Genomic DNA, 114,180 nt, shown 5'->3' with positions numbered 1-114,180 from the left:
TTATCACCTGCAAATGGATTTATGTATCCTAACTGATTCCATACGTAATTCGTTTTTGATGTATTATCATTTTTTTATTGAGACAGGGTACTGACAAGGAAGTTGGTGTAACGTAGGTTTCAACAGTGTCGATCATGCTTGCTAATACAACCTATCACTGGGTCAATTTCTTTCTGGCATGTCTCATACCAATTGCTACAGCGTTCTTTACACACTGCTTTTGACTACAAATTACTCCGTTTACTTGATTAAGATATATGACCCACGGTGGGAGTAAGCGGTCAACAGAAGGTGCTTACTCCTGTTAGGCATCTGAATCAATCCCTGACGTGTCTAGGGGTTCGTCTTATCCGTACTCTTAATGTTGTATTCCTTGTAAGAGTTATGACATTGATCACTGTTCGTCATCTTCACATTTTCATTGATAAAACGAAGTCACCCGGTCTGTCAGTGAGAAAGCAGTGTGCCGTTATTATTTATGGGCAATGGAATATCCAAATATTAAAGGACACATCTCGTGTTTTCAAAGTATACATAATTATATGCATTTTGTCTTCCTTATGCTTATAAAAATTAATTGTAATAGTTCGTTTGCTGAAGTATTGCGATAATTAGCCACAATACGGACTTAAATCTAAGCCCCGATTTCAAAAAGCCTAGTTAATTAGATAGGTAGGCACGTGGTACAGTGACTTCATATGCGACCTTCGTCGATTAACTTGTTGTAAAAGTAGTGTTAGATATTTTTAAAAACTCGGGTTTTAGGGGCCTAATTTATTTACCATGGATAACATTTATTTCGATGTTGACAAATTCCCCGAGTCTTATATCTTTTAGCCACCAGTGCATACAAATAGCGACCCAAATGTAGCGAGGAGAACGAGTATGATATCTGCATAAATTTGCGAGTAAATAATGTTTACATGGGACCACTGTCTAAACACTATTTGGTAATGCCATTTCTGTAACAACTGTAATTAGCGTTGTCGCTTTTCTAAAATAAACAGTGCAATTATCATTAAATTTATTTTTGGAGAAGTTAGATAGGCCTAAATTATGATACGATTATGTATCATTGACAATTAGGCCTACTGTGACAATTCGAAAAAAAAAATCATCAAACTTATTGTGAAAATCACAATACTTTTAAATTATTTTATTCCAGCAATTTTATTAATCATTATTTTATGTTATCTACACGTTGTTACTTGGGAAGTGGGAGCGCGGCGTGCTGTTGTTGTAAACACGGACGTGTTCCTTTAAAAAAATGAAAGCATTATAATTCAATTCAAAGTTGGGAAATATCATATTTTATTATTTATAATTGAAAGTTCAATTATATTTTACCTTTAAATTTCTTTTTTAAAACTACCAGTTGGTAGACACTGCTAGCAAAGTTCTGCCTATATGTTGTTACAAGGTGAAGGTCAGTTGGTACAAGTGTGTATTGAATTTGATAGCAGAACGGAAAGCATATGCCGTACGTAGGCCTATATGTAACAGTGCGTAGCTTCGATAGAACCATTTTCTCGCAGTTTATGTACGTCTTTGTCCAAGTGCTTGTTTGAAAAAGTACAGGGACAAATTCTACTGGGTTTTTTAAGGCAAAGTTGTTGTGCCGACAAAAAATATTGAAAAAAAACCACAGTCCAAATCCTCTCTACTGATAGTAAGTACACCCTTAAACGGCACAAAACACCCTAATGCAGTGTTATTTACAATACGTTAATGTGATAATTGTTTGCTTGTCAATTAAATCTAATCTGTTTATGAAATGGCTAACAATTGTTTTCAAATCTTCTCGCTCGAGGTCGCATATGACGTCACAGATAATGGCGCGTAAAATATCGAAGAAAATATGCATATCGCAAGATTTGAATTTTATCGCTTTCAAACTCGAAAACTACGCAAACTGTTTCATTTAAAACACATGTAAAGTAGTTTTAGGCATGAAATGAATTAATTTTTTGCTGAAAAAATTAAAAAGTTTAAAAACAGGTGATGTGTCCTTTAAGTATGCATGGAAGAGTCGCTAGTGTTTGAGCATCATCTATGATTGAATGTTTATCATTTTTTTAGCTGGTCGTTTTTGTCATAGTTTAATGATATGAAAAACCTAACGGTCTTTTCCTTGTTTTATTTTTTAGAATAGTATTTTACTGGCTATTCCTCATCCGATATCACTTCTTATATAAATAGAATATCCTGTTTCACAGTGCTGCACCTCATACATTTCCTAGGTTCAGTCGTATTTGTATTTACCACAGGTAATTATCATGTTAATCTGATTTTCTTATCTAATAGTTTTCATTAGCGACTCACAGACGTCGACAGTCTATTTCTGAAAAGTACAAACGTATTTCTAATTCCTGCCCAATACAGTACATATTTCACTATAGAATACATACATATTTCAGCACATATATGGAATTTGGTCTCAATTTTATTTGAACCCGCATTTGGCGTAAGTTTAGGAAAACATGTTCCGTTTTGAACAGCGTACAGCTGTACTAGTTACGGTGATTGTCTGATCTTGCTAACGCCTATCGTAACAGGTGTATTCCGTTCTCAACGTCATATCCAACAAGACCTGGAAATTTCAATGCTGAAATCTTGATCAATATCATTTAGGTATTGCATTAGTATAGCTTTCTTTCATTTCTTATAAAAACACCAAATACTACCAAGCTAATACATATTTTTAAACCACGGCACTCGTTATAAGTAGTTTGTGTAAGAACACAGTCACGTAATAGGTGTGCTCAATTTTCTATTCACCTTTACCTGAGTAACAATTCTCACCAAAGCTTTGAATTTTGACGATCGTGCTACTTCTTCTTCACTCTCTGATGTGCATGTAGAGTGTCTCTTTATTTGTTTATTTCTTTGTTTTACAGATGCCGTACGTCCCTTTCAGAATTGTTCGTTTATATTGAAAACTCACTAGCTGTATATGAACATGATACAATAACTAATATTGATAATAGAGAATACTAAATTTAGAGCAGAACACATGCGAGCCCCAGGACACATGAGAAGCGAAATTAGGTGTGCTTGGGGAGCATATACTCACTGTTGACTGGTGACATCCGGAATGAAACTTTTATCTTGATCAGATAAACGGAGTGATATGTAGTCAAAATAAGTTTGAAAAATAAGATACCACCAATTTAGCTTGACCAGTATGAATAACGTTCTTGGCAATTAATTATAGGGTTGTACATTATGTACTATGCCAGCTTCCTCTGCTATTTAAAATCACCATTTGCAAAACCCGCGATTGTCACTTGTAAATGCTGAACGCTTGGCAAAGGAACATTCAATACCTATTTGTACGTTTTAGATTTGTTCGACTCGCCCAAAGTACGGACGGAGCTCGATCCCATGAATCTCCAGTCACGAAACACAGATGGTGGGTTAAGATTCTATTACATATGTGATATTTGTTTCTTATTTTGATTTGAAAATTGCTTGAACTTGTCAAATCAACACAAATTATATATTGCATTCATTTTCAACTACATGACAATACACTTAAGTTTCCATTGCTGCTGACTTAGGCACCAGGATCATCGGTGTGGATATGCATTATTCTTAAGTTAAGAGTAGGGATTTTAACAATCTTTCAGGTTGAGGAGATCTTTCAAATATATCTTTTAATCTGAATCATTGATAGTGTTAAACATGAATGTTTTCCATTGAAAAGTGTACCGACCCTCAGTTAATAAAAATAGATTGATGATGATTGTGAAGATCCATATACGAAAAGTATTTTGCTGCAAAGGATACATATAAGAGTAGTTTTTAGTGGAGATAAAATGATAAATAAATATATAAGAAATATCCCAAAGTATTTGTTTTACCAATCCATTCACTATTGATCAATGGAACTCTATTAGATATGGCATTGATAGACATGAATAGTTGTGTATATCACAGTTGAAAATGGATAAGAAAACATAAACGATGTATATTTGAAGGCAAAATTGTTATTTTTGGCAATTGTTTTTGGAAAAGCCAGAACACGTACTCGAACCTTGTGTAACAAAATGTGCTATCGATGATTTCCTCCTGTGTCTGTCCGTTCATGTCATGGCCGCGTCAAACCAAAGACATTAATACTGGGAGTGAGTGGAACAATATATTTGAACCCACTGAATGATATATTTTTTACTGCATGTTTTGTATAAATATATATTTTTTTGATACTATTATTATTATAGCAACCTCAATAATAATTTTTTTTGGGGTATAATTTCAGCTAGTTTTGAAATGTATGAGAAGAGTATGAATGGTTGGTATGAGTGATTATATATCTATTGTACATCTTACCTTTAAAAGTATATATTATGATGCGCTTAATTTCTATTTGTACAATGGACAATGCTAATAAAACAAATACTGGGATTGAGTGTTTCTTCACTAAACACTCGGCATTTACAAGTTTGAATCACGAGTCTTTCGGATATGACCTTAGAAACAGAGGTGCTGTGCCACGGCAGGCGTGTGCACGTTGAAAACCCCACATTGTTACAGGAGTAAGCGTTAAGCGTATGTCTAAGTTTATGACAATTCAACTACAACTGGTGACGTCTCATTTTATGTGAAAAACAAACAAATAACAACCAACAACTTTTGTCTGTGAACCTTAATTTTCGTCATTAGTAGAAAAACTATTTCATTTTTAAACTATTTTCTTTTGTTGTATCAGTCATTTCAAAGAAGAACAAGTAAATGAACTGTTTAATGAAAGGATAAGTAAATGAAAGATAGAGATACTTAGAATTTTTGTAGACAACTACAACAAACACAAGTTTACAATTAAAAGAAGAAAACAAAACATCCACATTAGTCATACATGATGTTCAAAATGTTTAACACTATTTCTCAAACCAAGATAATGACCTATTATCATATCATATACAAGCATCACTGTTCGTTATATTCAACTTTACATTTCACTATCTTGTATATAGACGGATGGATGGAGAGAGAGAGAGAGAGAGAGAGAGAGAGAGAGAGAGAGAGAGCAATGTCATGATAGTTAAAATCAGGAATTTGAGAACATTATGCATCGAGGTATGAGGAAATAGTTTTTATTTCTGTTTAAAACAGTTTTATCAATCTTTCAGCAATATCCCATATTTGTAGATCCTCTCAATGTGATAAACAAATGTGCCTGTTGTGGAATTATGATTCTGCTATTTTTATATATGCCACGTTAAAGTTAGATTCATCATTTCCTTCTAATATCCGAATACATTTTCAGAAAACAACTGTATCACAGTGTTTGTAGATGTTTCTCTGAATGATGTACTTGATGAAATAGAAAATGCACAAAGTACGCGTCTAAAGATAGGTTATTATTATGCAATTTTCATCAAGGAAAATTGTCTGTCCAATTATACCAAAATATATTCAAGAAGTGGTGTTGATCAATATGTGGATTGTAAAACATTTCAACATCTGTTTGTAAATGTAGAAATCACAAAAGTTTTCCAAAATTAAGAATATGACAATGAATGACCTTTCAGCAGTCTATGCCACCATTCACCACGATCAATTAAAGATCAGGCTGATGAACATCATGCATGTTGTAAATATAGTAACAAATTACTTACTAACAGGTGAATATTGATCTAATGAATATGTACACATACGTCATATAGGATTCTAATATGAATTTGTAAAAGTACAGGAATATGATAAAGAATAGATGAAAGATTTGAAAAGAAAAGAAATTGATAGTTTTGATTGACTTCATGTGCAAAATTGAACATTCTTTGATAAATAAGTATGTCTTTCGATTTAGTTTAATCTGTGTTCACGCAATGTATAGAAATAAGTATTTCCTAATATCATTTCATTTGTCCCGTGTTCAAAGCAGTATTCGTTTTCACTGATTTTAAGAGAACTGTATTCAGTTTATTTTAGATCGAGTAGTTTCAAATGAGTAACTCCTTGGGGATGCAAATGTGGAGCAATGATGAATATAGCTATGAACATGCATTAAGTTAGGGTAGTGGCATTATATCTACTAAATGGACGATCAGCTATCAGTAAGAACGGACCGTGTACAGGGTAAGTTGCTTTCATGTTTAGAACATGTAAGGTACATGTATCGCTATCATGCGCATTGATGTTATATTTTGCAGAGAAGAATATTTTCAAGGATGTTGTGCTCACATAAAATGGGACCCAGAACTAGAAAATTGTGTCAGTAAGTGTATTTTAATTCTAACTTCATTTTTTTCATTGACGGAATCCAAATATTTGCATGAAATGAAATTCTAAGAACTTTTAATAACACCATATTTAGTATTCTACCAGTACCTAATGAATGCGTTTAACTAAATCCATAAAGCAATATTACCACTTTTTCAAGCGTGATTATGGACCTTTCTAATGATGGTATATTTTTTTTTAGGTTTTATTTCTTACATTTCATTTATTTTAAGAATGTTCTCCCGGATATTACGGATTGAACTGCAGTCGTCCATGTTTCTATCCTTTCTACGGAAACAAGTGTAAACTACAGTGCGCTTGTAATGCCAGTTCTTGCAATCCTATCAGAGGATGTATATCTATTAATGGTAATACACGTTTCTTATCTTCACTGTTTTATTACATACATTTTACACAGTACAGTTAAGGCTACGAATGGAACAGTATAACAATAAGCAGTTACGTCATAATAGCTGCTCTCCCCTGATCAATCCGTATTCGGACGTGTATACCAAAACTATATGTTTGGCATTTTTAGGATTGATCACTGTTCGTTATCTTCACCTTTCATCTATCTATTTATTTATTTATTTATCTATCTACATGTATACATGTATCCATCCATCTATCTATCTATCTATCTATCTATTTATCGATCTATCTATCTATTTATCTATATATCTATCTATCCAGTAATCTATCAATCAATCTATTTATCTATCTACATGAATCTCTCTCTCTCTCTCTCTCTCTCTCTCTCTCTCTCTCTCTCTCTCTCTCTCTATTTATCTATCTATCTTCACCTTTCATCTATCTATCTATTTATCTATTTATTTATTTATCTATCTACATATATATATATATATATATATATATATATATATATATATATATATATATCCATCCATCTATGTATCTATCTATGTATCCAGCAATTTATCAATCAATCAATCTATCTACATGAATCTCTCTCTTTCTCTCTCTCTCTCTCTCTCTCTCTCTCTCTCTCTCTCTCTCTCTATATATATATATATATATATATATATATATATATATATATATATATCCAAATTGTGTTTTTAAAAAAAATCACAGTGTCCGGTGTAAAATATTAAAAGAAATAGAATAAACAGTACACAAAGTTAAAAATTTAAAAATTTAAAAATTTAACTTTGTGTACTGTTTATTCTATTTCTTTTAATATATATATATATATATATATATATATATATATATATATATATATATATATTTATTTATATTACAAGGTTGAAATGAAAAAAAAGAACGTGTGCAGAAGAGTGAAAGTTAATTTTCTTCTTGTATAAGAAATTTAATTTATAAAGTACAAATATCAGGATTATCAACTGCAAAAATTCAAGAAAAAGGCGAATCACTTATCACTATCAAATAATAGAATATATCATTGTTATTATCATCACAAAACACAAGTATTCTTGGTTAAACACTGGGAGAAGTTCTGAATAAGGGAAAATTCAAGAGTCTTCAGTTATGAATTTAACCCTTATACATGTACATGTAGCGAAGAACGAGCAACGAGTGCTGGTACGTGTACGAAAATGAGGCAGTTTCAGTTAATATATACCTTCCCTCCATCCATATTATCATTTTAACATTTTCAAGTTTGGGCACAAGCAAAATTTATGATGTTTTATTTTGTCTCACTTGACAATGATTATATATAAGTTTATTATTTTTCTTAAGCCCCCCCCCCCACCTCATATGTCTCTTACTTAAAAAAAAACTATGCTACACTGTACATTTCAAAGCACATTCGTGTCCATATGTCAAATTGATTTGACAAGTATTTCTGATTATTTTACACCTATATTTATGGGAGACATTGTCAATAAATTCATTTACTCCTTTCCCCAAATTTGAAACTTTGAATTGTTTGTCTCTAATCAAAAGATGAAATATTTCTCGTACATTTCTGCCCCCTCCCCCCCCCCCCCCACCGATATGATATGCGTATAGTTCAGTGCAATAAACACGGTTTTATCCGCATCAAAATATACAAATATTGCACAATCTAAATGTTACTTCATGGTCAAACATTATTTCCTCAGGTCGATATACTATACATGTATTTGCAGTGAAGTGAATACGCAAAATCTACGTGGGAATAAACTTTTATACTATTTAGAAGCGTTCAGGTGTCAACACGAGATACCTGTTCTACCCGTGTTGGTTGTGTAATGCATTTATCTTGACTCCTTTCGGGGTTGTGTTTAACAGCGTATAATCCAAATAACCGTTCTCATAAGTTTTGAAATTATGATTGTTATTTTTATTTTATTCATTTATAAAGCGCAAAATTACATATAGTTTCTATGCGTTTTACACTTGTAAATGTATGGCGCTAAACACTAAACTATCTTTAATTCACATGCATTGTTTATACTCTTGTACTAAGAAATTAAATACTATGCATCTTAAGTCAAAATAAATAATTACAAGTAGTATAACGAGATGACGCACCGATATTCATGATTTATGAAAACGTCAAGAATTCTAGATATTATAACATATATGTTCCTATTTTCCGTAAATACATGTATCTGTATATGTAATACTGTAAACAATGTACATATGAAGTTTGCCTGTGTTTCCTCATGATTGCTACGTTCATAGATGTGAAATTTACGATCATTTTCATGAGAAATATACATCCAGTATTTGCACAAAAATGAAGAAACAGATGTATTCATATATATATATATATATATATATATATATATATATTCCCCACCTGGTTAGAAAGTCAGTACAATCCAAGGGGGAAATCCGAAATACACCGAATGAATAGATTATTTTGCATTCACCGTGCGCTCATCGTTCACTTTACGGTCACCGTGCACTCACCGTTCAAGAAATTGCGTTCACCGTTAGCTCTGCGTGCGCTCACCGTTCCCTCTGCGTGCATTCACCGTTCGCTCACCGTGCGTTCAACATTCAAGTGGGAAGGTAGAATGTTTCAGGGATTGTATCTATGTACCGTGGATCCTCTCTCTCTCTCTCTCTCTCTCTCTCTCTCTCTCTCTCTCTCTCTCTCTCTCTCTCTCTCTCCTAATTGAAGAAATACTTAATACAGTAAAACTCTGATATTGCGAATTTCTGCGGGCAGTCTATAAAAATTCGCTATAAGCTTAATTCGCTATACGTTTATAGCGAATTCATAATTCAAATATAACGAATTCGTTATAAGACTGATTTCTTCTACATATATATCAGTTGGATATGTATATCAGAAGGCAACAATCGAGATACTTGCGTTTGTGTTGTCTCTAAGGGAAACTAAGCCTACATATTTTCGAGAAAAAATATTTTGATACGAAAAATTGATTTATAGATGATAATTTATCTTGATGGATTATTTAATCACACAAGCACATGTCGAAAAGAAAAATGTCAACAAAATTATGTGCAATATACACAAACAGTCTTTTTAAAAAATCTGTCAATCGCAGACTGTCTTTTTTTGTTAATAAATTTCTCAATATAGCAAAGGTGAGAAAAAAGGTGTTTTCTCTCGTCTCCAAATACCGTTGTAGTGTATCGAGGGAGATAACTGCCTCTGACAGATTTGGAAGATGCACTTCCGTTTCTAAGAATTCCTCGTCACTCTCATGACTGGCATCATTGCCTAAAATATCCAGAACTATTTCATCCTCTGATCGTGTTTGCACAGTCACGACGTTTTTATCGACATTCACAATATCATCAAATGAAAATGCATTGTCCGCAAATGTCGCTGTAAGTAAAGTTAATGGAATATCGTTATAAAAGGTGATTTTTACGTTCATTTTTAATTCAAGGGGAAAGGGAATATACTTCGTTATATCCGTAAATTCGCTATATCCGTGTTCGTTATAGACATATTTTCATATAGAATATATAAAGAATTTGCCGGGGAAATCACTTTCACTTCGCTATAGCCGTAATTTCGCTATATCCATGTTCTCTATATTCGAGTTTTACTGTAAAAAGCACAGACAATTTCACTTTATTTTATCTGAATACCCACGTAAGCCCCTACCCGAGATTGAACTCACGACCTGCTCTGAACTATCTCTCTCTCTCTCTCTCTCTCTCTCTCTCTCTCTCTATATATATATATATATATATATATATATATATATATATATATATATATAAATATATATATACAAACATAGCAATGAACTCTTAAATGAATCTAACTGCCTTAATTGGAGAAAAACTTGATATAATGCACGGAACATTTCGCTTTATATCATTGGAATACATATATATTGGAACTGACCATGTTAAACGCTTAAAATTCAATTTTCCATGATATGATTACACGTGTTCTAGCATTATTACTTAATTGGATAAACCGACGATGTTTGTCGTTCGTTAAGATCCGCCTCTAAAAGGCGCTTACTGAAGTTTTACGAAGAGGCTTACTTTTACAATCGACGGCTGACTTTTACAATTTAAAGGGATCAACTCCAGCTACAGAAATTAGATCGAAATGAATATGCAGACTGCTTAACAGACAATTATGTTTATTACAAGAGTATTGCAAACTCTTTAGCAACTCTTATTATTTCTACATTTGTTCGACACTTTCACAATGCACTACTCGCTTTAACATTTCATAAGTTAAATTTCTCGATATTCAAATGTACATTTGATTTATTAACTGCGAATGACGAGCTGAGAAATGCATGAATAAACCCAGCAAATTGCCATAAAAAAAGAGTGGTTTTAAGCTTTACTGTATATCATAAGTGTACCACAGCGCGCTCAATGTAAGCAGATGACTTCAAGTTATCCTGACATTTCTAAATATGTGTCATCAGTCCTGAAAGCTTAAAGGTTCTCTATACCTCACATCTTCGGATTCTGGCTCCACAGGAACAAAGCAACCCCCACCCACACATACATTTGAACGGCAGCTCTATACTTGTCGACAGAATTCTTTCCCTAGTCTTCCCTCTCATTTTGAAAAAAATGCTGTCCTTGTTTCCATCTCTTTCTTCTTGAATCTCTAGGTTGAAATGTGAAGACAACCAATACGTGATGTGTAATTGTATACATGTATATCAATATACACAGTAGAATCAACATAATCTCGGCTGAGATTCAGCTTGGTTGAATATTTGGACTGACGCCTTCACCGAATCTCGGAGTAGTCCTTCATAATTCATGTCATTTACACTCAGCTTCGGCCGGTTCTAGCAATTAATGTGCACTAAAATTAGGTGACACTGCTGTTCGCTTCAAATAAGTGATTTGACTGTTCAACTAACTGTCTATCATTATCAATTTTCCATTGCTTACCGTTTAGGTATGAAAATCCCAAAATGAAAATAGTCAATAAATTTTCCGTTCAAATAATGACGTCCGTGGCACAATATTTTATCTCCTGAAACTGAAGAGTTCCTATAGTCTGTATAATCTAATTACTGACACATTGTATCTCCACATACCGTCTTGTCTTTCACTAATTCAAAAAACTATTGGATGCTCAAGCCAAAATATTGGAAATCTGAAATAAAAATAAATTTGGAAGAACTAGAAAAAAACAGAGTGCCAAAGACTGGAGTCAAATTCGACTAAGGAACAGAGCTATGCATAAGGGAGATAATTCTTATTTTTGAAATGAATTTCTACATTTTAACACAACAATTAAATATACACCCGTCTTTTCAAGCTAGTAACGAAATACTTAGCTACTGGGCTGTATAGAACATCGGAGACTAACAGCCCACCAGCAGAGGCCTCGACCCAGGGGTCGTAATGTAAAACTTTTACGGTACCACTTTTGATGCACCAGATGCGCATTTCGACAAATAATGTCTCTTCAGTGATGCACAAGTCGAATTATTGGATTATATAAGGCGCTATATAAATGTTTAATACTAATTGTTGATACAAGTAGCTCAACCTTTGAACGTTAAATTCTATAAAGGTTTTATTTTGCACTAAAATTATCAATTCTAAGCGGAAATGTATATACTACATTGCAACGGATTTATAAAACATAACGAATGTAGTACATGTTTCACACAAGTAATTAAAATCTTTGTGGTTTATGTTTAAGTTATTATAAGCCTTCTGTGTTTTTTTATCCTTTGGAATCAAGATCACCAGAATGACCTCAGCGACCAAACGCTTGGCATCAGGTATGATTGTCACGGGTCCTCGGAGATGACCTTAAATACGGATGTTCCGTGTCACAGTAGGTGTGGCACGCGAAGGAACCCCCACTGCTCAGTGGCAGTACGCACCGAGCATATACCTAAATTTGAAGCCCTTCATCGGTCTTGGTGACATCTCCATTAGAGTGAAAAATTCTCGGGCGAGACTTTAACCAAGACCCAATCAATCAATCCAAAGATAAATATGGCGAAAAGAGAGAAAATATCCTAAATATTTTTCAAGTACAGATTTATATCGCACTATTTGAATAATTATCTGATATCCTGCATTTGTTGGTTTTCTACGTCAACCAAGCATTTGTTAATTTTAATATCAAATGTTAGCTAAATACATGAGATCACTGTGTTCAGAGTACAAGCTACCCTGTCCTCAAGTACCACTAATCATTCATTGGTTTAATAATCATAAATACAATGACATGGCTACCCAACCATCAAGCCTGGGCTTGGGATGTACCCAGTGATTTGGTATAGGCAAATTTCGTTTGTTCAGTGTGTGAAAAATGAACTGAACAGGGTCCATAAATGATCAACTAAGACCTGGTTGACCAATTGTGAAAAACCAACGTCAACAGGCGTTCATACTGCAACACCACTGGGGATAGGTTTACAGCAGCCGCAACGACGGTAAAGCAAACATTTGAATCTCATAGATCTCAAGGATTATCTGCGGATTATCTGCGGAAAACCTTACAGAGGTTTACAGTCCAAGCATCGCCGTTACAGAATGCAGTGGGCCTGACTACGGTTAAATCAGCATGACACTTGGACAACTGAATTTGTTGTTTACATATGTGGTGCTGAATGAAATTCTAACAGACGTTTACACTTGTTGCCTTATTTTCTTATAAAAGAGAACGAATAAATCTATGAGGAATATTGCATTATTTGGACATCTGTTGTTTTTGACATCCAATACCGAAATTCCCTTAAACAAATGCCTCATTTTGATGATATAATTGCTCATCGATGTTTGATACTCCATACAATGTTTAACAAAAAGAAGTTGTTATCATACCTATAAGGAAGTCCGTACGCAATGATTTCATAGAATCATACGCTTTTGTGTGTTATGGAAAGCCCATAATATAATGTACCTCTCTCTCTCTCTCTCGATCGATCGATCGATCGAGAGAGAGAGAGAGAGAGAGAATGTTTTATACTGTGTAATGTTCACAGGAATACACAAAATTAAACTAAAAATGAGTCAATAACATCAAATTCTATAAGTTGTACATATGATTTAGCTTTCCACAAGTTCAGTTTTAATGTGTGACCGGTGTAAAAAGGAGTGAACGCTTAAGCTGAAACGATTCAAAAGTGCATTCTTGTGTGCAAGTCCAATAGCCTCTAGTTTGGCATTTTCATCAAAAGTTAGTAACTGCAGAAAATTCCATCAAAGTGCTACATAACCCTTGGGATCAGAAGATGTATTATTGTTCCAACGAAGACACATGCCCCTTTTTAAGGTCGGTAACCAAGACATAATTAAGATTGAGTAAAGTGTATATGAATAATCTACCTAATGATGACTTCTCCTAAAACTACTCTAATCATATCACAACATGTTGATGTATTGTAGATTAAAGTTATTTCTCTTCTCGGTATTGGGACACTGACTTATTGTTTTCCATATGTACACCATAATTATCTCCTTGTTATCGCCACTAAAAAGAATTACATTGTTGAGAATCAAAGTGAAGAGAATACAATTCTAAGTAATCTTTGTATCAAATAATGTTGAAAAATTATGTGTTTTAATGTGCTAATTGAAATATCCAGGGGCTTTGTTTTATTGTATATAATCATGTTGAATTTTGTGTCATTACTAAGTTAGGAGACTGTGTAAATCGGTTTCTTAAAATAGTATTACTACATATCGAATGTTTGGTTTTATATTGTTTAACGTAACGTTGGGAAAGTTTTACTCGTTCGAAAGGAGATGCTTACTCGTCCTAGACACCTGGTCCCACATCTGGTGTGTCCAGGAGTCCGTGTTTGCCAAATGCTCTATTTTGTATCGCTTATAGGAGTTGTCTTCACCTTTTATGGAGGCGTCGCCACTGCCGGTGAAGGACTGCTTAAAATCGGAGATCGAGGTCTTTGAGAAGGATGCAATCTTTAATATACCACCGCATATCAATGAACCTCAGTTTTTGGGGTCTTATCCGAAATACAACGCGATTTAGTCGCCTCCTACGACAGACATTGGGTACTGAGGACCTATTCTAATCTGGATTCCCACGGGAATTGTATTATTTTCTCCATATGTGTTGTATTATTATAAAATATGGGAGGCATGAATTGAATTTTGAGATCAACGTCTTCTTACGACAGGTATACTTTCCTCATACATGTATCTGCATTCAATATGCTCTTGCTATTACCTTAAAGTACCAGTTCTATGTCTTTCTTTTTTCGCTAAATGCATAAGTCTAATAAGTTGTTTTTAAGTGTATATATGTTGTATCCATGTAAGTGAAACTACTGAAACAGTCATGAGATTGTTTGCTATCATCACATCTTCATATCATGAAAATTGTACAAGCTACATCATAATTGTACTCCCTACATGTCTTACAAAAGAGAATTTGGGGAAAAAATCATGAAGTTATATTTCAAATCCCCGAAAATGTAACATATACATGCATTCAACAATTTATGCGGAAGATGTTTGAGGAAATTAATTATCAGCCAATATCGATAAAATCCCAAGATTTCTGAATCAATCCACATACATATAACATGTTTCAATACCGGTATGTGTTTCTATTGGCAATTACTGCACACTTGACAGTCACTGATAAAGGACCCTGCACAAGGTAATAGTGTTAATATCATACTTTTTTATGGGGGTAACTCGTGTATTTTAATTGAAATTTTAATCGATAACGTTAAATGTCTATCTTTACAGTTATCCATTTATTCATTTATTGAAGGACAATTACAAGAAATTGTTCGTAAATCTAGATATTGCACTGCAGTTCACGAAAAAGCATTATCTCCCAGAAAACAGATTCTGGCTGGTATGCTAAGTGCATCACAGTATGTGGATAAATCTGAACGAAATCTGATGGCGTTGTAACCACAGTAGACGTCGAAAAGAGTTTTTATATTTATCTAACATATTGCTTAAATATAACATAAGAAAAGTTCCTTGTAATTGTCCTATTATCATCAATGGCTGCTTACCAATCAAATTCAATTAAATCCGATGCCTTTTTCTATTAGGTGTAATTCTGTCAAATATTCTTAGAGAACCAAGTCGGATAGAACACGTTTGATGTTACATATATAGATAAATAGATACTAGTGCTATTGTATATAACGATCAAATTCAATACAGGTTCTATAAGGAGTGCTGTCCTAATACCCGATGGGATCCAGTTGCTGAAGCTTGTGTTGGTAAGTAAGGTTTATTGTCCGTACATAAAGTTATCGTATCATCAAATCTAACTAAGGTAAGGTATGCGTTGAAAGGTCGTTCACTTTATATCAATGGAATGTACAGTGTAGATTGCCCACATTTTCTTGATTCAGCTCTCCATTATGCAAATTTAAAAAAAAAGAGAGATTCGATTCCCGAACAGATTAATGCTACTTATGTTTATTGCGTTTATGTACATATACGTACTGAAAGGTGGATATAACGAGCAGTGATCAATCTCATAACTCCTACAAGCAATACAAAATAGAGAGATGGACAAACACGGACCCCTAGATATACCAGAGGTGGGATCAGGTGCCAAGGAGGAGTAAGCATCCACTATCGACCGTTCACACCCGCCATGAGCCCTATGCTAGAATAAAGTAACAAGACATATTAAACCAAATTTTGAAACTTGCAGTGAAAGTTAAATATCTGGAGGGAAAACAGTTTAGATGAAAACACCACATGAGGGGGATAAAATGGACAGGTTATCTTGTACTTGTTTGATATGTGGATTCGTTTCTTTAAAAATGGCTTAATCGAATCTAAATAGAAATTGTGTTTACAGACAACAGCTCGAGTATGATTAGTTCTTCTCTAAACTTGCAGTTTATTATGAAAGGTGAACATAACGAACAGTGATCAATCTCATAATTCCTACAAGAAGTTAAAAATTTCATTCTATGAAAATTAATTAGCTCTTCCTACATTTGGTTCGGGATTATTTGATGAAATTGTTATTTTTTACATTAAAAGTACTTAGTTTAGTGTGCATCATGAAGGTTTGAAAGAAAATATGCCATCATCCATTTACTTGCTAAAAGCGTCCTAGTACACAAAATGGCATCAACCTCATTACCAATGGCCTTTTAATTTATCAAACATTATCACTCCTCTGATTAGATGTTCATACCAAGTTTCATAAGTAAGTAATTAAGCATTTGCTAGTTTACACCTTGAACGGTTTGATGTTTCTTCATCAACCCTATTGAACTGCCTCCCGTTGGATCTTCGTGTCTAGGGTTCATTAGCTGTTTTTAAAAGCAAACTTAAACATACCTTTTTAAACTTGCATTTAATCTGTAATTGGATATTTATGTACACAGTTATTTAAAAAAAACCATCACCTTTAGTATTATTTTATGCCTTTTTCTATGTATTTATTGTTCTTTATTTTAGTTCTTTCTTTTGGTTTGTTTTTATTGTTTTATATGTAAAGCGCATTAGGGTAATTCTGTTCATTAGATACAGTGCTACATGTATATACATGAATAATAATAATAATAACTGTAAGGGGGAAATCCAAGTTTAATACTAGACAGATGTATTGATCACAATGAAGACAAGTTCAGAATTATCTAAATTATGAGCATATGGAAAATATAAAAATTATTCAAAAAGCAAATGTGAAGTTCTTATCTTCAGTCTCAACCACCAATATATCAAATGTATCAACATAAAGTAGGATTCCCAATATTGGTGAATATATATGCATTATTAACATATTCATTCAATTTTATCTTTGGGATTATCAATCAGTGCGATAAGTTACAAATTTTATGTTAAATTGTAAATCCATGACAACCAAGTGTGCATTAATCGCTTATTGATAACTTTACGTAAATATCTAGTATTGTAGACCTAATACCCCCAATACACATCGAATGATTTCATTTTAAATTCATTTAAGTCAAACCAAACTCTTGCGGAACAAAATATGTTAACACACACATTTGAATGATTCGCTATCCTACTTGAGGTGATGGCTTCAATGTTTTCACACTTAATCCTTAATCTATCTAGCATATTGATATGTAATTGAACAACTTCTGCAATTCATTCATAAGATAAGTTAAATAACATATAGTTCAATACCGTAGCTTTACAAATCCCATTCATGAACTTTTCAATGGCTAGTTAGAGTAAATGATATCGGTCTGTCTAGCTTGTCAATCGTTACTCTTGCAAATTGACAAATCATAACTTATAGGAGTTATGAGATTGATCACTGTTCGTTATCTCCACCTTGTTTTCCAATAGCGATTTCGTGTAGCGAATAATGCTTCTTCCTCTCCTACTCCGTGTATGCCCTTTTGCTGAAGTTGTGCTGTAGATATATTTGATCACTGCTCGTTATCTTCACCTTTCATATATGGTTTTCCTTCGCACTGATTCATAAGTGATGCAAATACACAAAGCTGACATCGCACACAACCAGCGTATGTTTGAACATGTTCGAATCATGTACATGGATATTTTTGCTATGCATATACCTTATTTTTAAATTTGTAATTTTTATAGAAAATTTCATAATTGACACCTTTCACACTAGAAGATTTAAGATATCATACATGCATCTCCGAAGAAAGGCTTAGTCTAGCTTCAAAGGAGATATTTCTACAAGTTGCTCTTTTTGCGAAGTACACACATACAAGGCTCTCCTACAACAAGATTAAAACAACAAATATAATTTAACAAATTGATGAAAACGGAAAGTAAGGAACAGTAATCCATCGCATAAATCCTATTAAAAAATACAAAATTAAGAGCAGGGAAACCACGAACCGCTAGACATATCATATCCATTGCATATTCATATGAATTAACAGTATATTGCGTAATATTTGTCAATTCATATTTACGTTGATGTAAATAATGAATCGTTTGAAATTATAATTTACATGTACCTTAAATTTTCATTGATGTTCTGCATTTATTGCCTCTTTGAAGTATGTTCAACTGGATATTTCTGGATCAACTGCAGTAAACCATGCCCATATCCCACCTATGGAGAAAGATGTCTACAAAATTGTTCCTGTGACAATGAAACATGTGATTTCATGAGCGGATGTACCTTTAGGAATGGCAAGTGAATACAATAATGGTTTATACATATAATTCAAAGAACTAAACAGGTTTCATTTTTATTCATTGGGTTATTTTCGGCGCTCTATGTGTGTTAAAAGGTAGATAGTTAATTTGCATTAAATAACAAGTGTGAATTTAACATTTAGTCACAGGACTTCTATGCAGAAATGAGACAACGAACATGGTGACACTTGCCTCCTCTGCCATCTCGGACTCCATCCTATTCAAACTTATAATGGCTGCTTTGGCGAGTTTGGGAAGTATCGCCTTGGCCTATTTTACAGTTGCAATACTCGAAAAATTCAAACGTTCAACGTCCAAAACCAATGAAGAACCAATGTACCAACTGAATACCGTATAACAATTTTATGTACAGCATTTAATGTTATCACATGAAGTATTGTAACCTTGTCTTATATAGTCTGCTACTTCTCGAATGACATGTGATTGATATATTTTATCTCCATCATATTTTGTCCGTGTTTTCAATTCATTTCTTACATGCATCTGTAGTACATGTATATCGGAAATGCTAGACTGTCTTTTGCATCTTCGTTATTGTGCGTATTCACTTAACACAAACTGATAAAATTTCATAGTTGCTAGTTCTGTACTGGCCAACTCCATCAACACTGAGTACATAACTTTTCAAATCATTATTTTATTTCGTGATTTCCTGAAGATTGAAATGAGTCTCCGCTACTAAACTATATTTACTAAAGAAAATAGCTGAAAGAGTTAGAATGTTGCAAATATGAACCTGAAATGAAAAGTTGAAGATAACGAGCAGAGATCAATCTCATAACTCTTCTAAAAATACAAAATCAAGAGTTGGGCAAAGACGGACCCTGGATATAACAGAGGTGTGTTCAAATGCCGAGTCAATCGGTCACATCCACCATGAGCCCTATATCAAGTGAACGGAGCAATCCGTAATCAAATTCAGTGTATAACGAACAGACTAACAACTGGTATGATATACGTCAGAGATCACTTTATCCAATGACAAGTTCTATTGACAAACTAGATTGCTATAACGACAATATAATTTACGAAATCCTGCCTTTAAACGGAACAGTTAAATCCCCAGTAACATCAACTTGTTTGTCAGTAGCCTGCCTTGGTTAAAAAATTCAACATACTCAGAACAAGCTTTTGCGCATCGGATCAATCGAGAGATATAAACATCATATATACAGTGTATGTGATAATCGAATACTGATTCGTGAGAATGGAAAGTTGACGCTGAAGAAGCCGAGGTCATCCCATTTGTCATAAAGTTACTAGTAAGTTGTTAGTTTCCCGTTAGTATCTGCGTTCAATAAATTAACTAAGTATGAAACATATGTGGAATACTGTGGTGTTTTATTTTACGTACACTGCGATTTAGCGAATCAACATATGATTGAAAATGTTTACTGCTGATAGATGAAGCGTCGTCAATATATTTACCCATCAAGTGAAATGTCATTAGAATATATGTTTGTTTTCTTCTCATGTAGAAGCTTTCGTCTCCAGTCTCATAACAATATAAAACCAGGTCAGCTAATAAAGGAGGATGATTCGTGCCCATGGGAACATAAAGACTGATTACAAAATACCACATGTTCCATGTGGATCCAAGTTAGAATAGGTCATCAGAATTGCTAGTTTGTCGTTAGTGACGACTAAATGAGCTGGTGTGGCACGATAACGATCCCCCCATGTTCAAAGGCCATAAATGCCGAGCATAGGCCAAAATTCCGCAGCCCTTCACCAAAGTCAAACAATATACAACCAACAAATCAATGACCACGTATATGTTTTCAATGAAAGAACTCTGTCATCATTTTAAAAGCAATTGCATCGTACTTGTGCGCAGAATATTAATGATGTTTATGCATGGAGAAGCTGAAATCAACCCGTTTGTCATAACGATGAGTTGTTAATTTGCCGTTAATATTGTAACGTGCGGCGAATACACAAATCTATTTATAGCAAGTTCAATTGACACTCTTAAAACAACACCAGTGAAAACGATTTGAAACTTTAACAAATTTTAATTCTACATAATTAGTCACCAATATATAAGCATGCAATGATACAGAAGTGCACAACACAGATCTAAAGTTAAACTCAACTTGTTTATAAAGATCCGTAAATGATTACCGTCAAGCGAAAACCACCCTTAAGTGCATTGTGACGTTATCGAGAAATCAAGCGGTAAAGTCGACGTCACGTTTTTACGATATGACGGCATGACTTTCTGCAACGTTGTTTTTTTCCACTGATGTGTTAGGCGCTTCCTTGAGAAATCATGGAACTGTCAGTTCGCACTTTAAAACACACAAGTTTCATTTTTCTGTTATACATGTATATACAATTATTATACATCATATCGGTTTAAGTGTTAATTATTGATCTTAATTAGTGTTATGTATATACTGGATTTTCCTCGAAAATAAAAATAAGTTTACAGATATTTCCCTTTCTTCGGGAATTACATCTAAAATGAAAGTCTATAGAAATGGAAATATTCCATCTGATATCCTAAATTTATGTGTGACATATATCACATTTTTTTTTAAAAGTAACGTATGTCTGCTGCCCCCCCCACCCCCCCCCACCCCACCCCCCCCCCCCCCCCACACACACACCATTTGAAATATTAGGTCGATATAATATGAGTTGCATTTATATAAAACAGCCGACCGATTGTTGTGCTACATGTTGATTTACCATCTGTGGTTTTTACAAGTTTTATAATATGTACTATTCCTTGATTGTGAACGTAAATATGTACAAAATAGCATCGAATCCTAAAAATAGCCGATAATGTTTACCATTGCCTAGTTATATAGTGGTACGTTTGGTACTAATTATGTCCCTCACCTTTTCTTCGCACGTAAAATCTAATAGTTGTATTTTGGCAACACTAACCTGGAATTATAAAATATGTTTTGCAAATTACTACTTTATTTCCGAAATTAGAAAAATTAAACCGCAAAAGTTTTACTTTAATTCTACCTGTAGATTTACCTTTTAACACCCCCTCTCGGAAAAAAATGCTTGATAAAAAATTGAAAATATTTTTAAAAACCTGATGATCGATCAAATTATTCTATTTCACTTATGACGTTTAAAAAAAATATTTTGTAAAAATTTTAGGATTTAGACAATATTAACAATGAATATTTTCCCACAAGAAATCTTACTAAACAGAACGCATGTGCGTGTTCTGTTATCGAAAACAGTGGTGACAGTGCATCAGACGATATTTCAACCGATTTAGAGACCCGGGTACCCATGTTTGTTGAAAATCAAATGTACGGCAATTTGTCTGATGACAGTGACAATGAGGGGGAAGGGACTGCCAACTTACCCCATGATCCTTGCACAGAAGATATGAAATTACGATCTTTACTTGAAAAGGTGCGAGTGTGCGAAAAACTGTATTCCTACATTTACTTTCTCAGACATCAGAGAACACGCCATTTCCTTATCTGAGATGACAAGAAATGAAATTAAAGACTTTTATATCATGGCGAAGTTAAAAATAAAATCTAAATGTAGACAGTCAAAAGATGGAGATTCAAATAGAAAACGTCTTTGGTACATTTATGAATTTAAGGATGTTGAAGTTTGTCGACAAACTTTTTTGATAACACACAACATTGGCGAGATGACATTGAAATCTCTGATACATCATCTGATCACAAATGGGTTGGTTTCAAGAACATAGGCGGCCTAAGAATGCATACTGTTTTGATGTTTTGAGGAATGTTGCTCAATTCATATCTAATTTTGACGAAGAGCATGGTCTGTCTCGGCCGGCAGCAATCAACAGAAATATCCGTGGACACATACTTCTACCATGCAGTGAAAGCAAACAGTCCCTGTACAGAATATACAAAGGTGTTTGTATCGATAATGACAAGACAGCAGTAGGGCTAACGATGTTCAAGGGCATCTGGCAGAGTTTTTGTCCAATTATAAAATTCATGTCACCCAAGACTGGCGTATGTTCTATCTGTGAACAACACAAATCTCACATTCAAGTGGCCATGACAGAAAACGAAGTTATCTGCTCTGGACAAAAATAATACACATCTGAATGAAATGAAAGTAGAACGACAGATACCTTACAATACATAAAATTCCCAAATCATTAAAGTGTGGGAAACTATTTTATAAAATGCATTAAGATACTGTATTACAGCAAGTGTGTTTGATATCCGTTGTAAATACTGTGGTATCTACCGATAATAAGAATTATTTTTTTAAAAGACTTATACTTTACGTTAACGAAATCCAAAAGTCCTTTAAAATTAATTGATATTTTAATAACAGTTATATAACCAGTCTATCACTAATGCAAGAACCGAGGTAGCTGAGCAACCAGTCCCGTACAGTCAGCTTGGCCGATATCAAGAGAGCTTAACCATGTCCATTATACCTTCGATGACTCGCAAGCTGTATCCATACCGCATCATGTTTGTCAAGTTGGACCTCTCTACTTTTACACCTAAAAGATTCAGTGGTTTGGAGTTGCTATGGAGGGTGGCTATTATTTCTATGTACTATTTTTCTAAATTTAGACAATTTAATATTAATACGTTAGCATTTTCTAACGAAAAAAAGCTACTTAAAAAGAGGCTTTGTAATTCACGTAGGTATTTCCTAGTAGATGAGGATTCGACACCGGGGGAAAACGGAACACACGTCAAGGGCGCGATAGGCGTAATTTCCATGCTTCATTATTGCTTTGAGAATTTTGGACTGAGTGAAAAAGAATACCACTTACACTGTGATAATACTTCAGGTCAGAATCCAAATTAAATGATAAAAAATGATATTGAAAAAATAAAACACGATTGTATAGTTGCACATGCATTATGAGTCTTACAATTCTTAAAGAAGCATTCTAATTTTACCTTGAAGGAGAAAACAAAAATATATTCATGTTGGTGTACTTACTTTGGAGAACTCCCAAATACATTTCCACATGCAAGTTCGATACTATGGCAACGGCTTAGTGGACGCCGGGTTTGTTTACATCAAAATATACAGAAGGTCAGAGGTTGATTCATTGGATCAGTTAGCATCCGCAGTCAGAAAAAGCGCGACATCTATTAACGAAGTGGTTGTATTCGGTGGTGCTGATGGAGAATGGCTGGATTGGAAAACATTGACATTCAACTATTTCATTCCCTTCAAGGGTATTAGAAAATTCAGACAATTTGTTTTCCTAGCAGATAAGCCAGGTAAAATAAGCTAAAAAACGTTGTGGGGTTATTTTTCACATAAGAAATGAATTGTAAAAAGTCTTGTTTATTATGTTACCACATATCGATTTTTTTCAGTTGTTAAAACAAATCGTGAGAGGGGATACGTTGTATTGGGTGGTGTGTGTGTGTGTGGGGGGGGGGGGGGACTTTAATTCGCTGACTCGCCATCTCATAAAAAAATAATTCCTAAATCATTTCCAAACAAGGTACTGGTACATTTCTAAATTTTCTCTTTCTGAATTAAACTCTCATAAATGATTTACATTTTTTAAAATCATGTTACCATATATCGATTTTTTTCGACTGTTAAAACAAATCTTAAGAGGGGATACGTTGTATTGGATGATATGGGGGGGGGGGTGCGGCGACTTTAATTCGCTGACTCGCCATCTCCACCAAAAAAAATTCATACCTTAATCATTTCCAAACAAGGTATTGGTACATTTCTAAATTTTCTCTTTCTGAATAAAACTCCCATGAATGATTCATATTTCTCCGATATATTGTTCACATTCTTCTACAGATATTGTTGTAGCTTAAGAAGTGCCAGACTCACCTAGAACTGAACTAAAACTGCTGAAAGGATGCGTTGATACAGATATCATTCAGCCTCCAAGAGTCAAATTTATTAACCCTTTTGTCAGGGCCACGTATAAGGACGTAGTCACTCCCTTCACCCAACACCCAGGAAGAATAAAGACTCTAAAAACAAGCCTATTTTGAATCTGTCATAATTTAAATAGTTGTGTGAATGTTGATATATGTATACCTATATATCAGATGATAAAAAAATCTCGACTCATGCATTTTGATTACGTTTAAAACAGTCACAAAATGTAACGAAATACAAAGTAAATTTCCAAAAATCATGACGTCAAACGACTCGATGCAAGTTTTTTACGAAGTTTGATGGGAATTTTTGATGTCATTATCATTGAATTATTATGGAATGCTACATATCAACAGAAAGAGGAGAAATTCCTCTATCTAAAACATTTAAAAAGTGAAAAAGTGATATTTTTCACTTAAGGGTGGTTTTTGCGTGACGGTAATCTTTAATCAGTTCAGGAATCCTCGCACATACGTTAAACATACGGATTGTAGATCAGATGCGCGATCCTAGCTGGATGATCGGGCCAGACACTTCCACGGACCAGCGGATTACGAAGTACTTCTATTTCCCTTTTAGCGAGACTACTTCCATGTTCCTCTCCAGACACAACACTACTCCTGCCGACGATCACGCGCTCTACCCGCCACGTCATCCGATCACACACGAAGCTTTCCAAGTGACGTCACAGATACACAGAAACAAAACAGATGATGCAACAGCTTAAATATATAACCAAATAATGTAACAACATCCATGATAATATATATAATAATACAATACATGTAATAATGATGATAAATAACATTCATTACAATGCCTTTTATTCATAAAGGATAAAGCAATTAGGATTAGAAATAGTTCACATTGTAGTCTTGAAAACACATATACAAACATCTGGTGCATCTAAATTGGTACCGGTACCGTATAGGTTTTACATATACAAACAGCGGTATCGCAAATACGTCTAATCTTTGATTTATCATGAGGAATGGTATTGTAAAGTGTTAAAATGGTATATTGGTTGATACTGTTTATATGGGAAAAGTTTGTGATGACAAATTTACTACACGTTCTTTGATGGTATATAGGATTTGATTATTTGATCATTGTGGATTTTGTTTTGTCCTAATGTTTATGAGATTGATGACGGTTCGTTATTTCATTTCCTCATTAACATTCAATACAGAGGTAGCGTTTTGTGTCAATAATTCTCAGACAATAAAATGGAAAACCGTTCGTCTTATGTATCTTAAACATATGGATCCAATTTATATTTGTAAATTCCCTACGAATATACATTGAATATATATCGAAAGGTCGGTAAAATAAAATCTAGTGATAAAATAAATTAACATAATTTGCGAACTACATGAATCAGCGTCAAATTAGGTAATCGGAACATGGGTTTTAGTGATATCATGGAATAACGAAAACAATCTGCATACACCAGTAGAAGATATAGTAAAATATTTCCATTTCCCTGTATTGTTTACAAAATGAATAAACAGATACAGTGGAGAAAATTTGAGATAAGTGTGTAATAAGTGAATTTCTTAGATTTCAATATTTTTCCATGTTTTCTTTGTTTCCAATGTTATTGTCAACATGAGCTGAGATGTAATTGAGATGTAATTGCGGCAATAGTTTATCAGTTGCGAAATTATTTGTTACTTTACATGTAATATCTAAAGATGAATGTTTCCAATCATTGTAAAATATGAAAGATGAAGATAACAGTCTTCAATCTAATACTCCCCATAAAGAATACATAATTAAGAGACACAGACCCCTGCACATACTAGAGGTGGGATCGGGTGCCTAACAGAAGTAAGCGTGTGTCATACATATTGATAAGGAATACTGAGTAGTCCGATGTCAAAATCAGTGTGTGAAGAACAGCCTAATAATCGGTATGAGACAAGTAAAAGAGCATTTGACCAAATGGCAGGCTATCTTGGCAAATTACATCGTTACAGCGATAATGGAATTTACGAAATTCTTCCTTTAAACAGGACTATTGAAACCCTTATGAAATCAACTTACTTGTCAGTAGCCTGTCTCGATTTAAAAAAAACACCAAACTGATCACACGCAGAACATGTTCTTGAGTAGCAAACCAGTTGAGAGAAATAAACACCATTTGCAATTGATAATGGAACATTGCTATATAGATATAGCGATTGAGAAGCTGAAGTCATCTCAAAGTTGAGTTATTAGTTTGTCCTTAACATATATGGTCATCAAAATATATAAGTATAAAACAGATATAGAAGGTCAGGTGATTACTCTTTCGAGTTTACTGGAATATTGAATCAACATATGAATGATAATGAATATTGTTAATGGAAACGAAACCGCTACAATATCTAATTACCAGGTTCAATATCACTGCAAGAGATATTTGCTTTTTTTTTGTCGCGTGATAATATACTAAAAAGGTTCGATAATAAAGTAGTGCACGTAGTATCCATGTGAATTCCAAAAGACTGTTCGAAAACCTGATCACGAAACACTACGAAAATGTCAATATAAGGAACTTTCTTTTCTCAATATCAATTTCAGAGTGATTGTGGATCTTTGGATTTAGGCTTCAAGAGAGGGTCCATCGTTAGAGTCTGTAAGACAGGGTTTTCATTTTCGTTGTCCACAGGTAGACAAGTATGTACATCTCCAATAAGAATATCTGCAGAAAAATCAACACAGTCAGTTAACAGTGACTGAACAAAATGTAAGACTGTGTAATGTTTAGCATACTCTCTGTATTACCAGTATTTGTCTTGTACTGCTTCCCATGATGTACATTTTCCTGTGACGTAGAACAAACTCTACAAATACCTAAAATTATAAATTATGAATTATCCATGTTTAATTACTATTTTCTGAATGCTTAAATAAAAGCAAAGCAATTTTCAGAATTTCGCAAATATAATGTTCATTACTACAAACAGCCAAAACACATTTTTACTTACGATTTCGAAAATAATTCCACTTCAAAATAACACTGGATATGACAATGAAGAGTGTCACTGCTACAATAGAGATGGGTATTACCATCGGTGACAAGTTCTGTCTGTAAGAAAAAAACGTTTCACTATACGTTACAGAAACAGTCTTTAAAACAATGGGAGGTGTAACCAAACACCCGAACACACCTATGTGAGACAGCTCTCTCTCTCTCTCTCTCTCTCTCTCTCTCTCTCTCTCTCTGGGTTTGTATATATACATATATAGCGCTTTCACTCAAAGGACGGTTTATTTAAAGTAGCTTATTTTTGGAAAATTCGACATACTAGATGTCACACAACCTGACATTGGTTTTAGAAGAATTATCCCTGCTTTCATATTTATCATCTTCAATTGTAGAATTTGATGGATTATTGTTGATTGTCTCATTTTGCTTGTTATCGCATTGTCGGTCTGTGTGACGTTTTGAACGCTTTAACTTGCTGCAGTTATATGCAGGTGTCGTCTGTTCAGTTACTTTTTCAGTGAGAGTCTCATCATCTTGCAATGGCTGTCTTGTTGACTTGGATGTCGTCTTGATTGGCTTCACACATATCGAATCTAATGGTCAAAAGATATTAGAACATTGTTTGTTTTTGTTTTTTCACTTTTTGAACGAAAATACATCTGAAACGATAAAAATCTTAATACTCTGCTTAAAAGCATCCTTTTGTCAAAAAAGAGACATGTTTCAGCGTCGCAATATACTTTGCATTATAAGTTATTATCTATTCAATTTCAGGGGAAAGGAAAATGAAATCAGAATATGTTCTAGGATAGCTCATAACAACAATCGGAATGTGATAAGGGGAATTCTAAAATCGGTTGCATTTCAAACAATACTTACATTTTCTCGAATTATGTGAATAATAATTCAGTGGACATTCTGCACATGGCACGTTGTAGTCCTCTATTACCCGTCCCACTCCTTCGTTGAATTGGGCACAACAGCTACCTAACATGGCGATCATATTTGCAATGACTTTTTATATATTTGATGAGAAATTGATTGTAAAATATAACTAAACAGACGCAATTCATTGGTATTGGAATTACAAATACTTGATACACACATGAAACTGACATCCAAAATAAGGACACCCTGAAAGATGGCTATGCTTCGACTTCGTGTTTTCGACACATCGGTTAAAGTCTATTTCATGTGATTGCACCCTTATCGCTAATGGAATACCGTATTTTACTCTTGTCTATTCCGGACCGAAATCCTAAGTCATTGAAATTTATTTACTATCATTTACTTCTTTTTTGGTTTTTTTTTTTTTTTTTTTTGGTTTTTTTTTTTTTTTTTTTTTGTTGGTTTTTTGGTTTTTTTTTTTTTTGGTAAGGTTTTTGATTCATTTTATCAATGACAATTAAAGCAATTAAACAAAGGGTACACTATACAAAACCAAGACACGACTCACAGGGGTTTGGAAGGTTGCGGTCGCTAGTATTTGAAGGGCGACATTCTTTCATCTCCCTAAAATGTTGGTGACCATCGTCTACCCGATACTCACAACATCGTCCATCCCCATTTACATAAATGTAGCTTCCTGTGCCTAGAAAACTTCGGCAAAATTCTTTTTTGTTTCCCCTTAAAGTGATAGTATATGTTAAATAAGGCACTGTGGTATTGTCGTATATCTCCCTGAGATAATAGTCAGAAATGAACATAGGTATATCTATATTTAGCAATTATGAGATATAAACCTCATATGAGAAAAAACTCAATAATTCCGTAGCTCAGTTTTTGTTACTGAATAACCATTGAAATATCTACTAAAATAACAGAACAGTGAGTAGGTCATTTAGACCACCAGGGTGGTCTAGAGGTTAATGCGTTCATCCCGCATGCCGAAGGTCGGGGTTCGAATCACGGCCGCGATATACTTAAGTCGTTAAAACAGATAGTGACAGTTCCATCGCCAAACGCTCGGCATCAGGTGTGACTCAGAGACCACCTAAAATCTAATTCCCCTGTCACAGTACGGGTGAGCAGTGAGGGTTCATTAGCGTGCGACATCTACTGTGACACGGGGCATCCGTTTGTAATGTCATATCCGAGGACCTGTGACATTCACAACTGATCCCGTGCGTTTGGCGATGAAACCATCTCTACCAGTTTTAACGACTAGGTCTATTGCGACCGGGATTCGAACCCCGACCCTCCACTTACGAGGCGAACGTTCTATCCCTAGACCACCGCGGCGGTTGATAGATATATAGATACATGTAGATAGATAGATAGATAGATAGATAGATAGGTAGATAGAAAAATCTATAGATAGATAGTAACTTGTAAATACACACCAGTTATGAGTCCGCTTGGAGCGCATACTTCTATTAGGTCGTCTTTATAGCGCACACAGTGATACACAAATACTTCCTCGGGACATGAGACATGCGAAACATTTCCACATTTCATAATTTGCGATCTGTATTGGAAATCCATCTCATCTACTGGACAATTTTCAACTTTCTTAATTGTCTTTGTAGTTTCTTTGCAAATTTCATCCTGTTATGGAGGGGGAAAAGAATCATTATAATGAAATTTAAGATCAATTCTATGTAAAAATCAAAGAAATCAGATAGGGTCTGGCCACTCAATGTCACAGATTTCTTTGATTTTCACAGTATTAACTTTACTTGCACCATCTTACATAATTCCAACCCCACAACCAAATTTCTACCATCCGTTGCCATGGAAACCGACAGCAGTCTATGAGGGCTAATTGAACTGCAAAATTCAGCCCGTTTTGCCCATGTTTTGTCCTTGTGGTATATAAAAAATTGAAAAAGACAACTAATTTTCTCCATAAATCTCGATTCCCCATAAAATTCTCTCCTTATTTATGATATCTATATCCACCTATGGTAAAGAGTGTGTTACTGACCGCTGTACCAATGTATTATAATTCGGCACTTTGCCAAAAAGTGATATTTCATTGATGAATTTAGATAATTTGGAAAATACATACAGCATAATCAACTGCCATCAAAGGATGTCCATATCAAAGACTCTTAATATATATAAAAAGATTAATGGTGAAACGTAATGCAATTGATCTGTAGTAGCATGAAAACTGTAGATTTGGACATTTTGCCAAAACGGGATTTTTTGTTGGATTTCGTTGATGAATTTAGATAATTTGGAAAATACATACAGCATAATCAACTGTCATCAAAGGATGTCCATATCAAAGACTCTTAATGTATATAAAAAGATTAATGGTGAAACGTAGTGCAATAGATCTATTGTAGTACGAAAACTGTAGATTTGGGCATTTTGCCAAAACGGGATTTTTTGTTGGATTTCGTTGATGAATTTAGATAATTTGGAAAATACATACAGCATAATCAACTGTCATCAAAGGATGTCCATATCAAAGACTCTTAATGTATATAAAAAGATTAATGGTGAAACGTAGTGCAATAGATCTATTGTAGCACGAAAACTAGATTTGGGCATTTTGTCAAAACGAGATTTTTTGTTGGATTTCATTGATGAATTTAGATAATTTGGAAAATACATACAGCATAATCAACTGTCATCAAAGGATGTCCATATCAAAGACTCTTAATATATATAAAAAGATTAATGGTGAAACGTAGTGCAATAGATCTATTGTAGTACGAAAACTGTAGATTTGGGCATTTTGCCAAAACGGGATTTTTTGTTGGATTTCGTTGATGAATTTAGATAATTTGGAAAATACATACAGCATAATCAACTGTCATCAAAGGATGTCCATATCAAAGACTCTTAATGTATATAAAAAGATTAATGGTGAAACGTAGTGCAATAGATCTATTGTAGCACGAAAACTAGATTTGGGCATTTTGTCAAAACGAGATTTTTTGTTGGATTTCATTGATGAATTTAGATAATTTGGAAAATACATACAGCATAATCAACTGTCATCAAAGGATGTCCATATCAAAGACTCTTAATGTATATAAAAAGATTAATGGTGAAACGTAGTGCAATAGACCTATTGTAGTACGAAAACTGTAGATTTGGGCATTTTGCCAAAACGGGATTTTTTGTTGGATTTCGTTGATGAATTTAGATAATTTGGAAAATACATACAGCATAATCAACTGTCATCAAAGGATGTCCATATCAAAGACTCTTAATGTATATAAAAAGATTAATGGTGAAACGTAGTGCAATAGATCTATTGTAGCACGAAAACTGTAGATTTGGGCATTTTGTCAAAACGAGATTTTTTGTTGGATTTCATTGATGAATTTAGATAATTTGGAAAATACATACAGCATAATCAACTGTCATCAAAGGATGTCCATATCAAAGACTCTTAATGTATATAAAAAGATTAATGGTGAAACGTAGTGCAATAGATCTATTGTAGCACGAAAACTGTAGATTTGGGCATTTTGCCAAAACGAGATTTTTTGTTGGATTTCATTGATGAATTTAGATAATTTGGAAAATACATACAGCATAATCAACTGTCATCAAAGGATGTCCATATCAAAGACTCTTAATGTATATAAAAAGATTAATGGTGAAACGTAGTGCAATAGATCTATTGTAGCACGAAAACTGTAGATTTGGGCATTTTGCCAAAACGAGATTTTTTGTTGGATTTCATTGATGAATTTATATAATTTGGAAAATACATACAGCATAATCAACTGTCATCAAAGGATGTCCATATCAAAGACTCTTAATGTATATAAAAAGATTAATGGTGAAACGTAGTGCAATAGATCTATTGTAGTACGAAAACTGTAGATTTGGGCATTTTGCCAAAACGGGATTTTTTGTTGGATTTCGTTGATGAATTTAGATAATTTGGAAAATACATACAGCATAATCAACTGTCATCAAAGGATGTCCATATCAAAGGCTCCTAATTTATATAAAAAGATTAATGGTGAAATGTAGTACAATTGATCTATTGTAGTACGAAAACTGTAGATTTGGGCATTTTGCCAAGAATTCATACTAATGACAAATAATACAACCTACACCATTTTCAGTTAAAATGAACAATATGAGCAATTGGTATTTCAAAAATAAACATGGAGAAGTTTAACATATTAATAAAAATTAGTTAGAGTGATTTAAAAACCATGTAAACATAAACTGTAATCCAGTAGGACCCCCCCCCCCCCTCCCCAAACACCAAGTAGATTTTGGAATCATTTCCATAAACGAGCTATATTACATGTACTGTATTGTCATGTAAACTATTATCAATAACTATAAAAAGTCTTCTCAAGATATTGGGTAGATACCAATAAATTGTTCATTGTACTGCCTTGTACTTGTTGACCTTTGACCTGGAAATCATTAGGGTCATCTACTATTCATAACCAACCAACATATGAAATATCATAATTGAACAACAGGCCCAAGATATTGGGGGGACACCATTGCATAGAGTACTAGCTACATTGCAGGGGTCGAAATTAACTTTTTCTTCCACAGGCTAATTTTAGCCTGTGGGTAAAGGTTTCATAGGCTAAAATGAAAACCTACAAGCTAAAATAAAAATAATGAAGCTGTGCTCTTTTTTTCATATTGTTTTTTAAATCAATGATTTCCCCCACCATTACTGAGCCTAGTGGGTCAACAGGCATCATTTGGACAAAACACTAATTTACGTAAGTCATATGATGCAATGTTTAGGTCTCTTGACCATCGCACCTCAAATATTCACAACCTGTTTACTGCAGCTATAGATCCAATGTCCTCCAATTTTATGCCACGTCAGGGTTGTCACGAGTAATTTTTCAAAGTGAATCCCAGACTCGTGGTTTATAAGCAGCACGACCACGAGTCCCATGATTTTTTTGTTTTTTGTTTTTGGTAATCGCCTACACGGTGAGCAGTGCACTCGTGCCGCGACTACAACCCGACCTTAGTATGAAAATGAATTGATGTAGATAGAAAATTCTGATTAAATTAACTACCGGAAGACTTGAATTCCAAGTATGAGCTTTTTTGTTATTCATTTATCTAACAAGAAATCGGAATTTATGTTTTACCAAGTCAATTTAATCACCACTATAAGTAAACAGGTCTATATTTTTCATTATATAATGCGATGTCCGACCTCTAAAGCATTTGTTTGACGCCGAGTTTCTTAAAAAATCATAAAAGAAAATCCGGATAGAAATGGTTGTTGAAATCATTCGTTCATGTAAGCGTTTGTATGATTTTGAGTGCAAGTTTAAGAAAAGCGAATGGCGCATCGCGGCTTAAAACGGATACGATACGATCATGGTTTGTAAATCCCCACTCGCTAAGATTTGCGAGTGTCCACTATTTTTACTCGCTATTTTTCAAAACTACTCGCAATTTGCGAGTATTTCTCGCTAATTTCGAGCCCTGCCATTGCACCTAGTCATTTTTAATTGATTGATTTATTGATATTTTCCGCCACACTCAACAATTTTTCAGTTTCTGGTGGTGCCCAGTGTTTATTGGTGAAAGTGAGAACCCAGATACAATGTACCTGGGAAGAGACCACCGACCTTCCAAAAGTAAATTGGGAAACTTTCTCACTTAATACCAGCGCGAGCGGGATTCGAACCCGCGCCGACTGAGGCCGTGTCATTTTGAACGCTATGCTCCAACCACTCGGCCACGGAGTGCCATTTTTAATCTTTTGACCTGAAAATCAATGGGGGTCATATACTACCAGTGACCAACCCCTGTATGAAATATCACTATCAATCAAAGGGTTCTGAAGAAACTGATCAGACATCAATTGTACAGAGTATTGTATTGATCCTGGTGACCTTTGGACCAGAAAATCAATAGGTGTCATTTTCTACTGCAGAAACTGCATGAAACTTTAAAATATATTGAAGTTTGTTCAGTGTTACTGTAATCTATGTTGACATACCAGTAATTAATAAATTTATAATATTAACACAGAACAACTCATTTTTGCAAAGTTGTTTATTCAACAAACATGAATCACAATCATTTTTTTTTTAAATCATTATAATAGTGATTTTCCTTCAACTGTTCAGTTATGAATCCTTATTCATCAGGGTCACATAAGACACATGCAGGTTAATTTTGCAATGTTTTAGTTACATTAGTCTTCTGACACCAAACCTTGATCTTAACTAAGTCATGGTGTTTCCTTAGAAGAATAGTTTACTGAATCAGGATGGACTTGTGTCGTGAGGTGTGTTCATTGACTGTAAAACTCGCAGCTTTTTTCCCATTCTCAAGAGCTCTTCTTTGTCTTCTATATCACATAAGAGTCATGGAATGCATCTTCTGCTCTTCAAGTTCTAAAAAATATGTTGAACAAATATTGAAAAGTTCATCTTATTTTTCACATTTTCATACAGTACACACCTAATTCAATTTGATTAAACTAAATTTACATGTACAAGATCATTCATGATGCTAGAATAGTAATTTTAAAACTTAATTAATTACTTAGTTGATAGATTATCATGCCCGCCCACCCGTCCCTCAAAAATCATCTGTGAAATAACATAGATTTATATATCTGGCATTAAATTATGCACTTCTGTTGACAAAAACTCGTTTGTCATCAATATATTTCTCAGAAAATAAAAATTAAAAAATAAAATCTTCCCACAGTCTGCCCCATACTTTTTGGTGACCCAGGATGATAATCTTACTAATTAAGTTGAATTGGCCTAAAGGATGTTATGTTTTGATACAGTTTGTATGACTATTCATGTGTTTATGCTGTATTGAAGAGCTATTAATAGTGTTAATACTCATAAATTAACAAGATGTCCACAAACCTTATTGGTTACCTGAGTATTAATCAAATTTTAAAAAAAATTCAAAGTATCACTATAGCTCTAAGGGCTACAAATTCCATGTTATACACTATATGACTCTTTTGGACCCACATTCACAACCCTGTGTTTTCGAAATTCGCAATTTTGGTACCCCTTTCTGTTTTTCTTTCATAAGCATTCAGCTTTATTTAAGGTAGTTCCACTCTCCTGTGATGTCATAATATTTTGCGGAGTCAATGATTTAATAAGATTTATGCATAACATGAACATAAATTGTGTTCGAGTCTTTTTCAATAGTTATTGTAAAAAATCTTGTATAACCATAAACTATTTCAAACGTATATGAATAATCAATGAGCTACATTTTTCACAATGTATACTAGTTATTTCCCCCTGATTACAGGGAGCGCGCATCACATTACTGTCATTCGATGGTGTCAAGTAAGGAATAAATAGAAAATTTGCAATTTCTGATTGCAATCAATTGCCAGTTAAGGAATTTTTCTAAGAATTAAGTGTAATGACTTGATAACAGTATAACTGAACAAAATGTCTTAGTCACTGATTACATGTATGTGGCTCATGTGTGTTTTTCTTGCAAGCAATGTATGGTCATGATGTAACAAAGTATGTAAATATTAACTAGTCCTCAATTTCTTTAGATCAGAATCATGATGTCCTTAGTATATCAGCAATTCTTTATTATTAATTTCTATCAATATTTTCGACAACCAAACACAACAAAACATGCAATAAGATATGCCTAAAACATATACATGTACAACCAACGATACATGTACATTATCAATTTATCGTTTCACAATGAACAACACTACTTGTTGCTAAATGTACACCAGATGCCAATAAACAAAGCATGTTAATTATCTTGAATTGGCATCTCTAATGTAAAATTTTTGTTAAAATTTACTTGTTAAGAATTTTCAGGCATTATTATGAAGTCACCCCCCCCCCCCCCCCCCCCTCCTTATCACATGTATGCTTTCATTGTGCTCTTAATTCTAGGTGTCTGTTGTTTTAAAAACAGACTACTACTGAAATCCTCAGTATTAATTGCATAATTTGGACACAAATAAATGTCAAATACACTTATAACGCCCCCCCCCCCCCCTTCCCCAACTCTACAATTTAACGAAGTGTATATCTGAAAAAGTTTTCTCCATAAAATTGAAGAAATCAAACCCTGGTTCTAAAACAAAATTCTCAATTTAGAGCATTTTTAAAAGTACCGTCAATCCAGAGTCTTTAGATTTACAATCTATGTTAATTCCCCTTGTCCCAAAGATGCTTAAAAGAAATTTGAAAAGAATTGAAAGGGTGATTATCAAGAAAAAATATTAATGTTCAATTAACGTCTTATGATGACTGAAGCACACAAATAGCAACATGTAGGTCACTTGAGTGATTCTCAACATTGACCTAATTAGAATTAATCATTTTTACAAATGATACTGAGCTCATACACATGTGTACATATATATGTGCGTCATTGACAACAAAACAACTAGTCTTTTTGAGTATGCTAATTAAGTGAAGTAATAAAAAAATTTTAGGAAGTTGTGATGAAAACGTTTCAAGTCATCATGTCGCATAAACAATGGATGGTCTCCTGTGATTATTCTAGAGAATTCAGTTTCCATGCAGGCTCTATAACCAAGAAACTAAACTCAATGTACCACATTCCCCACATCTATTAATTTGTTTTAGGATTTATAATACTGGGATTCAAAATTTGAATTTCAAATTATGTATTCAATGTGTATGTATTAATGCTGAATATTTACTTCCTCAAAGTCAGCAACTTGGTCAACTCCATCTTTAGGTGAGTTGCACAGTATGATGCTCATACAGCTGAAACACAGAAAAGCACACATTAATTACATAAAATAGTGGTCATGTACTTTGGCCAAAACATGTGATTATTGGATGAAAAAGTAAGAATTCAAAAGTATTTGAATATTTACAATTTACATTTAATATTTTTTGATTTACTTCAGTTGACAGGATCTACATGTATTAAAATTTGAGGGCCCAGTTACAGGACCCAATTCAAAATCATCAATTTTTCATCATTTAATTTTTCCAAATCAAGTGTCCTAAAGTTCATAATTACAGAGATGAGAAAACTTTAAATCATAATAGTATTTGTGTGATTTCTTCTGTAGATTAGAACGATCACATATTAGTGGGGGTTACCACAGGTAAACAAACTTGAAAGTAGCCTGGCTCACCAATATATATGATTTTAACAATCTTTATCTAGAATGCACACAGGCATTCACATGTTTGTTTTTATTGTAAACTTGACAGTCAGAGAGAGAGAGAGAGAGAGAGAGAGAGAGAGAGAGGTCATCACTTAGGATTACATAAATTAAGCCTAGTCCTTTTGAAAATTTCCACATGAAACATGATTTTATAAGTATTCCCCAATTTTTACCGATCCTGAACTCTGTGTAAATGTGATAGGAAACTCCCTGAGTGAATGTTAGGTTGGGGACATACTTAACTAGTATTCTATATTGTACACCCATGCAGTAAATGACAGGACTACTTACAATGTTCAGTCTACATGTATACCACTATAACTGACTAGCCTGGCTGGCAGTATAAAATAAATTGGGGTTCTCATATGTTTACTAAAAGCCAAATTTTCTGATACATTTTATTCAGCCTTTACTTTAGAATTTGGATTCTAAATCAAATAGAATACTTACGTCAATACAAGTTCCAACACGGCAACAGGCAGGGCTTTTTCATATTTTCTATGAATATGTCTGTCAGGCTTCTTTTTCCCTGGTCATTTTTTTAGTCGGATGTGATGCAATAAAGCGTTAAATTCCACAACATTTACTTTTTCTACGAATACGTAGACGATTGGATGCTAGAGTCCGGTGACTATGGCAAAGATCAAACGGATTTGTATTCCATGAAATAAACCGGAATCCTTTAGCACAATTGAAGATAAAGATCGTGGTAGTGAATTAAGTGAACAAAGAGCATCTGATGACTGATATTGATAAACTTCTGAAGAACAAATTGAATAAAAACTCAATTTCCACCTCCTGCCATACTGAAAACAAATGAAGGCTGTTCATATCTCCAATACAAGAGAGTGTTACAAAGGGCAATAACTCTTTCTGGTGTATTTTGGTTTGTGCACCAGAGGAAACTACTGGTTTATGTGTTTACCTTTGGTTTCTCCACAAAGGTGTTTCTGTACTTTTTTAAAGTAAGATTCAATACATTTTACTAGCATGTGAGTTTATACCAAATGACTGGGCAAATATATTTTATCCCTCTCTAAAAATTACATATATCAAACCTTTATACATCATAAAAATAATTATTTCTATTGTTTTCAAGGATTAAATAAATACAAAAAAAAATTTAAAAGCTAGAACCTAGCTCAAAATAATTTTTACAATTGTTGTTTTTATAAACAATAGCGTTTAATTTTTGATTATTCAAAATATAACATACATGTGCATATCTTGTCCAGCTGTTGTTAGAGGATCGGTTTCCATGGCAACCGTTGCTAAGTCAAACCTTTGCATGTCCTTTTTGTTTTATATCTATCATAATATTGTTACACACAAAGTTTCATAAAAATCTGTGACATACCGTGGCCACTGAATTTTGATAGTTACATAGAATCAGTCTTAAATAGTAAACTAAAATTCGTAAAAATCTTACTGAGTGCTCGTCCTACAAAATGAATATTTTAGTATTATAGAAATATAGTCAATACCTTTGTGAACCGTTTGTTAAGTCTTCTTCCCTTCACTAGATGCATGGTTATAAAAATCAGTAAAATGATGATAGCCGCTACATGAAACTTGAATAGATTTCCTGACATCCTGTGATGTTTCTAGCGTCTTTAGGAACTTCCAGGGCGCGCCGTCGTCAGAGGAATGCCAATAGTTTCTTCTGTAAACATTGACCTGAAACATATATATATGGTACTTATCAATTTTCTTTTTTCTTAGTTCAAGAGATGGAAATACGTACTCGTTCCTAGATGATCACATATAAACCTGGTATATGTACATTTGATTAACCTGGTGTGATAGACTACATAAATCCAACTAAAATATTTCCGTGCTTGTGTCCTCTAATCACAGTTAATGTTTACAATCAGATGAAAATAATTCAAATCATTCTATAACACGGACATTTTTTTATATAAAGAACACACTTTACAATATACATTTATTTCAGTCTACGCCGTGGAGCATGGACATATAACGATATGTACAAGGTAGTCAAGTATCTTGAGAATAGGAAACGAATGATTTATTGTTGGAAAACCGTTTAGCTCCGATTTTCCTACACGCTTTTACATTTCAAGTGCTATTAACTAAGCGTTAAAATAAGTACACAGAAATCCCTGCGGGGATCCGGGTTAGAGTAGGTCCTCAGTACCCCTTGCTTGTTGTAAGAGGCGACTAAATGGGGTGGTCCTTCGGATGAGACCACAAAAACCGAGGCCCCGTGCCACAGCAGGTTTGGTGCCATAAGCAGGGGTTATGCCCGTTTTGGGCCCGAACTCTGTAATATTATAAATATAGAAAGGGGCCTAACTTTGACCAAGATAAAAATTAACAACTCGCTTCAAATGCCTAAAAAAATCTTAAACTAGGTATGCTATGCGTATTTTTTCGTACCCCCCCCCCCCTCCCTTGCATAGACTAATGTGTCAACTACTAGCATGCCAAATTTCAAGCCACAGGTTCTTAAAATAGCAAAGATATACGTCATCGTTCTCTCGATTTCATTAGTTTATTTTTACTAGGACATTTACCGGTCCAGGTCACGGAGTCGCTTCTTGTCTATGAAAGCAGCGAAATTCAGACTAGTGTGGAACATTTAGGATCTGTCAATTAAAATTTAACTTCAATTATACGCTACTTAATTTCCTATACCTTAATAATGTTCTTCGTGAAGACGTTACACTACTTATTTTTCTCGTCAGCAGCATCAACTGTTGCCAAGATCTGTCATTTTAATGGAATAACTAACTATCCGATATACTTAAAATCTCAAATATCTTATGTAACGGCTAGTCCAAAATTAGATTGTATACAACTATCAATAATAAGATATGTATTGATGAACTTAATCATCATTTGATCTACTTAAATGTGTAAAGAATCTTTGTACATTCATATCGCTGATTTATATACGGAAACCCGAATTTCCTCGATGCGAAAAACATAGCAACAGCAGTCCTTAATAAATAAGAGATTTTACTCGGCATCCTTACCTCACATAACACTGGCATCATTTCCTAAGTGTTTCCCTTACATTTGTACCATCCTATACCCCATGATATATCCATAACACAACTTATGCCCAAACTGAATAAATCTCCCATCTCTCCAAATATGGTGCTAAAACATGCGGTACTACGAGAGTCGCTCGTGCTGTAATTCAGCCCTCTTCAACCGTTTGCTATAAAAGCCAGGCATTTGAGACCAAGTAAACAGAGAACAGAGAGACTTAAGATACACTTCTCACTATAGAATGGAGCCTGAAGAGCCCAAGAGGATGGTAATCAATTATCACTATTGTAGTGTATTACCCGGCTAGGATTTGGTGCCACCCTTTTGTGATTATTAGTCTTTGATCCGGCTGTACTGTTGCATCTATCCGGGTATCCCATTGAACCCGGTTAACTTTATATACTATTCGGGTTTCCCACATTTGATGTTTTATATATATTATCATAATTTATTATTTCATTAAATTTATCTATATTAATTAAGCCCATCTCGTGTTTGGTTTTAAATGATTCAAGGTAGATCTCAGAAACAGGAGACCCACGCATAAAATTATTGTAACCCAGGTCATTGACGGACGAAACGTTACACTTAAAATTGATCAAAACGTTATTCTTGTGATATTGCACCTAGAGAAGGAAATTGAACATTAATGTTTGGCTTTCTTAATGCAGAGTCAGGGGTTGATGTTTTGTAAAATAAATGACCCAGATACGGCGAACATACAGGAAGTAAGTAGCGTATAATTGATGTGAAATTTTAATTGACAGGTCCGAAATATTCCACACTAGTCTCAATTTCGCTGCTGTCATAGGCGAGAAACGACTCCATGACTTGGACCGGTACATAAACAAGTGAAATTGAGAGAACGATGACGTATATCTTTGTTATTTTAAGAACCTGTGGAATGCAAGTAGTTCAAACATTGATATATGCAAAGAAAACGACAAATTACGCATATCGTACCTAGTTTAAGATTTTTTTAGACATCTGAAGCGAGTGTTTAGATTTTTATTTGGGTAGAGTTAGACCCCTTTCTAATTTCATGGCATCACAAAGTTCGGGCCCAAAACGGGTTTAGCCCCTGTGGCGCCAGAAAGATCCATCCCTGCTCAAAGACCGGAAGTGCCGGGCAGAGGCCTAAATTATGCAACTCTTCACTGGTAAAGGTGACATCTCTATAAGAAGGAAATATTCTCAAGAATGACTTTAAACAATGTAGAATTCATCAAGGTACACATGAAATTGGAATTGTGACAGATTTCTTTCACTTCCCTTGATAAAAATCTTGAAATTTCATTGGTTTGAATCAATAATATATTTAACGATATTTCACCTTTTACTAATCTGATATTGCCAATAAGTCTCTTTCAAGTGGTTTATTGACAAAACATGTGTACCATGGCGTCATGAAGATACTTACGAACAGTGATTTATCTCATAACTCATATAAGCAATACAAAATAGAGAGTTGGGCAAACAAGGACCCCTGGACATACAAATGTACCAGAGGAGGAACCGAGTGCCTAGGAGGAGTAAGAATCCCCGGTCGACCGGTCACACCCGCATTGAGCCCTATATCATATATGTTCTTCAGTGTTAAAGATACACTCGAAACAAATTCTGTCTAATGACAAACGGACCTCACGACAGACAGAGTAATTCCAGTTTATCACGTTATCCCTTAAACTCCGTTTGTAGTCGTATCAACCATATTTCTGTATTCAGGCACGAATATTTCTAGATAAAGTTCAAGACTACAAATGTATCGCGTAATACCGGTATTCAGTTTACCCCGTGGTGCATCGGCGAGTCGACGTAATATTTAATACATGTACATAAATAAAAATAAGCAAGAATAACAAATTCGGAATTCTATAATCATGTGTACAGCTACGTTGCGTACTTATATTTTTTTTCCACATTGTACTTGAATATATTGCTAGGGATTAGAATTGTCGTATACTGATAGAAAACTAATTCCAGATAATTCCTTTCGAATATTTTTTTGAATTATCAAAATACGCCAGGAGCAGACATCTACCTTCAACTTTAACGTTTTCATTTGAGTGAAATATTCTCGAATGGGACCTTAACTTAAGTTTTAGTACTTTAAAAAATATTCTAAAATTATAGCATTTTCAACACATGATTAACTAGACCTTACTGAGACATCCCTGAAACCAGGGGCCGTTGCACTGCCTATTATAATCATACAAAATGCAATTATATTTTTAATACATAATGTATAAGACCAATGCAAGGTGAACATAACGAACAGTGATCAATCTCATAACTCCTATAAGCAATACAAAATAAATAGTTGGGCAAACACGGACCCCTGGACACACCAGAGGTGGGATCAGGTGCCTAGGAGGAGTAAGCATCCCCTGTTGACCAATCTAACCCTACCCTGGTATATGTACCTGAACTCTGGTGTCATTAATTTCACAAATGCTGTAGAGGGCTCACTTCCCCTTATAGCCATGCACACATTTGCCTGGTTGTTGTTAGTTTTAATGTATTTCCATCATATTAGTAATTTTGTCCCATCTTAGGGCCTCAACCCAGGGTTCATGAATTTCAGAGTTTTATTAGAGGGCTCTATGCTTATCAAAATTATGCAAAAGTTTACCCCTTGTTGTCCAGAAGTAAAGAAGACATTTTTCTTAAGATTCTATGCCTCATTTACATATGGCCATCTTAGTTCTTTAACTCTACCCTGTGGTCTGGGACCTAAATCGAGGGGTGATGCATTTCACAATTTTGGTATCAGGCTAATTTTTTTTATTATGATCATCCCAACAGTTTGACTCTTTCATGTCCAGAGTTAAAGACGGTTTTCTGAGATAGATGCTGCAATTTATTTCTAAGATACATTTCTGACCAAACATTTAACAGTAATGCTCAAAACTGTCACAAAGAAATCAACACCTACTTGCTTTTAATCCATTTTCAACATGCCCCCTGTCCCAGGTTTACGTTAACTGGTCTTGGGAGCTGTCACAATAGGGCACCAGTTAAGAGAAAAGCAGGCTGACGTAATCAGAGTTGTGATTTAAACCCGGGACAGGGGCATATTGAAAATGGATTAAAAGCAAGTAAGCATTGATTTCCTTGTGACGGTTTTGTGCATTGCTGTTAAATGTTTCAAAACAACTTGTCTATTGCGTAAATCCAGGCACACCCGAGTCGAAACGTCGGTCGAAGCATAAACCGCCACCGACTCCGGCATTTACACGTTTTCCAGAATCAAAATATGAATGCTTGCGAAGAGAAGTCGATGTAGGCTATGCCTCTCGACTTCTCTAAAGAGAATACTAAAAAGTGTACTTAATGTCAATATGTCGTTAAAACCAATCAATTTGAGGACTGCAACGGTAACAAATATCATATCAACAAGAGATGTTTGTAAAACACATATGCCCCCCATGGTGCAAAATTGAAAAGGGTTATACACACACACATCATTTAATTGAGAGTAGTATCATCAATTCAAAATATTGAGCAGACAATATCTTCCTATGTCAAGAGTGGATTGACCATGTGACCTAAAACTCAATAGGGGTCATCAACTCCTGAAGATGTACCAGTGTGCCAAGTTTGATGTCTGTCAAGCAAAGGGTTCTCAAGATATTGAACGGACAGTATATTCCTATGTCCAATTTGACCCTTGACTTTTGACCATGTGACCTTAAAATAATTAGTAGTCATCTTCTCCTGAAGATGTACCAGTGTACCAAGTTTGATGTCTGTCAAGCAAAGGGTTCTCAAGATATTGAGTGGACAGTATATTCCTATGTACAGTTTAACCCTTGACCTTTGACCACGTGACCTCAAAATCAATAGGTGTCATCTTCTTTTGACGATGTACCAGTGTACCAAGTTTCATGTCTGTCAAGCAAAGGGTTCTCAAGATATGGAGCAGACAGTATATTCCAATGTCCAGTTTGACCCTTGACCTTTGACCATGTGATCTGAAAATCAATAGGGGTCGTCTTCTCCTGAAGACGTACCAGTGTACCACGTTTGATGTCTGTCAAGCAAAGGGTTCTCAAGATATTGAACGGACAGTATATTCCTATGTCCAGTTTGACCCTTGACCATTAAACATGTGACCTCAAAATAAATAGGGGTAATTTTCTCTTGAAGATGTACCAGTGTACCAAGTTTGATGTCTGTCAAGCGAAGGGTTCTCAAAATATTGAACGGACAGTATATTCCTGTCTAGTGTGACCCTTGACCTTTGACCATGTGACCTCAAAATCAATAGTGGTCGTCTTCTCCTGAAGTCGTATCAGTGTACCAAGTTTGATGTCTGTCAAGAAAAGGGTTCTCAAGATACTGAGCAGACAGTATATTCCCATGTCAAGTTTGACCCTTGACCTTTGACCATGTGACCTCAAAATCAATAGGGGTCATCTTCTCTTGAAGATGTACCAGTGTATCAAGTTTGATGTCTGTCAAGCAAAGGGTTCTCGAGATATTTAACGGACAGTATATTCCTATGTCCAGTTTGACCCTTGACCTTTGACCATGTGACCTCAAAATCGATGGGGGTCATCTTCTTCTGAAGATGTACTGGCATACCAAGTTTGATGTCTGTCAAGCAAAGGGTTCTCTAGATATTGAATGGTCAGTATATTCCTATGCCCAGTTTGACCATTGACCTTTGACCATATGACCTCAAAATCAATAGGGGTCATCTACTCCTTAGGATGTATCAGTGTGCCAAGTTTGATGTCTTTCAAGCAAAGGGTTTTCAAGATATTGAGTGGACATTATATTCCAATGTCCAGAGTAGATTGACCCTTGACCTTTGACCTTTTGACCTGAAAAACAATAGGGATCCTCTTCTACTCATAACTAACCCACATATGAAATATCATTATCATCAAGTGAATGGTTCTCAAGATATTGAGCGGACAACACATGGTCTACAGACCGACCGACCGACAGACCGACCGACCGACCGACAGGTGCAAAACAATATGCCCCCTCTTTTTCAAAGGGGGGCATAAAAATTGTATCAATTGTAAATCTAGCAATGTAGTTTATGGAGTGTTTTGCAAAAAATGCAACAAAATTATATATGTGGGAGAAACTGGGGTGACTTTATACCAAAAGCATGTTTTGAATTTGTCATTTATTAGACGAAAAACTGATTACCCTGCTGCTATTCATTTCTATACGGAGTCTCATAGTATTGACGATTATTATATAATAGGAATTGAAAAACGTTACAAAGATGACATTTATCGTCGCTTTAGAGAAAATTTATGGAAGAAAAAATTAAATACTTATGTACCACACGGAATAAACAAAAGAGAACATTTTTGTCTTTAATAATTAATGTCTTGTAAGATTTGTATGCAAAGAACGTGTTTTTGAAATAACTGATTAAAACAATATTAATGTACTTACGATTAACTACTCACTGTAATACTTCTTGCTTGTATCCACTTAGGCCAGCAGTCTAATACTAATTCCAAGTATTCAACTTTTGGTTTCATAACATTGGGTTAAGTTTCACTTTCGGTTCTGAAGGGTCTATAAGCCCGTGAACTGATAGGACTCAATCACATGCTAATTAGTGTTAGACTCAGGCCCGTGAACTGGATCACATTTTAATTAGTGTTAGAATCAGGCCCGTAAACTGCATCATATCCTGATTAGTGTTAGAATCAGGCCCGTGAACTCAATCACATCCTAATTAATGTTAGAATCAGGCCCGTGAACTGGATCATATCCTAATTAGTGTTAGAGTCAGGCCCGTGAACTCAATCACATCCTATTTAGTGTTAGAGACAGGCCCGTGAAGTGGACCATACCCTAATTAGAAGCCCATGAACTCAATCACATCCTAATTAGAACCCTGTGAACTCAATCAAATCCTTATTAGTGTTGATTCTGTACCTCCACTTACAAAAGATTTTTAATATGCATCTCGGGTACGAGTTAATACTAGGCCTTTAGTAAAAACGAAAGTAAATTGTATGACGTATGCAATTTGTGTGTGTTTGAGTTCACGGAACTTCCGATTGTATCAGTTCACGGGCTTATAGACCCTGCCGTATTTGTATGGAGAGGGCAACGCCTGTTGTCCAATCCTTTTATGTATTATACATAATAAAATATTGTTTAAATTATATACAATAACATTTCGCAATATATATCTTTGTCCATAGTGTGAATATACACGCAGTTATTTGCACATGCAGTTTTAGGCATATCTATATTGTGATTTGGTCATTGAAAATATTGATGAAAATTAATGATGGAAAATTGCTGATATATAAAAACATCCTGATCTAAATAAGCCGAGGACTATTAATATTTACATACTGTGTTACATCATGACCGTACAATGCTGACAAAAATCGAGCAAAAAAAGTATAATTACACGACTTTTCTATTTATTAGATTGAATTGTGCCTTGTGAGTAATAATATATGTGCAAATAAAAAAAAAAAAGATTTAAAAGATGAACTTGCCGCAAACATTTCATTACAGATCGACTGTTTTATAATCTCACAATCTATTTTCTTCCAGGAACATCTATTTTGCTATTGAATTCATTTATAGTTTTTGAAATATTAAATGAGCGAGTCACAAGGTTAGATTAGCTATCGTATATGAACCTCAGCACACCTGCATATACCAATTTATCTATGTATTTATCTATGTCACATCTATTTACTTGTGAGCATCAATTATTGAATTGAAGACATGAAGCCATTACCAATGATACGGTTCTAAAGAGACTAATTAGATTCTAATTATCACATATATCTCGGATACATGCCCGAGAAAATACAATGACATTCCAGAGACAATACTTGTATTGTGCAATAAAATAAACATAAAAACATAACACGGGCAAGAATTTCATGAGTATAATATAAATGACATTGGGATACTGTAATATACTTTCAAAAAAAATATTGCATTTGTAATAGGCAACGATATGCCTCGCTGAAAGTTCCTGAAGCAGAATTTATTTTTATTGAAATCCCTTAATTTGATAATGCTACAGTCATGCTCTATCAGATCAGGTGATCTTTTAGTGATCCGGCATCCGACGTCTAGACTGCTACACTAGCCTGCATTCAAGGATGAAATATACAAATGTACTTTTCTAACCAAAGAAGAATGCACAAAGCCTAAAGAGTTCGCACCTGAAATTTGTAGCATTTTTATTTCTACATTGAATGAGAATTAAGAAATTAAAACGAAAGACTGGGGTCATATTATTGCTTCTTATTGAGGTATAGTGTTTTAAACATGACCTTATAGCACTTAATATTTTCTCAAGATTTTCATTCATCTAAACGTGAGTTACCTGTTGGTGTCAACACAACTTAAGCAACACCCATCGATCATTACATAAAATAGATACATAATCATGTCTTATAGCAATACAGAGATAAAAATGTTTGATACTAGTAATGAACTTAGATAATGTCGGACCTTTTTGCACTTGATATAGGGGGAAATTCATGATATCGAGTTCGAGACTTTAAATAGACACACCTTTTCAAAATTTGAATTTATACAAATAATTCAACTGTATAGGGTTACGTAACGTAACTGTATGTTTCGACCAATGGAATCAGCATTGAACCACATGTAGTACGGACAAAGTTTTAGCACACTGCGCAGATGTGCTAAAAAGCTGGAGAGCTATGGCAGAGTGTATATGTAAGCAATTTTTTCGCATTATACTGCCCAATAGCATGTTGAATTTCTGAATATTTTACCACAAAAACCATTACCGATTAAAGAAGTATCAAAAAGGTGGCGCACAAAAAAGGCCACAAAACAATGAAACATGCGAGCAACTTACATGTTATTTGCTTCGCAACCCAAGGAAAGTCAGTTTAATCATCCGAACCCAACGTGACATTGTAGTGGAAAAATTGAAGATATGAAATAAGTTACATGTAGATAAATAAATGAACAAGACAATAACAGACTAGAATACACATATGAAGGATTGAGTTGGGTACAAAATCAAATTTACTAATAAGGCATACATGTATGTAAGCAATGCAGCAGTAAAACTCTTGAGCAGAAAACAAATACTGGCCTGCTTAGAATAACAAAAAACAATTTTAAAAAAAACAAAAAACAAAAAAAACAACGCTTTGTACAGTATCTGAAAACTTGAGCAGTCGTCAACTACTGGCCTGCTCAATATTTAGTAAATTATACAAATCTAGTTTCTACAATAACTAGAACATTTTTTGAGCAGCAGTCAACTACTAGCCTACTCAAGGTATAACTCCTTAATATCTGAAATCATTGAGCAGCAGTCAAATAATGGCCTGCTCAAATGTATTAGATATCTAATCTGTCTACAATATTATGGAACTTAGCCAACTGATCACTAAGACTTTTAAAGAGAAAAAGAATTATCGCAATTCACCTTTGAATTAGAACGCTTTGGCCGATATAGTATTGCGTTGTGTGACGACACAATTGAATCTGTTTGTTATACAATTGCGAAATGTAACAGAAACTCTCATTGGTCCATATGTATAAGTCCGCCCAAATTCCCTTAAACGGGAGTAGTCAGCATTTGAAAACATGACGGCCAGATGCTAGATGGAAAAAAAAAACTTCAAAGGAAGAAAGAGAAAAAGTTGTATTCTTGTGTTGTTATCTCATAAATTTAATATGAAAAAAAATTCCTAACATATTTTCCTACTATACTTGTGTCCAAACATACCTTCAAATATTTATTAAAGCCCCATACGACCCAAAAACTCGATCACAACTTTTGATGATTTCGTTCGTAGACGTAGCCATGTTAGGTAGCCAGTCAATTCGAATCCCGGTCCATTTCTATATTGGCACAATAGCGTCTAGATGTGTACTAATAACCCACAAATATTTTAGCTAAATTGTTTAAATAATATACCACCCAAGTCTTATTAAATGATAATTATTCAAATAGCTAAACTCATGCACGGCAGTGCGGCTTTCATTAGTCATGAGCGGCCGCGCCGGCCGATCTCCATCTAATGGGCTTATGTAGCATTTTCGTTCATCTAGAGCTTATTTTACCTTTACAAAAACTGGTACAAAAATGTTTTAATTTCTATTAATTATTCGTGTTGATAATAAATGAAGAGCGAATACATAACTTACAACCGATTTTATGAATAGATACCAATAGCAAGAGTTCGAATTGACCGGCTACCTAACATGGCTACGTCAACAAACGAAATCATTTGAAGCTGCGAGTTTTCGGGTGGTGTGTGACTTTAATGAATATTTGAAGGTATGTTTGGACGCAAGTATATAGTAGGAACATATGTTAAGATTTTTTTATATTGAGTTTATGAGACAGCAACACATTTCAGGCCTCAACCGTCCGCAGCTTTTTGTGACACGTAAATCGAAGGTTTTATAAGAGGTGGATTTTTTCAAAGAGCTATGTACAGTTCTCCAGCTACACTGAATCCGCTCGAGAAAGTGGGTGGGCTGTAATCGGCCAATGAAAACTCTTGTTGTATTTCATCAAACATGTCATTCAAATTGTTCAATCTTCTCATTCAATTGTGTCGTCACACAACGCAATACTATATCGGGTAAAGCGTTCTAATTCAAAGGTGAATTGCGATAATGGAAATATAACGCTTAACAACGTTAGACTGCCACCCCCAAGCTATTGAATGTAATTTTCAGAATAGCCTAATTTTGCTGCTTGTGTTGCAGCTCCTATCCTAGAACTGTGACCCTTGTATTGGGTAGGATCAATTATATTGCACATTTTGAGTACGTGAATAATTGCAGTGATATGGGAAGAAATTGTGGATGGACTGAGATTTTGCAAATGTAAGTGATTTATAAACTTGTAAATGAGAGTCAAAGAACAGGGGAAGTTAAAAGATGTTTTGGTGGAATTACAGACGTCGACGAGTAGCGTCTAACTCCACAAATATGCTTTCCTTGTTGATGCAGATAATGCTTCACAACGTTACTTCTGTGATAGTGATGTTAAATGTAGATCAAGTGAGAGGGCAGAGTTGTTGGTCGCTGATCCATACAAGTAGCTGTTGTTCTTGTTTCCTGAAAACAGCTGTCCTAAAAAGTGTGAATTCATTTGTTGATGTTGATAGTTGGCTTGTTGTAACAGGTGTCACTATGGCTGCTGATGTGGATTGTTGTGAAGAAGTGTATTCACTGACAGTTGGAGACTGGTTGTATTGGAGATCTCTATCTGCAGCCAAGGTGTTAGTTGCTGGTGTTGGAAACTTTTGTGATGATTGTTTTTTTTTTTTTAACAATTGCGTCCGCTAGCAAATCATAATTTATCACCGGTTGCGGCATCTGAGGGGTCACTAACTTTGCCCTTTTCGGTGGAGGTGGAGCGTTATTAGGCAATCGATCTCTCTTTCATTTTGAGCCAGTGCTGCACAAATGGCATTAACTGAAACAGAAGGTGCTGAGACATCAAATTAAATGAAACTTAAGTCTTGCATAATTGTGTTAGCAATTAAGCAAATTAGATGCTGATGTTATCGTTTAAGTAAATAAGCAGCATCTGTCATTATAATTATAAATATAAAGGTATAAATTTCATAACATGTATACAATGTTAGTGCACATAAACCTAAAATGCTGAATATATGATATTGAAGTGAAACCATTAGGCCAAGGAAACACAGGTTACGTGAACGTGTCATTTTGAGCAAAGAATACCGGTATTGATACACATTACAATCATATCTTTCTTAAATACATTATGCATAGATTTAAAACACTTTATTTTGCTACAAATATTCCCATCGTCCACTTTGGGATTGTCAGCTAAGAGGAAATCGAGGGAGTCTACTAACGTGGACGATAAGGGAAGTCAGAAAGTATGTAATTTGAAAACAGCACCTGCTGTTAATATATTTTTTTTCTAAATTAGTTAAGGTAATTCTTATCAAGTGAAAATTAAAAAGTTTTGTTGTTGATGATAATCTGTTGGTTTGGAGGGATAAAATAAATACGTCGCAGGCGATACGACGTCACAATGCACAGTTTACATCGTCAGGGTTATATTTCCCGCGGTTTTTTTTGTTTTTGTTTTTTTTTGTTTTTTTTACATACATTTACAGAACATGAATATGCAAGCAATTTCAAATAGAAAGCCATAAAACATCCCCAAAACAACAGTATGATCATTCTATGTAGAATGAATTCAATAATAAACATCAAAGCATTTTTTAGTTTTAATATGAGTTTTAAAAAATACATGTAAGATGCATATTTATCATATTATCACTGTATATAGTGCTCATAGCGTCAACGAAAACATATGTAAAAACAAAGAGAATACATTGGCCATTTATTTCTCAGAGGTGAAAAATGCCTTTTAAAAATAGCAAAATTGCTCATAGGCCGCCGTGCTTCTACTTGATATGAAAGTAAATGAATATCTTAATACATGTTATATATTAATCAAGGCTTTAGCTTCAATTTGACTTTAACTTCAAATTGTATCACTTACTCTTTTTGTATCAATTTTAAACACCATCTGAAACACATGTACAATTTATCACAGAATGTCGTCAAGGGGGGTTACAATGACAACCGTAGAGTCACAATTCCCACGAAAACCATATATGATACTTTCATAATGAGTTACATATATTGTCACCTACAAAATATGTAAAGATAAAAATTATTCACAGATTCATTAATTTTCAATGACCCATGCAATCACTACCTTAAAGATTCATTTAATATAACCAATCATGTTTCTACCATAGTTTGTAATATGATTTACTCATTTGTTGTTAAAGGTATTTCAATTCACTGATTGAATAAACAGTGTTATTTCACATGCGTATCATTGCCTTACAAAGTTGGAGGAGGGGACATCCGGCGGGGAAAAGGAAGTGGTTTTTCAGCAATTCTCTACAAGCTAATAACAAGTTTTTGCCGATCTTCAAAATCCTAATTTCTTGAGGTGTATGTCGGAGGAGGGAGTGTTGTGCGCTAAAACACAAAGACATTGCTTCCCAAGAAATGGCAGAAGCATCCTCTAATATAAGTGCCTTAAACTTTTACCGATCTTCATTGTCATGTTCGGGGGGGGGGGGGGGGGGGGGGGGGGGACTCTCACTAATTTCTAATTTACCAAAACCAAAACTTCTTGGTTTACATTTGTCTCATTCACTACCGCTTTTGAAAATAGTGGGGGGATGCAGTCACTCAATATATATTTTATTTGTATTACAAAATAACAAATATTGATCATTGTCAGAAAATGTTGTGATTAGTCTAGAATGTATATACATATACAACTGTATCTATTAAATAGAAGATTAAGATAACGAACAGTGCTCAGTCTCGTGAATCCTATAAACAATGCGAAATCGAGAACTGGGTAAACATAAACCCCCTGGAAACGCAAGAAATAGGATCAGGGACCTAAAAGTAGTAAGATTCCTCTGTTGACCGCTCATATCTGTGAGACTGTTGTCTTGAGCAGGTAAATGAAATAATTTGTAGCCTAAACCAATATGAATAGAACGACCTAACACTTTGCATGAAACACACTAAGTCATGTCAATTACATTTGATATAAAAAACATAGAATACATGTACAAACGAATTCATATAAAATAGTGATTAATATAGACACATATACAGATATAGATTGGTACCGTATAAGTTTTACATGTAAATCATTCACATTTATGCATACTATAAAAGGAATGTTAGAGATGAGTCTAATTTAAAGGCATTTTTCAAAAAAATTAAACATGGAGGTCATGATTTTGAGAAATTTGCACAGAGTTTTAATTGGAAATTAAATTTACTGATAAAAAGGAAATACATCATATTTCCGCAATTATTTTATTTTTAACGTCGTAAGCATTTCCTTAAAATGTGAATTATAATCCAGTGACTCCATTTCAGCGGCATAAAGATGGCGTCGCGCAACCCTCTTCTCGTCGTCATTTACTTATCTGTACAAATAATGGGGGTTCAAAATACGGTCGGCCAAGGACAAGGGTGTGATGGGTAACGTTACTTTCCTTCTTATATAAATGTAATCTACAGTGAAGTTATCCATTGTGTATACTGTTACCCGAGAAAAATCATGCTCATATCGGCTATCATCATCAGCATCATTATTATCATCAGTTTCCATCATTCTTATTTAGAAAAAGAAATGTAATTATTGATTCCATTTTAAATGATATGCATTCCTAATTCTTTATCGTTGAAAACTGAATGTGCACGCAGCCATTCAATCTCTTGTATGTCATTGTATATGAATTACATATATGCTATCAGTATATAAGATAAATGTCTTCTATCCAGAAAAATAATATAATTGATGGTTGTTTATTTGTTTTTTGCTAAATTTTAACCTTAATTGTACAAAAGCCAACAGAGTAGGAAAGAGACATCTCAATAAAAAAAAATCGCATTCGTTAAATATGAAATTAAACTGATCAGATATTGAAACAGTAACTAATAAAGATTAAATTCAATTTGCGTTAATTCCAAGTTGAATGCTTTTATTTTGTACGAGATATGAAAATACAATCTAACACAAAATTAAAATTTTAGTCAATTGGTAAACCCAACAGCTAATGTTAATTCAATATTTGAGAGCACAACAGGAAATTATAAACATATAATACTTCCCTCTGAGAAATAAGTGTAAACCACCTTTAAGTCTGAGGTTTTTTTTTCATGTATGAAATGGTTTAGTGTTAAACATATTGTATATAGAAATAATTCATTCCGTTCAGTTTATTCCACCAAAACCATGTAATGGTATTTGTACTTCATGGGATACATATAACTATGTACATTAACATAAGGGTCAAATTGGAAGTAAATGAGGAGAACAGATAATATTAGTAATCTTGAAAAAGTGCATAAAAGGTGAATATAACGAACTGTGATCAACCTTGTAACTCCTTTAAGGAACAGAAAATAGAGATTTGGGCAAACATGTATCCTGGAAGACATGATTTCACATATTTTCAGCATTCGGAACACAACCATATTTTGTAATAAAAATATATATCTATGTCATGCATGCACCAATCTATATCCTAAGATTTATTGGAATATATGCACATATCATAAATATCAATGATTCGTGTCCTAAGGTAAAGGTGCTAATTTCAAGAGGTTGTACCTTTCATATGACAACACAACAACGGAGACCACACCAACTAGCTTTCCTTAATGGTGTTTTTGTTGCTCTGTCATTTGTAAAAAGTGCAATCTGCTCATGAATACTTTTAACGTTCGTGACTTCAGACAAAATATTACATGTTGTGAATGCAATGAAATGTACTTCAAATCTATTGCCTTTTTCCTTTTGTGGTTGAGGGTAAGTGTATTCTGAAGTGATATAAAGCCGCTATTATAAAACTTATGTAATATATATATATACAGGAAACACAGAAATAAATAACAATTGCGTTTCACGAGAGTTAGTTTCCTAGTACTGTAGAAGGGGTTTTGTTGTCAATTTGTTGAGATTTTATCAGTGACAATGATCATAATAATTTATTATTCTGGTCTTAAGGAAAAACAAATGTTGTTCAGGCTATACATGGGACAGCGCACGCCAGATTTGTACAAGTATGTAGAATATATTACTCCTTTTTTGTTATACTGGTACGTGAGTGGTGAGAGGTACAATGTGATATGACGTGAAACAAGAATTTCCGGAATTGACAAATTTACCTGATGAAGCTTTCTTGACAACATTTTGTGGCTTAATCGGTCAAAACTGCATATTTTGTCAAGATACAGACTATATTTTCCTATTCAAGTGTTGAGCGCCACAAGTTGTTAGTTAGCTTGACTAGGCGAGCATGACTTTGACATTTATATACATAAAATTAAAAAAGTCTACTTGTGGGATTAATAAGCTTGAGTTGACGAGCTAATGTTAACTTATATACATCAGTTTTTTAAAGATATAATCCACGACAACGTCACAATTTTCACCACGTGCACTGTATGAGTGTTTGAAATTTGTAAACTGTTTTGATCGTTGTCGTTTTAGAATGCCGTATGGGTTATTTGGGATTGTACTGTATGTTTTAGAATGCCGTGTGGGTTATTTTGGATTGTACTGTAACGAGTCCTGTCCTTTTCCATACTACGGAGAAAATTGTAGAAGTCGATGTCACTGTGAAAAACACTTGTGTAGCTTTTCATCAGGCTGTAATGGTAAGTTAAACAATACCCATCACACCTAAAAAAACACCCGTGGAGGTTTTAATGATCAATAGAATGCTTTCTTTGTTGTCTTATCTCGCGATGAATGAAGTTACATGTAGCATTGCGGGGAACAAAAATCATAACCCGCAATTTTTTTTTTGCAGACTTTCATCAACCGACGAAACAACAAAGAAAAACATTTTATATTTTTAAAACTATTTAAACTAGATTTAAGTACTGAATTTTATCATATCGTTGACCATTTCGTTATTTTACCTGCCCCTTTGACATTGATGACGCTACATATTTCGTATTGATTACGCTTACAGATGGTAATAACTATGTACCCATTGTCTATGATGAAATCAATGTCAATTTCAATAGAAAAAAAAATGGTCAGCTTTTAAATCGGAGCAGCCTACTGACAAACAAGTTGGTGGTGCAGGGGTTCCAACTGTCTCGTTTAAAATCAGCATTTCGCAAATTCTATGGTCGTTATAACGATCTAGTTTGCCAATACAACATACCATTGGTTCGAATGCTGTCTGGCGTGTTTCATACCGATTGTTAGGCCGTTCTTGGCACACTGATTTTGACTACGGATGACCCCGTTTGCCTTATCGGGTTATAAGGCTCACGGTGGGTGTGACCGGTCGACAGGGGATGTTTACTCCTCCTAGGTATGCAATCCTACCTCTGGTATATCCAGAGGTTCGTGTTTGCCCGACTCTCTATTTTGCATTGCTTTTACGAGTTATGAGATTGATCACTGTTCGTTATCTTCACCTTTTATAAGACAATTGATTCAGTGAATGTAAATTTAGAAAGTTTAACAGCACGTAAACACCTGTGTAGTTTTTCATCTGGCTGTTACACTAAAATTACACGCAACTATTGTTTGATTACCATGCCGCAACAATCAAATATAGTCACATTTTCTCGATATGCGTGTTTGAATGAAAGGTTAAACTCATGCATATTTGATAATGGCTGATGTGGATGTAATAGCGATTTAAAGGTATTGCCTATGTCATGATAAGAAGGTCCACTCGAAGGGTTTTTCTCTTTTATTATTCTATTTAGATATTCATATTTCTCTTTTTTTGTTACTTTATTGTATTTTAATCATGGACTTGTATTATATAGTTTCAGAAAGTACGTTCATGTACGATGCCGTTACCATTTTCCCTTCATCATCGTCAAGATTCAATGATCAACCCAATCACAATTTGTCTTCATCAAATCAGAACCTTAAGTCTGAAAACATTACAGTGTTGTCATCTACAGAAAAGAAAATAACGTTACCTCTTCACATTTTTATTCTTATCACTTCGCTTTCCAGCCTCGCTGTAATAATCTTGATCATTTCCATCATAGCATTAAACATTTTTATTTACAAACGAGCAGTTAGAAGAAATTTTTCTTTCTCCAATGTAAATGCTCAAACACCTTTACGGAGAGAATCAAATGACAACGTTGATAATATTTTTAGTGGAAGCGGTAAAATATCAATATCTCGTTGCAAAGATAGCAATGCATTTTTTCTGAAAATCCATACAACTGAAGAGGAGGGACAAGGGGGACACCGTTATTTAGAAACTAACGAGGTAACCCGTGAGCAGGGTCTGAAATTGTACGAGTCAATAGAGGATCATGTCGAATTGCCTCTGTGTACCTTAAACCCCCAAGAACGAAAGGGGTTGTTTTATACAACTTCAAGTCCAGTGTCAGAAAGTAACAGTGAATGCAGCACCCATGTGAAAGTACCGTCAGGAAATGACACATCAACAGAAAGACAAGAACAAACGATGTCTGGTGAAAACGTTTACTTAACATGTGTATGAAAATAAACTTACCGTTTTTTGTACGTTACATTTGTCTTTCTTTCGGTCGCTGATTTCCATGTGTACACAAAAGAATTATTTTTATAGAAACGTCAGAATATTCTGTTGCTGTGATCACAAACGTTTGACACAACGTCAAGGTATATAATCATTCGCGACTTGAACATGGTTACTGTAATATTTGCATCATGCACCGCAATATAAATACCTTTACCTATCTTTCCTCAATGAAAGATAACGAAGAGTGATCAATCTCATAACTCCTTTAAGGAATACAAAACAGAAAGTTGGGCAAAGATGGACCCCTGGACACACCAGAGGTTGGATTAGGTGCCTAAGAGGAGTAAGCATCCCCTATCAATCGGTGACACCAGCCGCGAGCCCTATATCTTGATCAGGTAAACATAGTAATCTGTAGTGAAAATCAGCGTGCCAAGAACGGCCTAACAATCGCTATGAAATACGTTAGATAGCATTTGACCAACACATAGGTTGTATTGGCAAACTAGATCATTATAACGACCATAGAATTTGCAAAATGCTGACTTTAAACGATAGTTTGTGAAATTGCCTTGGTGTCACATATCTAGTACTTCCGTTCATCTGACTTGAATTGCTTTATACATGTTCTCTATATCAAATACAGGTATTCTGTTTAGTAAGTACGATATTCCGTCACAATTTGCTGTATTGTGTTAAAGAATTCGGCATGGGTTCGCGTATTTTATATATTAACAACTGAGGTCAGAGGATTTTGCTGGTCAAGATGTAGTAATTATGTTGATATTGATCATGTCCCTCTCTTATAAGATGTAGTAATTATATATGTTGATATCGATTATGTCCCTCTCTTATAAGATGTAGTAATTATATTGATATTGATCATGTCCCTCTCTTATAAGATGTAGTAATTATGTTGATATTGATCATGTCCCTCTCTTATAAGATTAGTCATGTTAGTCATTTGGAAAAAGTCTTAGGCTAACACAGGCGAAAGTTATAGTTCAATACAAGTCTTAGGCTAACACAGGCGAAAACAAAAGTTATAGTTAAGTACAAGTCTTAGGCTAACACAGGCGAAAAGGTATAGTTCAATACAAGTCTTAGGCTAACACAGACGAAAAGGTATAGTTCAATACAAGTGTATTTCATTACATTTTGTGTTATTTGAAAGTAGAAAGGTACAACCTTTTCCTTAATAATATCGTTCAGTACCCCTTTGGTTTGCATGCGAGAAAACATTAATTATGAGTAATATGAGAACAACAGCAATTATGAGTAACATCATTAAAACATTAGCATTTATCTGATCAACAACTACAGTACGTCTATGTAAATGGCAGGAGTTTATGACCTTAATAATTACTGCACTGTTTTAGGTGAATTTCCATTTCAAGTTTGACCACATCATGTCTGAAGGCACTATCATACCCATACGAAACATATCAAACATAATGATTGATTTACAATATCCAAGCATTTTAATTGGCCAATGTAATATTCAAATAATGAAGGGGAAATGTTTGTTTCAGTACTAAAAATCTTCCCTGTTTCGGATTCCAGATGGGTTTTCATTGATCGGGAGAATCATTTACATCTATCAAATTTGAAATATGCCATGTGCATAGAATATCAGTTAGGATATCAACGCCATAAACTATGAGAAGAGGAATTTAAAGAAAAACGTATCTTACAGAACAGGTTTTTCATCTAAAAAGCCTAACACAGAAAAGCCTAACACAGAGAAACGAAAGAAAATCCATATACTCTCGCGATATAAATACCGGTTACTGACAGTACAATGGCTAGTTCAATTATTAATCATTTCCAACTTAATATTCGACCGAAACTGAAACATCTAGTAACTGCGGGTCATGCCACAGTTTTAGAGTAATGTCATTTCCACAATACAATACATGTAATGAAATTCATGACTGTTCGTTATCTTTGCCTTTCATGACCGAAACTAGTTTCGGTTTCGATTACTGGTGTTCATATTCAATTCAAGTACATGAGTATTCAGTACAAACATATCAGGTAATGATTTATCTATCAAAGATTGTTACACGATGAAGTTGGGGTATGTGAAATTCACCAGCTGTATATATATATATATATATATATATATATATATATATATATATATTGAATGTCACTGAAGAGTCGTAAAGCTAAAGTGCTTTGGAATTAATGTGAAATCTTCATTATATATATCCATTTACAAGATAGTACGTAAATTTATAAGTTCAAATTACATAACATTGCAATTGTTCAACCAAAAAGGATCCAGTTTACCTAATACATGTGTATCATTCTAACGATGACAAGCAGACGCAAAGTTATCGTTTTTCTGGACTTTTCAACATATCATATACGTTCAATATTAACATATCAAGTCACCAATTCTTAGATCTCTGCATATCATTCAATACAATTTCACAATTAGACATCAAGTGATATCCCAATGAAGATGTCCATCAGAAGAACCGTACATGGAAGAACAATGGGAATTTCAACATTCCCAACTACGACTTGCCTTTATAATAATGTTTAAATGCATGGTAACAAATCTAAACACACAGATCATTGAAATTCTAGTCTTAATTTCAAACAAGAAATGTATGGCTATATGTTCATGGAGCAACACTATTGTCATAATTTGCTCAACCAAGATATAAAAATTTCACCTTTAAATAGCATATTCATTATAAATATTCCGTTTAAAAACCCGTGCTATGCTCATGTTGTACGGTTTTCCTTTTGGAGTTATCCTTTTAATTTTTATTTCATTTTCTTCCATCTTCAGTTTCTGTCCTTTCACTACTAATATGATCAGTGCGTCTAAGACATACATAAACATTAATGATAAATTAAATGGAAGTCATGGAGTTAACACATCCACAGGAAAAGTGGGAATAATTGTCTAGGAGTTGTACATAATTGTAAGCATATGTTGTTGACAAACCACACCGGTTGTGAGATTTATATCTGAATCAGATGAACGGAGTACTCCATAGGCAAAATCAGTACGTAAATATTTTAAAACGGGATAACCTAATAACTGTATCGTTATTCACTGGGCGTTTCCAAATTGTGTGACAGTACTTCAGTTATTTCAAAGTCGTCTTGGTCTGTCAATGAAAAAATAAACAATACCGTTATTTTATATATAACTCCATATATATATATATATATATATACGATTTTGTAACACAATAATCAGAACGTTATTGAATAAAATAATCTAATTATGGACATACCACTATTTAGTGTTTCTCCTTTTCTAACCCGAAGAACTTTACAACATTTGCTGTACATAAAATACGCAACACTTGCAATAACCAACCCAACTGCTAAAACAAAAACTGGCCACAGGACATTGGTAATTGATCTGAAATGTACATAGACTTATAAATCATTTGCTTAATTCCTTTGAAGTAAAAACATGTATTTCTAAACCTCTCATTCTCTATAAATGTGCCTCATTCCTATTGCATCAATCTCATTGCAATTCACCATCATAACTAAACAAACATTTTATTTTTTTGACGAATAAAGGACTCACCTGCTTTCATCGACATCAGTTGATACCTGTACGCCGGTCGTTATATCAACAAAAGACAGTATAGACGTTAGCGTTGTATTATCTCTTTTGATAAGTTCATAACACTCTTGATCTATGAAAGAGATAGACAGGCATCAACTTAATTTTGATTAATATATTTCATTTCCACTTACTTTGCAAATACCTACTTGCATGTGAAATCATCAATCAATTTAACTTCCATAACCTATATTCAGCATATTCAGTATATAGCATGTGTAATTAACGAAATAGGGGTGAATGAAACATACACTGGAATGCCTTGTTGGATTTATATCGAAACGGACATGGAGGTGTGAAGGAGCTACAATCTGTTTCCCAATGTGGCTGAATGCTGCTTCCTCTGATATTGAACTCTGCACATTGATACCCTAAATAACAACCCAAATCATTAACAAAATCAATATATACATCATTCTGTAATACTTTCACTATCCTTTCCTCATCTACACTAGTGGTCTTTCTCGCTCAGTCAAGCGTAACCTATTCCAGAAGAATTACAATTAATCGTCATTTCACTACTGCACTCTCAATTCAATTCCAAATTTTAAGGTGGTTCATTACACTATCATGGTATCTAATGGCTCGTTTAAGCACTTTGTATAAAGCATGATTTCGTCATCGAAAGAGTGACACAAGCTTTAAATTCCTTTACATGATTTTTTGTAATTTTTCCAAAATGATGCAAAGGGTGTTTTGTTTGCACAAAAGAGATTCTAGAGTCCAAATATGGCTTTAATCTGGTGCATGATATGAATATGTAATAACCCATACTTTAAAGATTCAGATAGATGTTCTACTTCGTTTTCTTTTAAAAAAATATTTTTGAATATACGGATAAAATCTTTAAAAACATGTCAATTAGAAAAAAAGATATCTTCGACAAATATGTTCTAAAAAGGAATTGAAAAGAAATGACCAAATTTCAGATATATCGCTATATTTCAGATTTGAATCAAACGAGAAAATATAAGTACTGATCCCAATCAAAATTTGGTAGAAATTACGAAAACAGTCATATTGTTGCTAATTGTATGCACTTCTCATCAAGAAATTAGATTCCTTTATAAATTAATTTAATTTGTAATCCATTTTACGCTAAAGGAATATAGTGTTCTCCAGAATTAATTTTCAATAATTCTGATCGGGTTTGGTTCAAATTTCAAAAATCGCAACACTTCTGAATATTGACCATTTCATTTCAATTTTGTTTTGAAATATCTCTCTCCGATGTATTTTTTTCTAACTGACATACATTTAAAGACTTCATCTATGAAGACGTGAAGATAACGAACAGCTTATCAATACCATAACCCCTATAAGGAATACAAAATAGAGAGTTGTGCAAACACGAGCCCTTGGACATATCAGCAGTGGGTTCGGGTGCATAGAAGGAGTAAGCATTCCCTGTGGACCGGTCACACTCACCGTGAGCCCTAAGATTCAAAACGAATTAACCAATATTTTCAATTCTTGCATTTTTAATTCAAAAACTTAGACCGTCTTCACGAATACTTTCAGCATGGTTTGTTAGATATCCATACCATGCATCAAAGCGCAGCGACATATGGACTCTAGAATCTCTTGTTTGCCAACAAAACGTCCTTTTTATCATTCCGGGAAAAAAATCTTTTGAAACAATTAAGAGCATGTATCACTCTTTCGATGATAAAACCATACTTTATAGGAGGTGTTTTGACGAGCCATAAAAATATTTTGGTGTGGTAGAGTTACCTGTAAAGCGCACGAACACGAGCTTCAAAGAAACAGTTCATATTCTCTCTCTAGTGCTTTTGAAACATTTCACCCATGAAATGGATTTTGGAAATTATTCTTACAACGTTTGTAATTTATATTGCACATTGCTTAAATTTGTTTTAATTTTACGTATGCTGATTCCGAAGTTTTTGAACTATATAATAATGTCTAATTAATGGCAAACATTTGATATCGAAACTTCTCAATTGTAAATAAAGGAAACATAGCAATAAATACATCACCAACAATTTTCATTGTTTTTTTTTTTTTTTTAGATATTCTTAAAATGTGTCGCCACGTGTGAGTGAGATACATTAAAGTTTGTTATTGTAATCAACGTACCAATTATAAACTGTGGTGTGGCGCACACGGACACAGTATTATTTAACCAAGTGTTGATTAAACAATGGTACTGTAGATTATTCGAGGCACGACACGGCGATGCTATTCCATCACAGTTCTTCAGTTTGGCTTCTTCTTCCCATTCCTGTCTTGACCTAGGACATCTCTCTACAACTTCCATGTGCGTTGCATTACACGAAGAGATGGTAGAACAAGACCCCTCCTACATATACATGTACATATACGAAAATGAGGAAACGAAATCAAAATAATTAGACAGAATGGTTTCAACTAAGATATTTAGAAGATATAGCAAAAATGAAGTGGATACAAGTGTGGAATGTTTTGTTTGTTTGGTTTGATGTGGTCTTTATTAAGCGATATGGGTTTTACACTTTAAGCAAATACACACTGTACAATGAACTATTTCTGTTTATTAATTTATTTTCCGACTCGCACACTGAACGCCCATTACATCGTAAACTGAATCAAGTGTGGCGCGGACGGTCTGTGGACTGTTGACAGAAGAGGTTAGAGGTTAGCCATACTATTACAGGGGGAGGGGTAGCAAGAACAACCTGGAACAGCATTTCCTTGTTGTGAATGGCTATATAGATGGTACATGTATTTCGTTAATCCCAATTGATAATTTCTCGTTATGCGCAGACATTATCTGGCTGAACCTTTTTAAGATTGATTGCTTCATTAATTACTGTAATTAAAGGCATTTCGGTGCTGTATTCAACAATATTTTTTTCTATGTTGGAAACCAGAACAAAACTTTGCCAATATCAAAAACTATAAAAAGTAATACCGTATTTGACAAGACAAATTCATTAAATCGGTAATTGATATTAACGATATTCTGGCTTATTCAGTGGAAGGTTAAAGTGGTGATTTCACAATGCAAAGAAGTGAAGACGCTGGGGAATACAATGTATAATTAGAAATATCGCATAGAAAGAGGATTTTGTTTACCATGTTTAATCGTTTAAAAGTGTTCTTATGTTAAAAATGATTCATACGAACTCCCCCTTCACACGTCCATTGTTCCGTACCTCGCTCCCCTGAATGTGTTCCACCAACAGTCTGCAGGCCATCCACGCTTTCATGTCGCCGCATATACAGTAATTGTTTACTTTTTTAATTCAGCTTGAGACGTTACAAGATCATGTATATATGTCAAAATGTGGCGTTTCTTATCCTGCCAAGATACTATTAAATCAATAGTAATGATAGTAGTAATAATAATAATAAACAGTGCGACATTTAACTCTGGACACGACAAAAGTCCGGAGTTTCGCCAACCCTTTTATTAAGGATACAAATAAACCCTTTACAAAAAAAGATGGGATTTTATGTTCACAAGACATGCACCAACATTTACACTTGTACCTATTGTAGTTTTTAAGATATTTCACCTGAAATCAAAAAATCCCATGGGATTTTGGAGGGATTTTTAATCCCACTTGGGGGATTTTCACTCCCACCAAAAATCCTATGGGAGAAAAAATATAATTTCTTCCATAGGATTTTAACTCCCATATTTAAACTTAATATGGGATACAATGTCCCATAGGAGGAAATGTCCCATAATGAACATGAAATGGCAGTAAATATCCTATTTGAGCATGAATGGGAATAGATATCCCAAATAAAACACAGGATGGGATTTTTATTCCATGAATATAACAATAAAACAGAAAATTGTATCTTAAAAAGTGTTGTTTGTCATGATTCTTAAAATGTACTTAAAAGCCAAGGCATGACATTAATTTTTAAATATATATAGTAATTATAAACTCTTATGTGTAGGCCTATGTGTTTGTGAATAAATGTCTAAAAAACATGAGAGATAATAAAGGATATTAGAGCTCTGCATTACTAAACTTTTCCCCATGCAATTTTAATTGTATACATATAACCCTTGCACAAAAATATTCATATAAAATTGGACGGGACTATATTATTGCAACAAGCAGACAAGAATACTATGAAATACTCATTCACACACGGGCACTGTAAGTTAATGTAAATATATAGTATGTGCATGTATAAATATATACACATGCACATGATACTACATGTATCTATTTACATCAACTTCCATTGCCCGTGCATTCACATGCAGTTGCTCACATTCACTATTCACAACCCTTCATATGTCGTCAGGTGTTAAAATATGTTCACAGGAACCGTTAATTTTGTCAGTGTATTAATAATAGTGTGGGTATATACCATATACCGTACCATCCCCTAATCAGCTGCTATTGGGGGGGGGGGGGGGGGGGGGGGGGGGGGGGGGGGGGGACCTACAAGGGCTGATACTTCACTCAAAACTTCGTTTCAAAAAAGTTCTTAAAATTATCGTCACCCACCATCCTTGTGGTTTTATAAAGGGTAGCAGTATTATTACTACATATTAAATTAAAAGTTCCTGTGATATGTTGTTGAATTACGGAATAGGCCTAGCTTACAACTTGTTTAATGTTCTAAAATTAGTGTTAAGTGCTTACGGTGAAAGATGAACTCTGCTAGGTGATGCTAAGTTGTTTAGTGAACCGAATCAGATATCTCAAATAAGATTCTCGATTATTTAACAACACAAGAATCGTTTTACAAAATGCATGCTTCGGTCCATCTTTCCCTCCCTTCTACAATCGTATTCATTCTCAAGTCAAAGTACTTTCTCCGATTGCTATCATTACCTTAAGCGTCGAAAAGACTTCAATGACAGGCGTGTCCGAATAAACGGTTAACAGACGTCTCGACTCTAGGGAAGTTCGGCTCTAAGTGTTCTAAACATCTCGAGCGATTTTATAGTGATAAACTTCTATGGTTTTCGACATTTGTGTATCAATGTTTTATGAATATTGTAGACTATTTTACTCATAAAGCAAAGCAATGTTATCGCAAATTTTTAGGTCTACTTACAAATGTATTAACCCCGAGATCCGCCACTAATTAGTTACACAAGTTGTGTGGTTACAACAGTCTTATCATTTTAATTTCATTGGATGATAAAATAGATGACGTTAATATTTTGAATACCTTGTACATACGCAAAAGAATTTAACTATACGATGTTTATTTTTCAAATTATAACTTCAGTGGCGAATGGTCGGATCCCCCGTCCCGTTCCCATCCCTCACGCATAGTACTAATTATTTCCCCAGCCACTTAATGACCAGATATACACGACTATTGAATGTAAAGCACTGTTCAGTCATTGTGTACTCCCAATTAATTAACAATCTACCCTCGTAAATCATAATCGTTACGCTTCGTTGGACATGAAACCTTAAATCAATCCATTGACACTACTTAGTCAACGATTTTGTATTGTGATACATTTCTATGATTTCGGACATTTATATATCAGGATTATCTGATTTATTTATCAGTGTTCAAAAAGCAAAGTACATGTACCGTTACAACGATTTTATACCTACTTCTTATAATAACCCCCTGGATCCGCCACTAGCTAAATTAATTCTGGTGATGCCTATAACAGCGGTACATGTACTCACCTATCATTCTAACTTATTGAAAGTTAAAATAAATGTAGATATAATATAAACATTTTGAATAATATATATATATATATATATAAAGGCATGCCTTCATCATATGATGTTATGATGTTTATTAACTTTAGTGGTGGATAACCGAGAACGACACCCCACCCCTACTTCGCACAATTCAATTTCTAATATTGACAAGCGGCCCATTTTGACCAGATAGACATTACCCTTGAACGTAAAACACTGGTCAGTCATTGTGTATTTCTAATAAACAAACTTCATCATTGAATACAGACCGTTAATGTTGCCACTGACACTACTTAGTCGTGAGTTGATTTTGTACGTGATAAATTCCTATGATCTTTACTCGTATGTTTCATTGCTTATTTAGAGTTTTTATTTGTTTGGTTTTTCCCCCTTCTTCTTCTTCAAGAGCAAAGTATTGATATTGCAGTTTAACCCACCCACCCCTGGAACCGCCAGTTATTAGGTAGACGTATGGTGTTGATCTACTAATTAGGTAAATGAAGTCAATGGATATCTGCGGTAATATTTAGCGTTATTCACTTAATATTAGCTTCCTAACTATATTGAAAGTTGAAATAAAAAACAATAACATTTCGAATACTTTAAATATCTAGGATACATAATCATACGAGGATTATTTTTTAATATTTTGAAATTAGAAAAACAACTTTAGAGGCGGAGGAGCGGAAGCCATCCCTCTTCCTGCAGGATTTATGGTCCAAAATTGACAAAAGGCTCGTTTTGACCAGATAGAAATGGCACTTTCAAACGGAAAATATTGGTCAGTCATTGTGTACTTCCAATTAAAAAAAACTACTCCCATTGTAACTCTACTTAGTCCCTGGTATTCTACAATGTACAATTTGAATATATCATATCTGTATGGTATAAACAGTCACACGATGTTTAGTTCGGAAATTAAAAAAAAAATGTAGTGGGGACACTGGTCAGTCATTGTGTATTCCCAATTAACAAACTACCCTTTTAAATCCTACTCGTTACGGTTCGTCAGACATGACAACATATCCGAACTAGTCTTGTATATATGGATGTACTTGTTTATTGTAATTAAGGTCTGCTTCGCAATGAAAACCTGGTATCATTGACAATTAATTTTTATTCCACTTAGTCATCGATTTTTTATGTGATACATTTCTATGATCACGGACATTTATATATATATATATATCAGGGTTGTCTTGTCAGGGTTTATTTATCATTATTCCAAAAGCAAAGTACTGTTATCACGATTTTATGCCTACTTCTTACCCCTCTGGATCCGCCACTACCTAAATAATTTTGGTGATGCCTATAACAGCGGTACTCATCTATCATTGTAACATTACAGGGCCGTAAATTAACCTTCAATTTGGAGGAGGCAGGAAATTAGGCGGGGGTCTGGGGCAAGGCCGTCGTCGGCGGTCCGGCCGGTCCGGCCATGGCCGGACCAATATTTCGGCCGATAATGCCCAACCCAAAAATCCCATAAAAAGCGCACGAATTTTAGTGTCAGATATACCGGAAAACGCTTCTAAGGGCATCCTAGAATAAAAAATTTTCCGGGGGAGCATGCCCCCGGACCCCCTAGAAATGATCAATCATAAAAATGGCCGGACCAATCACAAAATCGTGACGACGGGCCTGCAGGGGGCCGCCCAGGCCCCCAGACGCTGAGCACATTTTGTGCACACTGAACACGTTTCGTGCAAAATCCTTGATTCTAGGGCCTTCTAAGATGTTACTTGACTAACTCATTCTAAAAGAAAGATTTGGAATGCTTTTTAAGGGAGGTATCATGTTCTTAGTTATTGGAAACAACATAAATTCTAATGAACTTTAAATTTTATTTTTTTTTGGCTCAAAAGTTGGAGGAGGCAGCTGCCTCCTCCGCCTCCATGTAATTTACGGCCCTGCATTATTGGAAGTTAAAATACAAGTAGATATAATGTTAACATTTTGAATACTTTACATATATACATGTTAAGGAATTCATCATATGATGTTTATTAACTTTAGTGGTGGATGACCGAGAGCGAACATCCCCCTCTCCCTCGCACAATTCAATTTCTAGAATTGACAAGTGGCCCATTTTTACCCTTGAACGTAAAGCACTGGTCAGTCATTGTGTATTCCCAATTAACAAACTATCCTTTTAAATCCTAGTCGTTACGCTTCGTCGGACACGACAACATAACACATTGACCCTAACCCAACAAGTCTTGTAATTAAGGTCTTCTGCTCCCAAATGGAAACCTGAATAAGATATCATTAAGGTCTTCCGTTTCCAACGGAAGATTTCGATGTTCTTGACACTACTTAAATAAATAAAAAATAGTGGTCCCACTAGTCAGTCATTTTGTATACCCAATTAACAAACTACCCTATTAAATTCTACACGTTACGCTTCGTCAGACACGAGATCATAAGCCATTGACCCTAACCTATCTAGTCTAGTATATATGGGTTTTTTGTTATCTATGTTATCATTATGGTCTTCCGCTTCCAAAAAAGATTTCGTTGTTATTTTTGACACTACCTAGAGACATAATCTCGAACATTTATGTATCGATGATTTGTTGTTTGTTGTAATTTTTGGTGGAAGCTTTACTGGAGTTGAAATAGTTATGGTTGATATTGGAAATAGATTTTACAATGAAGAACTAATACTGTCTTCATTACTAGGAAAACTTTAGTAGCGGACTGATCAAAGCACCCACCCTTTCCCCAACCCCTCGACCAGCCATCACGTATAGTTCATTTTCCAAAATATATAGATGCAACACTTGATAGTAAAATAGTGATCAATCAATGCATATTCCTAATCAACAAAATACCTTTAAAAGTGCGACATTTAACTCTGGACACGATAAAAGTGCGGAGTTTTTTGTCTATGACAACCACATATTTTCCTCAATAAAAACACTGAAAATTTCACTCTGTCATTAAATGTACGTATACGACGCGATCTAATCAAGCCGGCATAGAGGCGCCCCATGCGAAAATTACCCTTATCAAATGTTACATACTTCGGATTTTTATTGAGCTTAATCCTAAATATTGCACATCTAGATAATTTTCCAAAAATATATGAAACTTTTTACTTGTATCAAAATTCTTTCTGTTTTATATCTTCTAAATTTTATCATAGAGTTAACTAACAGTCTCACTTGCGGAATTATGGGGTGTGGAGATCGCACTATTATAGTAGTAATAATCAATAGGTTTTGGATTCGATCAAAATAAAGCTTCTAATTGGCATAAATTGTATAACTTATATTGCATAGTGAAAATGCATACTTTTATTCCTTCGATAATATCCAATTGATAGCCACGTCAGGCACGTATGCCTTTAAGCTTTGAGGATAATCGTTCTCTGTTTCAAGCTTTAAAAGAATGAGTGGGCGGAGATTAATTTACATTTATTTTTAGATATGCAAGTGGTGTTGAATTAATGGGACGTTGCCGATGGAAAAACTGAAATCATTCCGTTCATCATAAAGTTTAGTTGTTAAGGAGATGCAAAAGCGTGGGCGATCTGTATAAAATAGAATGATCGACGGTATAAAAAAAAAACCAAAAAACCAAGGTCAGTTTAGTACATATTAATTAGTATTGTATTGTTCACACAAAAATGGCACTCCATGCTTCAAACTTCTCCGAAAGCATTTAAACTATTGATTTTATAGAGAAGAACTGACGTTTGAAGATGATCTTGATTTATTATTAAAAGATGTGATTACATTGCATAACATTCCGAACATACAATCACCGTCTACCAAATGAAAGTGGACGTTGGGGTGCTACACTGTGTACCAATAGATGACAGAAGGTTACTGTAATGAAAATGGATTTCATTACGTACTCAACTGTTATTCATTACTAAAGCAAAGAATGCAATGTTTATCATCGAAACAAATAAGAATTAAACATACATGTATCTTTAAATCATGTCCAACAACAAACACTGTCTCTTGAGAAAACTATGCGCTTTCATTAAGAAAGTAAATAAAATGTGCTCCCCTAATGTCAATACTTCACGGTCATAATAACACGATTTTCCCCTACAAGTACTCTATTTCACGCATACATTACTTGCCAATGTGTATGTACCAACCCTTTTGTCTCTGTATATCATTGTAAAATGGTATCAAGATGATTGATAGTATTACTATTAGCGATATCTTACCTCAGAAATGCACGCAATAATGATGCAGAAAGACGCCAAAATCATTCTGTATAGCATGGCAAAATCAACTTCAAAAATAAAATATGAATAAATTTAAAGAAAATCAGAGCGTCAATAAATTGCACTTATCATCAGTAATTTTGCAAACACGCTAGTATCGCTGCATGCATGTGTATCTTAAACCAAAATAGCAGTTTCGATTCTATTTTGGTGTTATGGAATTCTTAAATTAAAAATAGAATAATTCAAATATAGAACAATCATTATACGCATAGTTCATTATATTTATAGATAAGTACTACGTAACGTGCATGTATGTAGTATGTATGAATGTTTTAAAAACACATGCATATAGAATAGATATATACATTATCAATGAATGGATTTACAGTTTAAAAGAAAACAAATTACCTCCGACAATTAATCAGGAATTTCCCAGTGTCATTTATAGAATGAAAATCAAAGGGTATGCCGTGTCATCGTCGGTTACGCTTTGTTTGGAACGAGGCATAATTAATCATAGGTGTCCGACAAAGAGAAAAAATAGAAAGTCTACGAGACATGATTAATTCACATGGTATACGTATGCTAAATTTAATAAGCAATATAACATTATCGTTATAAATCTAATCCCCTCATTATTGAAACAATGAGTATATACATGTACTACTAATGTACAATAAACACAGCGTGGAATTGAATTTGTTTAATTTATGTATAAAAGACTTCACCAGCTGTAGGTGATAAGAGTTCCACTTCTGTGTGGCGCTTGGGGTCATTGCAGTGGGTGTTCTTTATCTTGCTATGATCACATTCTACATGTAATATCGGGTGCTTGGTGAAATAGCTGCCATTGTCCATGTCACACGCATTAGTTTTAACGCGGCACTGGGGTGGGGTGGGATTGAATCGGGGCTTCTCAATTAATGTATAATTGAATAAAGAATGAGAAAGATTCAAACATAGAAAAATTTCCTATTTGCACTGATAATCCACCATTCATATATCCCATAAAAAATGCATATGACAAAAGCAAATAATCGAAACCGAAACACGATCAATCACACGGGCTTCAATTTTTGTTTCATTAGCTGTACAAGAGTTATCGCTCTTCCATCAATTGTGTCAAAACAAGGGTGGTCTTTTTAGAAAACATACATAAAGCCACCCACCCTTAAAAATACGACCCCGCGTGTCTGACATGGAGACTATTAGATAATACATCTCATCAGTAGTTGTTGGGATGGGGAGGTACGGAAGCATATAAGGGCCGCAGCAGTATCTTTTTTTAGTTTGTTATAACATATTAATAATTTGTTATAACAGATTGATAATTTGTTATAACAAATTACTAATTTGTTATAACAAATTACTGCATGTATTTTTTTTTTATAACAAATTACTAATCTGTTATAACAAAATTACTAATCTGTTATAACAAATTAATGGGGAATAATCTCTAAATTTCTAAATAACAAACACAATGGTTGTACACGTATTATTTTATTTTGCTTGACAATCAACATTTCGCAATAATTCATGAGAAATAAACAAAAAAAATTGAATTTATCCATGTACAAACACCTTCCAATTTGATATATCAACAGCGCAATTGTCTGATATTGGTACAAATATTATGATTGACATTTGTGCATATAACTGCCTTAGAAGAAATAAATCCTGCTCGTTTTCAATCCATGCTGGATAAGTTCATGGTATGTACATAACTGAGAGAGTCAGATCATTCTACATATTAAAATGATGTACAATGTCTAGCAAACAAAAAATTTTTTGTACATGAACATGAAATGTTGAAGATCCTTTAACGACAAGAGCTCTGCTCCTTCGAGTACTGTAGTCTAGTTCATAAAAAAGTTAAACATACAATCATTGTACATGTACTTGAATACAAAATCAGTATGCTTTAGTATCAGTACATATCAGTACATACACTGAATGTACATCTAGACTAACACTAACTTATCCTTAACAAAAACACAACCGTTTAAGAAATGAGGTATCGTTCATGCACAAGCATGACCAGACAACACATCAGTTTTCTTTCCCATAACTCCAACAGAAATCCATTTCCTGTAATGCTTTTCTTAGCTTCACACAAGGGCTGTGCCAGTCTTCCCTTTCATTTTGTCCTAAATTGCATTCAATCAGATTTTTCTGAACCTTTTAAACAGAGGGTGAGCATGGCCGCTTGAGGCTGCCAGTTTCTTGCCCTTGAATTCCATATAAAGGCTGTCGTCTGCTCCCGACATAGAACTCATACTACCCACCCTCCTGCTAACCTGTAAGTACAGAGATGGAAATTCAGTGAAGTAATACTGGTGAAATCACAACATACACAAGGAAAAACAGTCTAAAAATATTATAAAAATAGATATACAAAATATTTGAGGTTCATGTATATGCCGCCTTTTTATCTCTTATATGGTGCCCTTCTGCTGCTAACCTAAATGGTGAATGCCTTTTTCACCCCCTCCTCTGTTTATTTCTATGCTGTGACCTGTGTCACCCCTCCTCTGTTTATTTCTATGCTGTGACCTGTGTCACCCCTCCTCTGTTTATTTCTATGCTGTGACCTGTGTCACCCCTCCTCTGTTAATTTCTATGCTGTGACCTGTGTCACCCCCTCCTCTGTTAATTTCTATGCTCTGACCTGTGTCACACCCTCCTTTGTTAATTTCTATGCTGTGACTTGTGTCACCCCCTCCTCTGTTAATTTCTATGCTGTGACCTGTGTCACCCCTCCTCTGCTAATTTCTATGCTGTGACCTGTGTCACCCCCTCCTCTGTTAATTTCTATGCTGTGACCTGTGTTATCCCCTCCTCTGTTTATTTCTATTTTGTGACCTGTGTCACCCCCCTCCTCTGCTAATTTCTATGCTGAGACCTGTGTCACCCCCTCCTCTGTTAATTTCTATGCTGTGACCTCTGTCACCCCTCCTCTGCTAATTTCTATGCTGTGACCTGAGTCACCCCTCCTCTGCTAATTTCTATGCTGAGACCTGTGTCACCCCCTCCTCTGCTAATTTCTATGCTGAGACCTGTGTCACCCCCTCCTCTGCTAATTTCTATGCTGTGACCTCTGTCACCCCTCCTCTGCTAATTTCTATGCTGTGATCTGTGTCACCCCTCCTCTGTTTATTTCTATGCTGTGACCTGTGTCACCCCCTCCTCTGTTAATTTCTATGCTGTGACCTCTGTCACCCCTCCTCTGCTAATTTCTATGCTGTGACCTGAGTCACCCCTCCTCTGCTAATTTCCATGCTGTTTCCTTTGATGCCACCATCTTATTTATGTCAGATACCCGAGATTTCACACTCCTTTGTTGCTTTAGCTATTACATGTACCTATCTCTTTCTTCCTTCCTTGTATAATATGTAACCTAAGACAATCCCCCACCTATCTCTCTGACCACTGTCCTCCACTGTTGACATCTGTGTTTATTATATAGTTGTTATAAGTATCGCCCTCTGTGTTTATTCTATAGTTGTTACAAGTACCACCCTCTGTGTTTATTCTATGGTTGTTACAAGTACCGCCCTCTGTGTTTACTCTATGCCTGTTACCTGTGAGAATCCCCCCTCTCCGGCCAGTCTTTCCTCCTCAGCGTCCTGTTCCGTGGCAGCACACACCTTCTGTAACAGCTGAGCTTGCTCCTCTTTTGTATCATAACCCAGATTTTCCTATAACACATATACATTAAGCTTGTTTACATATTGTCTGCTACCATTTACAACTTACAACTAAACGATGTTTCATGTTTGCACTCACGACAAGCATATTTCTTGACAAACACTGAATTACACATAAGCAAACAACAACCTTTTCCTGTGGTCTATGCAATACTCAATTCACATAAAAAAGAATTGTTTGTAAACAAGACATAAATTTTAAACCATTCACATGATAAGGTTCCAAAAGAATTTCAAATTTCAGTGGACAACATAATTACTGGTACATGTTCATAGTAGGGACACATCCACATTGTCAAAAACATTACATTAAAATCTATGATCCGACTTTCACAAATTTTTATTAAAATTCAGATTGAAATTATCCTTCCTTACTTCCTCCATGCCGGCGAGTTTGGTGATGACTTTGTAGGCATAGCCCTGGTTGACTAGAAACCTCTGTCTCTTCAGAGAGAAGTGCATCTCCATTGTATCCTGGGAAACCAGGGAGTAAAAGAAGGCGTTGTACTCCTCCGCTACAGCGCCTACCAAAAATGTGCACAGTATTTAGACATAAATAAAGCTCAGTCTACACATACGTACTTATAAAATAAACAACAACATATACCAGAATTATAAAGTATCCTCCACTACAGCGCCTACCATAAACATGCAGGGTATTTATACATAAATAAAGTTCAGTCTATATGTTTAGGCCATGCCATTTGTAATCTAGATCGTCAGATTTGCTGCTTCTATTTGCAATAAATCCACATTATAATATCATATCCAAATTATAATATTATCAAAAAATGATATCCGCCCTTGTGTCCAAAAATTTCTGCGTAATTTTTTTTCGATGTTTTACAACACTTTGTATACGTTGCTGACGAATGACAGAAGTGCGGGCTCTCAAGAAAGTATTAAACAGCGTAATTACGATGTTTGAAGTTTTTTACAATGCTTATTTTTAAACGTTTAAGAATGATACTTCGAAACACTGGTTTTAAAGATGTCCTTTATTCTGCAATCGAACTAGTAGCCAGAGAAATTTATGAAGCACAATTCGATGCTAAATTTACAAAAAGTGTGGTGGATATTGATGATGTGCACTATATCAAAACAAAGAAAATGCTAAAAGTGATGTAATAGAGATTTGTAGGCAATGCAGGTCCTCTGGGCATAAGGCAGGAACTCCAGGAAAGATATTCTTAAAAAGACCTGTCGGTGATCAGTTGATGTTGCTAAGTATTGGCTATGAAAAAAATAAAGTGTTTGAAACCTGAAATACTTTTTATTTATTGTAAACTATATCAATGAAGCTGAGAAATATTAAGTTCCCATGGTAAATGAATGATATCTGTTTATTTAAGATCTTTATTTTTAGGTGCTTGCTTTTTGAAATCACACTAGATTTAATTAGAAAAATTTATATTTCTTGTATTTGCTCGCCTTATAATTTTTATCTCCAAAATGAAAAATAATATTTGTAAAATAATTTTGCCCTCTTGCCTCAAGTTTTTTGTTTGAAAATCCGAAGAACTATTTTACAAATTGGTGTGGCCTTACTTGTAGGCAAAAACATTATTTACAAGAAATGTAAAGAATTGTCTCTAGAACCGCTACCTAACAGAAACCAGCTAGAACATTTAAATACAATTATTTCCATGTGTATATGAATTCTTTGATCCAATTTTTCAATACACAATCACCATACACTCAAAGTATGTACAAACAGATGTCACGACATGCATGACACTGTGTATCGTATATAATTATCACATGAGGTAAATCTATACATGTACTACTAAAAAAATTTCCATATCTTTATTTTCCCTACCCTTTTTAGCCCTTAGAATTCTTCCCATCCTCTGGGCCTCCTGCCTACGTGAGCCACCGTGGGCCGAGATCTGAATTAGCACATTGGCTTCTGGGAGGTCAAAGGAAGTATCAGCAACCTGGAAAATAATAATTTGAAAGATGAAGGGGACTACATGTCCTTTTCTTGTATGTAGCTTCATCAGAAAACTATATACAAACTAAGAACAAGTAAAAAATTCTTCTGATTCCAGTACTCCAAAAGCTATTCAATTTCATTGTTCACTACAGTTCAAAAAGAAGGAAAATGTGAATATTTGGAGTATCTCCCTCATGTAATTATCATTAAATTTGTTAACTTTATCTACAAAACACTTCAATGGACCTTGGATACAAAGATGGTGTTGACTTTTGGATTATGGACAAAGTTCTGTAAAATCTGCATTCTCTCCCCTTGTGAGGTGGGTCCATACAAATATGGCCTGAAAATGAACAACTTGCATGACAAGATTGTCACATTATCAAAATTAAAACCTTAAAATTACAATGTCAACATCAAAATCATGCATTAAAAACCATTCACTTACTTATTCAGCTTAATGGCATAACTTTTCAGGGCAAACACATTATCCGAGAACACTATGATTTTGTCGTTACGTCTCTCGTGGTATCTGATCAGGAACTGACAAGCTCGAAATTTGTTTGGATTCACGACTGACAACAACTGTAAAAGCAACGTGCTGCATATATCTTATACTCAAGAGATTTAGTCTCAACAAAATGTCGACAATGCTATTCTGACATGAGCTGAATCGTAAAATTTGTCAAAATTTAAAACTCTTACCAGTTTCTTTTGTGATTTGGTATTGAGATACTCTCTGTAAAATTCTGGAGCCATAGGGCACCAAACCTGTAATGTATATCCCCAGTGTTTCAACATAAAATGATAACTTGTCAAGTTCAGAAACATGTCATTTTCATGTAACATAATGATCTGAGTATAGGCAGAATACTAAAATGAACGAGTAAAACTGGCATTAAATGCCTTTAAAAGCTATAAGGTGAAGCTCACCATTTCGACACCTCTATATTCATTATACAGTGTGATACCCGTCTAATCCCACATGCACTAGGAGACAAAGTCTTGTCGTAATACACGGTGTGTCAAAATGAACAGTGTAAAAACAATGAAAATATAGAGATGAGAATGAAGATAAGGGTGGGAATGCCCAGTGAAAAGGATAACACAGGTGTGGGATTAATCAGTGTTCACTGTAAACACAGGTGTGGGATTAATCAGTGTTCACTGTAAACACAGGTGTGGGATTAGGCAGTTTTCACTGTCAACACAGGTGTGGGATTAATCAGTTTTCACTGTAAACACAGGTGTGGGATTAGGCAGTTTTCACTGTAAACACAGGTGTGGGATTAATCAGTTTTCACTGTAAACACAAGTGTGGGATTAGGCAGTTTTCACTGTAAACACAGGTGTGGGAATAGGCAGTTTTCACTGTAAACACAGGTGTGGGATTAGGCAGTTTTCACTGTAAACACAGGTGTGGGATTAATCAGTTTTCACTGTAAACACAGGTGTGGGATTAGGCAGTTTTCACTGTACTAGTTATCAACACTGACTTACAATAAAACAAAGAAACAGGTGACACCATAAAAAGCTCCAGCTCTGTCTGTCTGCAGTTTGACACGAGTGTCAGTAGGATGATCGAATTAATCAATAAACAGAGAACAAACAGTGAATGCCCTCGCCAGCATCATTACCGATTCACACTCTGCATCGTCTGATTCCCTTACCTCTGCACACTGCACTCGGGCGATGTACCCATTATTCTGTAGTTCCATCCAATTTGCCTCGTACAGCTTCGGTCCAATCAGGAAATTCAGGTCAGCAATTTTATCATCCTCTCGGACCAGTGTAGCAGTCAGCCCAAGCTTACAGTGAGCATTCACGATCGTCAGAACACGCCTAAACATGCGAGCTGGAATTGTCTGTACCTCTGTTTAAAATCAAATAAAATCATTATCTATATATACGTGTAATCGTACAACTTGAAGTTAGCTGTTGTGGTGTATGGACAGTGATGAAGACATACTCCATAATGACTCAGTCTGAAATGTCAGGTCAATGTCATATGGAAAGTCAAGGTCAAATAACACTGGACCAAGATATCATTTCTTCACTAAAAAGAATCTGTGTATGATGTTACTGAATTTGGTGTTAAGTTGACTGTTAGAGTAAAATAAAATCATGTCATGCTCATACCAAGATTGATCAATATACGTGTATCAGGTTGCTGAAAGTATCTTCAACTTCTGAAGAAAAGTTATACACAAGTCAGAAATGTGAAGATTCCCTTCACCTCTACACACTAACAAAGAGAATCACGATTCCTCACTCCTATATACACTTACACCCAGAATCATGATTCCTCACTCCAATACACTAACACCCAGAATCATGACTCCTCACTCCAGTACAAACTTACCGTCCAGAATCATGATTCCCCATTCCTGACTCTGCATCCACTCCATGACTTTTTCTGCCTCCCAAGAACGTTTGGTGGAATGGGCCAACATTGAGTAGGTACTGATTAGGATGGAAGATCCTAAAAATTACATCAAAATGGGATTGAATGCTTTAAAATCAATTTCTCATTCTAATCAATTGCACAGTATATCATTTGAAAATGATAAATGAAACAGTTGAAAATTTAATCTCTTGATTCCATAAAAAAAGTCCCAATGCCGTGGTTCTATCCATCAATAACAAACTGAAGTACATGATAGTACCCCACCTATTGGTTAACGTGAATCTGTCGTTAGGTACTGTACATGATAGCACCCCACCTATAGGTTAACGTAAATCTGTTGTTAGATACACGAGTCTGTCGTTAGATACGTGAATCTGTCGTTAGATAGATGAATCTGTCGTTAGATACGTGAATCTGTCGCTAGATACACGAGTCTGTCGTTAGATATGTGAATCTGTCGTTAGATACGTGAATCTGTTGTTAGATACACGAGTCTGTCATTAGATACGTGAATCTGTCGTTAGATACGTGAATCTGTCGTTAGATACACGAGTCTGTCGTTTGATACGTGAATCTATCGTTAGATATGTGAATCTGTCGTTAGATACACGAGTCTGTCGTTAAGATACATGAGTCTGTCGTTAGATAGGTGAATCTGTCGTTAGATACACGAGTCTGTCGTTAGATACGTGAATCTGTCGTTAGATAGGTGAATCTGTCGTTAAGATACACGAGTCTGTCGTTAGATACGTGAATCTGTCGTTAGATACACGAGTCTGTCGTTAGATACACGAGTCTGTCGTTAGATACATGAATCTGTCGTTAGATACGTGAATCTGTCGTTAGATACATGAATCTGTCGTTAGATAGGCGAGTCTGTCGTTAGATACATGAATCTGTCGTTAGATAGGTGAATCTGTCGTTAGGTACGCGAGTCTGTCGTTAGATACACGAGTCTGTCGTTAGATACGTGAATCTGTCGTTAGATACATGAATCTGTCGTTAGATAGGCGAGTCTGTCGTTAGATACATGAATCTGTCGTTAGATAGGTGAATCTGTCGTTAGATACGCGAGTCTGTCGTTAGATACACGAGTCTGTCGTTAGATACATGAATCTGTCGTTAGATACGCGAGTCTGTCGTTAGATACATGATAACACCCCACCTATTGGTTTGTCCTTGGCATCAGAAGTAAATCTGCATATGATACTGTCATCTGCTGTGGACCACAACTTAAACTGAAAAACGACGCAATGAAACTGTTAATACAATGTCCATATCAGGATTTCTTTAGTTTTTGTTTTTTTACAAATTAAAAATCTCATAGTCTGATACAGTACACTCATCATGATAACCCGAGAGGCAGTGAATTTTAACGCACATCTACAACCAAACACAACAGAGTTTATAAATACAGAAATATATGCATGCTGTTGATAATGATAATTTATAAGATAACTCGTACATGTGGGTGATAATGCCATTAAGTCAATATATATTACAAAGAAAGACAATTCAAAGCCATGTGGGACTATATTATTCAAAACAAAACATTCTCGCATATTCTGTGTACTCTACTTAGAAGCATAAATTTCCCTGTTTACAGTTCATACGACTAATATCGTTTACCTGTTTACAGTTCATTTGATTGAATTGTTATCATTTACCTGTTTACAGTTCATATGACTGTTATCATTTACCTGTTTACAGTTCATTTGATTGAATTGTTATCATTTACCTGTTTACAGTTCATATGACAGTTATCGTTTACCTGTTTACAGTTCATATGACTATTATCATTTACCTGTTGTTTCCACTGCTCTACAGCGACCCCTGATGTGGCTAGACAAATCGTCCTCTTCCTGACAGTACACGCCGCTGTCACACCCACCAAAGTCTTTCCGGCACCTATATCAATATATACATATAGTTAATATGTAATACAAACAAAATATCAAAATTTTAAGGAAGTATATAGTCTAAAATCTCACCCGCCTTGTTTCATACACCTGTATTCAAGCAAATTGTTTTTTTAAAATTCTATCACACCCATAACATCTGAAGTTTTTCTTTCAGCGATTTTTTTCCTTATATAACAGGTACCGATAAACGGTACCATTCCCAATGCCAAAAACCGTTGATTTTTCCCAATTTTGAGAATAAAAATTCCCAATTCACTTGCTGAAAAATAGACCACTGACATCGTAATTCACTTTAGTCTGAAACATTGTACGAGTTAACTAAAATGTTCACTTCCGGTATTAAATCTACTTTAAATAGAATAATACACACAGAAATTACATTTTAATGTACATAATTAATCAATAAAGGTGTGTATGATAGCAAATGCAATGATATAAAGATGATATTTTTTTTTTACCTGTGTGATGTTTCACTGGACTACAATAAACGTACCGAATCAGAAGACCCTTGTACTTCACTGTTTTAACTCTCAGTGTAGATAGCACGTTCATCATGTGTTTTTACTCACCACAGGGCAATACGATGACACCGGACCGAGCTCGACCGTTTCCGAACATCTTCCTGAGACTCTTCTCCTGGTATGGTCGTAAGATCGTAGACGGCTTCAGATCTATGCTGAAAACCAAGAACATCAGAGTCTGCTTATAGGAACAATTTAAACATATCAAAGTGGTGGTAATTCATTTTGCACAACCTTGCTAGCTAGCATCTAGCATTTATTTCTCCATACTTCTTAGTATATACAGGATTCGAAAATAGCGAGAAATATTCGCAAAATGCGAGTGCATTTGAAAAATAGCGAGTAAAAATAGTGGACACACGAAAATCTTAGCAAATGGTAATTTACAAACTATGATCGTATCGTATCCGTTTTATATGGTGAAGCGCTATTCGCTTTTCTTAAACTTACACTCTGAATCATACAAACGCTTACCCGAATGACCGATTTCAAAAACCATTTCTATCCGGATTTTTCTTTTATGATTTTTTTTAAGAAACTCGGAGTCAAACAAATGCTTTAGAGGTCGGACATTGCATTATGATGAAAAATACGTGCCACGAATCCTGTCCACCTATAGGGGTGATTAAATTGAATTCCAAGTATGAGGCTTTTGTTATTCGTTTACATGTATCTAAAAACAAAAATCAGTCTATAGTTTACCAAGTCCTCCGGTAGTCATTTTTATCAGAATCATGAGAATGTCCTATCTAAATTAATTCATTGTCATATTGAGGTTGGGTTGTATTGATGACACGAGTGCTCTGCTCACTGCGTAGACGATTATCAAAAAAGTTCATGGGGCTCGTGATCGTGCTGCTCATAAAACCATGAGTCCAGAATTCGCTTTGAAAAATCACTAGTGACAACCCTGATGTGGCATAAAATTAGAAGACTGGATCTGGACCTGCGGTAAACAGGTTGTGGATTAGAGGTGCGATAATCAAGAGACCTAAACATTGCACCATATGACTTACGTAACTTTGTGTCTTGTCCAAATGATGCCTGTTGACCCACTAAGCTCAGTAATGATGGGGAGAATCATTGATTAAAAAAAAAAACATATGAAAGAAGAGAACTGCTTTATTATTTTTATTTTAGCTTGTAGGTTTTCATTTTAGCCTGTGGATTTTTTACCCATAGGCTAAAATTAGCCTGTGGTATAAAAAGTTATTTTCGACCCCTGTATATATGATCAAAAGGAACACCTTTATCACATTAGAACAGCTACATTAAACATGAAACTACTTCTTTACTTGATGTCGGGATTGACTGTATCATTCTTGAAGTCATATTCTGCCAACAGCGGATATTCCAGCTCTATACATCTACAAATAACAATACCAGCATTAAAATAAAAGAAAAGCAAGATGGTTTTGTGAAGTACTGATGCCCCTGTATGATAGCAAAGTTGATAATGGCCAAGGTTAAAGTTTTTAGAAAGTAGTTCAAGGTCACAAAAACTTTGGTACCCAAAAGGTCTTCTCACAAGGAATACACATGTGAAATACGAAATCCCAATCATCAGCCATTCAAAAGTTAAGGCCAAGGTTAAAGATTTTGGGGACAAACAGAAAGACTAAAAACTACATTGTATAAGAATCAGGTACGGAAACAATTTTTACTTTATTGGTCAAAAAGACGTGAAGAGGGTCAGAAATCAGGAAAACTCACAACATATTTTTCGTAAAAAGAAAACTTTACTATGGAAAGTTATATATTTTTAGAATTCCCAGAATTAAGAAAAACTCTATGTAGATTTCGGATTAGTGCACATGACCTTCGAATTGAAAGAGGAAGATATGAATTTACAAAAACGAATTCTGGCCAGAAGATTTCTTTAGAAAGAAACAAAAGAATATGTGAATTGTGTAACTGTAATTGTGTAGAAGATGAATTTTATTTCCTCACTGATTGTCCATTCTATGTTGAAGAGAGAAATATGTTTTTTAATGGTATATACAAGCACAACAAAATTTTTATCTATTTAACAAATAAGGACATATTTACTTGATTGATGATTAATGAAGACAAACCAGTAATTGTCAAATTGAGCGAATATTTAGTTCAAACTTTCAGAAAAAGAAGTGATGCTTTAAAACTGCAAAAATCATTATAGTTTATTATTCATATGTTGGTATAATATTGATATTGTCCATATACTTGTGTATACACATGATTAGCAATTTATATATGTATGTACTTGTTTCCCCAACAGGCTACATCCACATGTAGTTTGCAGTCTGTGTAACCTGTAGCTAATGTTACTTTCTTTCTTTTTTGAAATTTCCTTCTTTATTATCTGTCTTGCTTTTATGCCCCCTGGGCTCAAAATTGGAATAAAACTTATCTTATGCCCAAGAATCTCCAGTTATGGGAGCATAAAAACAATATTGCAGGTGGTACCTACTAATGCATGCAGAAAAAATATTTCGTAATGAGATTGAATTTCAGCGATATAATTGACCCCTGACCTTTTCTGTATGACCTCGATCTTCTCTTGCTTGACCTCAAATGACACGGTTTTGGTATCCTCTTCCTCATCTTCTTCTTTGTCCATTTTATCATAGTAAGCATAGATATCGTCCGGCACTTCCTCTCCAGTCGCCTCTTCCTGTCTGTCCTCCCCTTCAGCTGACGTACTGGGTCCTGGCTTGGCCAGCTACACAGATATAAGTACAGTAAATACAGAATCACGCAAAAAATCCCGTGCACATTTAAGATTTACGAATTAAGAGACACAACACATACTATGTAAAAAAGTTGGGTATAAGACAGTTTTCAAAACACTCATGTAAATTTGTTGATATTTGGTGATATGAGGTTGGTTTACTCTTTGCTGACACACAACAGCTAAGTTAGCAGTAGATGACACATACCAGGGCATTGGTCAGAATAAAGCAGTTATGCAATCATTTCTATACACAATGTCCAGAGCTTTGATATTCATGAAACTCGAGAAGTTGTCTATTTGTATATTGTTGGCTCTTCCTAGATGGATTCACTAAATCTTTACCTCAAAGGTAAGTGTGATTTCATAATATATCATGTAATTACAATGGAAAGTGATTCATTCAGATCATCAAGGACACTCTTGTACTCATGACCCCCCCCCCCCCCCCCCCTCCCCCCCCCCCCCTTCCCATTCTCTAAAACAGAGACAATAAAAATTTTGTAAAATATTGATGACAAACAAGAATGTGAGCATTTGTTCTCTAAAAAACTTTGAGCTTCACACATTGATGAGTATATAGCATGCATATACAGGTATATATAAAACTTTAGCATTTTCAAACTTACCTGAAGGGCAGATTTAGAGGACACCTGGCCTGTAAGTAGGTCGGTGTCATCGGAGCGAAATCTACACTCTTGTATCACAGGGTCCTTCAGCAATATCTGGATCACATCCTAAGAATTAAAGGATTGACAAATTGTGTTAACAAGTATCTACCTAAATCATATCAGAGGATCATTCAATATAGTCTATATGGATCACTTCCAAATATTTAATACGATCATTTCAATACAACTTCATCTTTATATCTACATTTTGTAGATCACATCCTAGAATCGACATGATTGGTCAAGAATTAAAATGATTGGTCAATACAGTGTCTACAAATCTATATCACCTCCAAGAATTTAAATGATCGGTCAAGAGCAATTCCCAGTCTGTGTCTGTAAATTACTGAAGAACATTCATTAGCATCTAAATTACCCATAATTGTATTTCGACTCACTGGGTGTCAACACTTCATGTAGTATTTGTTATGTAGATTGACTTACCGGGTGTTGACTTTCCACGTAGTATTTGTTGTTTATATTGACTTACCGGGTGTTGACTTTCCACGTAGTATTTGTTGTGTATATTGACTTACCGGGTGTTGACTTTCCACGTAGTATTTGTTGTTTATATAGACTTACAAGGTGTCGACTTTCCACATAGTACTTGTTGTGTATATTGACTTACCGTATGTTGACTTTCCATGTAGTATTTATTGTTTACTTTGACTTACTGTATGTTGACCTTAAACATAGTATTTGTTGTTTATATTGATTTACAAGATGTTTACTTTCCACGTACCGTATATACTCGCCTATAAGTCGGATTTTTGGGAGTCAATCTTTGGTCCAAAACTCTATGTCCGACTTATAGGCGCGTCCTAAGATTGGTATTTTTCTGGGAGGCGTAATGTAGTGTTTTTTTTTAAACAACTCCGACGATTATCATGGACTACCACACAAATGATTATTGTTCACAAATATCTAGACATAGTGTATTGTTTATGTATTTTAAAATCATGTATAAAGTACAAGTATTTACATATTTTTGTTTAGTTAAAAATTATTTACCCGTAACTAATACTTTCAATTCAACTCATCTATCGTTTATCGGTAAAATTGAATCACGAACCCGATTTAATATTGAAATATTCATATGTATACCGACTGAAATATATTTCATAAAAAAATGAATATTGTTAACAGATAATTTAGATCATCATTCCTGACTCTTAAAAACTCTATTGTTGTTACAATGAATTATACCGGAATCCCACAGTAACAGAGGCGTCAGGTACTGGTAATTAGGAGACCATAATTGCTTAGATAAACAAGGGATCATTGCCCATAATAGATCAAGGGTTGTGTTTAAACCCCTAACATATATGGCTTGGATATTGAGCACCCCATAATTATCAATTTCTCAAAATATTTGTTGAAACATAGGTAAAAACACTAGGGCATTGACTTGATATTGTCAACCGATTCTGACAAAAAATTGTACCGACTTATAAGCGGGTCAATGGCAAATTCCTACAAAATAACCCTAAAAATTACAACCGACTTATAGGCGGACCGACTTATAGGCGAGTATATACGGTAGTATTTGTTGTGTATATTGACTTACCGGGTGTTGATTTTCCACGTAGTATTTGTTGTTTATATTGACTTACAAGGTGTTCGACTTTCCATGTAGTATTTGTTGTTTATATTGACTTACCAGATGTTGACTTTCCACCTAGTATTTGTTGTGTATATTGACTTACAAGATGTTGACTTTCCACGTACTATTGGTTGTGTATATTGACTTACCGACTCTTCATGTAGTATTTGTTGTGTATATTGACTTACTGACTCTTCACGTTGTATTTGTAGTTTATATTGACTTACCGGATGTCGACTTTCCACAGATTATTTGTTGTTTATATTGACTTACCGGATGTCGACTTTCCACATAGTATTTGTTGTTTATATTGACTTACCGGATGTCGACTTTCCACATAGTATTTGTTGTTTATATTGACTTACCGGATGTCGACTTTCCACATAGTATTTGTTGTTTATATTGACTTACCGGATGTCGACTTTCCACGTAGTATTTGTTGTTTATATTGACTTACCGGGTGTCGACTTTCCACGTAGTATTTGTTGTTTATATTGACTTACCGGATGTTGACTTTCCACATAGTATTTGTTGTTTATATTGACTTACCGGGTGTTGACTTTCCACGTAGTATTTGTTGTGTTTAAGCACCAGTTTCACCTTCCCATAACTCAGGGTACATAGCTGTAAAATTATGAGAGTAGTTTTCAAAGGTCAATATTATCTAATGTTTCATTCTTCCTAGCCTTTGATACAGAAACTTTTAACTTCCCAATTCATAGATCAATAATTGAAATTTCTATGGAAAGGTATAGTCATGTATTGTAATGAAAATCACATCACATGCAGTATAACAGGGTTGTCACTAGAAATTATTGAAAACGAGTCCCACACTCGTGGATTATAAGCAGCTTCAGTCCCACGAATATTTAATGAGTCTTTTTTTTTTTTATATAAGACAATTAAAATGGAAGCAGTACAAAACATATTAATTTTAAGATCTATTTTTAATCATCTGAGACTTGGCCTCGGACGACTGATTGTCCACAACAGAATTACTTCCCCAAATCTCCTATCATTACAACAACCCTATTCAATACTGAACAGCATTTTAATCAAATTATCATTGTGATAAAATAGATGGGTAGGTCTGTTTGCCGATGATCTGTAAAACCTACCAAAGTTTACAAACTACGCTACGCTACTTTCGATTCCAATAAAAATGGCTATCGGAAGACTAACATTTATATTTAAATATAGATCTTGACTTGTAAAATAAATAAATAAAAAAGAAATAAAAATAAATTACATCCAATGGCAAGATGCTCTTCATTTTGCATCTTATTTAATTATCTTCTTAATTTCTTATTCTAATTCACACCTAATTGACTGACGCTAAACAAACAAGTCGGATTCGGTGGTATTATCTCGGTTCACTAAAGCGTAACGTTTTACCTAGATTTTTTCCTCCTATGCGTTTTAATTAATACACCACATCAGGGCTTCTAAGTAAAATTATGATTTTTACTCGGAGTCCGCGATGCGTCCACGGGACTGGCCATATCAGGACCTTCCTTATAGCCTTCATCCACTTCCTGTTCCCAAAACTTACTCAGAGATGTGTAATATATATGTTTACATAAGTTCTGTATTGCATTTGTTGAAATTATATTTACTAGAATCCTCATGACGTGAAAGAAGGACATTGAAATGAAATCGTTCCTTGAATTTCCAGGTTGCACATGTAAATGCTCTCTATGAATCAATGCCATCTGAATTTCCGATGCCTGATACAGCGTTTATGTCATACAGGAGGAGATGCCATTTCAAAACCATTCCCCCTTTTGAATTATTTTTTGAATGAGATGAACTACTTTACCTGGGGTATGGCTATCATCATTTACAAAATTACGATTTCAATGAACAGAAATACTTTGCTAGAAAATGAATCTGATGAGTCGCAACAAAATTTTAATGGGAGAACACTTGATTATTAATTGAAGAGAATCTAATCCTTCAAAGAAAATGAGACAAGTTGCTTTAATAAAGAATGTTAGTATATACTGTGTTTTTTTTTTTTTTACTGTGTTAACATTATCGCCTATGAGAGATAAATCATTAACCTGTACTCTCATGTGACAAATTTTAAGACTTTCCAGTGCTCCAAGTTGCGACTAAAATGGTCGCAGTTGCGACCAGAAAATTGATTTTGCGACTAGAGATTATATTTAAGTCGCTTTTTTGCAAGTGGAGAAAAATTGGGCATCCAGTAAAATTTTGTAATTGGGATCGGAAGTCTGAATAAATATTTTTCTGTCCCGGTCAAAACAGCGTTTGAAAGTAATCAAGATGGCGGGAAAACGAGGGTTAAAGCACTTTGCCGATTTATCAGTAGTAAAAAGTAGAACCCTCAGCCTAATACATATAACGAAGAAATTCAAGAATCACACGGAGAAAGTTCTGCATTTAAAGATGACGTAGCTGTGTTTAAAGAAAAATGCAAAAGTAAAGGAGGAACCCCAGTCCTAATGGCTGAAGGAATTTTCATGGTTGATATACAGAGATTGCAAAATGTTTTGCAGAATTTGTGAGGCCAATCAGCCAGCAACGTCCACCATTCCTGGACACCCATTGTCCGATTTCACCACAATCTGGTGTACATCTTTCAAATGTGAAAGTGTGACTATTCACGTTAACAGTAAGAGACATGTCGTTGTCCGTGACTGCATTATTAGCAGTAAGTCTAGCGGGGCAACTGTTGCTGCTAATTTTCACATACAATTACAAACTTGGGACGTAGTGTTCTTATTGATGCTGGTACTGATTGTTCAGCAAAATATCCAACAAAAGTAGAAGCTCTTATTTGCATAAGCATTGAAGGCTGACTTATTGAGGAGTTTAAAGCAAATCCTTGTGTGGAACGTTGGGTTTTCTTCCCCAGAAGTGTACTGTAAAATATACAGGATGGCCCAATGCAATACAACTTTTGTCAGAGTAAATATTTGACTTGTTATCATCCAGCATGTTTCACAGCACATTTCTATTAGGTTTAAAAATAAAACAAACAAACCGCATACATGGGTGTTGATTTTTTTTCCGAAAGATATAAAAAAAAAACTCGTAGGTCTTATTTACAAAAACTTTTTACATGGCGAGTAGAAATTTTGAACATGGCGACTAGAAATTTGAAAATGGCGACCAGAAATATTTCTAGGTCGCCATTTTGTGACCTGATAGCAGATGTGACTTGGAGTACTGCTTTCAACACTCAACACACATTGACTGTAATACACATCAGTAATAATACTCAGCAACATGTACACCATACCTTGATGAACTCCTCTATCCCTTTGGGTAGAGTTGTTTTACAGAGTCGCCTTAAATATTCTATGATGTCATTGGTTTCCAAGCCAACTGAGACAGCAGCGTAGAGGGAGTAAGCTGTCAGCTTGTACTCCTGTACAAACTCCGGGCGACACACGGGCTACGAAGAGTAAATAATAAATGTCAGTCACGAATACGTGAAATAAACAACTTGTACTCAGTATAAACTCTGAGTGACACGCGGGCTACAGAGAGTAAGTAATAAATGTCAGTCACGAATATGTGAAATAAACAACTTGTATTCTGTATTAACTCCGGGCGACACACGATCTACAGAGAGTAAGTAATAAATATCAGCCACGAATATGTGAAATAAACAACATGTACTCTGTATAAACTCCGGGCGATACACGAGCTACAGAGAGTAAGTAATAAATATCAATCAGGAATACGCGAAATAAACAACTTGTACTCTGTACAAACTCTGGTCGACACACGGGCTACGAAGAGTAAATAATAAATATCAGTCACGAATACCTGAAATAAACAACTTGTATTCTGTATAAACTCGGGCGACACACGGGCTACGAAGAGTAAAGTAACAGTCACAAATACGTGAAATACAAGACATAGAACTTTTAAGTGCTAGAGAGGAATACATAAAATGTGAGAGTTAACTTAAAATGCAGAAATCAATGTACATGTTGTATACAAAATGTACATTGTTTAATTTCCTTTCCCTTGATTGTAAATCTGAGCTATATATCTGACAATCACATTCTCTTGTTACTAATTCAATAAAGTGCACCGCCACGGCACATGATACACTCGTCACATATTATTAACAGTATAGATTGTACCCATTAAAACATTTTTTTTTTATATCACCTTAATTAAATGTCACAGTGACCTTAAAGTAGGATGTGACACACCTTCTACCTAAGATGCATTAGTTGACCAATTTTGGTGATTCTGGGTCTAATAGTTTTCAAGTTATGAGTCGGACAAGTTTTTGCCATATATGCAACATAAATGGGGCCCCGCCCACAAATATTGTTTATCCTACAACTACCCTTTTTACTGACGCAATGTGACACACCTTCTACCCAAGATGTATCTACAGACAAAGTTTTATGATTCTAGGCCTTGTAGTATTTAAGTTACGGGTCGGACACGAAAAAGCTAACAGACGGACGGACAGACGGATATCTTCTTAATGAAAAGTCACAGTGACTTGGTTTTAATGTGCGACACACTTTCTACCCAAGATGTATCTACAGACAAAGTTTGATGATTCTAGGCCTTGTAGTATTTAAGTTACGGGTCGGACACGAAAAAGCTAACAGACGGACGGACGGACATGAACGCCATACCATAATATGACCCGTCTTAAGACGGGCGTATAAAAACTGAACAACCTAGCTTACCAGTGAAAAAGTACATGTCTGATCATGTAGAAAGGAAAAGCACTTTATTTTTAGAAAATCGTTTTTCTTCTTCTCGTGAAGTGGAAACAAACCTCTGAGATGGCGATCAAGAAGTCGTGTGCATGTCTGTAAACTGGTGAAAAAGACTCCAGAAATATGTGTCCATTGGGAGCCTGAAAATAATGGCAAACATTCTCCTCAATCATAAATGTCATAAATTCATTGAGATAAAGGGCAAGATCTTGCTCATTTCTCAGTGTCACAACAACAGATTTTCATGAATTTCCTCTACAATCTGCATGTATGTATTGCAGTTTTGCTTGCTTTAAGATAAAAAATAAGTTCCTCTGGTAAATGGAGTCTTTTAGATATCTCTGTAGTGAAGATGTCTCAGAACTGGTCGTTAGCTACTTTGGTGGAGATTTATAGTGCAGACTGCCCAGCAGGGTCCCTAAGTACTATATTTTGTTTGTTATGTTGAGGTGTCGGTCGACCCTCGGATCCCTTGGGAATGGGGACGGGGTCTTCTGGAAGATCCGGAGACTAGCTGGTTAGCTGTGGCGGATTGGCCGTTTTATCACACAGACTCCAAGCCAATGAACAAGTAATTACCGACAGCTTACCACACAAGTATCTGAATACCTCAAGTTAATTATAAACCCATTTTATTTCCATGGAAAATGAATGACATTTAAATGAAATTCCTATGCACACTGTTTAAATTCAAACTAATTACTTTGATGATGTTTATAAACCTATTTTATAATTACAGGTTTTTGATCTTTTAATCAGTGTCTAATCATTTGAAAATATTAAGTATGCTATTTGTTAAATTAATTTATTGACTTCAAAATAGATGCTTCATTGCATCAATCATTTCACTGGACCATCTTTTGTAACTGTCTGTTTTATTTTTTAGATAGAAGATATAATGATATAATTCCAATGTTATTACAATTGTTTTGATTGGACAAAAATAAAACTGAACAAGAGTTTATACATCAATAAATCCGAAAACGCGATGTATTCATTCACGCCTGAAAACAAATAACATCGTGCGGGGAAACTATTCAAATTTTTGCAATTGTTAATGAAGTGTATGAACTGAAATTATAATAATCAAACATTCTTTTTGAAGAATTAACTCCGGACATTTTACTTACAAATATCAACACATACACTTACAAATATCAACACATACATTGACTGTCCCGTGGGGATCCAGGTTAAAATAGGTCTTCAGTAACCCTTGTTTGTTGTAAGAGGTGACTAAATGGAGCAGTCCTTCGGATGAGACCGCAAAAACCGGGGTCCCGAGTCACAGCAGGTGTGGCACAATAAAGATCCCTCCCTGCTCAAAGGCTATAAGTGCCAAGCATAGGCCTAAATTTTGCAACCCTTCACCAGTAATGGTGACGTCTCCATATGAGTGAAATATTCTCAAGAGGGACGTTAAACAATAATCAATCAATCAATCATACATTGACTTTCATTGCACACTAGACAGTCTGTGAACTTGTCATTTGTCCAGTCCCATTTTATCTCACTTTTTCCCACAATGCAACATAACACTGTGCCCATGAATTGCTTCTTTAAAATGCTAATTTACAGTAACTGCAGATCACTTCATCTCACGAGATCTTATCTATGCATGAATACAAAGTGTTTATTCACCAGACATAACTTTTGTGAATCATTATATTTCTTGCTTAAATCTTCTATGTGCAAGAGCTTATTCTCAAGAACTTAATTTTCGTAAATGGCTAGTCTTGCAAAATAACACGTAAATAATGTTCTTGGGAATAAAATGTTATTTAAGCACTTTCAAAGAGTTAAAAACCTTTCACTTACCACAAACAGTGGCCTTGAGCTGTGGTCAGCTTTGAGAGCTAGTTCCGGTCTGTAGTCTTTCGCCCCAAACTCATCCTCTTTCCCTGCATCATCAACTGATCGAGTGGCTGCATCTGGAACTTCACCTAAAAAACACCAACTGCACTGTACAATCTACTGATAGAGTCAATAAGGAAGATAACATGTTTGTAATATGTTAAATACTTTAATCTTTTCTGGATACAGATTTACTTTGGGAACTCATACCCAAACCCAAATTGGAACACCATTCATGATGAAGATCAATCTGTCAATGCTACTAAAACAATGCCATCTGTTATTGTGAAGAAAGATATTGCTTGAATTTACAACTATCGTACTAATTAGCATGTACTGTACAAATACTCCAGTGGTTCAATTGATTATAATGACTGCCATCAAGAAACAATTTGATTTCATATGCCAAAATTGTGTGGGTGGGGGGGGGGATTCAATTTGTCATTAATTATCACATGAATCACAGGTAACACATTTATCACAGGAAAATACAGGTATTCTACTGAATCATAAATACTATCCTACTTCACGGTGGAGTGTCATGCCTTTTTTTATAAGTAAATGAAAGTTGAGTCACCTCACATACAGCTTGGAACTGGGACAGATTTTCATGTTATTTTTCAGAAAGTAAAGAATTAAATGATATTTCAACACTAGAATTTAAAATCTAATTTTAACATTTAATTCCAAATATCAGTTTGTCATTTTTATAATATTTGCAGTAGTATTTCAAAACCATTTCCAAAAGGCTAATGCTGATTGTTCTAGTGCACACGAGAAGTCAAAAGATGACAAAACAAACATGACAAAGCCAAGCCTCACCTAGACACTAGTACAACATGCGGATTTTCTGTGGTATTTAAAGACTGTATTTAATCAACTTCACCTTTTGATGGCTCGGCTTCCACTGACTCCTCTTCTGCATATTCTTCATACTCTAACTTTGACTTCTTGGCTTTTCTTTCTTCTACACGAACAAAATAAAACTCTTTAGTGAATTCATTTTTAAATTCATGAAAATTAAATGCATTTGAAAGGTTGCTAATCTACATTCAATTTGGTGACCAGTAACTTCTCACTAGGCATGTACATACATGTGACGAATGCAAGGAGCTAAGGGTCAGATCTTGCCCATTTAAGTGTTACTTTTGGTCTTGAGTGCAAGATTTTTATCGACATCATGAAGCCAAGATTTTGAAAAATTTCCCGTAGTCAACAGATATTTGCATGTGTGTAAGGCTTCTTACTATTTGGTTCAGTTCATCCAAGATACAATCTGATACAACAATTTTAAAGACACATGTTGACAGCAACTTTTTTTTTTTTTAATATGAAAATTTAGGAAGACATGATAATTCATTACATGTGTGCAAAATACGTTCACAAAGACTCCCATGCACAGTGTTAGATATCACATGTTTGAGCGTACAACACAATTCATTAAAATATGTATCCTTAAAAACAACAGCTTTAGTATTTCCACAAGATCTGAAATTTCAGTTGGGCAAGAAATAAACAACAAAATGAAATCTGAACACAAATGGCTTGCAACCAATTCTTGCCAAATATTAGTTCTTACCAACTCTAAAATTTCACCAGAGTCTGAGAGAAATTCTTATTTCAACACACGAATTGGCATACAAAAACAAGCTGTTTCAAATATAAATCATCGTGGTAAAAATTGGTATGTCAGAAATGCAATAAATAAATGGATAGTTTTCCCTATGTTCACACAAATAAAATTTCATGTCTTTAAAAGAACTGATTCAGAAGGCATTAATCATGGTCTTGTGATGAATGTTAGGAACACCTTGAGGAATTAATTTAAAAGCTGAAATGAAATCCCCGTGATATAAACCACATGATCTACACAGACAGGCCCAAAATCATTCAAGAGGAAGGGAGAAAATGCAATGGACCAGACCACGATTTGAACCCGAATACCCTGAATCTCTCGTCAGGTGTTCTTCTGAGCTATCTGACCATCTGCGATTAGACCCTGCTGACCGCTACATCCCTCCCTTGTTAAATGTCTTCACACCCTGTAAACATCAATGCAGGATCTTTATCCCTAGCAGGCATTTTCACTTATCAGTTCCTGGGGCTGGTCTACAGCACCAGATATAACAGGGAGAAATTTTTAGCTGGACTGAGAATCAATCTCAAGACCCCTGCATTACTAATTAAGTGTTCCAACCACTGAGCTACCCAGGCGAATATCCACAGTCCATATAACCCTAACTACTGCAAGAGGCCTAAAATTTAATAAATTTTTATTCGGTTTATAAAAACATACAAATATACATGGCGTACATAAATACCAAGGATAACTCATGAAAGCTTATTTCCATTCATTGGGGTCCTTTGATGGAACGATGTTGGCACTAGCCTTAGGGGTCATTATGTGGGAGGAAACCCACAACCCCTCACATACAACCACTGCCGATCAAGGGGTTCAAACTCTCGAGCTGTAGCAGTGAGAAATGAGAGCACTACCTCTGCACTATCCAGACACCCTAAGCCAATGTTTAAACGAATGTTTTAGTCAGACCCTGAAATCACATCCAAGTTTAGTAGCAATTTACTGTTTTCACCTCAAATATATTTAACATTGAACAGCATTTATTGCTGTACAGAATTTATTTTCATTCTGATTTCATGTCAAGAAGAGTTAGCTATTTCGAAACACAGACACTATGGTGAATTATGTCCTTGTAGTTATAAAATTTAGCAAATTTGGTTGTTTACAAGCCAGTTAAAACTTAAAACAGTGAAAACACACACAATAAATATTTAGGGGTTTCCTGTTTTAGCCCTTGTGTTCTCATTTAAAACACTTTTAAAATTCAGTGAACTATTCTAAATTGTAATGCCTTATGGCGAATATTCTATTTTAAATTCCATCGATATGAATTTCCATGCCGAGACACACTATCACCTCGATCTTTCTTGTCTTTTTTCCCCATTGTCTCTCGTCTATCACATGGACAAAGCTTGGCTCATCCTTAGGAATAAACAATATTGTTTCATTTCATCTTCCACTGGTTACGCTATGTGAATAAGTTATTGGTATTCTGTTGGCCCTCTATTCTTTCACCGTCAGCAGGTTTCTCAAGCTTCTATGAGTCCGCGGTGTTTATGGCAAGCGGTAAATGTAGTACGTGGGTGGGTGTAAATGTAGTCCGGCACGGTGAGCGGTAAATCTAGTACTGCCGACCCCCGATGGTCCCGGATTGCGATGTTTTATAGATAATATTAAAATCGGCGAACAGAATTACTTCATACTTCTCGGGAACATTCTTTATGTCCAAATTGATCCACACAATTAAAAAAAACAAAAACAAAAAACAATGATAATAAGTATAAATTTTTAAACTTGAAATGTCGCCTACTCAAACCTAGTACTGTGTTGTAAATACAAGTATTTTACATAGCTCCGCGCACTCGTGACAGAAGGGCCGCCCATCTCTTTGATAATGTGAACATTACTCGGATGCTAGAATATAACCATTACTTAACGACTTATGTATGTCGCAGTCGGGATTCGAACCTCAACCTTACGCGTGCGGGGCGAACGCTCTACCTCAAATAAGCAAATAATTGAAATCGAAACAGGTTTCAGTTTTTACAGTTATCGCTCTTTCATCAATCGTGTGTAACAGGAAGGGAGAAAATGCAACGGACCAGACCGGGATTCGAACCCGGGCCCCCTGAATCTCTAGTCAGGTGCTCTACCAACTAAGCTAACTGGCCACCGGCGATCGAACCCGGCTGACCGCTACACGTGTCAAAGGAAGGGGGTTCATTTTAGAAAACGTGCATAGAGTCATCCACCCTTAAAAAAACGACCCCGTGTTTGACATGCAGCTTATTATACGCTGATAATCCATCTTATTATCTGTTGTGAGGATAATCCATCTTATTATCTGTTGTGAGGATAATCCATCTCATTATCTGTTGTGAGGATAATCCATCTCATTATCTGTTGTGAGGATAATCCATCTTATTATCTGTTGTGAGGATAATCCATCTTATTATCTGTAGTGAGGATAATCCATCTTATTATTTGTTGTGAGGATAATCCATCTTATTATCTGTTGTGAGGATAATCCATCTCATTATCTGTTGTGAGGATAATCCATCTTATTATCTGTTGTGAGGATAATCCATCTTATTATCTGTTGTGAGGATAATCCATCTTATTATCTGTTGCAAGGATTGGGGGGGGGGGTATATATTATGGTGGCAAGCGTATCACGTATCCTAGGCAACGGAACTAAATTTTTAATATTCTATCCTGGTATTTTAGGCTAGACGATAATTACGTATGTTACTGCAAACTGCTACCATTAGTAGTGCACTAAGCACCCCCCCCCCCCCCCCACCCCACCCCACACACACAGCGAACTCAAGTCAATAGAATTCTGCAATGTATTTAGTGTTTTACAGATAGAGAATCTGTGGCATCATTTTCAAATTCACATTGTACGAGTTATGCATCTACATCTATATGTGCTTATTAGGCATTGCAAATCCCAATTCTAGAATTTTAAACTCCTACTAGGCTTCGCATATTTTGATTTTCTCTCATATGTTTACCGGACAGTGCACACACAACACGATGGGTGTTAACTGTTTTAAACATATGATATCTACACATCTCCGTCAGGAAAAGAAATAGTAAGCTGTGTGTTTGTAGTACCAGTAACTTATTCCTGCGCAATGTCTTATCTATGCCAAATTAATCTAGATATCATATCTATGTCATTTTAATGTAGTAACATTAATGTACAAACTCCACATAGAAATAGTAAAATCACATTGATATAGTAAAATCACATTGATATAGTAAAATCACATTGAGGTACAAACTCCATATATTGACATAATATAATAAAATCACATTGATTGAATATTGAATATTGCTTTACGTCCCTCTCGAGAATATTTCACTCATATGGAGACGTCACCATTGCCGGTGAAGGGCTGCAAAATTTCAGCCTATGCTCGGCGCTTATGGTCATTGAGCAGGGAGGGATCTTTATCGTACCACACCTGCTGTGACACGGGACCTCGGTTTTTGTGGTCTCATCCGAAGGACCGCCCCGTTTAGTCGCCTCTTACGACAAGCAAGGGGATACTGAGGACCTATTCTAACCCGGATCCCCACGGGACAATTACATTGATCATACTAAAATAATAAAATTACACTAATGTACAAACTTCATATCAAAATAGTAAAATTATATTACTCTACAAACTCCAACAAAATACAAAAACCACATTAATGTACAAACTTCATATCAAAATAGTAATTAATGTGCAAACTCCTAAAAAGAATAAAACATTGATCATATTAATGTAAAAACTCGATATCAAAATAATATATATGTAATCCGGTTGGAATGTTAAATGTAGCAGATGTAAATCAAATTATTCAATTAATTCAGTTTTTGATTATCAAGGGTAGCATGCGTAACACTTGACCATGTAAATTTCATAGGAAATTTTGCTTTCACTATTTCCCGATTTCCTGTGACTTTTTCCTACATCTAAATAGTGTATAGTGAAACCTATCTATCAAGTAAAGAAATAAATATTCGTTGCAATGTTAAACTATAAATGGGACGTTTTACAAAAAGATGGAGGGGGTGGGGGTTCCACCCCTTCTCTTATCTGGATTCGTCAGTGCATTAAAGTGTTGAATACACTAACGATAAAAAGCGAAGAAATTTGAAAAAACAACAACAAAGCATGGATCTCTAGCTATTCTGGGGGGAAAGGGTGTGTGTATGTTTACATAATTTTATTTTAATCAATCCAACTCGTGCAGAGGTTGTTTAGTTGGTGGGTGATGAAAAACTTCCTTCTATTGAAAATGAACATGGTGGGAAGAGTCGATGCATCTCATCTCCTTCAGGAAAGTGTCCAATGGTTTAGCTAGCACGGTTCCTGCCCTATTCCGGTGTTCAGACTGATCGCGGAAAAACGTGGAGCTTTGATACCGTGGTCAGCTGTCGTTTGTTCTAAATTGGTTTGATATATTTACATATACAATGTATTTGAACGGAATTTATACACACACAAAAAAAGACCCATCAGGAAATTTCTGCAATGAATAAACCTCACGAAAGCGCGTAAATCGCCTTCAAACTTCAATATAACTTGATCTGCAAAAACATTGTCATTATCACGTCCCAACCTAATCAATAATCTTTAGAAAGGTAGCAATCGTAGGTGAGCGGATCAATGGGTCTAATTTTAATTAGATTGTACTGCAACCATGGTTTTGATTAGATTTATCACATTTCTATTTAACGAGTCTTGTCAACAATTATACGTGTTAGAGTATATATTGGACTCTCAAAACACCAGAGGTATAGCTTCTGAATATCCGGATTTTGGAGAGAGAGAGAGAGAGAGAGAGAGACAGAGACTGCACATATAAATATATTAAACTCATTTACAAGGAGTATTTCCCTCTGCATATTTGCATCGAGATAATTATTTCATTCTGGTTATTAGAATTGGTTAAAATCGGGAAACACAAACTAATATGCCGATATTCTACATAAGAGTATCCTTTATTCATGTCGTAGTCTCTGCTAGTCGAATTAGAACGGTTGAATTTTTCGAGTGGTTCATTGTGGTGTCACGTGGCTAATAATCCAGTATTCATGATATACACACTCATCTTGTTCTACATATTGATAAACGAATATTTTCTATATATGAATTGTGTTAACGTGAAAGGTGAAGATAACGAACAGTGATCAATCTCATAACTCCCACAAGCAACACAGAATAGAGAGTTGAGCAAACACGGACCCCTGGGCACACCAGAGGTGGGATCGGGTGCCTAGGAGGAGTAAGCATCCCCTGCCGACGGGTCACACCAGCCGTGAGGCAGCCCCGTATCTTGATCAGGTAAACGGAGTTATCCGTAGTCAAAATTAGTGTGCCAAGAACTGCCTAACAATCGGTATGAAATAAGTCAAACAGCATTTGACCCAATGAAGATTACATTGGCAAACTAGATTGCTATAACGTAGTGTTTTCATTTTGTTGAGAATCGGTTGATAAACAAGGGAACAAGATATGATCGGCTTGAAAATACATAACCATATTGCCCCAAATGAGATTGCATGTAATGATAAAACAAACAATTTCAATCCAATTAAATTTAAATTTATTGAGTCCAGCCATATGAAATGCTACATGAGGTACAAGAAATAGATATAATAATGGCAAGAGGTTCATATATGAAACAATGCATAATGTATGACTTACAGAAAGGCATATAACATGTGTATAAATATGGTAGCAATACATTTAAATGTAACAGAAAGGTACATAAAATGTCAAACATGTGAAATAAATCACAACGGTTTCTTAATGGTTTCATATTTGGCTTGACAAAAATTCAGAAAACTTCAGAACGCCTTGTTGTTTTGGGGTCTTTTTGGGGGGGGGTGTTGTTTTTTTTTTTTTTTTTTTTTTTTTTTTTTTTGCTGTTTTTGTTTTTTGTTTTTGTTTTTTATTATTTTTTCATTCATAAACTGCTTTATAAAGATTTTTCCTTAGTTGTGAAGATGTTGAACACTGAAAAATGAGGTGGAAATCATAACATATTCCTCCTTTCTCATATCATGTACATAGTCTTTCATTTTGTAGAACACCATACCATCTTCCAGTCTCTATCAGTACATATATGTATGTAAGTGGTGGTTTGAAGGGCAAAATTTCATTTTAAAAATTCTTAATTTTACAGGCTAACTGTATGATAATGCTAATAATAATAAAGACAGTGCTATGAAAAATTGCGCTTCCCGTTCTTACACCACGGTGACGTAAATTTCACCCTCTCTCCCAGCATCCTCCAGTTCGCTCTCATCTTGTTTGTAGCTTGTCATTTCTATTGAAGACTTGATTCGAATTCCTGGTTCTTCAATTGTGGGTACCAAAGGAACAATATACAAAGATTCCTCGCTTCTTTGGAGGGTATTGAGAGAATCTTGGCATTCTAGGGATTCAATCACAATACTTCCGTCCATTGAATGATAACCTGTTTCGATCACGACATCTTTTCGTTGGATTTTTGAATAAATATCTTGGTTTGTTATTGTCTCGTCGTTTTCTTTGGGCTTTCTTTCCCTGACAGGAACGTAACTATTCTCCCTGGCCTTACGTTGCAGTGGACTACGAATTAAATAGTTCGCCGTGCACGAAGCTGTGTCGGTGTCTTCTGCACAGTTAGACAATGCGTCGTAATCGGACGTTTTCACACAGGTGTTGAATTCATTCAGGTCGTTGTAACAGGGGTCAACATGATCTATCTCCACATTGTCCGTCTTTGGTTTCTTCTTGTAGAATTTTTTGCAGAGGAAAAGGATGACAGCGACCGTTACAGGGAGAGTAAGAAGAGAGTTGACACTCACGATAGCGTATAAACCTTGATTCGAGTCTTCTGACTTAGGCGATACTGATTTTGGATATACAATAGTTTTCGTTTTATTGTCACCATTAGAACCGATGTTCCCCGCCCATCTCGCACCCGATGGTTGCACTGTCGCAGTCGTGACAGGTATATGTCTCATGGCTGTAGATCTGACCTCTAAATGAAAAAGGAATATCGTTTAGCGGTGTCTGTCAATTCGGGGTTAAAGAATAAATATCACAAGCAATAAAAATGTTTTTTCTGTGAAAATTTCCCCAAAATGTTCTAGATATTTGGCCTGTCTTAAAATAATCTAAACTTTCCTCTAAAAGTCATTCAAATAAACATTGCTAAAATGCATTTAGCTAAAGACAAGGTGGCGGAAATAGATGCCAACATACATGTAGGTGCACAAGTGATGAGAGAACCCATTACTTCAGTGCAAAGATTGTAAAGAAATATTTCTATTCTGTATACGTGAAAGGTGAACATAACGAACATTAATCAATCTCAGAACTATAAGCAATACCAAATAGAGAATTCGACAAACACACATCCCTATATATACCAGAGGTGGGATCAGAGGTACCTAGGAGGAGTAAACACCCCCGTCGACCGATAGTGATTTGGTTAAATGTTTGTTTTATGTCCTTTGGGGGAATTTTACTCATTTGGAGACAGCACCAGCTGTAGACAGGGTGTCACAAATTTTGAACCTATGCATAAATCGAAGGGCCGTATCAGTGATGCAATTCAAACTTTATCGAGCCATGTCTGCCGTGGAGTGCTGAGTTTCAGCAAACGTACACACTGTGCTCAAATCAAAGATCTCCCTTTTTTTAAAATGGCATGGACTGTACAAATGGTGTTACCAATAACAACGTTTGTAATCATATTCACATGCATAATATATACTTACACATTCACTATTGTCGAGTCATGCCAATATATAGTACCTTTACAGTCTTACAAAAGAAATCGTGTACTAGCGTTGAACCAATTGTTTCAACAAGATTACGAATTTAACAATATTTGTTGTCAAAACCTACGCTAAAAAATGAAATAGTTTGGGGTCTCCCAAGCCAACATTCGTAAAACTATGTTTGCATTAAATGAGACGCGGGCTTGTTGAATAGTCAGTATATGCAGCAATCTCTTACCACATCCGCTGACGTGATCACAGTTCTCACACTTGCAGGTGTTTTGACAGTGCTGTCCATAGGAAGGTGGCGGGCACTTCTCAGAACAATTTGCTCCATAATATCCAACAGCACATTCTTGTTTTCCAATTGAAGAAAAACTTAATTATTAAATTTTAAGTTTTTATCATGTGATTGGTACAAAATATATAATATCCGATATAATAGACGATGATGCTAAAAGAAAACGAACAAAAACATAATGTGTAAAACATGGTTTTACCCTTACCTATACAACTAGTACCCTTGGTGTCCCATATGTAACCTTCACAGCATTCTCTACAAATATTTAAAATCTGTCATCTCAGCTCTTTTCAGGCGAATACTAAATTTCAGGGATTGCTAACTAGTTCTAGAAAACGGCGGACAAATCAATTAAAATATGTATGAGTGACTTACCCATCGCATGTGTTATTGGATGAATTCGAATCTTTTGCCGAAATCCATAAGATAACCAAGTGAATAAAAACATGGAAGGGACCAAGTTGGCGCATAGCTGGCTTACTTCTACATTGATCATTGGAATTTCACGGTACAATCATGGCATATTTTGAGGTCGGGGAAACAAAAATTTCCCTATTCCTGTTTTATTTGTTAACGGAAGTACTCAACAAATTAGAGTTAGATTCATATGCTATTAATTAATGTTTTAAGTTCGATATTATTTTCAAGGTTCTGAAAATTGATCAGCTACAACTTTAATTACACTGTAAAATATGAGGATTTGTTGGTTGAATGTTGTTTAATTCATACGGAGACTTCACCATTGATGGTAATTTAGGCTTACTGGTTATGCTAGATGCTTACGGCCTTTGAGCAGGAAGGGGTCTTTATCGTGCCACACCTGTTTGTTTAAGTTTCCAACGATGACAGTGGCTACTGGAAAAATATCCTATGACTATCTCCTTCCAATTGAAACAATAGCAGATCTATACATGAATCATCAAACTTTGCTTACGACAGATGTAACAATGACTGTTCGTATCCAGGACATAAAAGGTTATTTCGACCTGTAAAACCCTTGATAAATTGCCATCATGTTATGATAGTCTGTAACAATATAAATTCGACGTTTCCTGAATTCAATTGTTCCGTTTACATATTCCCTAATTCCAAACTCTACTATACAGATTTGTCTCCTTTGTTTCAGGCATCAAGCCATAGAACGTCATTCCATGAGATGGGTACACTTTAATTGTGGGAAAGTTGTAGTCAGGAATTCAAGACCAATACTGAATTGCGTAGGCATGTAAAAAGGAAACATCAACCAGAAAAATTGTCATTCGTTTGTGACCAGTGCAACACAAGCTTTTGCACATTATAAAAGAAATATGAAGTGAAATTAAAACATTTTTGTTACGCAATCCTTTGTCTTTTTAGGCTTTTATATAGAAGAAAGTCCACTTGTAGTGAAAAGGTTACCTGTAGATGTCCAATAAGTTGACAAATTGCTGTCCATTATTTTTAAGAATGGATAGATACTGTCCGTTCTTAAAAATAATGGACAGTAATTGTCAACTTATTGGACACCTACAGGTAAACCCAATAACTTATTAGACATCTACAGGTAGGCTAAAAATAAGAGAAAGACAATACATTTGTCAAAGAGATACAAATTTAATTTTAAATCCCCTACAAGTAAGAATCAACACAGATATCGGAAAAATCACTGAAACACTTATAAATGATATTTCCCTTTAGTAGAATTCTCTGCTTCAACTCGTAAGATTCACAATTTTTAAATTACATTGGTCATTACTATATCGCATCAAAACTTAAAATTTGAAAGACATATTTCCATACTGTATTTGAATTTCGCTGGATTCAGAGGCACATTTCGAAACTTCTTCACAACGCTTTTTTATGTTTTCTTTATTAGCATATCCTAATTCTGAATTATTATTTTCGCTTTCATCAATAATTTCGCTTCACGAGATAGGTGTATTGGGTTCTTTTGGCTGGCGTTAATTATTTCCTCATCCAAATATTCGAAAACACAATACTTTTCAGATCAAAATTTGGCTTCATAACTTTTTCACCCTCCATATCCAGAATATTTGCAATACTTTCACTAAAATCCTTAAATTTTGATTATGCAATGAAAATGCTCTCTCCATCAGAGTAAGACATGTTGATACGGCTCAGAACTATAGAGTGAGTGAATATAAAACCTGCAGTAGAAGACCACTCACCTGACACTGTCCAATAAGTGAACAAAAGAAACAGATTTCTACGCAAGACTGGTTATATTGTCAGATTATTCAAAATAGCTTTATTCATAATTATCATTCTCAATGGGTTTACCTGAGACTGTCCATTGTTAGAACAAAAGATGTAATGTTTTAAGTAGGATATAAACCTCAAACTGTCCATTCTGTGAGAGAAAGAACTGATCTCGGCCCCACGGGCCTCGATCAGTTCTTTCTCTCACAGAATGGACAGTTTTTGGCTTATATCCTTTACATATTACATTTTTTCTGAATACAAAAGGTGCATACATGTACAATGGCAGCCGTTTTATATATCCGTTTATGCACATTATGAAACGATTATTGTTACATTATAATGCTTTGTTTTACAGAGATACTGTTAACCTTTTTACATTGATTTTTACACATGTTAATTTGTTATTGGTACCGTATAAGTTTTACATTCTATTAAACCAAAAGTGTTCTTAATTGTTACTTGCTATTGAATGTATTTCAACGTTATTGCGTTTTTATTGAACTGATAATGGCTAGAGAAATATTGAAGAGTAAACTCTCATCTGAGCCAAATATTGAAGAAGAAAACAAAAATACAATGGACAAAACTGTTTTTCATTTAGGTTCATATATCAGCTACAGGAGTGATATTGCGAATTTCTGAGAAAATGTGGTGTCTTTTACATTTCCTTCATCAGTACACACACTATAAGATTGAATTCAATGTAATTGTAAGAGACCAAAAAAAATTGAAATACAAAAATGCTGATATTTACTACATGCATGACATATGCACTCAAGATAATTAAGATTAAAAGAATAGGGAGATTTTTCAAAAGATAATAAATCGTGCATTAAAAATCAAAACTGGTTCCAGCAGAAGTGAACATATGAAAGGCACAAGTGCATGTGGACAGATAATTAAGTATTGAAAACATGAACACATCATTATCTTATTGTCTGTATTGTCATTGAACAACTTCGTGAAATGTAAACCACCATGCCTGAAGAGATGATTATACGTCAGTCCATGCTCAATTTTAATACTTCCATGCATATATCACAAAAGTTAGGTGGTTGGAAATCGAACATGGTACATGTAGCTGCATCTATACATGTATAAACAATATAAATGTATTTGCTTCTGCGAAATGAAGACCTCAACATACTGATCCCCAAGAACAAGACTCCTCCTAACATGTGGCAGAACTTTAGATTCATGTGCACGTTGAAATTCTCAAACATTTAAATGATTTGAAGCTGGCTCTTCTGGCTTACTGATAGTGTCTTGCTCCACGTGCTCTTTTAGGTTAAACAAAACCATGGTTTTAGTAGGAGACATTGAATAGAACACACTTCATTCGCTTGCAACATTTAAGCTTAAGGAAGTCCGCTCCTGACTGGATCGGTAAGAAAAAATACATGCATTTAAGAAAGGGTCCAATCCAGAACCTAAATCGAGATCTAATCCGGCACGCTTATCGTGAAAACTACCATATTCCAATCCTGCACATAAGTAAATGTTCAAGTCAAGATATTTACGTAACCAAGGCAATGTAAAGGACAAATCGCCTACACTGGATCAAGTTTTCATCAATAGATATATGCAGAGTCTATTTTACAGAAATTATCTTTCTATAATGCATTAAACATAACCAGAAACATCCTCGCCCGCTTCGAGTTCTATCAAGAAAACATCGTCAACTTCGATCAATGAATTTACAGTTGTACGTGTTTATACATGAGTTAGAATTCCAACAACCAATCAACTTAATGATGCCTCTCCGGCCAGGCAGTGTTTTAAATTAATAGATTAATCATCTAATAGATAGGTAAAATGAAGATTTTTAAGAGCCTACATTTGTTTGGAACTGCCGTCTGCTGTTTTGTTTTGTTCATTCCTGCACACAAACGAGACAGTGATAATGAGAAAGTTGCCTATTGCTTCTGAAGGTCAGAGGTAAAGGGCAATGTTGCAATATCACCTAGTAGGAAAACCTTGTATGCAGGATACAGACCGCACCGAGGATCTTACAATTTGGTAGAATTAATAACCGTGATGAGAGGAAGATGTCTATTGTTTTTCAAGGTCTAAGATCAAGATCGTAGCATCTCTTAATAGGAAAACTAGAAGTTCAGGATCTTACAACTTGGTATATATGATCATCATGATAAGAGAAATATGCCTATTGCTTCTGAAGGTCGGAGATCAAAGGTCAAGGTCGTAATATCAATTTGTAGGAAAAACTTGTAGACAGGATACGAATCGAAATGTAAGCTCCATGATCTTATAACTTGGTACATTTCATCACCCTGATAACAGGCTGACTCGTATTTGTTGGCTGGCTCACCTTAATTTAATTATTTAATGCCTAATGTCTAATATAATGCAATTCAACGTACATTTCATCTTTCCTTTCGGCCTTAAATGTCGACCTTGATTTTAGTACCACTATTGTATTGTTCTAGATTTCTCTACGACATTTTGTCTTCTGAAACACTGTTTCAACGTATAACTGCTGTCACTTCGTTTCAATCATGAGTACTGACCTTGTTCTAAATCGTACCTCTATTGAATGCATTGTTTCGATTCTTTTGAAATAATTTTATCTTCTATAAGATCAATTGAACTGCGATTAATCTAACTTAAATTTTCAAATCATACCATCATTGTACATTATTGTTTCGGATTATTTCACGTATTTTTCAACAGGTGATGCGCACTCGTCTTGGACACCAGATTCCACCTCTGGTGCGTCCGTGGATCCACTAATGCCCATTTTGTCATTTGTAATATAATTAGTAAAACCTTTTTCGTTTGTTCTGAGGGAGGGACGAATTTATAGATCTAATTGTTTGTTTCGTTTGTCATATTGCTTTGGTTTGATTTTATACTGTTTAACGTCCCTCTGGAGGACATTGCCAATGAATGGTTGTAAAATTTCGGCTTATGATCGGCGCTTACGGCTTTTGAGTAGGGAATCTTTATCGTGCCACATCAGCTTTGACACGGGGCCTCGCTATCTGCGGTCTCATCCGAAGGACCGCTCCATATAGTTGCCGCTAACGACAAGTAAGGGGTACTGAGGACCTATTCTAAACCGGATCTTCACGAGATTGGTTTGACGAGTTTCATGCGTATTGTTAGGCCGTTCTTGGTACACTGATTTTGACTACAGATAACTCCGTTTACCTGAAGATAACGAACAGTGATCAATCTCATAACTCCCACAAGTAACACAAAATAAAGAGTTGGGCAACCACATACCCCTGGATATACTAAAGGTGGGACCAGGTGCCTAGGAGGAGTAAGCATCCCTTGTCGACCGGTCGCACCCACCGTGAGCCCTATATCTTGATCGGGTAAACCGAGTCATCTGTAGTTAAAATTAATGTGCCAAGAACGGGCTAATAATTGGTATGAAATACGTCAGACAGTATTTGACTCAATGATAAGTTGTATTAGCAAACTAGATTGTAATAACGACCATAAAATTTGCGAGACGAGACTGATGAAACCCCTGCACCATCAACTTGTTTGTCAGTAACCTACCTCGATTTGAAAACTGATCATACGCAGAACAAGCTCTTACGTATCGAATCAGTTGAGATATACAAACACTATAAGTAGGTGATAATGAAATATTGCTACATAAATATGGAATGTTAATTAAGGAGAAGCTGAAATCGTCCCGTTTATCATAAAGTTTAGTTGTTACTTTGCCATTAATATCTATTTTCATTTGTACTCATAGTTATAAAAAAAAATCGTTTTGTTTGTGCGTTTGGTTGTTTTAGTTTTGTTGTTGTTTTCGTCGGATTGGTATAGCGGTTTGGTATAGCCAATTATGTCTGTGAATTGCGAAATGTGTGTTACATACAATGATAAGGCATCGTTCCGGAGTATCATACGTCTATATATTACAGTTAGTTGAATCACAGTGTAGCCGTTAGTTAAAAAAAGGTCGCCATTCTGTTCCATGTTTTTAATATTTTGGCAATGTATTTGTCTCACCTTAATATTGAGATGCCCACCACCTTTAAAAATATTGATAGACAATATTTCAAGTGAAAAAATGTTCATCTCATGACCATAAAAGTTAGATACAACCCAATGACGATTGTTTGGAAGACGTCGAAGATGAATGCACATATAAGGTAAAATAAACAGAGCGTTGATATGCACATGGTTACTACTATTCATAGATTGTTCATCAGAGAACCAATTTTTAAAAAAAAAATATATCACAGATTTATGAATTAGGTTTGCATGATGAATGTGTCGGATTTTTAATATATACGTTTTAATGATGTCTTAAACAATATAGTTTGTATAAAATAACCATATGTCTCTCCCTGCAAATGCATTTACATGCAGTGTCTTTGCGCCCACACATTTGGAGTGTTTCCTTGATATTGAAAATTCCAGACAATATAAATATATCTTTTAAATTGCCAAAGCAATACTTCTTGCATCTTGTTTGGCCAATTCTGGTCGTGAGAATTAATATAGCACATTTAACTATAGGAACCTCCACAGTCCGAGACAATTTGGCTACTGCAAGGATCGTTAAAGATGCTATAAATGTATACATTGAAAATGTAATTATCAGGTCTGCAAGAGTTAGCCCTCTTGCGATACTTCATTAAGCTGTTACAGCTATTAAGAACTTAATTATCAATTGATATATACATGATTCACCAATACTATTTAGACCTCATGAAAGTTCTTTCTCTAACTTCCATGAACTATAAGGGATTAATTAAATTTTACTTGTAACACGCAATTTGATTGGCTGAGCACACTGAAAAACAATAGTTTAACTTATATAAGTTAATTTGGACAATCGTATGGCGCGTTCATCCTTTTCCGTAACCGGTAAGAAGACTCGGAGGTGGATTGGTGCAAAGATTACATCAAGGGGATGCTTACTCCTCCTAGGCACCTGATCCCACCTCTGGTATGTCCAGGGGTCCGTGTTTGTCCAACTGTCTATTTTGTATTGCTTATAGGAGTTATGAGATTGATCACTGTTCGTTATCTTCACCTTGCATTTCTTTGCCAGAAACGTGTGGATGAAGGTAAAGGGCTAGAATCGAATTACTCTAAATTTTCACAACAGATTCAGTTTCGGATCATTAACATTTCATTCATTCTAATACATAAACATATAAGTGGAAGTTGATAGTGGTAGAATATCTTGCGTAAGTATGATATCTTAGATAAATTTTAAAGCTCGCGTTTCATACTGTTACATACGACTGTGACTTCATAGTTGCATTTGTGTACATATAGCAACCGACTCTGATGGTGTCGATCCACATACGAGGCCCATTTGCGGTTACGAAATTAGCCGAGTAGTTACGATTAGTAACTTGGTATGGAGACACGCCCTTGACAATCCAAGATGACACTACTTTTTTTTTTAAATTTTACATCGTAGCACCATTAAATTGTAGGCCTTTTATGAAATAAAAAATCAACGGAATAAAATTTGCACAAGAAAATACATGTAACTTTCTTTGTTTGCGTTTGTTTACGATGTTAACGTAGTTCCACACTCCTGTGCCGTCATAAGATTTTGCGAAGTCAATGATTTAATGACTGGAACATAAATTTTGTTGGAGTCTTTTTCAATAGTTATTTTTAAAAAAGATTGTCAGACATAAAATATTTCAAAAGTCTTAGTTATATTTGAATAGTCCTTGGATTCAATATTTTGAAACATATCATATGTTTCAAAATATTGAATCCAAGGACAATAACGTTTTCAATAAATCATTTATCAAGTCCATTATGCGATAGATTTCCTTTATTTTCACAAACATTTTACCAAGGTGATAAGGAATCATTATCTGTGTCTTTTTGTGAAATTACATAAAATTTTAATTCATGAGTGATTTTGAATAGCTCAGCTGTATGGTGCCAGACATATGTTTTTTATGGGGGTATACATACTCTAGAAGCTATATATTTGAAATTATTAAGGAAAGGTATGGATTTTTTCATAAATAACTATAATAGATGTACATCTACTAATATAAACAGAAAAAATGATATGTAAACCATGCTATAAGGAAATTGTGTCCACATTTATTCGTTTTTTAACATTTTGGAGAATAACACTAATTCAATAATTCTGCACTTATTATTCTAAAACTTGATGATCATATTGAAAATGACACGTGTTTTAGTTATTGACATGTTTCTTGATAAATAAATGCAATTAAACAATTTGCTTGTTGCTTTTATTTTAAAACAACGACAAATAACTGTTTCCAATGAATTTCATAAAAACCTACATAGGGGTACATGAATTCATTAGTGTCTATAATGAAAATTAATATGGAAATCCTTAACTAATTTGCATTTTTGCATTACTCTGAATGTTAATTTATTGATTCCAAACAAAAAAATGCTACCTAAACCCCAAAAATCCAGGACTAAGGACCCACCTTAAACAAGGCGTGTGTATTTTTTGACGTGGAAGTACATAAAACATTAAAAGTAAAAACTCGATACTAACTCTGATACAACGATATCATTTGTGAAATAAGGATATATCAAGTACTTGCAACTTTTGTTCTTTCATTTCAAAATCTATATTTTACTTGGGAGATTACTAGATCCACCTATCAAAGCATAAAATACATGTACGACAAATATACCAGATGACGTCACGCCAAATCGATTGACATGTGGATCGCATTCTGTGAATTATGTTTATATTTTACTGTGTCAGATTTAATTGACAAGAATGTTCAATCTATAGTAAGTTTATGCTAGTCTTTTTACATAGGTGTATGCAATAGGGGGTCATCTTGTTAGACCCCCTATCGGATGTTTTATTTTGTGTATATATGTTCTCTTTCTCAATGTCAATTTTATAGATGTATGTAACAGGGGGTCATCTAGTCATTTGCAGCATATGATCTTAATTTTTACTTGTTTTTAATGACCCCCTGTACTGTATATACTTTTCGTCATTTACTAAATAAATGACATTTTCTATTCTCAAACTTGTTCTGTTTTGCCTGCTTTGAGCAAAAAACGAGTGCAGTCCACTTGGCTAGTACTTTTGAGCTAAGGATCATAAAGTAAGTTATGATTTAGTTCTAATCTTTCATAAGTAAACAAATCGCAAATCATGTCACATTTTGTTGTGCATGACGTATTTTGTGTGATGTAAGGTTCAGATTAAAAAAAAAATTCCAGTACTTTATGTCGGATCGTCTCAATATGACAAAAGTCGATCTTGTGCCGTGTAATAAACATTACGCCTCCACATGTAGCCTGCACATGTTCCATAAGACCTATATAACGTATAATATAGGTCAACATTACCTTCATTCCTTAATTGCTATGATTGCTATCTCGGTTTGAAAGAAGAAAGTTATGATTATTGATATATCAAAACATGAAATTTTAAAAAAGATCAATATATTGAGGAAATAATTGGAATCTATGTATAAATGACACGGACATGTGGTGATGAACTCTGTTATTTTTAGTTGAAATATGTTGCGGAAACTTGATATTATACACATGTATGATATGGGGAGTTAATAATTCTGTTCTGTTTCAATGCCCACCTTTTCTAAAGATGGGGCAATGTTACAAGTAGTAAAAAGCTATGGTAATATCACATAGTCATTACTGATAATGGAAGTTGATTGTTGCTGAATTTGAATTGATATGAATATTTTTAATGGTATACCGTTCTTATTCTAAACTGTTCATCTTGAGACCCTTATAGTATCTGTTGTCACTGTTGCTATTGAACAGTGTCTTAATCAATGCTAGTAAGTGCTGAATTAAATGCTATTGATACTGATTAATACTAGTGATGCTCACTTTGCTTTCTGGGAATCCTACCTAGCAAATGTGTCTATTCATGACATGCAATATTTACTGATTGAATTCAAACCTTCGCAATGTTAACTCCAAGAGTTATGTTTATGTTGATTTATAATGTATTTGTCAAAAGTACAAAGTAAGTGGGTCGGTTGTTTTCAGTGATATGAAGTGTCTCAATGATTAATTCAAAAATAAATACACGGAAATTCGCATTATCTCTGGACCATATCATACATGTAGTCATAACGTTTAACAAAAAATGTGAGATGATTGATAAGTGGATTTATTTTACATTGTTACATTTGCAGATAAGGTTGGATATGAGTACGGACGGTCCATGCATATTGTGAGGATATCTTAAAGTTTTCTCCACATGTGCATGTTATTAATATAATTATGTCAATTAATATAATGAATTCTCGAATGTACAATATATGAACATTATCACTTTCGTACAAAGGTTTTACATGGGATGCTGTCCGGACACTGTTTGGGATGCTCCTCTAAAGACTTGTGTTGGTAAGACTTCCTGTACATAATCATTTTTAGTTTGCTCGATGTACCCCTTGATGACTGCCTGTATAATACTATAACTTACAGATTGTCCTCATGGATACGTCGGGATGAACTGCACAGAACGATGTAGGTATCCATATTTTGGAAAGAGATGTCATGACGTGTGCAAGTGCAATGAAGAAACTTGTGACCATGCAATTGGCTGTCCCCTCAACGTTAACCGTAATATCAAATATAACGTTATCATCGTCATTATCATTATCATTTGTATTATCATAACTTTTTAATAATGTGTTTAATAATAGGTATCATTGTGTTACGTCTTTTAACTTTGCATCCAACATGCAACTTGTGGATCCCCATATTGTGTATGTTGGATAAAAGATAAATAGATTGTAATACTTCATTCGTCATTGTATAAATCAATACATGCAAGTCTCAATTATGAAATCCCAAGCAGTAGAATCAAAATACATATAAACGAGTTAGAATTGCTGTAAGCCTATAACTTGACATCAATGAGTTGTCATAATGTTTGCAATAGCGCGAAATTTAGGCATGACGTATTAGTTAAATGTACATGTAGAAGATCTTTAATATCAGTACTCATATATAGACATTGGATCGATAGATAATTACCCATCTTTTACCGAAACCCAGTGTCTCCTCTAGAAGGTACATGTATTCCTGCATCTCAGACGGATATCACCGGTAGCGAGAAGATATTTATTTCA

At 34.9% G+C, this 114,180-nt stretch overlaps 7 protein-coding genes across 15 annotated transcripts in view; 3 read left to right on the top strand and 4 right to left on the bottom strand.

Moving 5' to 3' along the window:
• The first annotated feature begins 14,795 nt into the window (after positions 1-14,795).
• LOC125675299 (multiple epidermal growth factor-like domains protein 10) lies at positions 14,796-19,204 on the top strand. Its single transcript, XM_048912836.2, has 4 exons — positions 14,796-15,259; positions 15,784-15,842; positions 18,598-18,732; positions 18,882-19,204. The coding sequence occupies exons 1-4, from the start codon at positions 15,183-15,185 to the stop codon at positions 19,094-19,096; spliced, it is 486 nt and encodes a 161-aa protein (XP_048768793.2). The 5' UTR covers positions 14,796-15,182; the 3' UTR covers positions 19,097-19,204.
• A 1,550-nt stretch (positions 19,205-20,754) lies between these two features.
• Positions 20,755-46,753, bottom strand: LOC125675286 (uncharacterized). 2 transcript variants are annotated; one of them, XM_056158933.1, is made up of 8 exons: positions 46,110-46,753; positions 39,155-39,347; positions 29,929-30,133; positions 28,466-28,573; positions 27,921-28,179; positions 27,585-27,685; positions 27,382-27,450; positions 20,755-27,298 (listed from the first exon to the last, which is right to left on the bottom strand). In XM_056158933.1, exons 2-8 carry the CDS (start codon positions 39,260-39,262, stop codon positions 27,174-27,176), a joined length of 975 nt encoding a protein of 324 aa, XP_056014908.1. In that variant the 5' UTR covers positions 39,263-39,347; positions 46,110-46,753; the 3' UTR covers positions 20,755-27,173. The 2 variants fall into 2 exon arrangements, with proteins under 2 accessions (XP_056014908.1, XP_056014909.1); XM_056158934.1 differs by lacking the exon at positions 46,110-46,753 and adding an exon at positions 40,670-40,810.
• A 3,391-nt stretch (positions 46,754-50,144) lies between these two features.
• Positions 50,145-57,756, top strand: LOC125675135 (multiple epidermal growth factor-like domains protein 10). 2 transcript variants are annotated; one of them, XM_056158921.1, is made up of 4 exons: positions 50,145-50,528; positions 55,246-55,301; positions 55,773-55,898; positions 57,036-57,756. In XM_056158921.1, the coding sequence occupies exons 1-4, from the start codon at positions 50,491-50,493 to the stop codon at positions 57,731-57,733; spliced, it is 918 nt and encodes a 305-aa protein (XP_056014896.1). In that variant the 5' UTR covers positions 50,145-50,490; the 3' UTR covers positions 57,734-57,756. The 2 variants fall into 2 exon arrangements, with proteins under 2 accessions (XP_056014896.1, XP_048768592.2); XM_048912635.2 differs by lacking the exon at positions 50,145-50,528 and adding an exon at positions 53,572-53,714.
• A 2,154-nt stretch (positions 57,757-59,910) lies between these two features.
• Positions 59,911-72,194, bottom strand: LOC125675140 (uncharacterized). 6 transcript variants are annotated; one of them, XM_056158923.1, is made up of 9 exons: positions 71,586-71,989; positions 71,175-71,242; positions 70,729-70,821; positions 64,496-64,652; positions 63,438-63,660; positions 61,589-61,708; positions 61,299-61,410; positions 60,994-61,124; positions 59,911-60,864 (listed from the first exon to the last, which is right to left on the bottom strand). In XM_056158923.1, the coding sequence occupies exons 4-9, from the start codon at positions 64,547-64,549 to the stop codon at positions 60,803-60,805; spliced, it is 702 nt and encodes a 233-aa protein (XP_056014898.1). In that variant the 5' UTR covers positions 64,550-64,652; positions 70,729-70,821; positions 71,175-71,242; positions 71,586-71,989; the 3' UTR covers positions 59,911-60,802. The 6 variants fall into 6 exon arrangements, with proteins under 6 accessions (XP_056014898.1, XP_056014897.1, XP_056014903.1 ...); XM_056158922.1 differs by having other exon boundaries at positions 70,286-71,242; XM_056158928.1 differs by lacking the exon at positions 64,496-64,652 and having other exon boundaries at positions 71,586-71,988.
• Positions 72,195-72,661: 467 nt separating this feature from the next.
• LOC125675131 (general transcription and DNA repair factor IIH helicase subunit XPB-like) lies at positions 72,662-96,679 on the bottom strand. 2 transcript variants are annotated; one of them, XM_048912630.2, is made up of 21 exons: positions 96,171-96,679; positions 94,119-94,199; positions 93,197-93,321; positions 91,438-91,518; positions 89,923-90,078; positions 87,204-87,278; positions 85,010-85,117; positions 84,184-84,371; positions 82,966-83,037; positions 81,719-81,825; positions 81,032-81,135; positions 80,393-80,465; positions 79,183-79,302; positions 78,491-78,693; positions 77,526-77,591; positions 77,269-77,405; positions 77,067-77,163; positions 76,704-76,821; positions 75,260-75,408; positions 74,759-74,875; positions 72,662-73,474 (listed from the first exon to the last, which is right to left on the bottom strand). In XM_048912630.2, the coding sequence occupies exons 1-21, from the start codon at positions 96,196-96,198 to the stop codon at positions 73,340-73,342; spliced, it is 2,340 nt and encodes a 779-aa protein (XP_048768587.2). In that variant the 5' UTR covers positions 96,199-96,679; the 3' UTR covers positions 72,662-73,339. The 2 variants fall into 2 exon arrangements, with proteins under 2 accessions (XP_048768587.2, XP_056014895.1); XM_056158920.1 differs by lacking the exons at positions 93,197-93,321; positions 94,119-94,199; positions 96,171-96,679 and having other exon boundaries at positions 91,346-91,473.
• Positions 96,680-100,404: 3,725 nt separating this feature from the next.
• Positions 100,405-103,761, bottom strand: LOC125675133 (multiple epidermal growth factor-like domains protein 10). The gene is made up of 4 exons (XM_048912634.2): positions 103,268-103,761; positions 103,098-103,147; positions 102,830-102,946; positions 100,405-101,846 (listed from the first exon to the last, which is right to left on the bottom strand). Exons 1-4 carry the CDS (start codon positions 103,360-103,362, stop codon positions 101,068-101,070), a joined length of 1,041 nt encoding a protein of 346 aa, XP_048768591.1. The 5' UTR covers positions 103,363-103,761; the 3' UTR covers positions 100,405-101,067.
• A 9,394-nt stretch (positions 103,762-113,155) lies between these two features.
• Positions 113,156-114,180, top strand: part of LOC130052832 (multiple epidermal growth factor-like domains protein 6) — a 2,967-nt gene continuing 1,942 nt past the window's right edge. Inside the window, exons 1-3 of the mRNA XM_056158919.1 lie at positions 113,156-113,276; positions 113,391-113,449; positions 113,531-113,668. Coding sequence (XP_056014894.1) covers positions 113,197-113,276; positions 113,391-113,449; positions 113,531-113,668 — 277 coding nt within the window. The 5' untranslated portion in view covers positions 113,156-113,196. The remainder of the gene's footprint in view (positions 113,277-113,390; positions 113,450-113,530; positions 113,669-114,180) is intronic.

This window comes from Ostrea edulis, chromosome 3 (genome assembly GCF_947568905.1).
Source record: "Ostrea edulis chromosome 3, xbOstEdul1.1, whole genome shotgun sequence".
In the NCBI taxonomy this organism is placed as follows: Eukaryota; Metazoa; Mollusca; class Bivalvia; order Ostreida; family Ostreidae; genus Ostrea; species Ostrea edulis.
This window is presented reverse-complemented; position numbering and strand designations above follow the sequence as displayed.

Bases quoted from the DNA above. Each gene is read 5' to 3' on its own strand.
- LOC125675299 (XM_048912836.2), top strand. From the start codon at position 15,183: ATGTTTCAATACCGGTATGTGTTTCTATTGGCAATTACTGCACACTTG. The intron at 15,843-18,597 runs GTAAGTAAGGTT...GCCTCTTTGAAG, and splicing joins AGTTGCTGAAGCTTGTGTTG to TATGTTCAACTGGATATTTC. The intron at 18,733-18,881 runs GCAAGTGAATAC...TTTAACATTTAG, and splicing joins CGGATGTACCTTTAGGAATG to TCACAGGACTTCTATGCAGA.
- LOC125675286 (XM_056158933.1), bottom strand. From the start codon at position 39,262: ATGTCAGGAAATCTATTCAAGTTTCATGTAGCGGCTATCATCATTTTA. The intron at 30,134-39,154 runs GTATTGACTATA...CCTCCATAACAG, and splicing joins TTAACAAACGGTTCACAAAG to GATGAAATTTGCAAAGAAAC. The intron at 28,180-28,465 runs GTAAGTATTGTT...TTTGACCATTAG, and splicing joins TTCACATAATTCGAGAAAAT to ATTCGATATGTGTGAAGCCA.
- LOC125675135 (XM_048912635.2), top strand. From the start codon at position 53,620: ATGGCGTCGCGCAACCCTCTTCTCGTCGTCATTTACTTATCTGTACAA. The intron at 53,715-55,245 runs GTAACGTTACTT...TCTGGTCTTAAG, and splicing joins CAAGGACAAGGGTGTGATGG to GAAAAACAAATGTTGTTCAG. The intron at 55,302-55,772 runs GTATGTAGAATA...TGTATGTTTTAG, and splicing joins CGCACGCCAGATTTGTACAA to AATGCCGTGTGGGTTATTTT.
- LOC125675140 (XM_056158925.1), bottom strand. From the start codon at position 71,231: ATGCTATACAGAATGATTTTGGCGTCTTTCTGCATCATTATTGCGTGC. The intron at 61,709-63,437 runs GTACGTTGATTA...GTTGTTATTTAG, and splicing joins CACACCACAGTTTATAATTG to GGTATCAATGTGCAGAGTTC. The intron at 60,865-60,993 runs GTATGTCCATAA...TTTCATTGACAG, and splicing joins AGGAGAAACACTAAATAGTG to ACCAAGACGACTTTGAAATA.
- LOC125675131 (XM_048912630.2), bottom strand. From the start codon at position 96,198: ATGGGGAAAAAAGACAAGAAAGATCGAG. The intron at 77,592-78,490 runs GTAAGGGAATCA...TATACATTACAG, and splicing joins CCCGAGTGCAGTGTGCAGAG to GTTTGGTGCCCTATGGCTCC. The intron at 77,164-77,268 runs GTAAGTGAATGG...GTTCATTTTCAG, and splicing joins TATGCCATTAAGCTGAATAA to GCCATATTTGTATGGACCCA.
- LOC125675133 (XM_048912634.2), bottom strand. From the start codon at position 103,362: ATGCGCCAACTTGGTCCCTTCCATGTTTTTATTCACTTGGTTATCTTA. The intron at 103,148-103,267 runs GTAAGTCACTCA...AAATATTTGTAG, and splicing joins TCCAATAACACATGCGATGG to AGAATGCTGTGAAGGTTACA. The intron at 101,847-102,829 runs GTAAGAGATTGC...TTTTTCATTTAG, and splicing joins TGATCACGTCAGCGGATGTG to AGGTCAGATCTACAGCCATG.